The 112,069-nt window shown below is 38.0% G+C and overlaps 4 protein-coding genes and 2 long non-coding RNA genes across 12 annotated transcripts; 5 read left to right on the plus strand and 1 right to left on the minus strand.

Annotated features, from left to right (window-relative positions):
- The first annotated feature begins 685 nt into the window (after positions 1-685).
- On the plus strand, positions 686-7,347 carry LOC129923193 (uncharacterized). Of its 2 annotated transcripts, XR_008775122.1 has the most exons (5): positions 686-730; positions 1,068-1,292; positions 5,702-5,808; positions 6,159-6,227; positions 6,590-7,347. It is a non-coding gene; the product is annotated as an uncharacterized LOC129923193 (long non-coding RNA). The 2 variants fall into 2 exon arrangements; XR_008775123.1 differs by lacking the exon at positions 686-730 and having other exon boundaries at positions 742-1,292; positions 6,159-6,232.
- A 9,056-nt stretch (positions 7,348-16,403) lies between these two features.
- LOC106067863 (metabotropic glutamate receptor 3-like) lies at positions 16,404-29,922 on the minus strand. The gene is made up of 4 exons (XM_056012015.1): positions 27,159-29,922; positions 24,984-25,014; positions 19,048-19,120; positions 16,404-17,307 (listed from the first exon to the last, which is right to left on the minus strand). Exons 1-4 carry the CDS (start codon positions 29,491-29,493, stop codon positions 16,807-16,809), a joined length of 2,940 nt encoding a protein of 979 aa, XP_055867990.1. The 5' UTR covers positions 29,494-29,922; the 3' UTR covers positions 16,404-16,806.
- A 15,322-nt stretch (positions 29,923-45,244) lies between these two features.
- Positions 45,245-45,928, plus strand: LOC129923133 (uncharacterized). The gene is made up of 2 exons (XR_008775072.1): positions 45,245-45,453; positions 45,891-45,928. It is a non-coding gene; the product is annotated as an uncharacterized LOC129923133 (long non-coding RNA).
- Positions 45,929-60,603: 14,675 nt separating this feature from the next.
- Positions 60,604-88,366, plus strand: LOC106067862 (uncharacterized). 6 transcript variants are annotated; one of them, XM_056012261.1, is made up of 8 exons: positions 60,604-60,735; positions 60,855-61,036; positions 68,348-69,093; positions 70,668-70,695; positions 71,016-71,102; positions 83,912-84,096; positions 85,217-85,337; positions 85,838-88,366. In XM_056012261.1, exons 3-8 carry the CDS (start codon positions 68,548-68,550, stop codon positions 85,969-85,971), a joined length of 1,101 nt encoding a protein of 366 aa, XP_055868236.1. In that variant the 5' UTR covers positions 60,604-60,735; positions 60,855-61,036; positions 68,348-68,547; the 3' UTR covers positions 85,972-88,366. The 6 variants fall into 6 exon arrangements, with proteins under 6 accessions (XP_055868236.1, XP_055868240.1, XP_055868239.1 ...); XM_056012265.1 differs by lacking the exon at positions 60,855-61,036 and having other exon boundaries at positions 60,628-60,735; XM_056012264.1 differs by lacking the exon at positions 60,855-61,036 and having other exon boundaries at positions 60,719-60,854.
- Positions 88,367-94,471: 6,105 nt separating this feature from the next.
- On the plus strand, positions 94,472-98,132 carry LOC106053576 (uncharacterized). Its single transcript, XM_056012016.1, has 2 exons — positions 94,472-97,933; positions 98,046-98,132. The coding sequence occupies exons 1-2, from the start codon at positions 94,472-94,474 to the stop codon at positions 98,130-98,132; spliced, it is 3,549 nt and encodes a 1,182-aa protein (XP_055867991.1).
- On the plus strand, positions 98,075-102,478 carry LOC106053577 (uncharacterized). The gene is made up of 2 exons (XM_056013286.1): positions 98,075-100,318; positions 100,832-102,478. The coding sequence occupies exon 1, from the start codon at positions 98,171-98,173 to the stop codon at positions 99,980-99,982; it is 1,812 nt and encodes a 603-aa protein (XP_055869261.1). The 5' UTR covers positions 98,075-98,170; the 3' UTR covers positions 99,983-100,318; positions 100,832-102,478.
- Positions 102,479-112,069: the final 9,591 nt, after the last annotated feature.

Here is a 112,069-nt window from a genome sequence, read left to right on the forward strand (position 1 = left end):
GTAAAAACTTTATCCATTTTCTGACTATCTGATAAAATAGATACAATTTCCCTGAATAATGGATCGTCACAAAAGATTTTTTTTTTAAGGCCACTTCGTTAAAATAGGTGTTTCCAGTACTTCCTCATTTGGGTATTTTACACAAAATCTGGAATTTTTTTTATGTAAATGTCATTTTTATCATCTGTCCCGCGCAACCAAACCATCCACTTTTCCCGGTCACCAATGTTCTTAACAAGATATCAAGAGAGAGAGGCTGGTCCATTATTTGCGTAGTCCAGCCAGCTTTTTTTTTTGACAACCTTTTTTCGTTCTCTCTCATGAAGGATATGTTTGAAAATTAGTCTTACAAAATACAATTCCAAACCAACTCATGCAGTTATCGTCTTTTCACAGTATTGAGGAGTCATCCTTTTTGCTAGCCAGAGTGTTAATTGGCAAAAGGGAAAAATTCATTTTGTTTAATCTTTTAAAGTAAATATTCATAACTATATCTTTTATATAATAATATATTTTTAAAATAATAATCTTTTATATAGACATGCTTTAATAGATCTAATAAATGATTAACTCGGACCTACCAATATGGGTATATAAATACTTAAATCTGGGTATTTAAAATTTCGAATGCGAATTTTAAAAAAACCGAAACTTATATTGATCTAGATCTCTTGTATAATATCTAGAATAATATAGATCTACAACACCTAGACTAAAGTTAAAGACTAAGGTCTAGATTTATTTAACGTTTTAAAAAAAAATCAATAGATCTAATGTAGACAGTCATGAGATCCACTCTATTTTATCTAGATCTAGACCATACATGAGATCAATAATTGTCAATATGAATATTTATTATAGAATAGATCGAGTCTAGAGTCTAGATCTAATCATCTATCGATCATCTAGTCTGTATAGCTATACTTACTTACTATTATACACTTTTACAGTATATGAGTATACTCATACGAGTCATACTGGCTATACTATAGTATAGACACTATAGTTAGTATAGTTAATACTTTTTAATAGTAGATCTATAATCTATCAATTATATCTAAATCTAGACATCACATTCACACGATTATTGATACAGCTGAGACAGTGAATGAAACGAATGCAGTGGTTATACTGATTATACTTAAAGTGACGATACTACTTATAGATCTACCAGTTGATAAACATCATCATCATAGATAATAATCTACATCTATAATCATAGTGCCCTTTATTTAGTCAATATAGTCAAGTCAAGATAGTGGAATGTAAACTCGAAGGTTTAATACAATACGGTATGAGTCTATGAGTTAGTATAAGATCTAATTATTTTGTTACTTTGTATGTGACAGTATGTCAATGTCTCAATTAAAATAATTAATATCATCAGCCATATCATTTTAAATATTTAAAAAGTAGACATAGATTTTTATTATATTATAAATAGATGGATTAGATCTACATATAATTTTACAAACTTTAGAAATGATTGATTTTATTTTTTATTGATAAGCCTTCTAGACTAGATTGTCTAGATCTAGCATCTCTAGCTAGACTCTAACATGTAGATTGTAGATCTTTGAATTGGATCGATATTCACCTTCCTAAATTGTCTCTAAAGTATGTAGAAGCTGATTTGAGAGGCCCAACGAGGCAAGACGAGTCTATTAGTACTATGTCTCTTGATCTATCTAGTAGGCCTACTAAGCTAGTGCATTAGCCTTAGCCATAGTGTAGTCAAATCTTGACAACTAGTCTTCTAGATCTAAGCTTCTAGAATAATTAGATCTAGATCCAGTTTAGATTTAGAATATAAAAGTTTTTACTACCTTAAAATACTAAATCTACTGATCTAAATTCTAGATATATAGATCCAGTTCAGATTAGGATATAAAAATATTCCACTAGCTAAAATTCTAAATCTACTGATCTATACTTAATATGTTAGATATTATATGACATCTACAAAAATTATTATTAAGATATAATTATAGATTCTAGACTAGTTATATATGTACATAAAATATATAAATAAAAGATAAAATTTATGCAGGCCTAGGTCCCATAAATTTATAACTGATCCAGATCTATCTATCTAACTCCGCCGTATGCCGGTCCCAAGCCCGGGTGAGAAAGGAGGAGGGTTTGGCGTGGGGCTAGCGACCCCACCCTGTAAAACCACTATTGCTACAGAAACGGCAAACTCGACACATAATGAAAACTATACATGCGGCGAGGGCGGCCAAACCCTGATGACGGTGTTGGATCAAAGCCAACTGGAAGTCCAATACCCGATACATGGCAAGCCTTTCAACGCAAGGAAACCGACTCTTATAGGCACGTGGAATGTAAGAACCCTGAATCAATGCGGTAAACTGGCCCAACTTTTAAGAGAGTTTGACTCTTATCGGCTGGACATCCTTGGGATCTGCGAGATGCGGTGGACGTCAAGTGGAAAAATTATCAATGATGGCAAGACAATAATATATTCAGGACATGACAAGGAGCACATTGGTGGTGTAGGAATCATCATGTCTAAAATAGCAGCTTCAGCGCTAATTGCTTGGAAGCCGATCAGTGACCGCATCATTACAGCTCGACTCCAAACAAAGCAAATTAAAGTCACTACCATCCAAGCTTATGCCCCTACAGAGGATGCAGAAGATACCATCAAAGATCAGTTCTATAATCAACTACAAACCACTCTTGATGAAACACCTACTCACGACCTAATTCTACTGATGGGAGATTTTAATGCCAAAATCAATCCCAACCGAACTGGCTTTGAATATGTAATGGGACCATATGGCTCTGCAGAAAACATCAGTGATAATGGCGAGCGTTTGATTTCTCTCTGCGCATCCAACAGCCTTTCAATTGGAAACACATATTTTAAGCACAAACAAATACACAAAAAAACATGGCGATCACCAAATGGGGAAACCTTCAACGAGATAGATTACATTTGCATCTCCAAACGATGGAGGTCATCTCTGTTAGACGTGCGGACCCGCAGAGGAGCTGATATCGGCTCAGACCACTACCTTGTCAGTGGCAAATGTAAGCTCCGATTGAAACGCCAACCAAAACGAGCCACACGACCCCGCCCATTTAATGTAGAGAAGCTTAAAGACGGCAATACTGCAGCACAGTTCCAATTGAAACTAACGAACCGCTTTGAGGCTCTTGCAGATATATTGACCCTTGAAGAAGAGTGGGCCAACTTCAAAGATACCACTATTGGGTGCGCAGAAGAAGTTATCGGAAGGAGGCGAGGTTCATACAAGGAACGGTGGATACAAGACAGAACATGGAAATTGATAGATGAGAGGAAAGAGGCCAAACGTAGACGAGATCAGAAAAATGAAACACAGGATCGCAGCCTAGCGGAAGAAGCCTATAGGGAAGCAGATCTGAAAGTAAAGAGAAGCTGTCGGCAAGATAAACGGGACTGGATTGAGCAGAAAGGACAAGAGGCACAAGCAGCTGCAAGCAGAAATGACACAAAAACCCTCCATCGTATTGTCCGAGATCTCACTGGAGCAAAGAGTGGACATGGGGCACCAATAAAAGACAAGCAAGGCAAAACTTTGTTAACGAAAGAAGAACAGGATGCAAGATGGGTAGAGCACTTTAAAGAGACCCTTAACCAACTGTCGCCAGACATAACTTACATATTCAAGGACCCCTCTCCAGACAATGATCTCAAGGTCAAGACAGACCCAATAACTGCTGAGGAGGTTACCATGGCCATTGCAGTGCTAAATAATAACAAAGCACCAGGACTAGACATGATATCAGCAGAAATGCTAAAATATGGGGGACAGTGCATTGTTAACAGAATGACTGATCTCTTAAATCTCTGTTGGCGAACTTCAAAAGTCCCAGAGGACTGGCAAAAGGGAGTGATTGTAAAGCTTCCAAAAAAGGGCAACTTGGCAGACTGTAACAACTGGAGGGGCATTACTCTCCTCTCTGTCCCAGGCAAAGTTTTCAGCACTGTTTTGTTGAGACGGCTTCAACAGTCTGTAGATGAAAGGCTCAGAGAAGAACAAGCAGGTTTCCGAAGAGGCAGATCATGTACAGAGCAGATTTTCGTTTTACGAAATATCATAGAACAAAGTTTTGAGTACCAACAACGGCTAACGATCAGTTTCGTGGACTTCAAAAAAGCGTTTGATAGTGTCCACCGAGAATCACTATGGAAAATAGTTAGAGAATACGGTATACCAGAAAAATTCGTCCAGATCCTACGACACCTTTACAGTCAGTCTAGTTGCTGCATTAAAACAGAAGAGGGAACAACAGAGTTTTTTACAATCGAGACAGGTGTGAGACAGGGGTGCATCTTATCTCCCTTCCTTTTCCTCCTAGCCATCGACTACATAATGAGGAGAGCAATGAACCAGACTGCCTTTGGTATTCCATGGCATGAACAACTCCGATTGACGGACTTGGACTTTGCTGATGATGTTGCACTACTCGGGGCTACAAATAAATGCATTCAAGAAATGACGGAGAGCCTAGACAGAGAGGCACCCAAAATTGGCCTCCGCATAAACTTGGATAAGACTAAAATTATGCGAGTGGGATATAAGGCAAAGGGTGTCCCCGTCAGACTTGGCGAGTCAAAGCTTGAAGAGCTGGACAAGTTCACGTACCTTGGCAGCATCATAACAAATGATGGAGACGCTTACCATGATGTAGCGTGCCGAATAGGAAAGGCAGGGAGCATTTTCCAAAGGCTGCAGCCTATTTGGACTAGCCAAGCCATTGGACTCGAGACAAAAATACACCTTCTCAACACAATCGTCATTCCAACTGCTACATATGCATGTGAGACGTGGAAGTCATCTGTCAAAATTGAGAAAAGACTAAATGTGGCTCAACAGAGATGGCTGAGACGGATTTTAAGAGTCAGATACACAGACCGGATCTCAAACAAGGAAATCCTTTGCCGAACTGGGAGTCGAACACTTAGTGAGGTTGTGACTGAGCGTCGCATGAGGTTTGCGGGACATGTTCTACGTCAAAATGAATTACGCACACCAAGAGTTGCGATAACATGGAAGCCAAAACGAGGAAAGCGCAAACAGGGACGTCCTCGTATTACCTGGCGACACACCTTCATGGAGGACCTCAGAACAGTGGACACCAGATGGGAAGAGGCTTCAGACATTGCCAGTGACAGATCATTATGGAGACAGCTTGCCGCCCAATGCGCCGAACGGCGCGGGAGGACCTAAGTCTAAGTCTAAGTCCAGATCTATCAGTAAAAGTTACCTTCGATTGGCAGTTTTACCCAATCTAATCTATACAAGACAATTTATAATCCATGCCTTGCCTACACCCCATATATATTAAATAATAGTTTCCATTCCATGCCATACCCAGACCCATGAGTTCATGAAATAATAAATGATGTGGTGTCAAGTTGGATCTATCCCCTGAAATTCAGTACTTTAATATAAAACTCACATATCTAGTTAATTATTTGCTATGACACTCTGATAAACTTGAACTTGTGTGATACATATATGTTTCTTATCAGATTTAACTAATGAAGTTTTGGTGCATTTTAACCAGTAATAAGGCTACAAAAGTAGCATCAGGTGTATTCTAACCATTGGTATTTTTCCTGGCAACATTTCTATTCTAGTCTGTGATAAATTATAAATAAAAAAAAATGTTTGTAATGTTTCAGTTATTAACAAGTAGAACCATGGCAACCAGTTCTGATGATGTACCAGAATGGCTCAAGGATCATACTTATACTATTTCTACTCTCTGGGCATCCATTCAATATTTAATGTAAGTACTACTATACAATTTTTATTTTAGTTATCTAATAGATGTTTTATGAATTGTGTGATTTTCATGGTCAAGCAACATCCAAATATCTGGGATGGAATTTAACATTTTTCTCTATTTTTTTTTTAAATTTATAACACTCTTAAGCACATTCATCTTTCATGAATGCCTAATATACCTTGGCTGTTGTGCAGGCCATTCCTTTACAATAAACTGTTTGATGAAATTAGGCAAAATTGTCTGATAATTTGTATGTTTGATACAACAACATTTTCAATTTAATAATATTATTTTTTAATTTTAATGTTTTCAAAAGAAATTAACCAATATGCCTAATTGTATAATTACAGTTATGTTTGGAAATGCAAGAAAAAGGCATGCATTCCTGAAAAGTCAATGATTGGTTGCACCTCTTAAAGGTAAGGTACTGCAATTTTTCCCATGTACTTTTCTCATAAGCTGAAGTACTTGTATTTTTGAAAAACTAGTTTTCCATGAAAATGTAAATCATAATATATGTTATAGTTGCTTTTAGATTAGTTCAATGTGCATCAAATTAGCTGAACATCTGCCTTCACCTATAGTAATAATTCATAACTATTAAGGTCAGGGCCATGTCTACACATTAACGCAGTAGCTCCTTTTAGGTACAGACTATTTTTAGAATGGCAAAATTATACAACTATAATTAATAACATATATACGTTTAGCATGGTCAACACATATGTCACACATATTTTTTTATTTTTTTTTAAATCCTTTTATTTATTTTTATAACTAGATAACTTTCTGTTATGAGAAAAGATGAGATTCTTGGACTCCTGCATAGCACCACCAGAAAGGAAAATCCCATCATGTTGCAAATTAAAAGTCTTGGACCAATTTTAATTTAAGATATATATATTATACTGTAAGCTGTATACATATTTATGTATATCCTGTCATTCAGCCAACAGGTTTGGATTTAGTATATCTTTAAATCTGTTTGATATTGTACTTGAAAACTATTAATCTGAGCCCCATTAAAACAAGAGGGAGTGCAGTAGATGAGTGGGAAATTTTACTTTTTTAAAATTAAAATAAGAATCTAACAAAAGTTAACATATAAAATATGGTGCATTCTCCTTAAAACTAAAACCTGGTGCAAAGGTTTAAAATGTTGGCAAAAAAAAAAGCAACATCAATTAAATATTCTTAATTCCCTTTGCAACATGCATGTTGTTCCCTCATAAGTTTCTTGACAGAGGAAATCTTGTTTATATTAGATTTGAATTAAGCAAATTAAGAAAAAAATTATAATCATTATTTCAAATGGTTTTATCTAAACCTTATGAATTATTTTTCAGTTATAAGTATTTTGAAATGAATGGATAATCATGAAATCGTTAAATAATTGCTGCTATCATTCCATTGACTAAAGAACCATAATTTTTTTAAAAATTAATTTCAAAATGATTTTTTTCAAGCAGAGTTCACATAGATCTTGAGTGAAATTTTTCTTTTTTTGACTAATGCTTCAATTTTATTGTATCATTAGTTTTTATATATACAGGTCATTAGTTTTAACACACTACTGACACAAGAAAAACTGGTCGCCCCCACTTCCATTACATAGATGTAATAAAACGTGACCTCAAATCAGTGAACATCAATACTGACAATTGGGAAGACATAGCTTTAGACCGCAACAGATGGAGAGACAGTGACCAAGAAAGCTATGGACAGTGAAAGTACATAGGTCTCAGCTCAGGAAGAAAAACGTACAGTCCGAAAAACGGCCAGCTCCTCTACCACAGAAGCAAAAGCCACCTTAACCTGTGCTATCTGTGGACGGGAGTGTCTCCAAAATAGGGCTCCACAGCCACATGAGCAAGTGTGCTCTGAGATGAAACCTTAGTCTTTCTATGACTGAAGGAGGCCAATGATGACGATACAGGTCATTAGTTTTAACACGTCTGATAATAAATGACAGTACAAGTTATTGAATGAAAATTTGTCATTATTTCAGGTGCTTTAGGCCTACATCAATGTGAGGTACCAGTACTTTGATTGTGTCATATAACAATTTAAAGCAACATTTTGAAATGAATAGTGTGTAGAATTGACAGTAAATACATTTAAGTGATGGGCTGTGATCTGCATGAATTGAGAGCTAATCATGTATTGAATTTGTGTTTTTGATCTTTACTTCAAGTAAATGTTAATGAACAATTAATTTTTAATGAATAAATAATTTAAAAATAAATACAAAGAAACCATAAACATCTACTTTATTTTAATAATTTTTTTTCATCAGAACAGAATTTCCAACTTTGCATTCTTAAAATAAAATATAATTTATTTAGAGTAGAGTCAGAACACAAAATCATAGTTTTGAAATTAAGTAAATTAAGTTTTAGAAGCTGTGATCTCTTATAAACATTTGTATATAGACTACACACAATTTAATTATTATTTTTCATCAAATTGCAGGAACTAGTACATGTACTTATGCATATTTGACAATAAAAAACCTTAGTCAATGAAATAGTAATACTAGTAAATGAGATAAAAGTAAACTAAATATCATCAATGCTATTGAAGCCACACTTGTTTCTTTTTATCTTGTTTGGTGGACTGCAATTAAAGTTGCTATTAATTTTACTGATTGTCTTAGCTGAAATGCCAGTGTCGTCTCTTTGAATCCTAAGCTTATTTTCTTGGTTAATGGAAGTCCAGATGTTTGGAGTTTCATTTTAAACACCTATATATTCCGAAATGGCCTTCCGATAGGCAAAACCTATTTGCCTAACATGTCATATGCACATAAAGAGGTACCACAGAAATGCTTTAAAGACAAGCTAAGGCGCCAACTTGCTTTAACTGACATAGAATAAGAGAGCACCTGGTTGCATACAGCTTCAGAATGAGACAGCTGCAGGGTGTCCGCGGCCTCCTGAAATTCAAGGATGTCCTTGAATCTCCTTGAATTTCAAAAAAACTGAAAAAGTCCTTGAAATCTCCTGGAATTTTAAAATATCTCCTTGAATGTCCTGGAATTTCGCCGATCGGGAAAAAAAAAAAAAATCGGCTTAAAAAAAAAATTATTAGAGGATGGGCCGGCGCGGGCGGAAATAAATTCGAAATTACCGTTTCCGAGTCTGCGCAGAAGGTGTTTACCGCTCCTTCACTATATAAAGCATCGATATCGGATCGTTTTTTCAGTGGACACGTTGATTTTCATCCAAATTGGATCAAAAGTTTACGTTACGCATCTTCAAAACTGTTTTCCTGTTTCATTTTGTGCCTTTATATTTTCATCGGATCATATTATTACTTAGATCTATGTGTATTGTGAATTTAATAATTAGATCTAGGCCTAGATCTAAATATATCTAGACTAGATTATTATTTCTAGATCTAGATTATTCGAGATCTATAAAGTATATGATCTACGTTTCTTTTATTGTGATTTGTGCTTTGGCTTTGGTTTAACTTTAATCAAGTCTTTATCTAAGCCTAAGCTAGAGATTTAGAGTCTGTTACGTAGCTCTAGTCTTGAGACTTGATTGTTCTATCATCTGATCGGACTGTCCTAGAATACTAGATATCCAAATCTATTTCTAGATCTATAACCTACATTTGTATTACAATGCCTAAATACGGGACATCGTTTAATGCGCTTTGGCTTGAAAAAGATATTTACAGATCTTGGCTTCAAAAATCATCCGTCAGTGACACCAAAGCCTTTTGTCGTCATTGTAAAAAACAAATTGACATATTATGCATGGGTGAAGCAGCACTTAAATCTCATATGAAATCAGATAAACACAAGCGAGAGTCTGGAAAGTCAGATGGCTGCTTAATGATTGCACCCATATTTGCTAAAAAGGCTGCTACAGTTACAGCGACTGTCACTTGTCCTACAGCTATGCCACCAACCCCACAGGTGCAAGCTGCTCAAGTCATTGATCCTAGCCAAAATATACCAACAACCTCTACGTCAACCCAGGCGCAATCATCAATCAAATCTCACGTGACCACAGAGGAGACAATCAACGCAGAGATACTATGGGCTTTGAAAGTGGTGTGTTCTCATTACTCATTTAACAGTTGCCATGATATTGCTGATCATTTTGCTCGAATGTTTCCTGACAGCAACATAGCTAAAAAAGTTAGTCTAGATAGGAAGTCAGCAATTACATTTAGTTTGCCCTTTAGATGTTCTACATTAAAATTAAATGATTGTAATAATAGAGCCCAACGACAAATTCTATTATTCCCATATGTCGCGCTCTTTAAAAAGACCAGTGGTCTATGGTCACATTGAATTGTGAATTTAGCGCCGTATAAATATCTGGACCAGTGTTGCACCCCCCAAACAATAGCAAGGCATTCTCTCTCAATCACCGAATACCGTTGTTATCTGGGCAGCAGTTTTCTGCTCAAGAACTTTACGGGATGGATTATTCCTTTTACTTCCTGCAAAAGACAACATGATATGGCTATGTCCGACGCATTTTAAAAATGTGTAGTCTATAATTGCACGCAAACAATATACATCCTTACTATCTTTAAAAATATAAAATGGAACGATTTGATTTTGTTAAATTATTAGTACCTTGTAAAAAAAAATCATAAATTAGTAATATATCTCTAATATATTTACAAGGGCTCTGATTCATTCATCACTAATTTTCCAACTGTTCGTGAACGCAAAAAATAGGATTTTCTTTTGTGTATCCCGCGGCCTTTGTAAAAAATCTCCAGCTATCTCGTTCGGATCGGAAGCCGCCTTCAGTCAGATGTCCTCTTCTAAGTCAGTTAAAGCAAGTTGGTGCCTAAGCTGATCTTTAAAGCGTTTCTGTGGGACATCTCTGTCACGTCGACCAACTTTAATCTCACAAAAAAAAAAAGACTGCCTTTTGCAAACGTTCGTTCCCACATACGGGATAGTGCTTTCTCCAGCGAAACTGTCGGACCATAAGAAATTCCTTTATACTGTCCATAGCGACGTTCTCTGTTTTTAGTGCTGTCTTGCCACCGTAATTCCATGGTCGAGCAAAAACATCTTTTGTGAAAGCGTTCAAGAAGTCTCAGTTGCTTTCTGTATAGTACCCATGTCTCAGATCAATATAGAAGGGTTGAGAGAACCACTCCTTGGTAGACACTGATTTTTGTAGGCAGGTGGAACGATTTATAGCTCCAACCCACTCCTGGAGGCGATGCGTCACCCATGCTTCCTAGATAAGCGAAGTGGTCAACAACGTTAAAGGGATGTCCATCTACGTGGATCTTTGGGGCTGAGTAGGTTTTATTGGGTAAATTCTGGAACATGAGTTTTTTTTTCAGGTTTATAGCGTATACGAATTCGTTGACTGCTCCGACTTTTTTGTCCTAAAATTGATTTGATGAATCCTTCTTTAGAATACTAGCACAATGTTCTTAGTCTATGATTTGGGATTCTTTACCCGATCGCTTATTTTTGTCATTAAAACAATGTTTCCAAAGTAAGTAGGCTAAATGATCTTTCCCCAACAAATTATTCAGGCTTGGTCACCAGCACTATATAATTGCTCGCTTAAGATGTAGTAGATCTTGGGTTCGTGAGGTTTTAAGTTCTGCGCATGCGTAGCCTTTCGGTCTTGAATAGGATATAAAGAAGGCCTATGTCAGGACTTCAGAACGTCTAAATTCGCAGATATTATGAACGAATTATGTAAAAATGCTTTTGAAACACAAATTTGAAGGTTAATTTTATTAAATATGATATATATATATATATATATATATATTTATATATATATATATATATATATATATATTTATATATATATCAATGAACTATGTTTTGTATTTTCATTTGTCAAAGTAAAAAACTATTTTTGCAAAGTGTAGTTCTTAAAATTAGATCTAGATCCTTATCCTTTCGGTTTTGTTTCACGTAAACATGGCTATATGACCTAGATCCATGAAATAGTAATACTTACTAAGCTTGTTTTAGGACCTATGTTTTACATACGTCATTGTTCCAGTTAGTACCCAAGGAACATTTATGCCAAGTTTTATCAAGATTGGTCAAACAGCTTTGATTTCTATTATATTTCATACATACATTAATACATTCATACATACATACGACTTACTCTATGCTTTATATTATAGATATCCAATGGCGGACTGGCTCTATGGCCAAACGGGAAAATGCCCGATGGGCCGGTCTGGTCGCGACCAAAGAAAAAAAAATTCAATGCAGACTTTACAACAAAAAAAGTGACCATAGCAAGATGTCGCACACGTTTACTTGTTTTTTTTTAATTTTTTTATTTTTGACAATAAATTTTGTTTGATATTCAACAAGAATATCAAAATCTTTACACTATACAAATTGTACGTATTATCATTTGCAAAATGTTAGACCGTACTTTTTGCTATGTACGAGCGGCATGGACTTCAACACTGCATTGATGTCGTCGAGGTTGTGTTTGGCCTAATCGTTTTACGTGTCGGCATGGACGTTTGATGGTACTCCCATTTGTTTTTACTCCTTCCCCCACCCTTCTTTTGATAATTACATAGATCACGTTATCGGTAGAGAGGGAAGAGACAGATTAAGTTGGAAAATATTCACAGCTCAAAATGGGTATAGAACTCTACTTTATGCGATTTGGAATAAAAAAGGTAAGCTTTCTTTTTGTTTATTTTTAATTTTTATTTATAGATCTAAAAATACTACACGTAAGACTTACAACAGCAAAAAATGTTTATTGTATTAAAAAAAAAATCTAGGTCACATTTTATTTCTCCAGTATAATGGAAAACTTATGCTTTGTATGAAGTTATTAATGACGGAACTTTAATGATCTGGTTTTATATAGCGCTGCCACATCTGATATTTAATGAAAGGAGATTTATATTATAATTTGAAATAATGGGTCACGGTATATTCATATACGATTTGCGTTTTTGAGAATGTACTAGGATGAAGCGAGAGCTGTTACCATTAAGTGAGTGCCTCTTTAAACCTTCTACATACTCTAAATCTTTGAATAGGATGGGTTATCTGAGTCAGACAGGAAAACCAACGACTTAACAGAGTTTAAGTCAGAGATCAACATGCATGGCTAGATTGGCACATGAAATGCGTGAGAGGTAATTATCTTTTTATTTTTGAAGTGTCTGTAATCTGTAAGTAATACCAAAAAGTTTCTAAAACATTAATTTATTTATTCAATTCAAACTCATTAATGCTGCTATTGCACTGTTTACAGTGTTCAGACCACATGACCACATACATGTATAAATAAAATAAATCCAGTTTTCGATGCGTTATCAAACTTTATCTATATCTATCTTCTATCTATCTATCCATCTATATATATATATATAATATATATAGTAGACTTACACATATGACACATGGGCTTTGCCGGGGGGAGGGGGGGAGTCAGGGTTGAAGTTCATGGTCTGAAAGGGAAACTTTACTTTACTCACTGCCCCAGTGCAGCCAGGGGAAGGGGTGAAGACCTAAACATCTCCCTCCAGGGGATTTCGAGGTTACAATTCCATGAGCGTAGCCAAAAGGGGTAGCAGAAGAGAAGAAGGATAATGCAATGTAGATACCTCAGAATATTTTGTTAAGCTTTAATGACCAGAACTAATGTTTGGATCCTACCGTCTATTCTATGGTACAACAAAAAAAAACCCGGCAGAAATAATGAAAGGTTAGTATCCAACGAAAATTAATTACATATACACACACTCATATAAATATATATGTACGGAGGGAAGGAGGATCCCCCCCCAAAAAAAAATGCCGGCTTCGCCCATGTATGACATACAATTTGTGGGCCGGTTTATATGTTAATGCCCGGGCCGATTTTGATACCCAGTCTCGAGCGGATTCACCAATCAGGTGTAACAATAAAGCTTTCTTCATTGGCTCGGGCTTCTTAATCTTAGACTTAGACTTAGGTCCTCCCGCGCCGTTCGGCGCATTGGGCGGCAAGCTGTCTCCATAATGATCTGTCACTGGCAATGTCTGAAGCCTCTTCCCATCTGGTGTCCACTGTTCTGAGGTCCTCCATGAAGGTGTGTCGCCAGGTAATACGAGGACGTCCCTGTTTGCGCTTTCCTCGTTTTGGCTTCCATGTTATCGCAACTCTTGGTGTGCGTAATTCATTTTGACGTAGAACATGTCCCGCAAACCTCATGCGACGCTCAGTCACAACCTCACTAAGTGTTCGACTCCCAGTTCGGCAAAGGATTTCCTTGTTTGAGATCCGGTCTGTGTATCTGACTCTTAAAATCCGTCTCAGCCATCTCTGTTGAGCCACATTTAGTCTTTTCTCAATTTTGACAGATGACTTCCACGTCTCACATGCATATGTAGCAGTTGGAATGACGATTGTGTTGAGAAGGTGTATTTTTGTCTCGAGTCCAATGGCTTGGCTAGTCCAAATAGGCTGCAGCCTTTGGAAAATGCTCCCTGCCTTTCCTATTCGGCACGCTACATCATGGTAAGCGTCTCCATCATTTGTTATGATGCTGCCAAGGTACGTGAACTTGTCCAGCTCTTCAAGCTTTGACTCGCCAAGTCTGACGGGGACACCCTTTGCCTTATATCCCACTCGCATAATTTTAGTCTTATCCAAGTTTATGCGGAGGCCAATTTTGGGTGCCTCTCTGTCTAGGCTCTCCGTCATTTCTTGAATGCATTTATTTGTAGCCCCGAGTAGTGCAACATCATCAGCAAAGTCCAAGTCCGTCAATCGGAGTTGTTCATGCCATGGAATACCAAAGGCAGTCTGGTTCATTGCTCTCCTCATTATGTAGTCGATGGCTAGGAGGAAAAGGAAGGGAGATAAGATGCACCCCTGTCTCACACCTGTCTCGATTGTAAAAAACTCTGTTGTTCCCTCTTCTGTTTTAATGCAGCAACTAGACTGACTGTAAAGGTGTCGTAGGATCTGGACGAATTTTTCTGGTATACCGTATTCTCTAACTATTTTCCATAGTGATTCTCGGTGGACACTATCAAACGCTTTTTTGAAGTCCACGAAACTGATCGTTAGCCGTTGTTGGTACTCAAAACTTTGTTCTATGATATTTCGTAAAACGAAAATCTGCTCTGTACATGATCTGCCTCTTCGGAAACCTGCTTGTTCTTCTCTGAGCCTTTCATCTACAGACTGTTGAAGCCGTCTCAACAAAACAGTGCTGAAAACTTTGCCTGGGACAGAGAGGAGAGTAATGCCCCTCCAGTTGTTACAGTCTGCCAAGTTGCCCTTTTTTGGAAGCTTTACAATCACTCCCTTTTGCCAGTCCTCTGGGACTTTTGAAGTTCGCCAACAGAGATTTAAGAGATCAGTCATTCTGTTAACAATGCACTGTCCCCCATATTTTAGCATTTCTGCTGATATCATGTCTAGTCCTGGTGCTTTGTTATTATTTAGCACTGCAATGGCCATGGTAACCTCCTCAGCAGTTATTGGGTCTGTCTTGACCTTGAGATCATTGTCTGGAGAGGGGTCCTTGAATATGTAAGTTATGTCTGGCGACAGTTGGTTAAGGGTCTCTTTAAAGTGCTCTACCCATCTTGCATCCTGTTCTTCTTTCGTTAACAAAGTTTTGCCTTGCTTGTCTTTTATTGGTGCCCCATGTCCACTCTTTGCTCCAGTGAGATCTCGGACAATACGATGGAGGGTTTTTGTGTCATTTCTGCTTGCAGCTGCTTGTGCCTCTTGTCCTTTCTGCTCAATCCAGTCCCGTTTATCTTGCCGACAGCTTCTCTTTACTTTCAGATCTGCTTCCCTATAGGCTTCTTCCGCTAGGCTGCGATCCTGTGTTTCATTTTTCTGATCTCGTCTACGTTTGGCCTCTTTCCTCTCATCTATCAATTTCCATGTTCTGTCTTGTATCCACCGTTCCTTGTATGAACCTCGCCTCCTTCCGATAACTTCTTCTGCGCACCCAATAGTGGTATCTTTGAAGTTGGCCCACTCTTCTTCAAGGGTCAATATATCTGCAAGAGCCTCAAAGCGGTTCGTTAGTTTCAATTGGAACTGTGCTGCAGTATTGCCGTCTTTAAGCTTCTCTACATTAAATGGGCGGGGTCGTGTGGCTCGTTTTGGTTGGCGTTTCAATCGGAGCTTACATTTGCCACTGACAAGGTAGTGGTCTGAGCCGATATCAGCTCCTCTGCGGGTCCGCACGTCTAACAGAGATGACCTCCATCGTTTGGAGATGCAAATGTAATCTATCTCGTTGAAGGTTTCCCCATTTGGTGATCGCCATGTTTTTTTGTGTATTTGTTTGTGCTTAAAATATGTGTTTCCAATTGAAAGGCTGTTGGATGCGCAGAGAGAAATCAAACGCTCGCCATTATCACTGATGTTTTCTGCAGAGCCATATGGTCCCATTACATATTCAAAGCCAGTTCGGTTGGGATTGATTTTGGCATTAAAATCTCCCATCAGTAGAATTAGGTCGTGAGTAGGTGTTTCATCAAGAGTGGTTTGTAGTTGATTATAGAACTGATCTTTGATGGTATCTTCTGCATCCTCTGTAGGGGCATAAGCTTGGATGGTAGTGACTTTAATTTGCTTTGTTTCTTAATCTATCTAGTGTTATATAAACAATATTCATTTTATTGGTTGTTGTTTTTTTTAGTGGGGATAAATAGACTAGATAACTTTAAAAGTATTATTATGGATAAGCCCTAAGCCGGATTTACCTTTAGGCAACATAAGCTATTGGTTAGCGTCCCAACTTTCTCAGCACTACCCCAAACAAAGTTTTCAGTGATATTTCCCAATCATTTGAAAGAAAGAGCTAAGGAAAAATGACGTAATGTTGATTTTATAACGGGCGCTGGTAGTGCGGGATAAATGTGGGATCAAATTTATAAGGGGTCTCATTTCTCAAGTAGCTTGGGGCCTCATCAAGTCTAGATCCGGTCCTGTTTAAGAATAGTAGCTGACAGAAGCTGTAGCTAGTACAATAATATTAATATGTCCATCACATATTATCCATATCCCTTAGTGAAGGAGCCACTCGGTTCGTGCTTGCAAATCTAGGAACATGCAGCCTTGTAGGTGAGTTGAATCTATTGGTTCTTACTGACTCGCTGGGGATGTAGATAGCGGCGTAAAGTTTGGGCAAGTAGAGCATGACCAGTGCTACTGTATGATTGAGCAAAAGGGCCACAGATAGGATCAAAATTCTTATGTATTCCATGCCTGCTGTAAAGTAGGTCGGGACGAAGGCCAACCAGATGACTAGGGTGGTGGACACGCACATAGAGATGAACCTAGACTCGTTGAAGTTGTCCGGCAGCTTGCGGGTCTTGAATGCAAATATAGCACACAGAATGACCAGAATAATGTTGTAGGCCAGAAAAGAGGTCAATCCTAGAAAGGTCAGGTCGCAGGCTAGTTCTACAAACGGTTCCGTCCTGACCAGCTGACTTCGTTTTGCACTAGGGCTGCTTATAGAAAAGACGGCGACACAGAGACATATCTAGAAGAAACAAAGAATAAAAAAATATATTTAATAATAATATTTTTGAAAATAAAACTAAACAACATTACAAAGAGAGAATGTGTTTTCACACCAAACCTTTTGTATGGAGGGCATCTTCACTTTGTCTTCTACTACGCAAGAGTTTGAGAGAAAAATTGCTTGCACAATTTAGAACCCTAAAAATATAAGCTTCTATGACCAGAAATACCTTCGTAAAAAAATTTTAAATACAACATTTACAACACCTTATACAAAACATCACTTACACAGTAAAGTGCGAAGTTCGAAAGTATTAAGCCCTCTGGTAGCAATTTTCAAGTCTGGATTTTTATAGCACCGTAAAGGTCTGACATATGAAAAAACTGATGGTATCTCTAAATTCCTCGTCCTCTTTTCTATAAAATTAGATTGGATTTAATGTATCACTAGGCTTAGTTAAAATTAAATACGAGGTCAAAGATGTGTAGTGTAGGTATCGCCAAGCGTACTTTTCCTCGAGCGGATTTTTCCCCAGTTAGTAAGCTCGATCGGGTTGATGGAAGGTTCGAACAGATCAAAGAAAATATATCTAAAAACATGTTTTAATACTTACTTTTCACTATAAAGTCATTTTCTTTTTACTCCAGCGCAAGAACACCATCCATTGCACCATTTCCCACCTTCCACAACTTCAAATAGTCTCTTTGAGCTGATGAGCCATCAGACTTAAAAATAGCCTTAAGCCCATTACCCATTTCCTTCACTACCGGGTAGTAAAAAAGAATAATTCCACACCTCCTGAGTTTGACCTCACCATGAACTTAGCCTTTACAAGGAAAAAGAAATAGTATGTGTCGGAAGTGAAGAAAAAAGGTGCATGCGCAGTAGCAATATAATAGTAATTTGGTAAACATTGAAATAAAAAGGTTTTAGCAATAAAAAGTGAACTGTTCGAACCTCTTGACAAATCGGGGCTGCTCGAACTTTGTACTTTACCAATACATTTCTTGTCAAAGCCTTAAACTACAGACTCGGACTTTTTGCCACGTTAGTTTTTTTTTAGCCCATATATATATATATATATATATATATATATATATATATATATATATATATATATATATATATATATATATAAATGACTCTAACGATTTTCTTGAAAATTTCAAGGTATTTAGAAAGGAGAAAAAAATTCTCAACTCGTTGGGCATATCACGAAAACTCCAGTGGGTTAGCCGGTCAAGCAAGACACGTACGAATATCTTTCCTGCTACTCACAGAAGTTAATACCTCGATAATTGGGGCAGTAAGACTTGTCACCCTTTTTGTATAGGGATATGATAACGGCATTTCGAAGTACAGGTGGAACAACGCACTTCTCCCAGCATAGAGCGAACAAGTCCTTTTTTCTCTCAGACCCTTCCAATTTTAAATATTTCAGCCGGAAGGCCATCAGAGCCAGGTGCTATGTGTTTTTTGAGTTTCCTCAAATGTCGGTTAGTCATCGAGGTCCACTATTATAATTTTCTGAGGAATATTTCTCCGATACATACCTTTTGTCACCAAATAGCAGGCTATAGTGTTCTGTCCAGCGATTTAGTATATCCGCCTTGCTAGAACCATCGAAAGATCTTAGTGGCGAGCTCTTGAATTTCCAGTGTTCTTATCAAATCAGTCTCTGTTGGGTTTACTGCAGTATCCCACGACTTTGGCTGTCACGTCCTGAAGTATTGCTTTTAGCTGGCTCCAGTTACTCACTGGATCATCGCCCTGAGGCTTTCTTAGATCAACTTCGAGTAGTACACAGAATCGCTCTCGTACATCAGCCAGCCTATCAACATTTAGCTTCTTTTCTTAGATGAGACATCTCTTTTTTGACTATCTTGATCATCACGTTCAGCTTCGTCCGTTTAACATTCGGCGCTCGGCATTACCCTAGTGTGCAACACATCTTTAACATCGCACTGTCTCACTAGTATGTAATCCAACAGATGCCATAGCTTTTAGCGTGGATGCATCCATGTGATCTTAAAATGGCTTGTTTTTTTGTTTGTTAAACTATATGTATATTATCTGTGACAACAAAATAAAAAAATCAAATTAAGAATTTTTAATATACATCTTGATAGAGTGTCCGCAAAAACATAAATTTTTTTTAGAATTTTTTTCACTTCAAATTGATAGTCGATCAACTTTAAACTCCAAGGAGTTAACCGTCCGTTAGCCATCTTCATTGCATTTAATGGTGCATAGTCAATGAGTAGAGTAAAGCGAGCTCCCAGCAGATATTTGCTAAATCGTGGCTAGACATTCTCGCTCTATCGTGGAGGATCTGGTTAAAGCTCATGTTAGTTTCCTGCCAATGAAAAATACAGGATGCAAAGTCCCTTGATATTCGCTGTGAGACATGATCCAATGGCTGTAAAAGAAGCGTCTGTAGCGAGATGAAATAGTCTTTCTTTTTTTAAGCTTAAGCATACTATCCTTAGAAAATGTGTATTTGCTATTGTTTCATATTCTCTTGCAATTCCTTAGATGAAATAGTCTTTCTTTTTTGAAGCTTAAGCATACTATCCTTAGAAAATGTGTATTTGCTATTGTTTCATATTCTCTTGCAATTCCTTAGATGAAATAGTCTTTCTTTTTTGAAGCTTAAGCATACTATCCTTAGAAAATGTGTATTTGCTATTGTTTCATATTCTCTTGCAATTCCTTAGACCATGTTATTTTTATTAGGTTGTCCTTTGAGGTTGGTTAGTGCTGAACTAAGTGTCGTACAGTTTGGTAGGAAACACCTATAGAAACTGCAGGGTCCCAAAATACTTTAGACTTGCATTTTGGTTCTGGGCACTTTAATGTGATATTGATATTGCCCTGTGGTTTCAATGAGTTATGACTCTATATCCTTAGAATGTAACTTCCAACATAACTAATCCAACTTAACTGGGTTTGACTGTAGAGTCATACCAAAGACTTTTTCTAGTGCTTTCATATGTTCTTCCCAAGTTTTATTTATCGAAAACAAATATCAGCAATGTAGGAAACTGCCCTTTCTCTGTCCATATAATCGAAGAATAGCCGTGTCAAATATGCTACTAGCATTGACTAGTCCAAATGGCATATAATTAAACTGGAATAGTCCAAATGCTGTAGTTAAAGCAGTGTAAGGTTTGGGTTCTTCTTTCATGTGTATTTAATAGTACCCTCTGGATAAATCCAATTTGGTGAAAAACTTCGCTTCAGAGAAGTATGACATAAGATCTTCTGGGTTGGGAATGGGATAAGAATCAAGGGGATAATTTTATTTAATTGCCAAAAATCAAACTCTTGGAGTTGAAGTTTGCTGTCGTTTCACAAATACTATAGTGAATTGGAATATTTAACTTCGCCAGACGGACACACAGCTTTCCAGCATGTCATCGATACCAGAAGCATTGTCATCAAAGCATGTGAACACGCTAAAGAAGCTACTGCTGAAGTGAACAGAGTTAATCAAGCAAGAGTAAACGAAAACATAAGATTCAGACAGTTGGAACCAGTAGACAAAGTTCGATTATTACTAGCAGTAGAAAAATGACTGATTACTGCGGGTATTTCCGATGTCTTCACATCAGAGTTAAATCAATATTTTATCTTATATATTACAGATGTTACTTAAAACAAGATTACAACGAGAGTTTGTGTAATCACAATCCCTATCGGATCCGCCTATTCGCAAGGTACATTTTGTTTTAATTGTCAAAAGTAATAATGATTCAAAGATTCATTTGGTGTTGTAAAAAATGTTTTTTTTTTGGTAATATGTTTTAAATGTTTCAAAGCTAAAGATAATTTACTTCCTTGTCCAAACCTCCCGCTGGACGAAGAGAGATGGCAGCTAGCAGGGTATGAACCCGGGACCGTCCAGATAAACAGTCCAGCGCGCTAACCACACGACCAGGCATTGTTGTTAACTTAATACAAAAAAATAATCGCCTATTATTGATAAAGAGATATATTACACATTATGGCATGACAACTACGTGAAATGTACAAGATGTCAGGCGAGCGATTTTAGATAATCTTTTGGCTTTGATTTGTAATTGAAAAAAAAAAAGAAAACAGGTATTGAGCTTGTATTTCGGCAACGTCTGCCCGATGTCCCAGCACAGTTACTAACAGAGCTGTTGGCATTTTCATTTACATTTAACTAGAATGAGGATGTAGAGGTTTTCAAACCATACTTTGGTGTTAGAGAGTTGTTTTCCTTAAAAATCGGAACATAATGTTCCAGTGGCGTAGCTAGAGTGTTTGATGCCCAGTGCGACCTCTCCTCATGATGCCCCCCCTCCAATATAAAGCAGCGAAAATACGTTATTATACGTTAACAAAATATACAACAAAAAATATAACGAGCTTTCTTGGTCGCAAAACTATCAATCATTTTATCGAAATGTTTTCCACCAATGGCCTAGTTAGTGAAACGCATTGCTGATTGGTATTAATTCTTCATCAAATTAATAAGTCTGAAAAAAATTCGTTCGCATAAAGCCACACTTACCGCAATTGTCAGAAATATGTAAAAATCTGATAATACTACCTGAAGAGAATCTTGAACATGATTCTTTTTCTCTCAAAGCAGAATCTGGCATTCAATAGGCATCACGAATATTTAGACAATATTTAGAGCTGAATCATTTAGTGGCATTCTAGCTGATATCTTTTTATTTATTTATTTTTTTTTAATGCAAGATTTTAAACAGGTCCTTGTTTGAGAAGTTCAAAGGCAGCTTCTGAAGAAATTGCGACAAACTGTTGGCGCCTCTTTCGCTTCAGACGAAATTTGTTTTTGTCAATGTCGCTATGAGCACCATCGAGATTGTTTTCAATCTGAGGTTTCAATAGTTGGGATAGATAACGACTAAAATTCCTATTCACCTAGCACATCATGATCATAGTGGGTGATTATTTCTTGAACTATTTTCGCTTGGCTTCTTTTTATTGCAGCCAATACGTCTTTAATGTTCTGCACTAACCCTCAGATCAGAGCACTTACTCTTGCTGACAGTAATTATGGCTTCAGTGTTGTCCTTCCAACTAGTTGTTATCGATGATATTAATATTTTCTGTTTAAGTGAGCAGTCTCGAATTGACGACCATTGTTCTTGAAGTTAGACATACCCGTCGTTTATTTCAGTTAATTCATGGGCCAAGAATCCAAAATAGGTGAGAAAATTAAGACTGCATTAAGACTAACAATCTGCTTTTAGAAAAAAGGAATGATATCCAAGATTCTTTTCATTATCAGATTTTTACCTGTAGGACCCTTTGATCACTATCGTCAACCCTTTTAACCAGAGAAGACAATTTCTCTGTCTAAGCTAGCACTATGAGCGCCAGCCAGACTTATCAATCTTTAGCAGCGCCCATAATATTTACAGAGTTGCAAAATAAATATTTTTAAAAATCAAATACAGTAGTTAATGTTTGTTCATGTATGTAAAATGTGTGCTGTTTTTACTGAGAAATTTTGTGGTCATTTTGATGCCCCTCATCACTTGATGCCCCGTGCGGCCCCACATGGCTAGCTACGCCCGCCACTGATATTATAACTAGATTTTTTTAATGTTTTGGTTAGAAAATTAAATGTAGTGTAAGACAGAAGTGCAATTTTACATTAATAGAGTTAAAATGTTTTTACATAAAAATACGGAACAATCGATTTTCGTAAATGAGAAGATTTTTGTTTTAATAATTGGAAGAGAGACTTCAAACAATTATTTGGCGTTAATAGAGTTTTCATTAAAAATTCGGAACAATTTTGGCGACGATTTGTAAGAAAAGTATAATAATGTAGGTCAATATTTTTTTTGAAAACAAAATCCGGAACATTCTTTCCCCCAAAAAATCTTTTGTTATGTTTCATCAAGAAAATGAAATGTTAAGTAGGTCTAAGAGGGTATTTTAAAATAATCGTTTCTAGTAAATTACGTTCGTGTTTTAAAATCGCGAACAACCTATTTGACATCAATTTGTTTTCAGTTGAAAATACGGAACAATTTGTAATCGATAATTAAACTATAGTGACGTACTGTCCAAGAATATAAGTGTAATATAAGTCAATTAAAAGATTTCAAACATTAATTTGACATAATTTATCTTTGTTTAAAACAATATCCGGAACAACTTAATAGATAATGAAATATAAGTCAGTATAGAGATTTTCATTTAGCATTTGTATGCTATTTACAACCGGAACATGTATTATTGATCATTTATTTTTGAAACGTTTAAGCACGGAATTTAAATGTAATATAAGTTAGAAGAGCATACAAACATTCGTTGGAATTCACAAAAACACCCGAAACAATCTATTACAGAAACTTAAAAGTATTATGATATTTTGGAAGGAACATTAAAGGTAAACTAAGATTTTCATTAACTTTTACTGTTGTGTTTTTTTTTATATAAACGTGACGGACAGACCAACCAACAGAAAAATAACACAAAAATAAACGGCTCCTGATGGAGACACAAAAAAAAAAAACGATTCTTAAAAATTTTGTAGGGGACTAGTTTAGTACCGTGTCATGCAGCGTCGTCACGCTACTGCACGAAAGTCGCTGAATAAAAAGTCCATTTTAAAAAATGTGCGTGATACAAATTGCATCCTTAGCCTTTTTAAACAAACATAAATGTTTTCTATAAATTTTAGCAGCTAGTTGACCACAAAAAAACACATGTAACTAATATTGATATTTGTTGTGAACATTTCTTGTACAATTTAAAAATATATTTGACTTAGTGGTACTGAAATTACACAAATAAATGCCTTTCTTTGTGAACATAATGTAATATTATCTCCCATACATTTGTGTATTGTTTTAAAATTGGTGTATTTTTTATGAAAAAAATCGCTTGCAAAATTAATTTTATAAATTAAACAGTTTGCTTTGAGAAAACAAAAAGTAATCGTTGCACCTAAACTTTTCAAGCCGCATCGCATGATGAAATAATATTTTTCATTTCTCTTCAAGTTTTTGAGATCTGAGTGTGACAGACGGAAAGACATTTTGCACAAACCTAATAGCGGGTTTTCCTCTTACGGGGACGCTAAAAAAGAAATTTCACCCCGTTATTCCTTAACGTAGTCTATAAAGAGCTAAGCACTTTTTGAAATATTTTTCCTAATAGATGTTTGTTCCCTTTTTATTCTATCAAGATATAAAGGCCTATCATTAGAATATTATAAAGTTGAGTAGATTTCGCAATTTTCGAAAGTCAAATGACTTTTCTAACTCGTAGGCAAAATAGTGTTGTTTAAAACAAGGGCGTAGCAAGGGAGGTGGTGTTCACCCCCCCCCCCCCGAAATGAATTCCCCCCCTCAGGGAGGGGATCGGAACTTAGTGACTGACGTTTTGCTAATTCTGTTTATTTTACGTGAGATTTTAACACTAAACCATTACTTGCCCCAGCGCAGCCAAGGGGGTTTTGAGCTTAAATCCCCCTACCCCCTACCAGCGGGTTTTGCAGTCAAATTCCCCTCTTCTATAAAACAACCCCAACCCCCCAACAAAAAAAAAAAAAGAATGCAAACGACAATTCCCAAATTCCAAGGGCATAGCTAAGGAAGATTTTGATTTAAAACCCCTCCGAAATTTACGATAAAACCCCCCTCTTCAGACATTGACAAATTTTTGTGGAAGCAGCTTACCGCCCAACAGCGCCGAACGACGCGGGAGGATCTAAGTAAGTAAAAATAGCAGATTAGTTTTTTGAAATAAAACTTTTTAATAGCAGGATAATGCACTGCAGATACCTCAGAATATGCATTTTGTTGGCTTTCAATATCGGAAATAGTGCTTGGCGCTCCCCCCGACCCCCATGCTGACAAGGGCGGGGAGTCTACAATTTTTCCACTAACTTCAGGAAGAACCTATTCTAGGGTACAATAAACGTCTTCCAAAAGAATGAAAATGAAGGGTCAGAATGTAATAAAGATTAATTATTTACACATACACACATATCATGGGCGTAGCCAGGATTTTTTTTCGGGGAGGGTTTTGGGGGGGGGATCCCCCCGACCTCCTCCCCCCCCCCCCGCGAAAAAAAATATATGTGTGTGTGTGTGTGTACATAATTAATCTTTATTACATTCTGACCCTTTCGGAAGACGTTTATTGTTTATTGTAGACTCCCCGCCCTTGCTAGCAAGGGGGTCTGGGGGAGCTCGCAGCGCTCCCCCAGCGCGGGGCGAAGCCCCGCCGCCGAGCACTATTTCTGGTATTGAAAGCCAACAAAATGCATATTCTGAGGTATCTACAGTGCATTATCTTGCTATTAAAAAGTTTTATTTCAAAAACCTAATGTGCTATTCTTACTGACTTTGACCCTCTCGCGCCGTTCGGCGCATTTTCCGGCAAGCTGTTTCCGCAACTCTTATTCTGCGTAATTCATTTTGTCGGAAAACATGTCCCGCAAAACCTCATGCGACGCTCTGTCACAACCTTACTAAGGATTCGACTCCCAGTTCGGCATAGGATTTCTTTGATTTAGACCCGATCTCTATGACTGACTCCTAAAATCTGTCTTAGCCATCTTTGTTGAGCCACATTTAGTGTTTGTCAATTTCGGCAGATGACTATTCACTGCACTTTATTAAATGAGCCCCGCCACAGGTAGAAATGTGTAACCTCTCTTGAATACGCTCTTGGAATCAAGTGACTGTAGTTTGCTTTAGATTTTATATCGAAACGTGAAGTTTTATGTCTAAATCATCTGTTGGTGGTTTTATACCAAAAAATCTCTGGGTTTTTTTTTTGTTTTGTTTTGTTTTTAATTCAAAACCCCATTTAGCTACGATCATAGAATTTGGTGACTGTAGTTTGCTTTAAAATAATATTGAAGAGAGAGGTTTTCAACTCTAAACGCTCTGTAGGGGAATTTTAAACTCAAAACCATCTGGAGGGGTTTTAAACTTTAAAGAAAAAGCCATCTGGAGGAGGGGGATTTAAACTCAAAACCCCCTTGGCTACGCCCATAGATTTTATAGTGTGTAATTTGCTTTTTTTTATATTGAAGAGGTACTTTTTAGCTTCAAACCCCAACTGGAAGGGGGAGGGGGGTTAAACTCAAAACCCCTTTGGCTACGCTCATAGAATTTTGAGTGTGTAATTTGCTTTTTTTATATTGAAGATGGGGTTATCGTAAATTTTGGATGGGGTTTTAAAATCAAAATCTTCCTCAACTGTGCTGTTGGAATTTGGGGATTGTTGTTTGCATTTTTTTTTGTTTTGTTTTATAGAAGAGGGGGATTTAACTGCAAAAACCTCTGGTAGGGGGTTTAAAATTCAAAACCCCCTGTAGGGGGTTTTAAACTCAAAGCCCCCTGGTAGAGAGATTTGTATCTCAAAACCCTCTGATAGGGGTTTTTAAAATCTCAAAACCTCCTGGTAGGGGGATTTAAACTCAAAACCCCTTGGTAGAGGGTTTTTAACTCAAAACTGCCTCGGCTGTGCTGTGGTAAGTGATGATTTAGTATTATAATCTCACCTAAAATAAACAAAATGAAAGCAAATATCAGTCACTTAATTCCGTCCCCCCCCCCTGTGGGGGTATTTCATTTCGGGGGGGGGGTTTGAACCCCAAGAACCCCCCCCCCTGGCTACGCCCATGACACATATATATTATATATCTGTGGCATTTTACGTCTCGAGAGACGATCTTTTCCCCCCGCAACTTCTTGTGTGACTAAAGAGGCCAATCCTTGATACACAGCTGCGATCGCAGGTTGGGCATATAGAATCACCAGGCGCCGTTGCATTTTCACCCTTCTTTCTGCTTCTTTTGTGTATGACATACGTGGCATGAGAGGGTTAGGTCAAGTTGCAGATAGGCCTGCTTCTTCTCTCAGATTTTTGTTGGTTCGGCGCTCTCTCTATATATATTGGCTTTTCCCATCCCCACTGAAAAAAATTCTCACTACGCCCATGGTTTAAAATAATCTTTTTCCATGAAGAACAATGAAAACTTCTGATGTGTATTACCTGGACTACAATTAGAGCCGAAGAACTACAAACTTGTGAAATGGGGCTTATGAAATGTAAACCTTTGATGTTCTCTACTGAGGTCTTAAAGATGCGATATATTCGAATTGTTTTCATCAGTAGTGGCGCATATAGAGCGGAGAAGCTGATGCAGAATAAGAAAAAATTTATCACGCAAGATATGTCACTGGGTAGGGTTTGGAAGCTTATGACGTTAATATAGCCTGTGAGAATAGCCAACAGCTGGATAAAACTTAGCTCTCGACTTGAAGCTTTGATCACTTGGAGTTCTCTAAATTTGTGGTAGAAAACAGCAATAAATATGGTCAAGACAGAGGTTAAAGTTGCAAGTGTAATCAGTAGAATGGACAGCGTGTCCGATGTGGAATAGTAAGTGAGTCTTATTTCTGTACAGGTTGTAAAGTCTAACAATGGATCCGGCCATGTAAATTCAGGACATTCTTCACAGCTTGTGTTTTTGTTGACAATCCTTTCGTTGTCTCGGCAACGTCGACATTCCCAGCAACACGCCAGCTCTTTTTGTATCTTGTACTCACCTGCTACGCACGGCCTGCTGCACACAGATTCGGGAATGCCCGAATCAGCATTTCCAGGCATTAGGGGCACGATTCTTTCTTTCTGTATGAGGTTAGCCCAAGAAATATTGTACTCTGTGTATTGTACAGTGCCCGTCGACCTGTCGTAGTTTGCAACTTCTTTCATGACTAAACCTTTCCTCAATGTAGAGTTAGGATCGCCGTATCCCAAAGGTACGTTCAGGCTGTCGTATGCCAACTGATAGATCACGTACCTTCCACCACTATCCCCGTTGTTGTCAAATTGTATCGCGCCAGTGTATCCAGTAAAGGAAACATTCTTTAAATAGTTGACCATGTTAACCCTAGATATACAGGCCCTGGCGTCATGTCCTTGAGCCGAAGGACATAACTCACGAATCAAATTATGCGCCGCGTTGGCAAAAGTTAGGATGGCGTCAATAAGTAAAGTTGTAGTTGGCATGAATTCAAATTTTGGCGATCTTAAAATATCTACGTTTTCAACACAATTGTCTTTGCTAAAAGAGCAATTGGTCAAATATTCCCAAGCTGTCTTAAACCATGGATTTCTAGTGGTACGAAAGTTCTGTTTCTTAACGTAGTCGTAAAATTCTCGAAGTAGAGGAGAGTAAAAAAAAAATACAAATGCTCCGACAAAGATGTCGGCATGCTCCGATATTGATTCCTTACTGGCTATAAAAATAGAGTCGCTAGATATCCAAATAAATTGACCAATAGCGTTGAGTTTAACAACAGAATTGAGAACGTGTTTTGTTTGAAGTTCCTCAGCAAAAAGAATAACAACTCTTGCCTTGACATGATTGAAAAGATCAGAGGCAATAAGGTCTGTAGCGTCCGTTTCGTCCACTTTGTGTGACGTGGCTATACAAATATTATATCTAGAGGCAGAAGATTTTAAACTTTCAAAGCCTCTTTCTCCGTACGTTCCTTGAGAATAAACGATGGAAATGTAGCTCCAGCCCATCTGGAAGACAAACTTGATCATGGCGTCAGCCTGGAAATTATCAGGGCCGATGACTCGAAAGAACAATGGGTGCAGGTCTTTGTTGCTTAGCTCCTCACTGGAGGTGATGTAGCCTACTATAGGCATTTTTGCTATAGTGTAAAGGTAGGATATAGATACTGTAGCGATGCTGGTCATAGGAGCAACGACCCCGATGACATCATAAAACGGAACGTCCAGGTCCGAGTCCAATGAATCTGACAAAGTGTGATGGAAACAGGAATCCAAGTGACACGATGCTGCAGGCTGGACGATGAAAGATAAGGACTGGGCTACCGCCATTGACGTCATCTCGCAGTCGTCTAAAATGTAGAATCCTAATGAAATGTTTGGGAGTAGTTGAAATTCATTGTTCACCTTGTCCACAGCAAAAGCTACGGCCTCTGGGTACTCTATTCCCCAGGACCCGGGAAGTTGGGTGCTATCGCACTTGTTTCCATTTATCCCGTGTGTCTGCGTCATGATTACCCCAATGTTAACGTCACCCGGTGACGCATACATATTCTTGCTGATGCTAGAGAACAAACACTCATCCGCAACCGGTCGGACAAAAGCCAGTGTCAGAAGACCAGATATGACCAATAGCGGACAGTGCATCTTTGTCCAAACGTCGTCTTTTAAGCTAAATCCTGTAACAAAAGTTCATTTCTCTACAACCTCGCTATAGCAAAGTTGCTCTTTCATTGGTATCAATGTGGAGGCAATAGCTCGAACCTGCTGAATGTCGACCAAGTTAGTATTGGGTTTAAACATAAGATTAGCCCAAATCACAGACAACTCGAAGAGTTCTATTCTGAATGTGACAAGGTTATGGCATGATTTCTTCTGGCGTATGTCAGCTCAATACATTGTCTTATGATTTGTTGATAGTATGGGTTGTGGTCAGTTCATTTCCAATTTTACAGAGAGCTGTTTACAATTTTAAAGAGAGCTGTTTACCATTTTAAAGAGAGCTGTTTACCATTTTAAAGAGAGCTGTTTACCATTTTAAAGAGAGCTGTTTACCATTTCTTACGTTTACTGCAACTTTTCGTTTGTCTGCGAAATAAAATAAAAAAAAAGTAGCGTTACATAATTCCAACATATGGAAATAAACGCACACGCATGTCTAAAATGTATTTGCTGCTGGTTCTGTTGTAAACCTGTATAGAAATAGAGAAAGAGAAGTTAGCCATGGAAAAAGAAAGAGAGAAAGAGAAGTTAGCCATGGAAAAGGAAAGAGAGAAAGAAAAGGTAGTTGTAAAAAAGGAAAAGTTAGCCATGGAAAAAGAAAGAGAGAAAGAGAAATTAACTATTGATAAAGAGAAATTAGCTATGGATAAAGAAATTGAAAAAGAGAAGTTAGCTATCAATAAAGAGAATAAAGAAATTGAGAAAGAGAAGCTAGCTTTGGAGAAAGAAAGGTTAGCCATAGAGAAAGAAAAGTTGGCAATAAAAAAAAAAGAAAAAGCTAAAAAGGAAGGTACTGGAAAGAAAAATGACGTGTCTGGAAATAAATTGGCGAAATATAAAGGTACAATGTTTGATGAGAATAAAATAGACATAGATATTTTCTTAAAGAAGTTTGAAATTGAAATGAAAGAATTGGCTTTTCAAGAAGATAAATGGACATTTTTGTTATCGATATCATTTGCAGCAGAGGTGCCGTCAAAGATTTGCATGAATCAGAATAATTACCAAATAGTAAAGGAGCAATTAGTACAACATATGAAAAAACTGAGGCGTTTTATCGTCAACAATATGTTAATTGCACCATTGAAACCAACGAGGATCCTCAAACATTTTTAGACAAGATGAATAGCTACTTTGACAATTGGACATCAAAAATAGAAAAGACGTTTGATGGACTAAAGGTATTTCTTATTGTCGTGCGCGCGTGAAGTTTTCTTTACATTTAATATTGGTATTTTAGCGTATATGAAGTAGTTCTTTTTAGTGCGTTTGTTGTATAGAATATTGTGTGTGTGTGTGTTTACGTCATCCTTAGTTCCCGCAAGAGAGAGAGCTTCTTTTGTGAGCTAGGGAGCTGGTCTGGTTGTTTGTTTCCCCCTTGTATAAGGGGTGTTATGCTTTGGGCTATGGGAAAGTGTGTCGCCTTTCCGCCTTTGGAGTTTTGCATTAACTCTTGTTGTTGAGGTGTAGGGAGTTGAGGTTACGTTGGGCGCCGAGATGGAGTGTGAGCGTGAAGGTGTGTTATGGAAACTTATTGACGTTAGACTAATTCTTAATTCAATGATGACTTCAATGATAGTGATGTATATGTAAATATGTTGATAACTTATAATTAATTATTATTAAATATTGTTCATATTGATAACTGTTGTTATTCACTAACTGTTCAGTTGAATAACTGTTATTCGATGTTCGTATTTTACATGCCATTATCTTTAGGTTCTTGTGTTACTCTGTTCAGGCTGGGGATACGGGACCATCATATCATACTCTACTTAAGCGACTAAACCCACCTGACACTTATGCTGTCATTTATGAGAGTCAGGATGAACTAAAAATATTCCTGCTGGAGAGAAAGCCAAAATCTGTAGATGAGATTGTAAAATTAATAAGGGCTTACAAAGTGGCACATCCTGAAAAAAAATTAAACAGAGGTAGAGATATCGAAGAAATAGTAGCATTAATAGAGCAAGAGAAACACAAGACAGTTATAGCAACAATAGAAGATTTAATTTTGAAGGACAGAATAGGTTTAGAGGACAAGAAAGGAGCCAAATAGATAGTAGACAAGGCAAGAATAATAGCTACATAATAATTCAGCTTGTGGTACCTAGAGAATTCAGGCAGCGTATTATGGAAAACGGGCATGATTTAGCGCACGCAGGACATATAGGAGTACATAAAACGAAACAAAGAATGTTCAAGGATTTTTATTGGCCATCTATTAGTAAGGACAAGAAAAACTATGTGACTTTGTGCAAACTATGTCAAACAAAAGAGACAAGAAAAATAAAAACACCATTAGAAAGGGTGGATATACCAGATAGACCATTTAGAAAAATGGCGATTGATCTAATTGGAACAGTAGTTTCGAATAGGGGTCACCGTTATATTCTGTGATAGACGTGTGCTCAAGATGACCAGAAGCTATTCCACTCAAAAGAATTGAAGATACATCGTACAAGCATTATATACATTATTTACAAGATTTGGATTTCCCAAAGAAATATTATCAGATAGGGGCACTCAATTCAACTGTCAGCTGACTACAACAATCTTTAACATGTTTGGGATTCAGCAAAGGTTTACAGCTCCTTACCACCCACAGAGCAATGGTATTTGTGAACGTTTTAATGGTACGCTAAAGAAAGCATTATCTAAAGTAGTGGATGATAAACTCAAAGAGTGGGATCTGGCTATTCCGTCAATACTATTTGCATACAGAGAGAGACGTAATGAAACAACAGAATTTTCACCATTTCATATGATTTATGGAGGAAATCCGCGAGGTCCAATGACAATATTGAAAGATTTGATTATCCCTCATGAACACGTAGGAACTAATGACAGTTATGATATTGTGACAGAAACTAGAAATCAGGTTATAAAGGCATACAAAGAAGCGGGTAGAGAGGTACTAGAGAAAATGAATTAACACATTCTAGGGTGAATGAACATAGAAAAAATGACGGAATAGAGGTAGGAAAAAATGTTTTTGTGTTACTCTAGGATAAGAATAATGTACTGTTCACAAAATGGCTGAGACCGTACAAAGTTACAAGGAAAATTAGCTATGTGGATTATGAAATAGACATTGATTCGAAGCTCAGAATATTTCATGTAGATTTGTTAAAAGAGTTCAGACCAAGACAAAGAAGTGAAGAAAGGAGTAAAGATGAGTCGATGACAATGGGTGCCTGTGTGACAGAAGAAACGGAGACAGAGGAAAGGTTTAGATCAATAGAGACAGTGGCAACAGAAATTAGGCAAACATGGAAGGATGTCACGGTAAATGGAGTTTCTCTTGAAAGAGCTAAAGAAATCAAAGCACTAATTGAGGATTATAAGAATATTTTTACGGATTTACCTGGAAAAACAAGTATTATAGAACATGATATCAAGTTAACTGGCAAAGTACCGAATAAACTAACACAATATACGATCCCATTAAACCATAGAGAAGCATTACAGAAGGAAATTGATGAGCTACTAACACTGGGAGTGATAGAACCATCTAGCTCACCATGTGCTGCACCATTCGTGCTTGTTAAAAAAAAGTGTGGTAACATAAGATTGTGTGTGGATTATCGAGAGTTGAATAAAGTCACATAATTTGTTCCATTTCCAATGCCACAAGCAGACGAAATGTTTACTAAGCTAAAAAAAAATGCAAAGATTTTTAGCACGTTGGATCTGTCTAGAGTCTAGAGGATACTGGCAAGTACCTCTAAAACAAGAAGCTAAATCGTTATCGGTATTTAAGACACCTTCTGGCATATATCAATGGAATGTGATGAGCTTTGGCTTGGTAAATGCTCCAGCCACGTTAAACAGAATGATGACCAAATTATTCAACCATAGAAGAGACACAATTTGTTATTTAGATGATAAATGCATTTTCAGTAAGCAATTGGATGATCATATACAAAGCCTTGAAGAGGTTTTTAAAATTATCAAATAAAAAAATTAATTTTAACATTGAAACCAACAAAGATAAAAATTGGCCTCAGTGAAATTTCATTTTTGGGGTATAAGATAATATAATAATAATAATAATAATAATAATAATAATAATCTTTATTGGAAATTTGTCTTACTATTTGTGCATTACACCAAACAAAAACCATTGTAACTACAAGAAACCAAAATGTACATTCACACCAGACTCACTCATAATTTACATGTGACAAGTTTATATCAGATTGTTCGTATTTAATGATTTGATAGCCAAAGAGTGTTTGTGTCTGCTTGTCTTTGCTATCGGTGTCTTGTATCTCTTTCTTTTGTGATGGTAAAATCCTGACACAAAGGGTGATTCTTTATTTCGAGGATCTTGTTAGCTTTTTTATAGATGTTTATCTCAAACAACTGCCCAAATGGGGTTTGTTTTTTGCCAATGATTTTACCAGCAGCATTTAGGATTCTATAAAGTTTATTTTTATTTTTAATGCTCAGATTGCCGTACCAGGCAGTGATATTGAAACTTAAAATATTGCAGATATGAGCGTGATAAAACATAGCCAAGGCCTTTTCGCTAACATTAAACGAGGACGGTTTTCTTAGTAATCATAATCTTTGCTGCCCTTTTTTGTTGATATAATCAGTATTTGCAGTAAAATTTAGTTTATTGTCTAGGATATTACCAAGGTATTTAAAGGTTTGCACAATTTCAATAGTCTCTCCAGCTACAGAAACAATATCATTTTCCTTCTTTTCCCTACGAAAATCGATTATCATTTCTTTGTTTTTTTTTACATTTAATAATAAAAAATTTTCTTTACAATATTTTTCAATGTGTTCTATTTCTTTGAAATACTCATTTACGTCTGAGCTCTCTGAGAGCAGGGCAAGAAGAGCCGCATCATCAGCGAATTTTGTGAAGGAGCAAAAAGGACTATCGGATTGAAAATCATTGGTGTACAAAATGAACCACAAAGGCGATGTCACAGACCCCTGGGGGGCCCCTGTGTTAACTATGCGTGCATTGTTTACCCTAACCCTCTGAGATCTCAAATTGAGTACATTACACCACTGGAAGAAACGGTATGAAAAATATTGAACATTAAGGTACCAAAGACAAAGAAGAAAATTAGAAGCCTTCTGGGTCTATGCAACTTTTATAGAAAATTTATCCCATATTTTTCAGAATAGGGTTCTATCAAATGGGAGCTAAATTTTAACTATGGACGGATCACGCTCCCTTGGCCTTCATTAATACAAATAAATTAGGTAACAACAGAATAGCCAGGTGGGCATTGCAACTTATGAATTATAACTTGGAGGTCAGGACAATACCAGGGAAAGACAATGTGATAGCTGAAACATTATCACGGTGTACCTAAGAAGGAAAAGAAATGGAAGTAAGGAAAGGAGCTTGGCCACGTCATTTTTGTTTCTGTTGGTTGGTCAAAAGAATAATGTCAGTAAAATCATTTTGGTGAGAACATAATGAACAGCAGTGTAGTGAATAGACATGTATATCAGATTGGAATATTTTGTAAATGTATATGTTGTCACAAACCGCTGTGAGCCCACACCCGTTTGTGTGTGTGTAGCAAAACAACAGCAGTCCACTACGGGCCTGGCTAAGGAATGTTGACCTAGCTGACCCCTTTCCCGCCATCATGGCCTTAGTTATTGTGGAAAGTTTTATTTTTGTTTACTGTTATTTCTATTTTAGATCTAATGCAATTATTTATGTTTTTAGTATATTCTAATTAGATTTGTTTTGGTATTGGAAGGGGAAATGGGTATTTTTGTGTGTGCTTTTAATGTTTATTTTGTTGTCACGTGACCAGGTGACCTAGTCTACAACGAGGGAGGGGTGACCTGGAGAATTTGGGGACAAAGGGGCAGTTGGCGTGGGTTTTGTAGAGCGGACGGTCGTATTTCCCGCTTCTTCTTGTTTTCATAATATTATTCTATACTTTATATTAATAAAGTGAGATGCTACATGTTGTAACTATTATTCTGGTGTTGAGTTTTATATGTTAATTGGATCAACAAACACCTAAAGCCACAAAAGACCACTACACAGTTCCAGCGTCAACAGTCGGGCCTCCAGAATCGCCCTAGACCACGACCAGTTAAAGCAGGCGCCAGCACACTGCTAGCGTCTTGTGACGTATGTATACTGGTGTAAGTTAGTGTAATCGAAGACTGTATGGATTGACGAAGCTTTGTTACATGTGTGAGGTGTCGAGATATTAATATATGGTGTTATATTGAGAACTTGATGAAACCATTGTTAGAAATTTCAAACATATTATTATAGTTACATAGTTAATTATAGTTTATAATTATGAAATATGAGATTAACTCTGATTGGTTCGTTGCGGTAATCTGGGCATTGTATATTGGGATGTCTGCAAGTAATTTGGAACCTAAAATAATAATGTAGGGAATGGTGATATGTAAGTATGCTGTTGGATGTTTTGTTGTTGTTGTTGGTTTTTACCTGGTTTAACCGAATGAGAATTAATGAAGATAATATAATTATATTGTACAGTGGTTAACAATTTTATTTGATATTTAAAGGACGTTCGATGTACATCAAACTTGGAAAAAAAAAGGGGGGTGTTACGGTCGTAGCGCAGCATGGTGCGAATGGGAAAAAAAGGTGCCAATTCGGGTATTGAATGGAAGGGAGGTTAAAAAGAGGAAGCCGAAGATTGACAGGATGAGAGATAAAAAGGTTCATGTTTACGTAACTTGTTATAATACTGTTATAAACTTGGTGGTGGCACAGAGAGGGGAAGTGGTGTGTGTGTAGTCAGCCGACGCAAATCGCCCCAGGCCAGCGCTAGACGAACGGTCAACCGTGACGAGCTACGACAATCGGCCAAGACGAGTGTCAACAAGAGGGTTCGGGAAGAATCGCCGTCGTGAATAGAGCTCAGTAGCGTCACGAGAGTTGTAGTCATCTGACCACCTAGAAACGTCGAGCGGCGTTCTGTCCGGTTCTAGAAGGCCAGTAGGGACCCTATATAAAGAGCGGAGGTGTCGCAGTCAAGACGGTTCAGAAAGCGGGTTCACGACAGGAGTTCAGAACACGGTCGACTACATCACAGTTCAACGGTGTGGTTCTGTACGGAGCATTACGACGGTTCAGTGCGGAGTACTGTCAAGTACAGTTGAGACGTACGGCGTCTTGATCTTGGTCTGTGATCGAGTCCGACACAACGAGCCTAGTGTGTGAAGTCAGTCCTGAACTGTTGAACCCAGTGCAAGCCCGGAACGAGACGGAGAGGCCAGTGCAAGAGTTAATACGGCGGAACGGTGTTATCGGAGAGATATTTGTACAGTGTACGTGTTGCCAATTGTACAGTATTGGCTGTTATTTATTCAACTATTAAAGTGTTACGTTACTTTGGAGCCCTTAGTTGTCAAGTTCTTTAAGTTGGTGGTGTATGGTGCAGTTTGCAGAGAGCCTGGATAGTGAGATTCGTAACAACTGGTGTCAGAAGTGGGATCGGATCGGAATCGGATTGGATCGGATCTACTATGGCTCGTCTGAAACTGCTGTACGAACTTGAATTTAGAGAACTGAAGGAAGAACTCCGTGGACGAAGGCTGAAGGTATATGGTAACAAGGAAACTTTACAAGCATGCCTCCGAGAAGACATGTTGGAAGAAAAAGAAGATCCGGACACATATCTTTTTGAAGTCGAACCTAACTTGCTGGAACAGCTCACCAGTATCATGCAGGAACAGATGGCAGCTATGCAGGAACAGATCGCCAGTAGCAAACAGGAGCAGATGGCAGCTATGCAGGGACAGATCGCCAGTAGCAAACAGGAGCAGATGGCAGCTATGAACTCGGGGCTGGAAAACACCAATTCCAAGATAGATGCCATGAACACCAAGATAGCCGCCATGAACCAACCCATACCTGCTGTGGAGGAGAGAATCATCAACTCAGACGTTCGTTCAGATGCTAAAGCCAGAGAGAGGAGCCTTGGTGGTGATCATGAGGACCCATTGAAACCTGACGAAGCCGTTGAGAGACATATGCAAGTCGAGAGATATCAGCCAGGTCCGAACCTAACAGACGTTGGTCCAGTTGCCAAGACTGGAGAGGACAGTCCTGATGGTGGTAAAGAGAATCCAAGGCAGTCTGACGTTGACATTGATGGACATTTGAAAGACGAAAGACATCGACAAGGTCTGAAACCAACAAGTGATGGGCCGGATACTGAGACGAGAGAGAGAGGTCCTTATGGTGGTGAAAAAAGCCGAATGGAGCCTGAAGCCGAAGACGAGGGACCTTTGCACGAGAAGTGTTACCAACCTGCCCCACAAGCATGCCCTCCAGACAAGGCTGAAAATGATGACATGTCCCACAATTCCCTGTCCTGTGGATTTGAAGCCCATCCCAGTCCTTCTTCGCAAAGCCCTATGAAGTCACCTCTTTGGCCAACGATCTTGGTATCCCCAGCCCTTACATCCTATACCTTTCCATGTGCCAAACGGCTGCCCTCAATACCGAACGACAAGAGAGCGAGGCGACCACGACATCACTGCAGTCACATGAAGACCAACTGGCGGAGAAGAAGAAGGCTACTTTTGTTGAATGCAAGATGGATGACGATGCAACCTCGATATCACTGCAGCCACATGAAGACCAACTGGCGGAGAAGAAGAAGAAGGCGACTTTTGCTGAGTGCAATATGGATGACCATGCGATCACGAGGTCGATACAACCAGATGAAGGCTAACTGGAGGAAAAGAAGAAAACGTTTTCTGAACTCAACGTGGATGGCGATGAAAGCACGACGTCGAGGCAAACAGGTGAAGGCCAACTGGAGGAGAAGAAGGAAGCTGACTGCAACATGGATGGCTCCATCAAGCTCAAGAGGCAAGCCAACTGCCACCGATCGACCCCCACCTCGAAGCAGGACGTTTTGGCGCCGCGGTTTTGGCCCCGCCGTTTTGGCGCGAAGGTCGTTTTGGCGCCAGCCGTTTTGGCGACGGGACGTTTTGGCGCGATATACATTATGTACGTTTATTGTATTATTTCTTTTAAAAGAATTATTCATATCTATGTTTTGCACGAGTGTTTGTGTTAAGACATATTTTTCACCTACTAAATGTAAATGTGTGTTTGTTTTTCACATCATTTTCTTTAATAAACATTTTGGCTTGTGTATGTGTGTTTATTAAGAGGCACACTTTTATTTTCAAAACGTTTTTTAAGATATTACTTTAAAATTAAAAGAAAAAAAAAATAAAAAACAAAATGAAACGATGAAAGACTAAAAATTGATGCAATTATTTGTTTACATTAACATTGGTTTGTTTAATGACTGTATGGTATCTCCAGCTATACATACCAAACACTTGCTAATAATAAGTAAAAATATAATACATGTACCATGTTTCTCAAAATACCTCTGTTGATAAGTTTGTACAATTACATTGATTCTCTTGTCTGTGTCAATATACTTTTTTCGTTTAGAAGGCGGCTGGTCTCCCCTGATATATTGTTCATATATAAGGTCTCCGCCTTTCTGGACAGCTCCTATTCCATCAATGAATTTCCTTATGGTTGGATGGCTTATTCCAAACTCGGATTGTAGTCGCCGATGTGCTGCTTCCACAAAATTGTTTGTTCGATTATCCCCATTGAGTGTTCTCTGATAGACAGACCACATAGGAGGAGGAAACAGAGCACATCGTCGAGTTCTACTGACGTCCAATATAAGTGTCCTCAAACCAGTTGATTATCGGAGTAAGATGTAAAGGCAGCTCATTTGCCAGAGTTTCAACAGCCATATCCAAGTCCTCGATGGGAACAAATGCTAATGCAACTATCATTCTAGCTGCCAAAGCAAAGTCTGGATGATTGTTGTACATTGAAAGAAGATTTTCATCTGCCAATTTCTTTCGCATATTTTTTGTCAGATGAAACAAGCAGCCAAGTATTGCACATAATGGATATGTTGACTGAAGAGCTCCGATAGCAGCCTGCTTCAAACATGATTAGTGAATGGTCCAAACTACGCGAGCTTATAAAGACGTAGGGGCGAAGAGATTGAGAGAGAGGGGTAGACTTTGGGCCGCTCTCGGAATTAAAGATTAAGGATTATAAATTCGCACCTAGGGATGTCAAGTGGAGTGCTAGAAACAGATTATCGTCTTACGCGTGAGAGAGGGGAGGGGTGGAGGAAAGAGTATATACAAGGAGTGAAATGTGAGCAGAAGAGAGGGGGCGGGATAGGTTTCACATGTAATGACCATTCCCAAGGAGATGATCGCCAGACGCATGACGCCAACGACCAGTGCTCGGTGCTGGTCTTGTCTTCATTTGTTTTTCTCTACCTGCGTCAATGCGAGATGTGTTACAGTGTGACACTTAGCTAATTCGTATATTACACTAATGTCAAATAAAAAACAAAATCTTTTGGAAAGAAATCCAAAAATGTCATCCAGTGCGATTAGCAGAACTCACATATAGCATGTCATTACCATTCAGGAATCTGACCTATTATAGGCCTATATTCATGAAATAAACAAAACCTTTATAATTAAAAAAAAAAAAATTCGCTGAACGGTGTTAGAATTCATACTATACATACAATATTATGGTAGAGTCAAATAAACATTATTATAAAAGTTACGTGCGTATTAAATTATCGTCAAATGATATCTCGCGCCAAAACGTCCCGTCGCCAAAACGGCTCGCGCCATAACGTCCCGTCGCCAAAACGGCGGGGCCAAAACGGCGGCGCCAAAACGTCACGTACCGCCCTCACCTACAGCAATGAAACTTCACAGCCAATGCCATGATGTTGATTCTGTCCGGGACAGTCTAAGGAGGGGGCAGTGTTATAAACTTGGTGGTGGCACAGAGAGGGGAAGTGGTGTGTGTGTAGTCAGCCGACGCAAATCGCCCCAGGCCAGCGCTAGACGAGCGGTCAACCGTGACGAGCTACGACAATCGGCCGAGACGAGTGTCAACAAGAGGGTTCGGGAAGAATCGCCGTCGTGGATAGAGCTCAGTAGCGTCACGAGAGTTGTAGTCATCTGACCACCTAGAAACGTCGAGCGGCGTTCTGTCCGGTTCTAGAAGGCCAGTAGGGACCCTATATAAAGAGCGGAGGTGTCGCAGTCAAGACGGTTCAGAAAGCGGGTTCACGACAGGAGTTCTGAACACGGTCGACTACAGCACAGTTCAACGGTGTGGTTCTGTACGGAGCATTACGACGGTTCAGAGCGGAGTACTGTCAAGTACAGTTGAGACGTACGGCGTCTTGATCTTGGTCTGTGATCGAGACACAACGAGCCTAGCGTGTGAAGTCAGTCCTGAACTGTTGAACCCAGTGCAAGCCCGGAACGAGACGGAGAGGCCAGTACAAGAGTTAATACGGCGGAACGGTGTTATCGGAGAGATATTTGTACAGTGTACGTGTTGCCAATTGTACAGTATTGGCTGTTATTTATTCAACTATTAAAGTGTTACGTTACTTTGGAGCCCTGAGTTGTCAAGTTCTTTAAGTTGGTGGTGTATGGTGCAGTTTGCAGAGAGCCTGGATAGTGAGATTCGTAACAATATTAAAGTATTTCTAGAGTAAAACTTGAGAGTGTCTTATTTTTTTGAAGAGTCTTGTGTCGTAACATTAGGCCAGGTTCACATCGAGCTTCACCTTCACTTTCACCTATCCCTTGGTCTGCTGGACCGTTGGGGCACCACACAAGATGTGTCAACCTTCTTTCTCCATTCTTCTCTGTCATTTTCCTTTGATAATTTTATTCTCATATTCTTTCTGAAAATATTGAAATTTTCCTTTTTACCTGGCTGGGTTGACCACTTCGGGGGCCGATTTTGAGTTTGTGTTTCCACACAAACTGTCTATGTAACATTGTTTTTCTTAGGTTGTTAGCGGCCCCCGAAAGGGGAATAGTCTCTATTAGTTTTGTGTGGTATATCTGTCTGTTCGTTCGTTCTCAGAAGCTAGAAAAGAAAATGAAAATCGGACATGATATTTTTAGATCATTCAAAGTTCTTATGCAGCGGCTACTTTTTTTCTTTTTCGAAAGTGAACCATTTAATTTTGAAAATTATTTATGCAAGCAGATTGTTTTTTTTTAAATACACTACTTTTAAATGCACAACTTCAGCGGAGGTTAGTTTTTTTTTAAAAAAGGCCACAGACTTCTTAATTAATAACTCGAGCTTCATTCATAGATTCGCGCATTGGTAAAAAAAAAATTGCATCTAAGGTCAAAATGGAAAAAGTATCAATGGATCATTATAAAATATATTCTCCATTTATTAACTAACTCATGGAATAGAATACTGATTCAAATGTTGTTTTTAAAAAATAATTTTAATACGAACTTCATTTTAGTTAAAAGTTTAAAAAAAAATTGAACTGCATTTATAGTGCGCAGCTTGACATATCCTCTTTATACACCTGACGACAATTTAAATTAGACTAAATAGAGGTCAGGTCTAGATTTAGATTTAAATGTATTAATGTGATACTACTGTTTACATAATAAATAAATCTGCACACATAAGCTGTAAGAAGATAAGCTATTTCCTTAATAATTTATAGATTTATAGATGTAAATTGTGTTCAAATTTTTAAAGAAGTGAATATGATGCGAACAGCATAGTGCACTATTATCCAGTAGTAGGCCTACTAATCCTGATCATAATATTGGACATTGGACTATGGCCTAACTCTAGATCTAGATCTAGTAATTTTAAGATTAAACTTGAGAAGTCATCGATTCTACGATTCCAGATCTAGTCTAGATTCTAGATTTAGTTCTAGATATTGATCTAGCTAGTCTAGATCTGGACCTAGTCCAGTGCCGTATTTAGAGCAGAAAGGGCCTTAAGCTATTGATATGGGGCCCCCATAAAAGTCCAGATGTTGAATGTAACTACTAAATTGAGTGACCCTAAGCTAGAGCTTATGTTGCATAGAGGTATATCCAGTCCTGGCCCCATGGTTGTGACACCATCGGATGTGGGCCTCTAAATGGTCTTGGGCCCGTGTTCATTGAACCTGTTCGCGCCATGGATGCTACGCCACTGCTCTAGATATATATCTAAACATGCCTAGATTATCTAGATCTAGATGGTATTTTGAGTTTAAATGACAAAGCACAACGTTATACCATTTCTGTCTTAAAGTATAACAAAGGAAACCTGCTCAGGTGATGTTAAGTCTTTTTCTAATAAAATGTGCAATAATATTTGAATAAATGTCATAAACAGTGTAATTTTATAATAGAATTGAAGCTCTTTTTACATTTTAGTAAAAAAAAAAACAATAAAAGTAGCTAATCAGCTCACGACCAAACAACCAAAAAAAACGAAAACGTGAAAAAAAAACTTAAAAAAAAAAGGATTAAAAAACTATGACTGAAACACATTTCACCAAAGCTCAACATAGTGTCTGCCAGCTAATGTTTAGGACTCCTTGTTTTCTACATATAGTGATTTCTTATGCAATGTGGTAATATCATACAGACTATAAAGATGTGGTGTACAAATGACACACTACAATGTGACACATTTCTTTTTTATCTACCATCATTTGACCTAGAAATTGAAACAAAAAATTAAAATAACAAAAACAAAATTGCTTACCTTTATGAGATATATGTTTTTCAGTTATGTGATTCAATCTTTATTACAAAATATAATAATGATACTAACAAATACCACGAAAGTCCTATCTATTTATGCTATTCCTTTATGAAGAGAGTCCCCCTAAATCTGTTCTCGCTTCAGTCTCATCACTCACAGTTAGAACTTAATCAATAGCATGGTTTGTTCTTGCCATAGAAAATGTCACCATTGAGAAACCAGCTATTTACATAATATAAAATTGTAGGCTAATGACATATTGTTCTCTGTTTCTCTCGTGCTTACAAGGGCGGCGTTCTATGGCTTAATGTTCAACGACAACTGGCCACCACATTGAAAAAGGTATCTGTATCATCTTTATAAACAGGCATCTTCATCATCTTTATAAGCAGGCATTCAAGTTAAAACTTTGCTTTCGAATTTCAACACTTATTGAGCCTTGTTAAAATATTTGTATTTTGTGTATGCAAATTTGAATGTTTGCATGCGTAATTTTGGTAGACAAAATTGTCTTCATCAACACACCAGATAGAATTAAAGCACTCAGTACACATAAAGACAGTAAACATTTATGGGGAATTCGGTTCTACAGCATCTTTCTAAAAGAAGTAAAGTTGACCCTGAAACATATGATTTACTATTAGACTTCAAAACAGCTGTGACTAATTTGTCTAATGCTGATAGTAAAGATACGAGACATAAACGTGAAAAATATTTAGCACTGCTCTCGATTGACTGCGATGCATTGCAAATTTGTAAAGAGAATAATTATCTGTGTTCAACGTCAGTGTCGCGTATCAATTTAAATATTATGTCAAGTATCAATTTAAAATAAACTAAAGTCTAGGTTAAGATCAACCTCGGAATTTTTCATGACACCTGCCATTCATTTTTTGACCCTTGATAGAAAATTGGTTGTAAGATATGATTTTATTGGTTAAGCCAAGTGTCATAATTGAAAGTGAGAACAAAGGCGCGAAGAAAAAGTCAGTTTGTGGTGTGCTCTGGTTTTGAGTTAGAATTGGTAGAGATCAGTCTTGTATTTTATTTTGATACAGTTTACTATTGTAAATACTGTACATTGCAGTGATTCCTAGTTTTGAGTTAAAGTTCTGTATTTGATTTAAAAGGATCTTCACTTATTCAATCTCTAAGATAGTAATTAGATCTAGAGATATACATCTATAAGAATCTTCGGCATCACGGTTACAAGATATCAGCACCCACGACGATTCGGCAAAGATTAACTAACAAGAGAGAAAGTTACAAACAGGGACAGTCAAGCTCTTTAATTGTGCTATCTTCAACTGTGATAGTCAGATCACTAGTCATCAAATTTACTGCTGCGATGTTTTATATAATTTGACTGCAACAATTTGTAAATTTTAATGTTTTAATGTAATAGCTAGGAAGTAGCACATTATTTGTGTTTTATCTTTACCGCCGCATCCCTAAACAACTCTTGTATGGCCAACTAAACGAAGGAAGGCGCTCGCAAGGTGGGCAAAGAAAACGCTTCAGAACCACCCTCAAAGCTTCTCTGAAGGCGTTCAGCATAGACCCAGCCACCTGGGAGACAGAGGCACATGACAGAACATCATGGCTTGGCGCTGTGAAAGCTGGCGCACAGGTTGCTGAGGAAAAGAGAACAAAGCTGGCAGAAGAAAAGCAAGGCCAATGACACTAGCTGCCCAGTGTGCAGCGGAACATGCCGGGCTCACATAGGTCTCACCAGCCACATGACGAGGCTTAAAACCCCAGTGCAAAGCCCTCAGCCCCCTAGATGAGAATATGGTCATTATCAAACCACGATGGACGAACTATATGTACTTCTAGTGTTTTAACTAATACATTGTATTAAACGTTATTACATGTACTTAGTTTTGTAATTCACTTCATAACATTGAACCAAACCCGAACGTTTGATCTGACCGAACCAAAATCAAATCCGAACTTTATCGAACCAAACTCGAACTTAAATATAACGAACCATGGGCGTAGCCAGCATTTGTTTTCGGGGAGGGTTTAGGGGGGTGTTCCCCCGCCATATATATATATATATATATATATATGTAGTGGGGAGGACATAATATACGGGTCGGCTCAACTTGACCAAGCACCGGTCAGCAAAGGGTCAAGTTGACCTCTGCCCCGGTAGCTGAATTCCTTTTCCTGCTGGCGTCCTCGATTGAAACTTGCTGCTACGCACCTACTCCAATACCACCTTGTCTGATCCTGCTGTGTTTGTCCTAAGTTCATTGTTTTGACCAAGGCTGCAGGTAAACACATTTTTACTGTTTCTTGTGTATCTTATGTTCTTATTTATTTTTTATATATATCATATTGCTACCCAGGTTTTGTCCTCATTGTCGGACTACCTTTGTTCTATTTAATTGTCATAGTTTTTGTAAGAAAAGGTAAGAGCGAAGCTCTTCAATGTATGTTAGTTTTCTATAGAACTATTTGATTTATTTTTTATTAATTACTTTGTCATTTATTTTATTAATGTTTGGTGGTGTTCCATATCTCTCTTATGTTCATAAAAGAGATGATTGGTTCACACTATAAGATTTTCTTTTTTGTTTTTGCTTGATCTAGTATTTATACCTGATGTTGTGTTTACATTTTTTTTTACAAATTGGTCTGTTCATTTAGACCATATAATTATGTTTATTTTATGCTCGTTAGTAATCATGTTGTATGTTTGCCTTGGCAGGTTTTTTGTGTACATTAAACTTATAATAAGCCTCCTGACTTGCTTCGTCATTTTGGTTGTTATAATTCTGTGTCGAACCCACCACATATATATATATATATCTTTCGAAAGACGCTTTTGTGCTCTAGAATAGGTTCTTCCTGGAGCTAGTGAAAGTACTGTAGACACCCCGCCCCTTCCCAGCCACCTCTTGGCTACGTTGTTAGAATTTTGTTTGTGTAGTTAGCTTTAACTTTATATTGAAGACGTGGTATTTAGCTACAAACCACGCTCAAATGGGTTTTGAACTCAAAATCCTATTGAGATTTTTTTTTACTTAAAGCCTTCTGGAGGGGTACAAAACCCTCTTGGCTACTTTCATAGAATCTGGTGACTGCTGTATGCTTTAGTCGTATAATGAAAAGGGGAGTTAATCATAAAACAAAATTCGGAGGGGGTTTTAAACTCAAAATTTCCATTGACTACGCTCATGGAATTGGGTGACTGTCGTTTGTATTATTTTTTGTTTTATAGAAGAGGGGGGTGTTTAAATCTCAAAACCCCTTGGCGGGGGATTTAAACTCAAACCCCCCCCCCATTTTGTGCGCTACGGAAAGTGATGGTTTAGCATTAAAATCTTATCTAAAGTAAACAAAAGCAAAGCAAAAATCATTAAATTCACACACACACCCCCTGCGCGGGGGAAGGGAATTTCATTTCGCGGGGGGGGGGGGGAGTTGAACCCCAAGAGCCTCCCCCCAAGGGCTAAGCCCAATTAACGAAACAAACTCGAATTTTATAAAATGGAATCGACACCATTCTCTAGTTGTACCTCATAATTTCTAATGACGTCATGCCGGTCTTTGCATTTTGACATATTGAGCTTATGGAAGTAAGCTGTGTTCGCTTCTCTTGACGTTTATCTTATCTTATCTTATATGATACAGACGTTACTTCAAAAAAGAAGATGATTACGTCCTACGCGTCATGCATTTAGTCATGCATATTAACCAATGACCTAAACTCCACCAAGTCACTGGTTTCCTGGCTAGCTCAGGCAACCCATTCCATGTTCTAATCACGCTAGGAAAGAAGGAGCTTTTGTACAAATTTGTCTTAGCATATGGAACGAGGAATGTGCCTTTATCTTTGTGTCTTTCTGAGTATGTTTTAAGCTAGTGAACAGCCATAGCTTCATTGTATTGGACCTTTTCTTTTGGTAGGACTGTGTGACCCTTTTTAGGGTGTTTTCTTGTCATTTATATGATCATTTTTTGTGTAAAATTGTTTAGCATTTTTTTTCTAGTTTAAGTTATTTTGTTGCATTATTTTTGTAGGGTACCAGTACAGGATAGTTAATGCCAGCATAGGATGTCATTATAGTGATGTTGATGTCTTTGAAGTCGTTGGTGTTTGCATTGAGTTATTATGACCAGTGTCGTTTTCATTGTTAAATTTCTATTGATAAAGATACTGCCAGCGTATTAATTCTATTTGTTGTTCATTTTAAATGTAGTCTAGAAACAAACTTTATGTTTCTAGATTAATACGGCATATATGTATAATACAGGTAAAATCCAGTTATGAAAAATGAGCGTACATTTTTTTACAATTGTAATATTAATATTAATGTAATGAATATCATATCTTTTTATCCATATGAATAATATGATAGTATGAAATTAAATTTCGATATCTTTATAACTGAATTATAAACTATTACATTAACATGTTGTAAATATTCATTGTATTAAAGTCATTATTTTATTCTAAATCACCATGCACATATTTATGTTCATTATATGCGACTGTGTGTGTGTGTGTAGTGTATGTAAGGCTCGATTCTGTTTGTGTGTGTAGTGTATGTCAGGCTCGACTCTGTGTGACTGTCTAGTATATGCCAGGCTAAATTCTGTGTGTGTGTGTGTGCCTGTGTGATGTATGTCAGGCTCGACTCTGTGTGACTGTCTAGTATATGCCAGGCTAAATTCTGTGTGTGTGTGTGCCTGTGTGATGTATGTCAGGCTCGACCCTGTATGTGTGTGCCTGTATGATGTATGTCAGACTTGCCTGTATGTGCCTGTGTGATGTATGTCAGGCTCCACCCTCTGTGTGTGTGCTTTTATGATGTATGTCAGGTTCGATTCTGTGTGTGTGTGCTTTTGTGATATATGTCAGGCTCAAATATGTGTGCCTTAGTGATGTATGTCAGGCTCAAGTATGTGTGCCTGTGTGATGTATGTCAGGCTCAAATATGTGTGATGTATGTCAGGCTCAAATATGTGTGATGTATGTCAGGTTCGATTCTGTGTGTGTGTGCTTTTGTGATATATGTCAGGCTCAAATATGTGTGCCTTAGTGATGTATGTCAGGCTCAAGTATGTGTGCCTGTGTGATGTATGTCAGGCTCAAATATGTGTGATGTATGTCAGGCTCAAATATGTGTGATGTATGTCAGGCTCAAATATGTGTGATGTATGTCAGGCTCAAATATGTGTGATGTATGTCAGGCTCAAATATGTGTGCCTATGTGATGTATGTCAGGCTCAAATATGTGTGATGTATGTCAGGCTCAAATATGTGTGCCTATGTGATGTATGTCAGGCTCAAATATGTGTGATGTATGTCAGGCTCAAATATGTGTGATGTATGTCAGGCTCGACCCTGCGTGTGTGTGTGTGTGCCTGTGTGATGTATGTCAGGCTCGACTCTGTGTGTGTGATGTATGTCAGGCTCGACTCTGTGTGTGTGTATGTGTGCCTGTGTGATGTATGTCAGGCTCGACTCTGTGTGTGTGCCTGTGTGATGTATGTCAGGCTCGACTCTGTGTGTGTGATGTATGTCAGGCTCGACTCTGTGTGTGTGTATGTGTGCCTGTGTGATGTATGTCAGGCTCGACTCTCTGTGTGTGCCTGTGTGATGTATGTCAGGCTCGACTCTGTGTGTGTGATGTATGTCAGGCTCGACTCTGTGTGTGTGATGTATGTCAGGCTCGACTCTGTGTGTGTGTATGTGTGCCTGTGTGATGTATGTCAGGCTCGACTCTGTGTGTGTGCCTGTGTGATGTATGTCAGGCTCGACTCTGTGTGTGTGATGTATGTCAGGCTCGACTCTGTGTGTGTGATGTATGTCAGGCTCGACTCTGTGTGTGTGATGTATGTCAGGCTCGACCTTGCGTGTGTGTATGTGTGCCTGTGTGATGTATGTCAGGCTCGACTCTGTGTGTGTGATGTATGTCAGGCTCGACTCTGTGTGTGTGATGTATGTCAGGCTCGACTCTGTGTGTGTGTATGTGTGCCTGTGTGATGTATGTCAGGCTCGACTCTGTGTGTGTGCCTGTGTGATGTATGTCAGGCTCGACTCTGTGTGTGTGATGTATGTCAGGCTCGACTCTGTGTGTGTGATGTATGTCAGGCTCGACTCTGTGTGTGTGATGTATGTCAGGCTCGACTCTGTGTGTGTGTATGTGTGCCTGTGTGATGTATGTCAGGCTCGACTCTGTGTGTGTGTATGTGTGCCTGTGTGATGTATGTCAGGCTCGACTCTGTGTGTGTGATGTATGTCAGGCTCGACTCTGTGTGTGTGTATGTGTGCCTGTGTGATGTATGTCAGGCTCGACTCTATGTGTGTGTATGTGTGCCTGTGTGATGTATGTCAGGCTCGACTCTGTGTGTGTGATGTATGTCAGGCTCGACTCTGTGTGTGTGATGTATGTCAGGCTCGATTCTGTGTGTGTGATGTATGTCAGGCTCGACTCTCTGTGTGTGCCTGTGTGATGTATGTCAGGCTCGACTCTGTGTGTGTGATGTATGTCAGGCTCGACTCTGTGTGTGTGATGTATGTCAGGCTCGACTCTGTGTGTGTGTATGTGTGCCTGTGTGATGTATGTCAGGCTCGACTCTGTGTGTGTGCCTGTGTGATGTATGTCAGGCTCGACTCTGTGTGTGTGATGTATGTCAGGCTCGACTCTGTGTGTGTGTATGTGTGCCTGTGTGATGTATGTCAGGCTCGACTCTCTGTGTGTGCCTGTGTGATGTATGTCAGGCTCGACTCTGTGTGTGTGATGTATGTCAGGCTCGACTCTGTGTGTGTGATGTATGTCAGGCTCGACTCTGTGTGTGTGTATGTGTGCCTGTGTGATGTATGTCAGGCTCGACTCTGTGTGTGTGCCTGTGTGATGTATGTCAGGCTCGACTCTGTGTGTGTGATGTATGTCAGGCTCGACTCTGTGTGTGTGATGTATGTCAGGCTCGACTCTGTGTGTGTGATGTATGTCAGGCTCGACCTTGCGTGTGTGTATGTGTGCCTGTGTGATGTATGTCAGGCTCGACTCTGTGTGTGTGATGTATGTCAGGCTCGACTCTGTGTGTGTGATGTATGTCAGGCTCGACTCTGTGTGTGTGATGTATGTCAGGCTCGACCTTGCGTGTGTGTATGTGTGCCTGTGTGATGTATGTCAGGCTCGACTCTGTGTGTGTGATGTATGTCAGGCTCGACTCTGTGTGTGTGATGTATGTCAGGCTCAACTTTGTGTGTGTATGTGTGTGTGTGCCTGTGTGATATATGTCAGACTTGCCTGTATGTGCCTGTGTGATGTATGTCACTCTCCACCCTCTGTGTGTGTGCTTTTATGATGTATGTCAGGTTCGACTCTGTGTGTGTGGTGTGTGTGTGTGCCTGTGTGATGTATATGTCAGGCTCAAATATGTGTGCCTGTGTGATGTATATGTCAGGCTCAAACATATGTGCCTGTGTGATGTATATGTCAGGCTCAAATATGTGTGCCTGTGTGATGTGTATGTCAGGCTCAAATATATGTGCCTGTGTGATGTATATGTCAGGCTCAAATATGTGTGCCTGTGTGATGTGTATGTCAGGCTCAAATATGTGTGCCTGTGTGATGTGTATGTCAGGCTCAAATATGTGTGCCTGTGTGATGTATGTCAGGCTCGACTCTGTGTGTGTCTGATGTATTTCAGGATCGACCCTGTGTGTGTGTGTCATATATGTCAGGCTCAACTTTGTGTGTGTATGTGTGTGTGTGCCTGTGTGATATATGTCAGACTTGCCTGTATGTGCCTGTGTGATGTATGTCACTCTCCACCCTCTGTGTGTGTGCTTTTATGATGTATGTCAGGTTCGACTCTGTGTGTGTGGTGTGTGTGTGCCTGTGTGATGTATATGTCAGGCTCAAATATGTGTGCCTGTGTGATGTATATGTCAGGCTCAAACATATGTGCCTGTGTGATGTATATGTCAGGCTCAAATATGTGTGCCTGTGTGATGTGTATGTCAGGCTCAAATATGTGTGCCTGTGTGATGTGTATGTCAGGCTCAAATATATGTGCCTGTGTGATGTATATGTCAGGCTCAAATATGTGTGCCTGTGTGATGTGTATGTCAGGCTCAAATATGTGTGCCTGTGTGATGTGTATGTCAGGCTCAAATATGTGTGCCTGTGTGATGTATGTTTGGCTCGACTCTGTGTGTGTGTGTTTTTGTGTGATTGTATGTCAGGCTCGACTTTGTGTGTGTGTGTGTGTGTGCCTGTGTGATATATGTCTGGCTTGATTCTGTGTGTCTGTTTGATGTATGTTAGGCTCGACTGTGTGTGTGTTCCTTTGCGATGTTTACCAGGTTCGATTCTGTGTGTGTGTGATCTATATCAGGCTCGACTCTGTGTGTGTGATGTATATCAGGCTCGTTTCTACATTAAAAAAGAGTATACCTGTATTAGACAACTCAATATAAAATAAAATATTTACAAAATTAATTAAAGCTCAAGCCGAGTTTCGCACTTTGGCACCGTCAGCTCGATGTACCAACCACGCTACCCATTGAGCCGGAGCTCAATTCTTTATAGTTACTTTCATTACATAGACATCTAGAACTAGATCTAGACCTGATTTAGAACTTTTAAGATCTAGTCTAGATCTAGATTTACTTCAGTATCTAGAAGTAATCTAGATTTACGCAAAAATATAACCAAGGCTCAGATAATCTATTAGTAAACTGAACTGTTGCACACTCCTTGGCCCACCAGGTAGGGCAAATTCCACCCACTGAACAGGCTGTAAGTTTTAATCATGCTCTGGCAATAATTTAAAAAAAACAGAAATGGAAAAGTGGTTTCAGTGCTGGGACAATTCCCCAAAAGCCCATGGAGTCTGGGAGCGCATGAGGCGCCCTGACCGCACTTCCCCGTGGTGGAGGCTGTCCAGGCCTGAGCAAGCTATTTCTCACGCCTTTGGCCAAATTTCGATTCACGGTGCCCCCGATGGGGGGAGGAAGAGGAAACCGTGCCTCATATTCTGTTTTACTGCCCCAGACTTGCTGATCTCCGTCTCGACAGGTCTGGGAAACCAAAAATTCTTGACCTGTTGGGGACATTTATGCGCTACGCAAGACAGCAGGGTTTCTATCTAGGGCTTTTGCAAGAGAGGATTTGAGCTGCTCAAGCCCTCACTCCAATGGAGTTTGATGATGATGATGATGATTAGTAAACTGAAAGCAAATTTAAATTTAATAAACAACTCAGTTATCCGTACACAACGGCTAAACGGCTTGCTGTTCATTTTTTAACCAAATTTAAATTACTTTAAAAAAAATTAGTTTTCACCGTGTAGTCAATGAGCTAGTAATTCATTTCTCAGCGATATACATGAACTGTTAAATTTCAAGGGAAATCGTTAGAGACGTTTATGAATCCATGTCCAGGTTCCACCTTCCGCACACACTCCAGGTACCATGAAGTTTTGACTTGAATAGAGGTATTGTAAAAAGAGCGGGCGTTATAATTCCAGATACTAGAATTCACGGGCTAAAAGTCTGTTAGTGGGATCGTTAAAATGCGGCCCGTTTTTTTGTGAAGATAAAATAAACGAAGCTGTGCTTGGGAATAAATCAACTGTCGTATTGGGCGTGTAATGTTACTGTTAACATCAATGCTTGATCCTCTCTTCCCCCGTGGCTAACACATGAGTGCAGTATGTTTAACAATTTCAACAAGAACTAATGTATTGACACTTCCTTGTGCTTGTAAGAAGTGAGTTGTTTTCACAGCCTTCATTGGTCAACACATCATACCTTTGATGAAGAGGCTTGCGAAGAATCTTTTCCTCATTTCACTAATCAATTTGGTGACTGTTATGATTTAGTTGGTTTTTTTTATTAGCCTTTGCTACCTCTCGTGGAATTCTGGTGGCTGTAGTTTTGCTTTAGCTTTTTATTGGAGGGTGTTTAAACCTTAAAAAGTCCGCGGCTATGCTAGTGGTAAAGGGGTTTGAACCTCGGAATTCCCCCTAAAAAACAAAAAAGAAACAACTAAAAGACTACTGCAATCAAATCCCCCTTCTCGCGTGGGGGGGGGGCGAGGATATGTTGAAGGGTAGGGAGTAGGGAGTGAACCCGGACCCTCATTTTCTGGCTACGCTCATGCCCTATAATACTGCTAATATGGATGAATAATGTTTTCTCAGTAATAAAACTATCACTCACTATTTTCTTTCCTTCACAGGATGTTACTGATCCAAGCCCCCCCCCCCCTAATTTCTCGTCTTCTCTCTTACACCCATATTTATAAAAATGAGTTCCTTAGTTCATGCCTCTACAATACATAGACACAATATAGCTAATAGTTCTCTTGAAAAAGTACATAGACACACTATGACCAATAGTTCTCTTGAAAAAGTACATAGACACACTATGGCCAATAGTTCTCTTGAAAAAGTACATAGACACATATAGCCAATAGTTCTCTTGAAAAAGTACATAGACACACTATGCCCAATAGTTCTCTTGAAAAAGTACATAGACACACTATGGCCAATAGTTCTCTAGAAAAAGTACATAGACACACTATGGCCAATAGTTCTCTAGAAAAAGTACATAGACACACTATGGCCAATAGTTCTCTTGAAAAAGTACATAGACACATATAGCCAATAGTTCTCTTGAAAAAGTACATAGACACACTATGCCCAATAGTTCTCTTGAAAAAGTACATAGACACACTATGGCCAATAGTTCTCTAGAAAAAGTACATAGACACACTATGGCCAATAGTTCTCTAGAAAAAGTACATAGACACACTATGGCCAATAGTTCTCTTGAAAAAGTACATAGACACACTATGGCCAATAGTTCTCTTGAAAAAGGATGAATAAAAGTAATCGGTTCATTTTGCTGGCAAATGTTTGTTTTGTTTACATCAAATATTTGTCGAATCACATCTCATTCGTTTCTCTTCAATTTAATCAACCTATGAAAGCCCCCAGCCCTCCCTCCGTTTTCTTCTGTCTCTCCTATTTGTTTCTCTCTATTTTCAACTTCCTCCATCCCGTTCTTGTTTATTGTTGTAATAATGACGTCTATATTAATCGTCCATTGAGTTCAATGCTTCGTATTGCTTAGTGGCGTGCCAAGGAAAAACAAAACTGTTTTCTTGTCTTCCATCACCATTCAGGTCTCAAACCAGAAAAGTCGATTTGTCTTAATGGTCTAACGGCAGGACTGCTAAGTACCAGCGTTTTGTAACTGGGGTCAGAAGAAATAAAGTTTACATCAGAAATTCATTATTTTCAAATAAATGTGCTTCCTCCATAGTCAAGATTTTTTAATCTTTGGAATACTCTAAGCTGGTGAATAAATTTCGTTTTTAATTGAGACATAATCTAAATGGAATAATTTATTACAGGGAATATTCCGTCAATATATTCATATTCAATATAATGCTTTTCTTTTCTCCGCAGAGAAAGATACAAATCAGAGAAAGATGCAAATAAGAGAAAGATACAAATAAGAGAAAAATACTAATCCATATTTTCTTTTGTTCGTTGTTTGCTTCAATCGTCAGTCAGTTTTCTTTAAAGTTCTCTTTGACGCCATCTTCTCAGTTAAATTTCTAGCGGTCCCCGAAAGTGGAAATGCCACTTTTAGTTTTCTGTGGTCTGTCTGTCCGTCTGTCCGAAGAAAAATATTGATAATCCGATTTTATATATATATATTTTGCAGCTTTCAAAGTTCTGGTGCCACGACTAGGTTTTTTTTTAAAGCGAACCTCAGATGGTTCTCCGCTCTCCTTGACACGAATCTTCGTGTGTCATAATAATAATAATAAAAAATAATAATAATAATAATCTTTATTGTCCGTAATCTTTATCTTTATCTCAACCATAGTAGTGAATTTTATTTGGCATCCATACATGATCATAAAGAGTCCTTTGCTAACAGGCTTTTATTAGATAAGCATATATTAAGAATAGTTCGGTATTTTGTTCTTGGCATTTTTCTTGAAACTGTCTTGTCGCAAAGATCATGTCAATAGTTCCAGTCTACTTTTTGGTAGTAATCCTTATTCTAAATGATAAATGAGTCGAGTCAGTAGGATACGTGCGAGGATTTCCCCAGCAATAGAGAGAAGAGATATGCTTCTGTGTCTGACGCAGATTTGCTTTGCGCTAGTCTAATTGAACCATTGTGGCATCTTGTGGTATCGTCTCTCATTTCCATATTTGCAAGAATAACTTGTGAAGTCTTTCAATCAGAGCTAATCCACCAATGTTATAGACCTCTGCAGGAATGGAGTCAGCTCCTGGGGCTGTTCCACTTGCGAGCTGTTGAATGGCAAGATCAGTTTCTTTTAGCGTAATGGTGTCAACCATTTTCTCATTTATTGATACTTGCTGTAGCATGTTTTCGTTTATGATGGAAGGGGTAATGAAATTTTTTTTCGAAATGCTCAGCCAAGCGTTTCATGATTTCTTTCTAATTTTTAAATAGTTTTTTTTTACCATTAGAAAAGGAGTACAGACACTTTTATCAAGGTAACCCAACCATCTATATATGTAATTCTCTTTATGGCTCAACAGTTTGGACACCAAGAAATAAAGGAAAGATCACTCTTTTATTTCTGTAAATCGGACTAGAGTTACCCCACGAAAAAAAAAAGTGGGGGGAGGGAACAAGTAGTACTTTACTACGTACAGAATTACTTTACGAGCCTTGCATGTAGTGAAGTCATACAGTATATCATAAAAATTCGATTTCCGACGTAGATCACGCTCAATAGCAAATTTACCAAATGTTTTAATCTATCTACGAGAATTCTTCATTAGTTTGAGGCGAGAGAAGCTTCTTTCACTAGATTCCACAATTAAGGATATTGCATAATGCCGTTTTCGTTTTGTTTTTATTTTATCGCGCTTAGGATTGGCGTTTTCCATATTGAATAACAACCTAAAATGACAATTTTGGTCTATATATTTCAGGAGATTTGTATGAGTTTTCAAAAGATCTTAATAATATCCGGTGAATTCCAAGACTTTTTCGTAATTTTGCAATTTCAGGATATTTCCAGGAGCTCCTGGTAAATTTGGAGGCCGCGGGAAATCTGTTTTAAGTTATAAAATAATTTAATTTAATAATTTACACCTAGAATTAGCGCGTGTCCAATGAAAGTGTGGGTCCCACTGCGGTCGCATAGGTTGCAGTGGCCTAAGGCCGCCCTGCAAAATAGCGGCATATGCTACGCCGTGGGTCGACTAGTTTCAGATATTAAGGATTGATTTTAAGGAACACTCAAGTTAGCTACTCGCAACAAATATTTATTGACAATAGTAGACGTTTGCCTAGCCATGTCCAGAAATGTCCTCTTCCTCTTCCAGACAGTATTTTAACATTTTTATTTTACTTTGTTTGGTATGCTTGAATCACTACAGGACAAACAACTTTGATCTATTCTTCTTTTTAAAAAGCAGGTCAAATTAAATGACGTAAGGTGGCAGCACTGCCCGATACTGAAGGGAGAAGAACAAACGATGCACGAACAGCGTGGGTACGTCTTTATTTACCCATTCATGGAAAGATTAAATATTAAGCGAGACTCTTTGTAGGAGAAGGCCTGTTATAGTCAGCATAAGACTTCAATAGAACGATGATTCAACGCATGGGGGAAATTCAACCATTTTTATTCTCGCGAAACGTGTGTTTATACCTAGGGTTAAGATTTACTTGGGGTTAGTTTTTTTGGGGAAAAAAACAACCTCCCGCTAGAGTTTGCATTCTTTGGAATCCCATTTCAATGATCGAAGACCTTTTGAATAAGAGAGCCTAATTTGAATTCATTCTGTGGTCCCATAGAAAGACTCTTCTATTAAATGCTTGTTCTATTTTCTTAAAAATACAAACTGAAGAGATAATATTGTTTATCAACTAAAGTTTTGATTCTTGATAACCAGATAGTTGACTGTTGACATTCTTTACTCAGACATCCGTTATATTTACATACTAAACTTATCTTTGAATGTGGGTCACCTTAGAGTTAGGATGTCTTAGGATTAGACATATGCTTTTAGTAGGAACCAATTGAAAAAAAAAGTTTAATAGGGTGCCATAGTACTAAAAAAATATTTTAATTTGTATTTCATAAATAGGCCTACTATCAATGGGTCAGTCTAAACATTCAAATGTATTTACATCTAACATTATAAAGCACAATGTCAAAATGTAACAGTTTAGGGGTGCAGATTTATTTATTATGTAAACAGTAGTATCACATTAAGAAGTGAATGTGATGCGAACAGCATAGTGCATTATTATCCAGTAGTAGGCCTACTAGATCTACATCTAATCCTGATTATAATATTGGCCTAACTCTAGGTCGGGGGTTTTTGTATTGAGGGCTGTATTAAAAAAATTGGGGATTGGGGGCCGCATATATATACACACACACACACACACACACATATATATATATATCATGGGCGTAGCCAGGATTTTTTTCGAGATGGGGGGTTTGGGGGGATTTTTTTCTCCCCCCGCCCTCCTCCCTTTTCCCCGCGGAAAAAAAAATATATATTTGTATGTATGTGTGTGTGTGTACATAATCTTTATTACATTCTGACCCTTCATTCTTTCGGAAGACGTTTATTGTGCCCTAGAATAGGTTCTTCCTGGAGTTAGTGGAAAAGTTGTAGACTCCCCGCCATTGCCAGCAAGGGGGTCTATGGGAGCGCCAGTAGCTCCCCCAAAGCAGGATGGAGCCCGGCCGCCAAGCACTATTTCTGGTATTGAATTGAAAGCTAACAAAATGCATATTCTGAGGTATCTACAGTGCATTTTCCTGCTATTTAAAAGTTTTATTTCAAAAACCAAATGTGAATTCTTACTGACTTAGACCCTCCCGCGCCGTTCGGCGCATTTCCGTCAAGCTGTTTCCACAAAAATCTGTCACTGGTAATGTCTGAAGCCTCTTCCCAACTGCTCTGAGGACCTCCATGAATGTGTGGCACCAAGTTGTACTAGAATGTTATCATAACTCTTATTAAGCGAAATTCATTTTGTCGGAGTACATGTCTCGCAAACTTCATGCGACGCTCTTTCACAATCTTACTAAGGGGTCGACTCCCAGTTCGGCATAGGATTTCCTTGATTTAAACCCGATCTCTATAACTGACTCCTAAAATCTGTCTTAGCCATGTTTGTTGAGCCACATTTAGTGTTTTTCAATTTCTCAGATGACTACTGCACTTTATTAATGGACCCCGCCACTTGAAGAAATGTGTAACCTCTCTTGAATACGGTCTTGGAATTAGGTGACTGTAGTTTGCTTTAGATTTTATATTGAAAAGGGAAGTTTTATCGTCAAAATCATCTGGTGTGGATTTTAAACTAAAAAATCTCTAGAGTTTTTTTTTTTAATTAAAAAACCCATTCAGCTACGGTCATAGAATTTTTTTACTGTAGTTTGCTTTAGAATAATATTGAAGATGGAGGTTTTCCCACCTCAAAACTCTCTGTAGGGGGATTTTAAACTCAAAACCATCAGGAGGGGTTTTAAACTTTAAAAAAAAGCCATCTGTAGGAGAGGGGTTTAAACTCAAAACCCCCAATTGGCTTGGCTACGCTCAAATAATTTTAGTGCGTAATTTGCTTTTTTTATATTAAAAAGGTATTTTTTTAGCATCAAACCCCGCTGAAAGCACTGGCGGATCCAGGGGGGGGGGCGGTAGGGGCGATCGCCCCCCCTCCCTCGGCCGACCCCCCCCCTGGATCCGCCAGTGCTTTCAGCGGGGTTTGATGCTAACTTTGATATAGGATTCACACAATTTGTAAACGAATTTATTACTTATGTTAAAAATATATACTAATTATTTATATTTCAACCTGTTTTTAGATTATTTCGCCCCCCCTCTAGTATGTTGGCCGATTTGGTGGGGATGGGGGCGGTCCAATTTATTTGTAGAAATCACAGCTTGCTAACAAAGTCAATTAAATATCTATATTTATAATATATATAATTTTAATAATTTTTAATAGTATGAATAATGAGCTTTAGGTCAGGAGAATGCTTTTCTGCAGTGAAGAATGCAAGAAAACGCGTTTGGCGTCGGGGCTTCGCCCCGAACTCCATTGATGAATAATGAGCTGTAGAACTGAGGTGAATACGTTTCTGCAGTGAAAAAAGCAAGAAAACCCTTTTGGCGTCGGAGCTTCGCCCCGAACTCCATTTATGAATAATGAGCTGTAGATGTCTGGAGAATGCGTTTCTGCAGTGAAGAATGCAAGAAAACGCTTTTGGCGTCGGGGCTTTGCCCCGAACTCCATTGATGAATAAATGAGCTGTGCTTGTCAGGAGAATGCGTTTCTGCTGTGAAGAATGCAAGAAAACGCTTTTGGCGTTGGGTTTCGCCCCGAACTCCATTGATGAATAAAGAGCTGAAGATGTCAGAAGAATACGTTAATAGTATGAATAATGAGCTTTAGGTCAGGAGAATGCTTTTCTGCAGTGAAGAATGCAAGAAAACGCGTTTGGCGTCGGGGCTTCGCCCCGAACTCCATTGATGAATAATGAGCTGTAGAACTGAGGTGAATACGTTTCCGCAGTGAAAAAAGCAAGAAAACGCTTTTGTCGTCGGGGCTGATTAGTTGGATCTCTACTCTACCTTTTAGGTGATCAGTTGTACCTCTACTCTACTTATTCCAGGAGAGTTAGAAGAGGAATCTTATCAAAGACGAAGTGTTCTCCTGTTTGCTTTTATGTGAAAAAAACGCCAAATGATTTTTTACAATTTTATTAATTTAAAGGATCAAAACAAGACCATGGCTTAAATATTCCTGGTCCATTGGTGACTTCGATGGGGGCCGCTTCTGATTTTGTGTGATAACTAAAACCATCTTTGTAATCTTGTTTTTTTTTTTTTTTGACATTTAATATTTTAAAAAAATTATCTGTATAGTATTTTTCAATGTGTTCTATTTCTCTCAAATAGGCTACTCATTTTGTGAAGAAGCAAAAAGGACTATCGAATTAAAAATCATTAGTGTACAAAATCAACCACAATTCCGATGTTACATGCCAAATTCCCCCTGGGGCGCCCCAGTGATAACTATACGTGCAGTTAAATATCACATTGTTTACCCTAATCCTCTGAGGTCTCTGGGTCTAAAATTCATTAGCCCATATGCACTTATCTTCAACACTTTCATTTTTTCAATAAGTAATTAAAGTTCATATAAGTGTGTCATAGCCCTACGACTGTGTGACTTTTAGAAAGAGCTTGGCAATTTAATGGAAATAGATCTAATGGGAATTTCCCAGTCAACACAGTCATAGCCCTACGACTGTGTGACTTTTAGAAAGAGCTTGGCAATTTAATGGAAATAGATCTAATGGGAATTTCCCAGTCAACACAGTCCCATGTTATCTGTTACTATTTTTAGATAGAACGACTCTAGTGGGAACGCTTCTCGAGCGATAAGGTCTACAAGTCACCACTACGCCAGGGCAGGTTTTTTTTTGTGTGTTGTTTTTTCTTTTCCGGGAAATACGTAACGCCTACAGCGACTGCTACACAACTAGATCTAGGTGTGTTTTTTTTATTTGCTTGGCAAAGTTTTGTATGTGTTCATAATAGATCGACATGGCTTGGACTTGAGATCTAGATCTAGATCTATCAATTATATGTCTCTAAAACTATGTTTCAGGTAGATTGATATAAGGCTGTACCTTTTTTTTCATAAAACACTGACTCTACTGGAGGCTGATAATGAAATGAAACTGAAATACGCTTGTAGATGACTTAGTTGACTTGTACTAACACGACTCTAGGTGTATCTAGTTCATCTTTTAAAGTAAACGGTACATTGGTCAACCAAAATCTAATAAGGTTAGTACAATTAAGAAAATAAAAATATACATTATAATACAATGTATCTAGATCTATAGATCTAATTATCTATACAATTCATTTAGAAGAATCTTACTTGTTCTTGTGAGCAAGTCAGGTTGACATGCTAGAAGAATGCTAAAAAATGTGTTCAATTAAAATGTATATTTTAAAGTCACTGCACATTATCATTTCCATGCTCTGGTTTTATTGCTTCCATTACTAAATCTAGTCTAGAGATAATATTAGGCCTACGTGTAATTAATATCTTTCAATTAGATTTAGATCTAGATCTACTAATTAGGCCTACTCCATTATGAATGCACTTCTCTTTGCTTCTTTATATTTGTATTATTGTAGTAGTCGTGTGTTTATTTACATTCGTTGTAGGTTTCTTTGTACCATGTAGACACTTCCTTCTTCAGAGTTGAATTTTATGTATACAAGATATTAAGATATTGATCTATATACATTCATATCTAAATTTATAAGCAGAAGATATACATTTAGATCTAGAACTATAAACAGCAGAAGATATATATATAGCCTACATTTAGGCCTAGATCCATAAGTTGAAGATACACATTTAGATCTAGATATATATAAGAAAAAGATATACATTTAGATCTAGATGGATCTAGTTTTTTTTTATACTCTTAAGAAATGTTGAAATTTTCTTTGGGAGATCTAGATTTCTGGACTATATCCCAGACAGCCCTAGAACGCTTCACCGTGTTGGCTAGAATGTTTAACCAGGTTCATGCTTGACTGATCATGTTCTTATACTGTTAGCCCTTTCAACCTCTATAGATCTTTATAGATCTTTTAAAATTCTAAAGATCCAACACTAACAGCCCCAGTTTATTTGTCTTGTCTGATTTAAAATAGTTTTGTCACAGCACTAGTTTTCATGCAGACTATATGCTAGAAGTCGTCAGCTAATAAGAAGATTATCAGCTAGATCTAGGCATCATGTCTATCTATCTTATAATGTAAAGTAGGAAGTAAGGCGTATGTATGTATGTCCCGCGTAGAAATCAAAACCTTTTGACCAATCTTGATAAAACTTGGCAGAAATGTTCCTTGGGTGCTAACTGGAACCGTAACGTGTGTATAGTAGCCCTAATTAAGACCCTCAAAAAAAAAAGTTACCTAACTCTATGAAAGTTTTAGTATCTTATCTAGGCCATGTTTACCGTGTTTACATGAGAGAAGATCGAAAGGATCTAGATCTAGTTTTAAGAACTACACTTTGCACTGATAGTTTTTAACTTTGACACATGAAAATTAAAAAATATAGTCTATTGATTTCATTTGAACTAGTCGACCGGCGGCGTTGCATTCTCCGCTATTTTGCAGGGCCGGCCTTAGGCCACTATGCAACCTATGCGAGCGCACTTTCATAGGACCCGCGCTAATTCTAGGTATATAAATTATTAAATTAAACCATTTTATAACTTATAAGAGGTTCCTGGAAATCTCCTGAAATTGCAAAATATACGAAAAAGTCCTGGAAATATCCGGAAATTATTAAAATATTAAGAAAGCTCATACAAATCGCATGAAATATATAGACAAAAATTGTCATTTTGGGGTGTCATTCAATATGGAAAACACCAATCCTAAGCGCGATAAAAAAAAAAACAGCATTACCCGTAATTGTGTAATCTGGTGAAGGAAGCCTCTCGCGCCTCAAACTAATGAAGAATTACTTGAGGTCAACAATTCTCGTAGATGGATTGAAACATTTGGTAATTCTTGCTATTGAGCGTGATCTATGTAGGACATTTTTTTTAATGAAATACTGTATGACTTTGCTACACGCAAGGCTCGTATAGTAGTTCTGTACGTAGTAAAGGATGAATAAAATGCAAAGATGAATCTATATTCTAATACAAAGTCTTAAATTTCACTTATTTTCCGTATCCCTTCCCAAATTTGACCCCGCGAAATCCGTTTCGCATAGGGCCCCACAACGGTCCTGCTATTTAGTGACGGGTGAATACAGAGTAGATTACTTGTTCTCCTTCCCCCCTCTTTTTTTTCGCTAAAGCTACGTGGGGTAGAAATAAAAAGAGTGATCTTTCCATGACTTCTTGGTCACAACGGTTAAATCTTATATAATACAGACGTTACTTCAAAAAAGAAGATGATTACGTCCTACGCGTCATGCATTTAGTCATGCATATTTGCCCTGCTATTTTGTGACGGGTACATACTACTTGTTCTCCCCCCTCTTTTTTTTTTTCGTATGGTAACTCTAGTCCGATCTTTCCTTTACGTCTTGTCCAAACTGTTGAGCCATGAAGAGAATTATATATATATATAAAAGATAGTCCCATTCATGTGTCGTTCACACCGCTATGTAAACACACTATGATTGGACAGTTTACATGAGGCTCTATATGGGGGATATATACATATACTAACATACAATAATTAATAAGCTTCTTGAGCCATTGAATTCACTCTTGTGATAGTAGGTCTACATCTATTATAATAGTGGCTAGAATCTAGATCTAGATCTAAATATATGTAGACCTACAAGGAAATGTTTTTATTTTAAAAAATGGATTTAGGTCGATTAACTATTTTGATAGCTCCATTCATACTATTTTTTTAAATTTACGCATTTGCTTTCTTATAGCATTATTATTTCGTTTAATTGTTTCCAAAACACTCTCAGTGACTATATCGACAGTGATACGCAAATTAAGAATCGCGGGCCACGGGTTATATATGTCTAGTGTAGAATATAGAGCCATAGTAAATAGAAGCCTTCACCCATGCAGAAAACTGCTAGTTTATTTACATTTAAAGTAAACGAAACTAAGGCCAACTCTTTATCTATTTAGTTCAAGGATAAAAGTCTTTAGCTCAAGTTCATTGCTTACTCGTTGAAGGGAAATCCCCTGAAAATGATTAGTAATGATTCTGTCTCCCTATCAACGTGTAAGTCGTTAACATCTATTTTTAGACATTGTTTCTGTATAGAATTTAGCCCTTGTTATCTAGAGAGAGAGAGAGAGTAGTCCTTAAGGGAATGCAGGCACGACATGGCCTAAAATTGTGCCGATGTGCCTAAAACCAAACCAAACATTGTTTCATTTGCGTTTTCTTCCTTTTTTTCCTTTCGTGGTTTTCCCAATCTCCTCGGAAATATTTCTAGAAGCCTACTTCATGTGAGGCTATTTGTGAAAGAAAATGAATGCGAAATTCCCAGGGCTATCAGCCAGTCCCTCCCATTGAATCATGATTATACATGCTATCTATAGTTGATCATTGTAGTGTAGAACATGGTCGCTGACTGAACGATCAGGGTGACGATGATAAATTGACTGACTACATCCGTGTTACTTCCAAATTTAGTCTTGTTCAAAATGTCATCTATTTTACTTCCTAATGCATTGTCTCTATAAAAGTATGTATACAATTAATTAGTGTGACACATTATAGCGATGCTCAGACTTAAGCGGATTCAATTAGTTGACATTTTCAGCAGTACAATTTATGCTCATATTTCATATTTCGAACATTCTCAGAATAGCCACGCAAAAAAATGGTAAGCCTATGTTTTTGTATTTAAAAAAACTTGATGACAACAAAGTCGCATTGCAAGGAGTTCACTTTCTATTCCTCGACTTCTTGCCTCAGCTCTCTCTACTATTAATGAGTAGCTCGGAGGTTCATTCAATAATGCCTCATTTTTTAAAATGATCTTTCATTAGGCGGATATTCTTTTGTTTTATGCAATTTCTCTGTTGTATTATTTCTACTATTGTTCAATGAATTGACACAAAGACTTCAGAAGGTAAACATGTAATGCATGTATATTAACAATGAACGTCCAAATGTGCTTTGGGTTCGCCATTGTGCTACATTTTGTCTTATTTGACCTTGAATTTCGTCGTAGGGGTGCTGTGACTGAGACGTCTTGTCATGTTAAATGAGACGTCTTGTCATGTTAATTGAGACGTCTTGTCATGTTAAGTAAGACGTCTTGTCGTGTTAAGTAAGACGTCTTGTCGTGTTAAGTGAGACGTCTTGTCGTGCTTAGTAAGACGTCTTGTTGTGTTAAGTAAAACGTCTTGCCACAGATCTATATTTTTTTTTTTTTTTTGGGTCTCCCAAAAGTTGTCAACATAAGTTAGTTTAACGATTGGGAGAATTTCGAACATTCTAAAATTAGCAAGTCGAGAAGAAATACATAAGTAGAGACGTTTTGAAATGCCTTCTTCAAAAAGTTTTAAGTTGACACTGTTTCAGACGTCTCTTATTAGAAGATAAAACCACATTTAAAATATATTTTAATCTAAAAACACTTAATAATATATTTTTTGGGTTAATATTTAAACATGGATTGATAACTACAATTAAAGTGGATGCTACAGAAGTCTAGAATACACTATAGAGAGTAATAGAAGTCTAGAATACACTATAGAGAGTAACAGAAGTCTAGAATACACTATAGAGAGTAACAGAAGTCTAGAATACATTATAGAGAGTAACAGAAGTCTAGAATACACTATAGAGAGTAATAGTCTAGTACACACTATAGAGAGTAACAGAAGTCTAGTAAACACTATAGAGAGTAACAGAAGTCTAGTAAACACTATAGAGAGTAACAGAAGTCTAGTAAACACTATAGAGAGTAACAGAAGTCTAGTAAACACTATAGAGAGTAACAGAAGTCTAGTAAACACTATAGAGAGTAACAGAAGTCTAGTACACACTATAGACAGTAACAGAAGTCTAGTAAACACTATAGAGAGTAACAGAAGTCTAGTAAACACTATAGAGAGTAACAGAAGTCTAGTAAACACTATAGAGAGTAACAGAAGTCTAGAATACACTATAGAGAGTAACAGTCTAGTACACACTATAGAGAGTAACAGAAGTCTAGTACACACTATAGAGAGTAACAGAAGTCTAGTACACACTATAGAGAGTAACAGTCTAGTACACACTATAGAGAGTAACAGAAGTCTAGAGTACACTATAGAGAGTAACAGAATAGAGAGTAACAGAAGTCTAGAATACACTATAGAGAGTAACAGAAGTCTAGAATACACTATAGAGAGTAACAGAATAGAGAGTAACAGAAGTCTAGAATACACTATAGAGAGTAACAGAAGTCTAGAATACACTATAGAGAGTAACAGAAGTCTAGAATACACTATAGAGAGTAACAGAAGTCTAGAATACACTATAGAGAGTAACAGAAGTCTAGAATACACTATAGAGAGTAACAGAAGTCTAGAATACACTATAGAGAGTAACAGTCTAGTACACACTATAGAGAGTAACAGAAGTCTAGTACACACTATAGAGAGTAACAGTCTAGTACACACTATAGAGAGTAACAGAAGTCTAGAGTACACTATAGAGAGTAACAGAAGTCTAGTACACACTATAGAGAGTAACAGAAGTCTAGTATACACTATAGAGAGTAACAGTCTAATACACACTATAGAGAGTAACAGAAGTCTAGTACACACTATAGAGAGTAACAGAAGTCTAGTACACACTATAGAGAGTAACAGAAGTCTAGTACACACTATAGAGAGTAACAGAAGTCTAGTACACACTATAGAGAGTAACAGAAGTCTAGTACACACTATAGAGAGTAACAGTCTAATACACACTATAGAGAGTAACAGAAGTCTAGTACACACTATAGAGAGTAACAGAAGTCTAGTACACACTATAGAGAGTAACAGAAGTCTAGAATACACTATAGAGAGTAACAGAAGTCTAGAATACACTATAGAGAGTAACACAAGTCTAGAATACACTATAGAGAGTAACAGAAGTCTAGAATACACTATAGAGAGTAACACAAGTCTAGAATACACTATAGAGAGTAACAGAAGTCTAGAATACACTATAGAGAGTAACACAAGTCTAGAATACACTATAGAGAGTAACAGAAGTCTAGTACACACTATAGAGAGTAACAGAAGTCTAGTACACACTATAGAGAGTAACAGAAGTCTAGTACACACTATAGAGAGTAACAGAATAGAGAGTAACAGAAGTCTAGAATACACTATAGAGAGTAACAGAAGTCTAGAATACACTATAGAGAGTAACAGAAGTCTAGTACACACTATAGAGAGTAACAGATGTCTAGTACACACTATAGAGAGTAACAGAATAGAGAGTAACAGAAGTCTTATACACACTAAAAAAGAGACTTCATTGAATCACTTTGCAACTTTTGGCATGATCAGTACAACTGACAACTGACTCACTCCTACACAGTCTTACAAGACACACTTAATCAGGAGATAACTAATTCAAATAAAAATAACAAAGGCTACTTAGCTTGTCAAAACACAGTTACACACTATACTAATACTGGTCACACAAGTACACTTACTATCACAGAGTAAGTCTCCAATCTTTAACTATCCCACAGCCTTAGAAATGATACTTCAGTTTGTGTTAAAACTAAAGAAGGATTAGTCTGATCATAGAATAGACGCTATTAGTTTTGTGTGGTCTGTCTTTCCGTCCGTCCCGTTTAGATCTTTTAAACAAGAAAAGATATTGAAAATCCGACATTATGATATTTTAGGCCTTCTAAGTTCTGATGCAACGGCTACTTGTTTCTTTTCCGAAAGCGATAAATATAATTTGAATGTTAATTTGATTAAAATATGAAATGAATAGACTATAATTAGTATGTTCATGTGTTAAAGTATAAAACTATCTTTGCGAAGTGAAGTTATAACATCTTAGAGTTGAAATAGAATTTTAGACTTAGGAATAGAAAGATGTGTAACATTATGGTATTGTCTAATGAAAGAATGTTCGTGAGGAAATCTGTAGTCACAGATATAAGGAACGAACGTATGTAAAAAAATGCTTATGAAACACAAATTTGAAGGTTAATTTTATTAAATAATGAAATCAATGGACTATATTTTGTATTTTCATGTTTCAAAGTAAAAAACTATCTGCGCAAAGTGTAGTTCTTAAAATTAGATCTAAATCTAGATCCTTTCGATATTTTCTCATGTAAACATGGCCTAGCTCGATGAAGTTAAAATGCTTTCATAGAGCTGGTCAACTTTTTTTTGAGGGTCTTAAGTTTGTTTAAGGGCTACAATACATACACTACGGTCTAAGTTGGTGCCCAAGAACATTTCTGCCAAGTTTTATCAAGATCGGTCAAACGGTTTTGATTTCTATACGGGGACATACATACATACATACGCCTTTATACTTTATATATTAGATTTTCCTTCCTTAGTTATTGTTTCATCATTAATCATGCTAGAATAACTCTTGTGTTGCTGTTCACAGTTGAAACTGGTTTACTTCAAGAATATAGTCGATACTAATGGAAAGTCTACTGAAACGTTTCAAGTGAAAGAAACAGACAGATCTTTAAACCTCTATTGTTGTTGACAAAACATTTCCAACACCAGAGTGATTAAGATTAGGATTACGTGTCAGAGTTTTTTTTTAGTGAGACTTGACTATAAAATTTGTTTTACACTATAATGCCACCAAATCGATATTCCATAGTCTCTATATTAAGTAACAGCTCATCTGATACAGCGTTATCCATAAGGACAAGCTCTACAAACCCTTCGTTCATTAGGCCTACCTACCCTCGGCCTCTTCCTGAAATACCAGACATGAATCCTTTAATAACACCGCGTCCACCTCCCCCTGTGCCGCCCGAAGTTACTATTACACAGTCAACTCTACTGCCTCATCCATCACACTCACGTACACGGTCCAGAAGTCAAAAACACTGCTACCTTAGAAGACGCACTCTTATCCTCTTGAGTATTTTTTCGTTCGCTCTGAGCATTGCTGCCGTTATTATACTGACAACCATGCTCGTAATCCAGACCAATCAGCCAGATGCTGCGTTTCCCGAAGGCGCGTACGAGGCATGCTTAAAGTGCATCATCCTCAAGCAAAACCCTGATGACACAAGGGAGGAGCCTTTGTTTAAACACCTGCATAATAAAGTTCAAAATGGAGAGTTAATGTGCTGCGCCAGGACCAGTGTTGGATTATCATCCCTTTTGCAACTTGTGAGTATCTAAAGAGTCTAGATGAGACTGTAGAACTTTTGTCTATGTCATTGGAAAACAAACTTGAATTTTTTTAGGTATTGCGTTTTATATTCTTCCCACCTTCCTGATTATTATAATGGTTTGTATGACCTTTCTTAAAGAGAACCTTCTGTGCTACCTTACCCTCTATATGTTACCTTACCCCCTATATGTTACCTTACCCCCTAACGTGTAGAGTGTGTCAAGGTGGATTAAAATTTGGCCGTTTGGGGTGTCTAAGGAGTTTTATAATTTGAGAATCCACACTTGCACAAATTACAGGGACAGCGTTAAATGCAGGCAACAAATACTCTATTGAGATGTCAAATTGTGTACAGGTTAATTATACAAAGGAAATAATTTAAAAAGGTGTAATGCTGTACAGTAGCTAGGATGGAATTTAGCGTATTTACATAAACTGATATGTTGATAAATTGATATTAGATGCTAGGAGCCAAGTGGTCCGAGTGTCATTGGGCTTGTTGCTTAGCTTTGTGTCCGGTTTTGCAGTGATGAGACTAGTGTGGCCGGTGCTGACGCTGTCTGCTGGTGGGCTGGCGTGGTTGGTCCAGGCGCCGGGTGCAGTCCATCGGTTCGTAGCTGCAGGGCTCTGCTGCGCGGCTACTGTCAGTCAAGCCAGTGACAGATCTGTGGCTAGCGTTGTTGATTGGACACTGGTGAAGAGTGAGTAAGGCTGGTATTCTGCAGATCTGGGATCAGCGTTTGTTTGAAAGTCACCTAATGGAGGTTGCCTATAAATAAAAGCTGCAGTGATATGAGGAAAGAGCATTACCTGGCGTGTGGGAGGGGAGGTCCAGTCCACCTCCGTCCACGTCGGTCCCGTGAATAGAAAAAAAAAAGGGAGGGGGGGCAACGGATGTCCGCCGAGATCGGTAAAGGGAGTGTACTCTTGTCAAGAGTCTAGTGTGGCACGTGTCAAGATGGGGAAAGTAAAATGTGACATCGGTGCCAAAGGGGGTGGAGTTGGATTGGAGGTGTGGTGGCTGTGTTTTTAGTGCTTGATGGGCTAAGTTTAAGAAAATTGATGATGAAAGTTTAAATAAATGAATTTAATGCTAAAACGGGTCGTTACATAGAGTTCAACAATCTAATACGATATTTGTATTTGTTATACACATACTACTCTGGAACTAGTTGCTGGGCTGAAGGGCTTATCTTAAAATAAATGTGTATCAGCCTAGTATCAGTGGTTTGGCTCAACTGTCAGGACAAGGAATCTGTATAGTTTTTAATATTTTAACTTTTGATTCAATTTCATTATTTCCACTTGTACTTTGTATCAATTTCATTATTTCCACTTGTACTTTGTATCAATTTCATTATTTCCACTTGTACTTTGTATCAATTTCATTATTTCCACTTGTACTTTGTATCAATTTCATTATTTCCACTTGTACTTTGTATCAATTTCATTATTTCCACTTGTACTTTGTATCAATTTCATTATTTCCACTTGTACTTTGTATCAATTTCATTATTTCCACTTGTACTTTGTATCAATTTCCTTTTCTTTTGTTTGTTTTGTTTGTTAGATGACCAGAAGACTTCAGAATGTTCCCAGTAAGTCTAGAGCTTGATTTCGTTCATCGATAACATCTTTACATACATCTAGAGTTCAAACTAATAGATTGAAAGTTTATTTTAATAGATCTATAGTTTTATATTTTAGAGCTAGTGTTTCATCCGTGAGTTCAAAAAGTTCATCTATTAGTTCAATAGTTTCATATATTAAATTCATTGGTATCATATATTAGATCTTATATTTCATCCTTTACTTTATATTTCCACCCATTAGATCAATAGCTAATTAATTCTTACAACTAATTGATCATTAAGAAAATTACATTTTAAAATAAAAACACAATTTTCGTTTGCCACAGTTCCAGAACCCTTGTCTTTGAACCATTACAAGTTTAGTCCTGTGAGTGCTCATGTGGCGTTCAAGAATGTAGATCCGTCAGACAGTGGTGAGTAAACTGGTCCACTCACTGGAATTTAAAGACTCTGTGTTTACACCCTTGACACAGAAAGATTACTATTACTAATTAAATGACTTTGTGCTCTCATTGAGGGAAAAAGAAATTTGATTTGAAAGTGGTAAAAATATCGTAAAAATTTTAAACTAGCTTATCAATACTTCCCATATTTACTACAGCAGAATCGCTAAAAAAGCTAAACATTGATAGATGTGAATCTTTATTATATAAACAATAGATTATCCAGGTCTTATTCTTCCGAGTCAGAAGGAGCCATATATATATATATATATATATATATATATATAGTTATATAGTTATATAGTTATGTCGCTAGAAATGTTTTTTGTTGTCATAAAAGTCTACAAAGAACCACTTTGTGGATACATACATATAGAGGCACCCGGAAATTTAGGCACCCGGATAATTAGGCACCCGGAAATTTAGGCACCGGATAATTAGGCACTTTTTGACAAGGCGGAAAATTAGGCACTCTTTAATTAGCGACCTTAATTTTGAAAGTAGTTTTAAAATGTTAACGTATATGTTATCCTTAGGCTATGGGCTATTGGTGACGTTATAAAAAAAATAGCAACTATAACGATTCTTACTGAATTTTCATGATATAAAAGAAAAGCTGACAAAACGAGGGAAAAAATGAAAATCGTGAGAATGTATGGAAAAAATTACTCCGGATTAATAGTCATAAAATATAGACCTCACAGGATTCAGGGTAGGGGAGGTAGAGTTGATTCTCCTCTCATTGCTTCACCTCCTTAGCCCTTCCCCCTCTACGCACTTCCACTAAAAGGAGAGGATTTGTCGCGGCTAGATGTTGAACTAGGTCGTAAAAATGACGTAATGAGTCTCAAGGCTACACACCGGAGTACAGGGCAGGGTACACCATTGTACAAACTGCTAAAATGGAAGTTTGGAGAAAATTGTCTTCTTATAGTGGGAATGGAAATGAGCAGGTGGGATTTGCGCGCGTTACTTATATGAATTAAATATGTTGATAAACTAAATTAGTATTCATATTTTATAATACCATTAATATCTATTATCAACACTCCTTCTTTTATATTGTTAATGGGTAACCCCTTTAGGAAGATCTATTGTGGGAGTGTATAGGTGTGTTACGTCCTTCAAATGTGGTCATTAACTTTTATTGAATATATATGTAAATTTATGTAATATAATATTTATATAAATTGCAATGGACATCGCAAAACGGCTAGAAATTACGATAAAATATAATGTTTTGAAAATTTAAAAATTATTTTTTTGGAAAAGACAGATGAGTTAAAATTTAAAAATCATTTTGTTTGGAATATTGGTCTCTTATTAATACTTATTCTGCTTATAGAAGATTGTTGATGTTCCAATTTAACCCCGCCTTCTCTATCATAAACCAAATATATTTACTACAATTTTCGAGAAGGTATGATTCCCCCATTCCTTTTGTGTTCAGTACCTTATACAATTTTTTTCCTTCAGAATGAAAAAACAAACACAACGACAAGAAGGTTTCATACACACATTATTAAACACACACAGACAAACGTATATGATTAAAAAAAACAACAACAAAACTCGTTTCCCTAACTTTCAACACTGCCCAATGAAATGTATCTATGTTCATTTCCCTTATATATATTAGTATTTTTACTACTGCTATTATTATTATGATGGTTTTAACAGAAATGTGTCTACTAAAGTTTTTGGAAGGCCTCTAAACTATAATCCCCAGACTTCCATTTGAACACCTTTGTGTTTCCATACCCTTTAGTCCAGTGTGTAGCCTTCAGAGTCACTACGTAACTTTTACGACCAAGTTTACATCTACCTGCGAGAAATCTTTTCATTTAAGTGAGAGTGTGCGCCCCCCCCCCCGCCCATCCCATTTTAAAAGTACGACCCCTCCCTTTCCCACAAACAGAGGGCGATTGCGATTTTATTTATCGCCAACACTCACCGACATAATAAAAATATTTTATAACTAGTCGACCGGCGGCATAGCATACGCCGCTATTTTGCAGGCAGTGGCGTAACTAAGGGGGGGGGGGATGGGGGGGGGAGAATTTTAAAATCCCCCCGGGCCCCCACCTAGGGGGGGCCCCCAAATGGGTGTCCGAAATTTATTTGTAAATACATAAATTAATATATTTGATTGACAAATAGTGTCAACGGGTGTCTTTTTTTAATCAACATTTATGGATTAAATTTATCACAAAGACTAAACCTAGATATTTTAAAAATATTTTTGCCGCAGAGATCAGTTTTTAGAGATTCATTGGTTCTTCCATTTTAAACTTTGTTGCCACGAATAAAACTGCATGATATACAGCGAATTCCAGGTATCTTGTTACCTTGACTAATAATAGATCTAAATAGCGAGTATTATATGGCTACACTAATTAACCTTGAAGCAAAATTTACAGAATCGAGTATAACTAAAATGTATTCTTAACAATGCTAAAATTGTCCATTTTTCGGGTTTGGCGTCTATAATTTCAGAATTAAACTTCACACTCGAGTTATTACCCCTTTATTCATCTTTCCTCAATCCAATAGAAACTCTCTTTTTATTTACATCTAATGATCTAGTCCTTTTGCTTTCGCACAAAACATAAACAAAAAATAATGAGGTAATATCATATAATATTAATACATCCTTCCTATTAAAGTTATTATCACACCCTTCCTTTTAAAGTTCTTAAAAGTGATATCTACTAGCAGGGCCGGCCCTAGCATTTGCGGGGCCCTATGCGAAACGGATCGCGCGGGGCCTATGCTGGGTAGGGATAAGCATAATGTCAATTTTTTTTTTTTAATTAGAAAATAGGCCTACTTTTGTCTTTGCAATAAATTTTTATCAAATGAAAGCTCGCAATGCCACTTTTTATTTATTGGCACCCCAAAACGTCAATTTCGTCTATTCTTCAGGAGATTTGAATAAATTCAAAAAAAGTTCAGGACTTTATCGTATATTTTGCCTTTTCATGAGATTTCCTGGAGGCCCTGAAAAATCAGGAGGTCGCGAAAACCCTGTTATTTTATATACGTTATAATTGTTTAATTTAATAATGTACACTTGGAATTAGCGCGGGGCCTATGAAAGCGCGGCGCCCACTGCGACCGGCACTGTCTACTAGGAACTTTAACAATTCGTCCACTTCCGGTTGTCTTGACTGAACAAGTTCTCTAGACGTTGGTCTATAACTGTCTGTTTCGTTTGTTGCAACAGTTTGCAGTTCATTGTTTCCATTGGTATCATAGTACCCAGAGATGTCTTCATCAAAACTCTTATTTAAAAAGCGTTGATTTCTTCTGTATGTTTTTCCGTTTGTCTTTATGGTGTAAGATCTGGGTGCTGAATGTTTTTTATGACAACTGCTTTCTGCCATGTTTGACCTAGACGAACTCTCCGACAGAATAATCTTTAGGTAGTCTTGCTTTTGCATCGTATTTCACTTAGCTTTTCATCTGTCGTTCGTTGAGTAATGTCTCTGCATTTTCAGCTACCGATGGTTTCAATAGTTTGTGATCAGTTGGAATGATTCCCTGAGTCTTCTACTCGTCAGCAGTTGTGATTGTGAATACGGTAGTCCACTTATCGGAGTATTTCTATACTTGAGCATAACGAGATAAGGATTTTTCCCACTTTTGTATACCCTGAATCCTTTTGTTTTCGCACAAAATATAAACAACCAACAAAGACGTAATGCCATATAATATTAGCACAGAATCTTCTTCATGCAGTGGAAAATTAAGAATTTTTTGCCTATCTGGAATTCTGGTCAAAGCTTCTGTGCCCAATTAATATAGTTCGGAAGAAACTACAAAAGTCTGGACTGCATATACGGGAATCTGCTAAAGAAATTAGTACCCTTTCATGCTTTCTGCAAAATGATGAGAAACTGACAAAAACCCAATCCATCGAGAAAGCAAAAGAAGGTAGTGAATACTATGGATTCCCTGTAATCAAAACAACCATATGAAAGAAAAGACTTGATGGGAAGTTGAGTTCTAATGTAGGACTGTCAATACAACTGCAATTCAAACGTGTTGTGACAGAAGTGCTGGACAGATTTCATATGGAGATGAAGGGCAGATTCCAAAGGCTGGAAAGAAAATGCATACCTTTGGGTTTCTTCTTGAACCAAAACACCTGTTAGAAGACACGCTTGTGACAAACTGTGCTACTTTTCCTATTTGTATGATGAAATAAATGGAAAATAGCTTTTTCAATGATGTCATTGATGCACGAGCACTTTGCATCAACAAACAGTAATACAATCACCAATAGACATATTGCGGAAACAGGCTTCATATGGGAATTACGTGTGCTCAGACTTTGCAACCTCTTCCGAAAACCGCTAACTCAGGCCACTTCCATTACGTCATTACGTCATGTGAGAGATCATTCTCAAAGCTCAAGCTTATCAAAAAGTATCTCAGGAGCACAATGACGCAAGAAAGGCTTATCATGGTTTTACTTTTAATGTCAGTGAAGTCACAAATACTAGAAAGTATCCATGTAGTTGATAATATAGATGTATTTGCTGCACAGAATGCACGACGTGAAGCGATATCAATTTAGATTTGTCACTTGTGCATTATTTAACTAATAAACAATCCCCCGGGCCCCCCAAATCCCTAGTTACGCCCCTGTTTGCAGGGCCGATCTTAGGCCACTGCAACCTATGTGACCGAAGGCTCCGCACTTTCATGGAACCCGTGCTAATTAAAGGTGTATAAATTATTAAATTGAACTATTTTATAACTTAAAACAGATTTCCCGCGCACTCTGTCGATTTACCAGGGGCTCCTGGAAATCTCCCGAAATTGCAAAATATACGAAAATACATAGAAAAAAAATTGTCATTTAGGGGTGTCATTCAAAATGGAAAACGTCAACCCTACGCGCTATTAATAAAAACGGCATTATGCATTAGCCGTAATTGTGTAATCAGGTGAAAGATGCTTCTCGCGCCTCAAACTAATGTAAAATTACTTGAGGTCAACAATTCTCAAACATTTGGTAATTCTTGCTATTGAGCGGGATCTATGTGGGAAACATAATTATTATGATATACTGTATGACTTTGCTACACGCAAGGCTCGTAAAGTAATTCTGTACGTAGTAAAGAATGAATAAAATGCATAGACGAATTTATTTTCTAATACAAACTCTTAAATTTGACTTATTGTCCGCTTCCCTACCCAAACTTGGCCCCGCGAAATCCGTTTAGAATAGGGCCCCACAATGCTTAAGTCCGGCCCTGCTATTTAGTGTTTGTAAAATGTTTTACATGTTTCGGATGTTCCTTCAGAGTTGATGATAGTTTACTTCCTAGTCCAAACCTCCCGCATGGGATGGGAGCGGGCAGGGTTTGACAGTCCAGCGCGCAGCCATCCGTAGCGAGCTGTGAAAACGTGTTCTCCCCCCCCCCCTCTTGTTTTTTTTCGTGGGGTGACTATCCGCAGAAATAAGAGAGTGATCTTCCCATTTACTTCTCGTCTGATCTGATTAGGGAAGAAGAGAATTATATATAAAGATACTTTTTAATCATAAGTATTTACATTAGTAACTAATATTTACACAAATTGCATAATCATCAATTTAAAAAACTCACCAGTCAACCTTAGGGGTTGGTGATGGACGGAAACAATGAACGGATCATCTCTACCTCCCCTCCCCTGAATGCTGTGATGTCTATATTATATAATGACTCAGGAGTCATTTTTTTCCACACATTCTCATGATTGTCATTTTCCCCATTTTGTCAGCTTTTCTTTAGTTAGAATCATTATATTTGCTATTTATTATAACGTCACCGATAGCCCATAGCCTAAGGATAAAATATACGTTAACATTTTAAAAATTATTTTCAAAATAAAGATCGCTTATTAAAGAGTGCCTAGTTTTCCGGTGCCTAATTTTCCGCCCGTCCCGAGACATGACGTTAAACTGCGCTTCTCTTTCCTTAGCACTTTTGGAGCTCAAAAGTGCCCTACTTCATTGTGTCTGCCTCCTCTTTCCCTAAGTCTGCCTTCATTGATCATCACACTGTCTCCTTAACTTTAAATTCTCACTACGTCCTAGACCAGTCCGTTTGCCGTGGACTGCGACGGGTAAGGGGGGATAAAGAGATCCTGGTGTTTGAGTGGTGGCTATCTAAGGATAAACCACAACAACACAATACTTTGGCTCCAAGTTCCCCTAGACCTGAGACCCAGATGGCCCGCTCTGGGTCAACCGGCTGGTCATGCCGAGCTACCAGCATAGGTCGTCGACCTATGCTGGAGGGCGGTGGCTGGAGGGTCAATCAGGGAGCTGCTGTATCGGACACATGTCCGATGTAGCAGCTGACTGAGTATAGCACCTGTGTAGCCCTGGCGGGCTCATTCTGGACATCCGAATGGCCCGTCCCCTTGTTGGACTCGATGGCGGGTGGGGAGCACAGGTGCCGAATTAACAAAAATATATATGGACAAAAAAACACACACAAAATTACTTGCCCCAGACCTATGTCTGGGCAAGAAACGTCGAATTGATGATAAAAAAGAGGAGGTCCCAAAAAGCTGTGCCACCTGGCCATCATTTCTGGTGGTTAGGTGCACAGAGGAGGGAAAAAGCCTGACAAAGTTGAGCCCTTTTATTATCTATAAGGGACTCAAGTCAGTAGTGGGAGAGTCCAAGAGTGTGTCTAAGCTACACAAATCAATGGAACTCCTCGTAGAAGTAGACAGCAGAAGACTCTGTGATCTCCAAGTGGAAGTCATGCCACACAAGAGTCTGAACACCAGCAGAGGTGTAATCAGCTCTAGGGACCTACTGAAATGTTCCGAGAAGGAAATAGTGGAGGGCATTGAAGGAGTCACCCATGCCCGGCGCATTACCAGACGCAGGGAGGGTGAGGAGGTCAAAACCGCCACTATTATCCTCACATTCAGAACTAGGACACCGCCAGAGTATGTGAAGGCAGGATACCTACGAGTTCCAGTGAGGCCCTACATACCTAACCTCATGAGGTGCTTCAAGTGCCAGGGTTATGGACACGGCGCGGCAGTCTGCAAGAGGAACACTGTGTGTGCCAGATGTGCTGGAGAGGGTCACGAGGACAAGGGCTGCACAGCCCAGTTCAAGTGCCCAAACTGTCAAGCTGGCCACTCAGCCTACTCCAAGGACTGCCCTGTGTGGAAACAGGAGGTTGCCGTCAGGAGTACAAGGCAAGAAATGGATGTACCTTCAGCCAGGCGAAATCGGCTGTACTGGCCCCACCCAAGGGCCAATTCGGCTTGACAAAGACCTACGCCCAGGCTGTTGCTAAGATAGGAAGATCCATAGCCACACAGACGGACACATTGACCCCACCACCCCCTCCTCCTCTTCCAACTCAGAAGAAAACACCGCCAAAGAACACACCTCTGAAGAAACAAGAAAGCCCTGTTGTCATGCTAAAGAACAGGTTCTCTGTGCTCGCTGATGAGAGCATGGAGACTGAGCAGCATGTCAAAACCAATACTCCGGGAGAACCCGGAGACATCATGTCTGACACAGGTTCTCCTCAGAGAACCCAGCCAGACACCCCAACCTCTACCGAATTAGAGGTTGACCAACTCCCTAAGGGGAGAAATCAAAGCGGAGAGGATACCCGAGGCGAGAGAGGAGGAAATGACCTCCGCTCTAACCAGAAGGATTTCCCCTCTCCAGAGAGAAAGACTTCCCCCAAAAGGGGGTTGTCCTCCTCTCCATCCAAACCCAAGAATAAAAATACCAAGGTCACTGGAATAAAGGGAAACCCCTCCGGGGGCCTCCCAAGGCCAAATAGCTCCAAGTAGGTCATCTATAATAAGCCATGGATTCCAGAATTGTACAGTGGAATTGTAGAGGCCTCAAGGCCAATTACGAGGAAATGCAGCTACTGATGGACTCTGAGACTCCTGTAGCTGTTTGCTTACAGGAAACATTTCTGAAAGATTGCATCAGCTTCCGAAGCTACCGTGCTTATAGCAAGAATGTTGAGGATGCAGAGAGAGCATCAGGTGGAGTCTGTATCCTTGTGAAGGATAGCATCCCCCATGAGAGGGTAGAACTACAGACCACACTACAGGCCGTAGCAGCTAGGATAACCCTTCACAAGGTTATCACTTGCTGCATCCTGTATCTACCACCAGGCGCTCCATTAAACCGAACAGACATGGAGGACCTATTGAAACAACTCCCCCGGCCTTGGGGATTTCAATGCCCATAACACCATGTGGGGATCCAACAATACCGACACAAGAGGTCGTATGCTGGAGGATATCTTCCTCCAATATGATTTATGCATACTTAATGATGCATCACCGACCTACTTGCACCCAGGAACTGGATCACTCACATGCATTGACCTCACCGTATGCGTCCCCGGACTTCTGGACGATTTTAAATGGTCAGTTAGCAATGATCTACGGGGAAGTGATCACTTCCCAATCATCATTACTAACAATCTCCCTTCATTGGGACGACCTCAGCGGTGGAAACTGAATAAGGCCGATTGGGAACAATTCCAAAAAAGATGCTCCGAGGATATCACAGAAAATATCCTCCATGAACAGAACCCAGCTGATACCTTTGCTAGCAAGCTACTAAGTATAGCCAGGAAAGTTGTACCGCTAACCTCTGCAAATCCAAAACGGCCTAGCAAACCATGGTTTGATACAGCTTGCAAAAGTGCTATAGGTGATAGGAAAAAACGACTGGCTGCATTTATAAAGAATCCTTTCCAGGAAAACCTAAAGCTATTCAGGATAGCTTGAGCAAAGGCTAGACAAACCATACGGTCAGCCAAAAGGAATTCCTGGAGAAGTTTTGTTGGCAGTCTGGATGCCAAAACTTCTGCTAGAGCGGTTTGGAAGGCAGTAAGGCGAATCAAAGGGAAAGAATCAAATGCAATAGGGCATTTGAAAAACCAAGGACGAACTGTCACGTCCCCCAGAGAAATAGCTGACTGCCTTGCATCCTCAATAGCAGAAAAATCATCCACTGCACACTACATGCCAGAGTTCCAAAAAGTCAAAACCAGGGAGGAAAGACACCCCATTGACTTCAGGTCAGAGAACAATGAAGACTACCACAAACCGTTCTCGCTTGAGGAACTGAGGGAATCGCTGGACAAGTCACGTGACACAGCGCCTGGAGAAGACGAAATCCATTACCAGTTCCTCAAGCACCTTCCCGAACCCTCATTGGCAGTCCTGCTAGGGGTCTATAACTGTGTGTGGCAAACAGGCGCTTTCCCAAACAGCTGGAGGAAAGCCACAGTTATACCGATACCTAAACCGGGAAGAGACGGCTCTGACCCAGCTAACTATCGACCAATAGCACTAACAAGCTGCATCTGCAAAACCACGGAAAGAATGATTAACAGCAGGCTGGTCTGGTACCTGGAAAGGAATAAAGTGATCTCAAACTACCAGTGCGGATTCCGGCAGGGGCGGACAACTACTGACCACCTGGTAACGCTGGAAGCTTATATTAGAAATGCATTACTCAGAAGAGAACATCTAGTAGCTGTATTCTTCGATATAGAAAAGGCCTATGACACAACCTGGAAACATGGCATTCTACGTGACCTGGCGCTCATGGGGCTTAAGGGACACCTCCCCCGTTTTGTGGAGGAATTCCTGAAAGATCGAAAATTTCAGGTTCGAGTGGGCAACTCCGCTTCTGACACTCATGACCAGGAAATGGGTGTACCCCAGAGCAGCATTATGTCAGTCACCCTGTTTAACATTAAAATAAATAGCATCATAAATGCGCTGTCCCCTGGCATAGAGTGCTCTTTGTATGTTGATGACTTTGTCATTCTTACTTATGGGAAAAACATGAACACCTTAGAAAGAAAATTACAGTTATGTTTAAACAAAATTCAGGGTTGGGCAAACTATAATGGTTTCAAATTCTCAGACTCCAAAACAGTTAGTATGCATTTTTGTAATCTAAGGGGACTCCACCCAGACCCTGAACTATTTATACACAAAAAGAAGATCCCTGTCGTGAAAACTACGAAATTTTTAGGCCTCACCTTAGATTCCAAATTTAATTTTCTCCCCCACATTAAGGAAATTAAGAAGAAATGCCAAAAGTCATTAAACATACTAAGAGTACTCAGCCATACGGACTGGGGAGCTGACAGAGATACCTTGCTGTTGCTCTATCGGAGTCTAATTCGATCCAAGCTAGACTACGGATCCATAATATATGGAGCAGCAAGGAAGTCGTACCTAAAAATACTGGAACCAATACAAAATGCTGCCTTGCGTCTCTGTCTCGGCGCGTTTCGTACATCACCTATCCCAAGTCTCCATGTGGAGGCTGGAGAACTCCCCATGGATATAAGAATGAAAAAGCTTGCAATGCAGTATATAGTCAAGCTAAAATCCAACCCCACGAATCCTGCTTTTGACTCCATACACAGAGGTAGAATTATACAATCGAAGGCCTAACGTCATACAGCCGTTGGGCCTTCGAATGAGAGAACCCATCCAAAATTTAACCATACCCATTGACCAAATCTCTAAAATAGAAACCCCTCAGAATCCTCCTTGGCTAATGAATAAACCCAAATTAAATTTATCCCTCCTTAATTTCAAAAAAGAAAATACAGACCCAAGCATACTACAAGTCCACTTTAGGGAATTGCAGGAGAGCTACGGAAATTGTGGCACCATCTACACAGACGGATCCAAAATGGAGGGTAGGTCGCGTGTGTCTGCTCCTTTCGGAACAAAACAATCTCCCGTAGACTCCCCGATGGCTGCTCCATCTTTACGGCCGAATTGCACGCAATATTGCTTGCACTTATGGCCGTAAAAGCATCAGAAAGGAGTAAATTTATAATCTGCTCCGACTCCAAATCTGCATTGCAAGCTTTGGGGCGGATGAAGACTGACATCCCATTGGTACATAAGAGCCTGAAGCTGTTGGACCAAATAACAGCCGACCGTAGGGATGTCACCTTCATCTGGGTCCCCTCCCATGTTGGCATTGAGGGAAACGAAGCCGCAGACAGAGAAGCAAAGAGAGCCCTAAATCATGCGGTGTCAGGAACCCAAATTCCCTACACGGACCTGAGACAAAGTATTGCCTCTGCCACCTATCGAGAGTGGCAGAACCGATGGGAGGCTGAGACTCACAGTAAACTCAGGCAGATTGTGGCGGATGTCAGGTGGCGGCCCACATCTAAGGGTCTGACAAGGCGTGGTAGCACGACCATGTCCAGACTTAGGATTGGCCACACCTACATCACGCACTCTTTTGTACTGAAGAAAGAGGAGCCCCCACTTTGTGAGTACTGTGACTCTCGCCTCACCGTGGAACATATCCTCGTTGATTGCCCCAGATACCAGGATGTCAGGGCGAAATATTTTAGAGTCACTAATTTAAATACACTATTTGATAATGTCGACCCTGGGAAGGTACTGGGCTTTATCCGGGAAGTGGGGCTATCTACGAAGATCTGATTTATGAATTTGTGAACATGCACTATTAACATTAGATTTTTACCAAATATTTAAATTTTTACTACCTTGACTATTTTAACTGTGAATAGACCTTGATTTTAATGATATGACTGTATAGAATCTGGCCCTGTTGTTTAGAGAGAGAGTAGTCCTTAAGGGACTGCAGGCACGACATGGCCTAAATTGTGCCGATGTGCCTCAAATCAAACAATCAATCAATCAACCTAATTTTCCGCCTTGTCAAAAAGTGCCTAATTATCCGGTGCCTAAATTTCCGGGTGCCTAATTATCCGGGTGCCTAAATATCCGGTGCCTAAATATCCGTAAATACGCGGTGCCTAAATATCCGGTGCCTAAATTTCCTAAATTCGAAACATATAGAAATGAACTGTAGCAAAGACTTGAAATGACAGAAGTCTGTAAAAGAACAAGTTTCAAACAAAACTATACTGTAGGTCTTGTTGCCACAGCCTGAAAAGTAGCGCACACACACGTACACACATATGTAAATTAGGTCAACACTCCAACGAAACTAGCACACAAACACATAACAAATTAGGTCAACACTCCAACGAAACTAGCACACAAACACATAACAAATTAGGTCAACACTCCAACGAAACTAGCGCACACAAACACATAACAAATTAGGTCAACACTCCAACGAAACTAGCACACAAACACATAACAAATTAGGTCAACACTCCAACGAAACTAGCGCACACAAACACATAACAAATTAGGTCAACACTCCAACGAAACTAGCACACAAACACATAACAAATTAGGTCAACACTCCAACGAAACTAGCGCACACAAACACATAACAAATTAGGTCAACACTCCAACGAAACTAGCACACAAACACATAACAAATTAGGTCAACACTCCAACGAAACTAGCGCACACAAACACATAACAAATTAGGTCAACACTCCAACGAAACTAGCACACAAACACATAACAAATTAGGTCAACACTCCAACGAAACTAGCGCACACAAACACATAACAAATTAGGTCAACACTCCAACGAAACTAGCACACAAACACATAACAAATTAGGTCAACACTCCAACGAAACTAGCACACAAACACATAACAAATTAGGTCAACACTCCAACGAAACTAGCGCACACAAACACATAACAAATTAGGTCAACGAAACTAGCGCGCACACACACAAATCATGTGGCCTCTCCAAGGAAAGTACATCTCACTGACATAATTTTTGTGTCTATGGCAAGTCTTCTTTCTAAACAATCCGCTACTCCATATTTCTGACAGATCGTAACGTGCCTTTAAAGTTTGACTTGGAGATTAGTGACGGTGTCAGCCAACCAACTCATGCTCGGGAGGTCACAGTGACCCATGACACCATCAGGATTCTGCACACAGGATGGTACTATGTCTACTCCAGTGTGTATTTTAACCCACCTGCCGACATGCCTTGTCAAAACTTCAAATATCAAGTAAGTCTTTCTTGAACAAAATGTGCCCCTAGAATTTGTTTAGGGATGGAGATGCCAGTCGCAATAGAATTGTGACGATTTATGTTTGAGTGCCAGATATCAACTAGGTCTTGGTTGAGGTTACGATGAGATTTTGTTGATCAGACATTGCGATCAGATATTGCCGAGATTATGTTGATCAGACATTGCGATCAGATATTATATGTTCATCAGATATTGCGTTTTTGTTCTAATTTTGTACAGTTACATGCGTTTCTGATGTTTTAATTTTGTACAGTTCTCTCTATTAGACTATTTTACAATTCTTAAAAAATATCGACAATATCGTGACACCGGAGATAATACTTCAAGGGATAAACTCAAAACTAAAATCTTTTAAATAAATACAAAGCTTTAATTCTGAAACTTGGAATCACACACTACATAAATCTACAATACAATTGAATTTAAATTCTTTTAATCTAGTCGTCATTCCAAACTCAATGTGCAAGTCTTAAAAGACTACCTCTTACCTCCTGCTAGCAACATCTAAACTAGTTTGACAACTTACGGAAATACCCGAAATACACTTACTCATCAACATAGAGACCTTGCGCTGCAAATGTACACATCTAAACCTAATATAGAGAGACAACTATTAGGACAGTGTTATTTGGTATTCCAGTAGTGTTTAGTAAGAAATATTATGAAGTCCAATTTTTAAATAAATAAATCTTTTTTTTTTAATGCTTAATCAATTTGAAACAGTTAAATGATTATTATATCTTTAATTATTATTTTGATCAATGGTCTATATTCAGATATTAGAATGTATGGAAAGATTAAACTATATTTGATTGTATGATTACAAAATGGAATGTTTCTGTTTGACTTCATGCTATCTAGCTCTGGCTTGAAGAGAAACAAACCATTCGACACTCCCGTGTACTGGGAGCTTTTTGTTTTTTTTTATTTATTTCCATGTTCACCCTCAACACTCAAGACTAATGATATCATTCTTTTTTACATCTCCAATATATATATATATATATATATATATATATATATATATATATATATATAAAGAGAGAGAGAGAGATTAATATAGATATATATAAATAGATGCCTTTGTTTATTGCAGACATGGGGAAACAATATAAATAAAATAAATCCTCAAAAACCGGATCAGTCTGGCTGTTTAGCAAAAACAGCTCATACTTGTTGTAACACCTGTGTGACTGATCACCATAGCAGTTTTACAGGTAACTATCTCTCATTACTCACACTAGTATTGATGTTACTTTATTTACATATCTATTAATTGGCAACCTTTATAATCATTCATAATTGTCAACCTTTATAATTATTCATAATTGGCAACCTTTATAATTATTCATAATTGGCAACCTTTATAATCATTCATAATTGGCAACCTTTATAATCATTCATAATTGGCAACCTTTATAATTATTCATAATTGTCAACCTTTATAATCATTCATAATAGGCAACCTTTATAATCATTCATAATTGGCAGCCTTTATAATCATTCATAATTGGCAACCTTTATAATTATTCATAATTGTCAACCTTTATAATCATTCATAATAGGCAACCTTTATAATCATTCATAATTGGCAACCTTTATAATTATTCATAATTGTCAACCTTTATAATCATTCATAATTGGCAACCTTTATAATCATTCATAATTGGCAACCTTTATAATCATTCCTAAATCAATATGTTCACTTTTAAAACAGGTGGAGTTTTCCATCTGACCAGTGGAGATCGTCTTTTTGTTGATTCCTCTGCAGACGGCATCATTAAATACGATCCAAGAGTATCCTATTTTGGGCTTGTTATGTTGGGAACGAACAGACCTGATAACATGTAAATCTAGAAGTTAAGAGACCTGAAGAGACTAGACACATTACTAACGACATGTAAACCTAGGAACTAGCAGACCTGAAGAATTAAGTATTTGAGAATTTAAATGAACTGTTTGGTTTGTATAAAATAAATCATTTTAGTGATACTATGATTGTATGCTTGAAAGAAGTGTAATGTATACACATGTACATAAATGTAACATTAATAACACACAGTATCACTGATGACCTATTTTGTTACTTGATCTATCTGAATGGTATTTTCATGTATTTATATGCAGGAGCCAGTACTTTCATAGTATACATATCCAAATCGATATCATTCCTCTTCTATGCCATAAATCAATTCTTGTCTATTTGTAATACATTACTTTCCTAGTTTACTCTTGTATATGGTGTGAGGACATGTTTGGCTAATGTAAATACTGGTATTTCTCGAGAGCACCAGCATTATTGGATACATATTTTTTTAGTCTTTAAAAGACCTTTTGTTAGGTCATTATTTCAGCACACCTAATTATTTTCATCTGGAAATAGGCAGAAGTTGTCATTAGTTCATTGGGTATTTATCTCTGTAGCACCATTTATTATTAAATAAGTACAAAACAAAAAGGGTTCAGATCTTTGGACCAGATATTAACATAAGATAAAAAAATTCCTTCAAGCTTTCACTTTCCTCGTGTTTGAGGGAAAGGTTACCGACGCTCAATGCTAGAATCAAACATTGTTTCTTAATAATATGAAAGTTTATTTGCTGCATTACAAAGTGTTCATACAATTCCTTATTTATTCTATTGCCCTTTCAAGTGACTGCATTAGAATACAATACGAAGATTGTATTAGTGGGGAAAAAAAATAACTCCAGGTTAAAAAAAATATATATTTAGTCAGTAGCGGCCTTAGGGGGAGGCAAGTGGGGCAACTCAATATTTCCCAAAATCTATATGATACAAATTACCATGTAAGGTCTTAACATGACATTTTTGGTTTGGAAATACTGTTCAGTTTCGGTAAAGACAGCATCTAATGACCTGCTGAGTCTACGAGGCTATTATCGTTCAACAGTTCACAATAAAAGCACGTAGGTGGAAGCAACCAATCCAAGTCGTCTATTTCATATTTAAACATCGACGTCCAAACGGATTTTATTAGGAAAATGTGAATTGATACAGTTTGAACTTTCTTTTACGTTATGGAAACTGTATATGACAGTCATTTGTAGTAACATAAATACAACTTTTGAAAAATTGATTTAAAAAAAAAATGAAAATTAATAAAATAAATATATGTGTTTTCTTGACTGTCGCTGGTGATACGTTTGAAGACCGCACGCGAAGGTCAGATTGTCGCGGTATTTAAGAGGAGACATAATTTAGTAGTGCGGGAGTGCTTTCCTTTTTATAAGCATCTGTTTATGCAGAACAATTACACTACGGTATATAATGTACTTACGTCATGTAACTACGTCATGTTCTATGTGTTGTAGCAAAAATAAGGCCCTCGGCTTAGAGGCGGACATACTGTAGTGTTATTGTTGCAGCGTTAGAGACGGATGAGCCCGTTAGCGTGATGACTTTACGGTATGTAGAAATAGTCTACCCTTACGGCTAAGGGACCCGCACATGACGCTTGCCCAGGGCCCCGCGCACTGCTAAGGCCGCCCCTGATTTTAGCACACACACACATATCTACAAACTAATTGAGGGCATTCCCCCAAAACACACACACACATCTAAAAACTGATTGAGCGCATTCTCCAAAACAGACACACATATCCACATACTCGTTCACAAACACGCACACATATGTCGCTCTCCGAAATTCGGTAGAAAATAACAATTGGAAAATGTAAAGTAATCATCTTTGGAAATATGTTAGTTCCACTCAGAAGTAGATCTAGCTAGAATATACTAGAGATGGAAGATTCTAGAGTCAGACTGAACCAATACTTACTTCACATATCACTTGTCCAGGGGGATTAGGGGTGGCTAGCAGCAGATATAGGTTGGGACCTTATGAATTATACTAAATAACTTTTTTTCTATAAAGATTTAACCTTATTTTGTTTTTAATTGTACATGTGTAGTACTTTAAAATTGTAGCTTATCGTTGACACGTAATATTTTGGCATCTGTATTCTACGTTTTTATTTGTTTCATAGTGATTCAAATTGTAATAGATCATTAAACATATTAACCAAGTTTAATATGAAATAATGATTCTACAGAGGTTGTATCGTAGACCATTCACATAATTTACATACGACTTCTGTGTTTCTTGTTTTTGGCATATATTTGTAGATAATGTAAATATTTTTATCACCATATAAATATTTTAAAATGTTTTAAACTGTACATCTTTTATGCTTATGTTGATTCTTGAATAAAAGTTTGGATTCAATGTATTTTCTTAAATATTAATATGTAAAAATGACCGTTGTGGGGCCAGAGAGATCTGTCGATGTTTTAGAAAACACACAATTTTTAATAAACATTTTTTTACAGACCAAAGAAAGACCTGAATATTTAGAAAGAACAAACATGTGAATTCACTAAATAGAATTGGCAGTATAAAGTACAATTCGTACCAGAAATACAATGAATGAAGTTCTTCCCCCATCGTATACATACATTTGTATTAAACAACATTACTCAGAGTTGCCTACAAATACGCATCTTGCATATTTTGTACGCAAATCTACACCAAAATACGCGAGTACGGTTTATCATCTGAAAATACGCATTTCCCCCTCTTAAAAAAAAACAGTACTGGTAGCTCTTGCTAAGCATAAATAGATCTATAGGTCAGTGCGTCAAAGCCTGGTGCGCGCGCTGGCGCGCGAAGGTTTAAAATGTGTACTATATATTCTTGATTTAAATAAAGCAGAGTTCCTTTGAATGTGTCAATTTATATAAAGTCTTCAAACTGATTGGGAATCAATTGATTCATTAGTTCTAATTAATCTAGACTGGATCTAGAAATATTTTACGATGTCAGGCACCCATAATAGAATTTACGTAGATCATAGATCTAAATCTAGATTTAGAATTAAGATCTAGACATTCTAGATCTGGATGTGTTTACTAGACTTAGATTTAGAACCTATCTAGATCAAAGTACATCTAATTGTAGATTTAGAATTAAGATCTAGACATTCTAGATCTGGATGTGTTTACTAGACTTAGATTTAGAACCTATCTAGATCAAAGTACATCTAATTGTAGATTTAGACTACTGACTAGATCTAGGTCTTTCTAGATCAGAGTGCTTGATACAGAGTTGCCGACAACGGTACGTGACGTTTTGGCGCCGCCGTTTTGGCGACGGGACGTTTTGGCGCGAGATATCATTTGACGATAATTTAATAAGCACGTAGCTTTTATAACAATGTTTATTTCACTCTACCATAATATTGTATGTATAGTGTGAATTCTAACACAGTTCAGCGAATTTTTTTTTTTAATTATAAAGGTTTTGCTTATTTCATGAATATAGGCCTATAATAAGTCAGATTCCTAAATGGAATACGAGCTGTCCAGAAAGGCCGTGACCTTATATATGAACAATTTATCCGGGGAGACCAGCCGCCTTCTAAACGAAAAAAGTATATTGAAACAGACAAAAGAATCAATGTAATTGTACAAATTTATCAACAGAGGAACATCATTGAATACATCATTGAATACTTGCACACAACTTTTTAATGAACCCTTGAATTCCAGTGACTTAGGCAAATAACCATGGTGTCTATGTATACCTAACTTACAGTATTTTGAGAAACATGGTACATGTATTATATTTTTACTTATTATTAGCGAGTGTTTGGTATGTATTGCTGGAGATACCATACAGTCATTAAATAAACCAATGTTAATGTAAACAAATAATTGCATCAATTTTTAGTCTATTATCGTTTCATTTTGTTTTTTATTTTTTAATTTTAAAGTAATATAAGCTTAAAAAACGTTTTTGAAAATAAAAGTGTTCCTCTTAATAAAAACACATACACAAGCCAAAATGTTTATTAAAGAAAATGATGTGAAAAATATGTCTTAACACAAACACTCATGCAAAACATAGATATGAATAATTCTTTTAAAAGAATAATAAAATAAACGTACATAATGTATTTCGCGCCAAAACGTCCCGTCGCCAAAACGGCTCTCGCCAAAACGACCTTCGCGCCAAAACGGCGGCGCCAAAACGTCCTGCTTCGGCCGACAAGCACGCATCTTGCTCTAGATTTCTGTAACTAGATCTAGATCTACTCAAAAGCAGACATTTCTGCCATCTTATTAAGAGATTTGCTGATCTCCTTTCTTATCCTTCATGCAATCTAAAATTTAACAAGATTACAAAGAGACTTTTTGTTATCACACAAACTCAGAGGTGGCCCCCGTCGGCGTGGGATCCCTGTCGGATCTACCTATTCGCAAGGAATATTCAAGGCGTGATCTAATTTTGAAGGTCAAAATTAATAATGTTTCAAAGATTTATTTGCCGTAAAAAAAAAAAAAAATTTTTTTTCTGTTATACATGTTTTGGATGTTCCTTCTAAGTTAAAAATAATTAACTTCTCGCTGGACGACAAAGGATGACAGCGAGCAGGGTATGAACCCTGCCTGGTCGTGCAGTTTGCGCACTGGACTGTCGTTTGGATTTATCGATGGTCCCTAGTTCAAGCCCAGCCCAATCCCATCCCCCGTCGTCATGTGGGAGGTTTGGACTAGGAAGTAAACTATCTTCAATTCTGGGAGAAAATCCGAAACATGTAAAACAAAACAAACAAACATTGCTCTTAACTTAATAACTAAACTGGTTACAAACTAATAGCCTATTATTGATAAAGAGATATATTACACATATGGCATCTACCGGTTATGTACAATATGCCAGACGAGCGATTTTAAATAATCTTTCAGCTTGAGAAAAGAACGGATATATCGTGCTTGTACTTCGATGTCTCAGCACAGTTATCAACAAAGCTTTTGGCATTTTCATTTAAACGGAACTAGAATAAAAATGTAGATCTACATAAACTTAACTTCTGATTTAGCATTCTTAAGATCTATATCTACTAGATCTATAATAATAAATTTGGAATAATTTAGATGTAATTTAGATTAGATTTATAAAAAAAAATCCAAGGATAATCTATCAATAGACTGAATGCAACATTAAATTTTAAAAAATAGTAGATTAGATTTTTAGATTTAGTATTAATATAGCATTGCAATATTGATCTAGACGTTTGGAAATCAAAATCTACACTTTAAGTCTAGAAATTGAAATTTTATATCTTGATCTATATAGTCTAAACTAGACCTAAAAATTCTTGAACTATTTGGGAACTATTCCAAAAAAGATGCTAGCAAGCTACTTGATATTGTCAGGTAAGTTGTACCCCTAACCTCCGCAAATCCAAAAGGCATAGCAAACCATGGTTTGATACAGCTTGCAAAAGTGCTATTGGCGATAGGAAAAAACGACTGGTTGCATTTATAAAGAATCCTTCCCAGGAAAACCTAAAGCTATATAGGATAGCTAGAGCAAAGGCTAGACAAACCATACGGTCAGCCAAAAGGAATTCCTGGAGAAGTTTTGTTGGCAGTCTGGATGCCAAAACTTCTGCTAGAGCGGTTTGGAAGGCAGTAAGGCGAATCAAAGGGAAAGAATCAAATGCAATAGGGCATTTGAAAAACCAAGGACGAACTGTTACGTGCCCCAGAGATATAGCTGACTGCCTTGCATTCTGAATAGCAGATAAATCATCCACTGCACACTACACGCCAGAGTTCCAAAAAGTCAAAATCAAGGAGGAAAGACATCCCATTGATTTCAGATCAGAGAACAACGAAGATGATAACAAACCGTTCTCGCTTGAGGAACTGAAGGACTCGCTGGACAAATCACATGACACAGCGCCAGGAGAAGATGAAATCCATTATCAGTTCCTCAAGCATCTTCCCGAACCCTCATTGGCGACCCTGCTAAAAATGTACCGATACCCAAACCGGGAAGAGATGGGTCTGACCCAGCTAACTTTCGACCAATAGCACTAACAAGCTGCATCTGCAAAACCATGGAAAGAATGATAAACAATAGGCTGGTCTCGTACTTTAAGAGAAATCAGAAATGCACTGCTAAGACGAGAACATCTAGTAGCTGTATTTTTCGACATAGAAAAGGCCTATGATACAACCTGGAAACATGGTATTCTACGTGACCTGGAGCTTATGGGGCTTAAGGGACACCTTCCCTGCTTTGTGATGGAATTCCTCAAAGACCGGAAATTTCAGGTTCGAGTGGGCAATTCCGCTTCTGACACTTATGACCATGAAATGGGTGTACCACAAGGCAGCATTCGCTCAGTAACGCTGTTCAACATAAAAATAAACAGCATTATAAATGCTCTGTCCCCTGGCATAGAGTTCTCTCTGTATGTTAATGACTTTGTCATTCTTACATATGGCAAAAACATGAACACTATAGAAAGAATATTACATCTATGTTAAAATGATAATGGTTTTAATTTTTCGGACTCCAAAAAAGTTGGTATGCATTTTTGTAATTTAAGGGGACTCCACCCAGACCCTGAACTATTTATACACAAAAAGAAGATCCCTGTCGTGAAAACTACGAAATTTTTAGGCCTCACCTTAGATTCCAAATTTAATTTTCTCCCCCACATTAAGGAACTTAAGAAGAAATGCCAAAAGTCATTAAACATACTCAGAGTACTCAGCCATACGGACTGGGGAGCTGACAGAGATACCTTGCTGCTGCTATATCGTAGTCTAATTCGATCCAAGCTAGACTACGGATCCATAATATATGGAGCAGCAAGGAAGTCTTATCTAAAAATACTGGAACCAATACAAAATGCTGCCCTGCGTCTCTGTCTTGGTGCGTTTCGTACATCACTCCCTGTCAGGGAATTTTTTTTTAGAGCAAACAACTTTAAAACACTATCCGATAGTGTCGACCCTGGGAAGCCACTGGGCTTTGTCCGGGAGGTGGGGCTGTCTACGAAGATCTGATTTATGAATTTTGAACATATAATTTTTACATAAGATTTTTACCAAATAATTAAATTTTTACTACCTATCCTATACTCTTAAGCGAGCAATTCTTGTATGTATGTATGTATGTATGTATATATATTTATATTTATATATATATATAAATTTTATTTCGAAAACGGCTCTAACGATTTTCTTTAAAATTTCAAGGTATGTGCATAATAGTGAGAAAAAAATTCTCAACTCATTGGCCACATCGGGAAAACTCAAGGTCGACCGTTATATCGGTTTGAAAATGCCTCATTATCGAAAAATTAATTTTGGCTAGAATGTTTTATGAATGAAAATTTTCTATATGACGTCAATGGGAAAAAAACTTGACACCGCTTACGTCACTAGGCTCACAGCAGAAAAGAAAAAAAAAACTTTACACCTCCTACGTCACTGGCTTACAGCCGTTCACTAAAGCATTTCTTTGCTACAAGTTTTATCGCGTTTCAATGAATAAAAAGACACAACATTTTGCGCACCGTAGTTGAAGGTTTAGAACAGTGTTTGCGTTCATTTTTAACTGAACATCAATTGATCAAGCACGTGGTTATCTGAAGACGCCCAAGTGTTTACAAGTGTTTCTACAAATTAAACATTTCATCCCTGTTAAATAAGGTAAGTGAAAAGAAGAATTTGATTTATGTGCATAACTTTAATTAGCTAGAATGTAGGCCGAAAGGAATAGATATGGTCCTTATGGATTTTGATTCTGGAATCTACGTCTAAATCTAGATCTTGATTCAAGACAGCTAGATTCCCAGGGGATGCAACTGCTATGTTGCTCGCCATTATTCTTGCACAATAGATGGAGGTTTACGACGTAGGCTAATAAGATTTCTAGAGGATGGTGACTTATCCCTAAGCAGCAACATGATACTTTTCTTTTGTTTGTTGGGAATGGTTATAAAACATCTCATCTAGCTATTGGCCACAAAACAGCTCATCTAGCTATTGGCCACAAAACAGCTCATCTAGCTATTGGCCACAAAACAGCTCATCTAGCTATTGGCCACAAAACAGCTCATCTAGCTATTGGCCACAAAACAGATCATCCAGCTATTGGCCACAAAACAACAAATCTAGATCTAGCTATTGGCCACTAAACAGTTAAATCCAATGAGTCAATACAATCCATCTATGGGGTAGAAATGTTCACATGCAATTGTGGAGTGGAATTGGTGTGAACGTCCATTTCATTTGCCATAGCTCTAATGTTTTTTTTTAATATAATGCACACATTTTAATACTATTATTACTAATACTATTATTTATGTAAGCATTATTATTTATTATTTTATTAATTGTTATTATGAAGTTAATATTTATTGATATAACGTTATTATTCGGAATTTTAATATTCAGTAGTGTAATATAGTATACCAATTATATTTTTACAAAAAAAACACCAATTTAATCCATTGCTATTAGGAAGATGCCGCGGCCAAGAAAACGTCAGTTATTCAACTTCAACCAAGAATCTAGAGAAGGAAACAACAACGCTGATCCAGCTAAAGTCCCTCGCCTTTCTTTGGTTTTACATGAACGGGATTCAACTTCAATAAATTGCCAGTCTTCATTGAATCACCAGCCTTCAACTACAATAAATTGCCAGTCTTCATTGAATCATCAGCCTTCAACTTCAATAAATTGCCAGTCTCCAGTGAATCACCAGCCCTCATTTTCAATAAATTGCCAGTCTCCAGTGAATCACCAGTCTTCAACTTCAATAAATTGCCAGTCTTCAGTGAATCATCAGTCTTCAACTTCAATAAATTGCCAGTCTCCAGTGAATAACCAGTCTTCAACTTCAATGAATTGCCAGTCTCCAGTGAATCATCAGTCTTCAACTTTAATAAATTGCCAGTCTTCATTAAATCACCAGCCTTCAACTTCAATGAATTGCCAGTCTCCAGTGAATCACCAGTCTTCAACTTTAATAAATTGCCAGTCTTCATTAAATCACCAGTCTTCAACTTCAATAAATTGCCAGTCTCCAGTGAATCACCAGCCTTCAAATACGACAAATCTCAGAGAAGCTTCAACTAGAGCAAATGCAGTTATTAGAAATATCGTCAAACTAGAAAATTCTGAGAAGCGTTTAAGGAAACTTGAGGATCTGCGACTTCGAGCTTCACGACGACTTAAAGTGGAAACTTGCACACAGTATTCTCAGAGACTTGAAGATCTGCGGCAGAGAGCTTCACATCGACTTCAAGCGGAAACTTGCACACAGTATTCTCAGAGACTTGAGGATCTGCGACAGAGAGCTTCACAGCGACTTCAAGCGGAAACTTGCACACAATATTCTCAGCGACTTGAGGATTTGCGACAGAGAGCTTCACAGCGACTTCAAGCGGAAACATGCGCACAATATTCTCAGCGTCTTGAGGATCTGCGACAGACAGCTTCACAGCGACTTCAAGCAGAAACATGCGCACAATATTCTCAGCGACTTGACGACATGCGACAACGAACTTCAAGACGATATGTAAATGAAACTCCCATAGAATATTCTAAGCGACTTGACGACTTGCGACGAAGAGCTTCACAGCGACTGGAAACTGAGTCTCCAACAGAATATTCCAAACGACTTTATGACATGCAAAATCGTGCTTTACAACGAACAAATAATGAAACGCCTACTCAACGAAATGAGAGACTTAAAGAAATGCGACAGCAAGCAGCCATAAGATTATCTGAAGAAACCCACGAACAACGCATCGAGAGACTTGAAGAAATGAGACAAGGGGCAGCCATAAGATTATCTGAAGAAACCGACGAACAACGCAATGAGAGACTTGAAGAAATGAGACAGCGGGCAACACTAAGGTTATCTGCAGAAACGAAGATAAAAGAGGACCAACGTTTGGAGGAACAAAGACGGCGTGACGCAAGACGAAGAGCAGCCTTGGAGAAAACTAAAGTACAAACGTACAAGAGCGCAGTGAACTCAAGTGTTAACTATAGATCATTGGGCCCCTTTACAATTACATGCATACATTGCCAGGCGATACATTTTCCAGAGGAAAGAGTTGGCAACAAAGTTAACAGAGACTCCTTCGGGGACTGCTGTTTACATGGTCGAATTTCCCTGGAAGCTCCTATCTTTCCAAATGAATTAATTATTTTGTTTTTAGGTCAGCACCCTTTGGCACAGGAATTTCATAAGAAGATACGAAATTTAAATGCATGCTTTTCATTGGCATCATTTAATGTGGATGACGACAGGACAATTAATAGCCACGGCATTTATAGTTTCATCGCAGCAGGGATGATTTATCATAAAATAAATTTGGCTGTTCATCCAACACAAAATCCAAATGGTGACTACGAAAGACCACAATATGGTCAGCTCTACTTTCTGGATCCCGACGATGCTGTGAATGAAAGAATTCATCATCCATACAATAGTGACATCAACCAAGACTTAATGAATAGATTGGAGAAAATCATACGCGCCGTCAATTGTTTCGCTCAGGCATTTAAAATGATGAGAGAAGTGGAGACAGAAACTAGACAACTTGCATCAGCAAACGGAATAGCACCTCCACATGTTCGACTTTTGTTTACTAATCCTGATGGTTTTGATATCAGGCGCTACAATGTCCCCTCATCCAATGAAGTATGTGCTGTGCTGACACTGAATGCTGATCAAAGCATTCCAGCTAATGAAATGGTTGTACATCAGCGAGGCAAAGAAATAGTTACTTTAAAGAACACAGACAAACGAACAGAGCCCTTCACATATCCATTATTTTATCCTAAAGGCACCTTTGGATATTCTGTGGATCTAAAGCTACAACAGCCTTATCCCAGTCGGCAGCATCTAACAAGACTGGAAATGGCACAATATCGTATTGCTTATCGCAAAGGACTCACCAAAAATCTCCCACTTGAAAAAGATCGAAGCGATCTTGATCTACGTGAAACACAATTCAACGCACTACATTTTGGTGGCCGACTGTTTCAGCAGTATCTGGTTGACACATTTATTAGAGTCGAACGCGATCGCATCCAGTGGATCAAGTCCAACCAAAAGAAGATTCTGGCTGAAAAATACATAGGAGTGTCTAACTTTCTTAAAGAACTGGCTGAAAAGAAAGATGCTGTTGTTGGTGAAACCATCATTTTACCATCCTCCTTCCCAGGCTCAACACGATACTATGCTGAACAATTTGAAGACGCCATGGCTATAGTACGACGCTTCGGTTCACCAGACTTCTTTATAACCATGACATGTAATCCGGAATGGCCTGAAATAAAAGAAGCTGCCCGTATTGTTACCGAGGAAGGGTTTGTTATTCAGCAGCGAGCTCAAGATCGTCCTGATCTCGTTGCGAGAGTAGCAAAGCTGAAGTTTGAAACCATTATTGAGGAATTGTACAAGAAACAAATCTTTGGGAAAGTAGCAGCCTATGTTTATACTATTGAATTTCAAAAGCGTGGTCTCCCTCACATGCATCTTTTACTAATTATGAGATCGGAAGACAAAGTGCACAATCCTGATGAGCTAGATGATTTAATTTCTGCTGAGATCCCAGACAACACAGATCCTGAGTTGCGAGAACTGGTATTGAAATGGATGATCCATAATCCTTGCGGTGAACATGACTTATATGCGTCATGCATGAAAAACCACAATGGAAAAATTCACTGCCGTTTCGATTTCCCCAAACCTTTTCAAGAAACAACATCACTGGTTGACGACGAAAAACCAAAATTAAGACGTCGGTATGATTCCAGACTGGACCAGCAGAGCCCTGAATTTTCTCACGAACTAGCTGTCTACCGAAAAGACAAGTCTGGTAGAAGAATAACCAGAGACAACCACCACGTGGCTCCTTACAATGCATATTTGCTGAAACTTTTCAATTGCCACATAAACGTTGAATTTGTTGGAAGCATTAGAGCAGTGAAATATTTATACAAATATATTTACAAAGGACATGACTGCGCCTATATTAAAATTGTGGAGGAGCAAAAAAGAATAAATTATAATGAACCAGACACATACATTGAAGAGCGGTGCATCACACCACCGGAGGCTTGCTGGCGTTTATCTGGAAATGAACTCCAAAAGAAGAGCCATGTAGTGCAACGTCTTGACATTCATCTTCCTGGTCACTACCGAATGTCAGACATTGTGAATGTGCAAGAAGATCTGGCGGATACTGGCATTAAGGGATCCACATTGGAGTCTTATTTCAAAACCAATGCTACCAAGAAGCAAAAAGAAGAAGCTAACCGCCTTGCTGGAAAAGATGAAGAAATTATTTACCATTTTTATTGGCAGATGCCCGAGCATTTTAAATGGATAGGAAGGCAAAGTGAATGGGTTGAGAGGCTTCGACAAATCAATGTTATTGGTCGTATCCACAGCGTTAATTTTGTTGCCCAGCCAGAGTTATACCATCTCAGGATGCTTTTGTACCACGTCAATGACGCTACAAGTTTTGACGAACTTCTTAAATTTAATGGTATCAGGCATGCCACGTTCAAGCAAGCGTGTCTGGCTCGAGGGCTTGCCTATGATGACCAACAGTGGATCGATGGTCTGCAGGAATCGGCTATGTCAAAAACGCCTAGAGCCATGAGAACACTATTTACACAGATTTTAATATTTGGATCTCCAGAAAATCCAAAAAGACTTTGGGAAATGTTCAAAGCAGATCTGGCTGAAGATTTTCTTCTAGAAATAGGACACACAGGTGGCCGAGTGGAAGACGCGATAAATCATACCTATCGAATTATCGCCTCCAAATTAAATACCGAAGCCACAGAAGGCAGAGATTTTCAGTACTGGGTCAACACCTTTGGCATGGACAACATTGACTTTGTCAATAACCATTTAAATGTGGATATGCTTAACAACGACAGCTCAATACTGGAAGGGGAACGGTTGTATGGACTCCTGAAAGGGAAACAGCTTGACATAGTGAATACCATTCTCGATGCTGTCACAAGTCATAACTCTGGACCAAGATGTTTTTTTATTGATGGACCTGGAGGTACTGGAAAAACGTTTGTGTACAAGACTATTTATCACATTCTTCGGGGTCGAAATTTCAATGTGAAATGTATGGCATTTACAGGAATAGCATCAATTCTTTTGCCTAATGGACGCACCTCACACAAAACATTTGGCCTCAGTGTGCCCCTTACACCTGAATCAGTTTCAAACATAAAGCTAGGATCAATGAAAGCTGCTCAGTTAGCGGAAGTTGATGTATTTTTAATGGATGAGGCCCCAATGCTGCCAAAATACGGACTTTCTACCATAGACCAGCTACTAAGAGCAATCGGCAATGCAAAAGAGCCTTTTGGAGGAAAAACAATAGTTTTGGGGGGCGACTTCCGGCAATGTCTTCCAATTCAGCCACGAGCTAACAGAAGTGAGCTTTTAGACGTATCCCTTAAAAAGAGTGACTTATGGAGACATTTTAAAATATCTCGATTAACCAGAAATATGAGAGTTGATGAAGAAGAGACGGATTTTGCCGAGTTTCTTTTAAGGATTGGAGACGGTGAAGTACCATTGAATGATATGGGTGAAATAGCTCTGCCACAAGATGTCATCTCAAAAACCAACATTATTGACGAAGTTTATGGGGATTGTTTGGCAGATAAAAGTTACGAAAACATGAAAGACAGGGCAATTTTGGCTCCCCTAAACAAAGATGTCAATTTAATCAATTGTGAGCTTATAGACAGATTACCTGGAGAGGAAAAAGTCTATTTTAGCTTTGATTCAATCAAGGATATGTCAGAAGGTACACTTCAATTTACCACAGAATTTTTAAATTCCATAGACATCGCTGATCTGCCTCCACACAAACTAAAACTAAAAAAAACACAATTATCATGCTACTTAGGAACTTGGATGTTTCAGAAGGACTCTGTAATGGGACGAGGCTCATTGTCACTGAACTGTGTAACAACATAATTATTGCTAAGATTCTAACTGGCGAACATTTTGGAAAGGCAGTTCATATTCCCAGAATCACTCTAGATTCCAGTAAGGGGAAACTTGGATGCACAATGCAGCGCCATCAATTTCCTGTGACCCCTGCTTTCGCCATGACAGTCCACAAATCACAAGGTCAAACATTCCAGTTTGTTGGAGTTGATCTCAGAGTCCCAGTCTTTATGCATGGTATGCTGTATGTGGCCTTTTCAAGAGTGAAACGACAAAGTTGTTTAAAAGTCCTTCTTCCCCGAGACAACGCAAATTACACCCGGAACGTTGTGTGGAAGGAAGTGTTGAACTGAGATAAAGGAGGTTAGTATTAGGAGAGACAAATGTTAGCTACTTTACTAGGATCTAGATATATAGGTATTGTGTTATAATTATTTATAAATAACACTTTCCAATAGGTATCAAGAATAAGGCTTATAACATTTTTCTTTGAAAAACGTGGATGGGAAATAGGGATTGTATTAGCTGTTAAACGTCCATATTCTCAACTTGAGATCAACTCATTCTAATGCTGAAATATAATATGCAATTCAATGCTACGGTGGTATGGGTAAAGTCATCCCAACAGTTTGTGCACTCTGTTTGATAATAAACTTCGCTATGAATAGGCTGAACATCACAGAGTTCAAACTTTGAGTTCTAAAATTTGTTAACCATTAAAATACAACTATTTGTTAGTCGAACATCAGAATGATATATAACTTCGACCTTTTATTTTATGTCGGCAAATCAATTAAAATACAAATATAATTATTGTTTGAAATTTTATCATAAGAAAAACACAAATTAAGATTAATTTGGATATTCCTATTACAGCCTGTTTGTACCGGAGAATTGATGTACTGGATAGCAACTGGTAGTGGGAAGCAGAGATGTGAGTCCTCATTAGACATTGCTATGCTAGCACCGTGGCTTTGAACCAACGTTAGACTCTCTATGACCAGCGTTTATCTGACTCAAGGAAGATTTGATAATGTACCTAAGGCGTGTCTAACTTCAAGATCCACAGACCTAATTGTTTATGTTTTATCTCTTTGGATATGACATACTTTTATTATAAAACAATAATAATCCACTCTAGCCCTACAATTTATGTCTGGGAGAAGTAGAGTTCTTTAGTGCTTGGATATGTTTACCAAAGAACAGTTTTATTAGATCAGATAAAAAACAAAAATATGTGTTACATTTCTACAAAATCGATGCATTGAAACAAATGGAGATCATAGAGATCAAAAGTGATCTAATGATAGTGAACATTTGGTGAAACTTCTCAAAATGTATTTTGTTCATGAATCAAATCTTTTTTGCACCAACATTATATTTTTGTATCAATTTATTTTTGTTCTCTAGGAAACTCTTGGGTATTGTAGTATTTGTTTAATACTGCAGTTAAATATCCATTTTTTTTCTAATACCATTAAATTTAAGTAACTGAGTGTTATGTACAATTAATAAATTTAGATAACCAAATATCATGCATGGTCATTACATTCAAGTATCCAAGTTGTATGTATGGTCATTACATTTATGTAACCATGAAGTATGTATGGTCATTACAAGTATTATCTATTATCATTACATTGAAGTAACCAAGTATTATGTATTGTCATTACATTTAGGTAAAAATGGTTTATGTATGATTATTACATTTATTATATGTTCTTTTTAATAATGCTATGTATCTCTTTGTGCCATTAGTTCTTTTGCCTTCTTAGCCACAAAAAAATGTTATTTATGATATTTGTTTGAAAGGCATTGATCATACATTGATTGATTTTTATTAAGTAAGGGGAATGAGATAAAAGTCAAGCAATCCAGTAGATTGCTAGCATTTCTAAGTAAAGTAAAGAATTTTTTTTAAAATATAGATAAACAAAATTCTTTAGCTGTGCAAGTTCAGTTCTTTTTCTAGGCTTATATTCACTATTACTAAAGGGCTAAATTCTAAACATTGTATAAAGTAGTCAAATGTGTGAGTAATATCATTAGGACTTTTACACTAATGTTTAATGTAATTGTACTTTATAAATTGATGACTACATAGCTCACATTATATCTTGTTAGTGTGTCTGTCTCACAATGAGATGAATGTGTGTAAGCAAGTTTCTATACAAGTTTATGTCTTGAAGTGAAAGTAAAATGGTTGAAATAAAAATATTCTATTAATATTTATATTCAATATATTAAACGTTCCTCAATGAATTAAAATCATTTAAGCTTTTATACTATACAATTGCTCTTTTTTTTTTATTTTGGTTACATCTAATGTTATTTTTTTTTAATTCTTCTTTAGTAACTAAAGGTTTTCACATTATAACTGCCATTTGTTGTTTGTTTTTGGTTACACCTAATGCCATTTGAGAAAGATTGTCTTTTAATATTATTCAACAAATAATGGTGACCAAAAAGCTTCTTTTAATTGAAGTTAGAATTATTTAATTTCATTTTCCTTTTATTGCCATCAAAATGTAATTCCTAATTAAAAGAAAATCAACTTGTATAATCTTTAAATAAATATATAGCATCTGCTAACCTTGCAATTATGAGCACATGGTCCTGCTCTTCGATTGCCCACTAAATACTTTACGACAGTGTATTATATTTTAAAAAATCCATTGTATGTAGTCATGTTTTTTTCAACCAAATTTCAGTAAGTAATAAATTAAATGCATTATAGAACCGAGCTAGGATCGGTCATCCCGGTACTACTATTTTAAACGTGAATAGACCTTGTTTTTAAAGATTTAACTGTATGGAATTTAGCTCTTGTAAAGGAGAGTAATCCTTGAAGGATTACGGGCACGAAATGGCCTAAATTGTACCGATGTGCCAAAAAATCAAAACTCAAACTCACTACCTACTTGTAGAAATTTATTGTACTACGTAAACCCAGTTTTCGCTTTAATTTCACACAATAGCTATCAAAAAATTATATTTACATAATAATGGCATATAATTTGTGGGTCGGATTGTATAGAAAAGCCCGGGCTGATTTTGACAGTCCGCCGCTGGTTGAGTTTCTCTCTTACCTTAGCATGGTAACAAACTGATGTTCCCTGACTCTATTGCAAAAAATAGGCAGATCTAAACTTAAAGCTACTGCTAAAGTCGCTAGTGACTTAGCTAGGTTCCATTACTTATGAAAGACTAAATTCAAAGAATAAAATCAAGGACATTCAAGGCTGAGTGAGTTTATAAAAGAAAAGCAAACGTTGCATCTGGTTTAAGTCTAAATTCACTTCTAGCATAAAGTCCCATTCTTTTCAATAAATTTTCTGTTGGTTCTTTTATGGAATCAGGAATAACACACTAGAGTTAACTAGAGGTATTATGATAATAAAATCATTGCCAAGTGACATTAATGACATCATTTAAACATATTTTAGAAAAGTCTACGACAACGGCCAAACACCACAGTATTTAAAAAGATTTACAGAATGTTTTATATATCTTTATGCTGTGTTATTTTTTTTTTTTGGATTGATGCATTTCCTGTATGTTACGTGCTTGAATAGTTTTAAATATAGAAGTGAAGCTAGGTGCTGAAACAAATGATAATACATACATATTAAACATTAATGAACAGCAGGACCAAGTTTTTAAATGAGAGAAAGTAGTAAATTAAATGTGACAAAAATAAGGGACTGCGCCGACCAAGGCCCGAATCAGTGATCCTGGAAAAGACAATAATGCTTATAAATAGAAATATAAATAGAAGAAAGTTTAATCTGGTATTTTTGATATGTTGGCTTTAAAAACCTTTTTGGGTCCAAAATCGCGAAAAAAACGTTTTCGGTAAATTTAATCGATGCGGTTTCGATCGTAAAAGATGTTTAATTGTTATAAGCACACAGAAAGTAGTAATTGGTTAAATTTGTGTAGTTTTTCATCCACAAAAAGTGTGAGAATTAGTGATGTCAGTCGGTCAGTACATGACTGAATCAGGAAGTTGAAAAGCAGAAATTTTCTGTTTCTTTAATTCTTTTTTTTTTTTATCAATGGATTTTTATACATGCAAATTTCACAGGACCCAGTGTTTATTATTTTATAATATCCATATTTTTGTGCTTATACAGGGCCTCGCAAAATGTACATCGCCAATAGGTCTTGCGCCGCCACTTTTTATTTATAGTGCTTGGAGTCTTATAGTCAAGGTGGATTAAAGACAGGGCAGGCCGGCATGGGCGCCCGCAGTTAGGTGCAAGGTGGTGCAACTGTACACCCCTGGATTCCGAGTAGCCAAATTATAGCATTTTTTTTTTTTGCACCATTAGATCAATTAAAATAGAAGTAGCAACTGAACAAGTTACCATAGGCGCCCGCAAAAGGGGGGGGGTGCAAGGTGGTGCACTTGGACCCCCCTGGTAACTGAGTAGCCAAATTCTAGCCATTTTTTGCACCGTCAAATCAATTAAAATGTAAATAGCAACTGAATAAGTAGTGTGACTTATTTTTCTTCTTCTTCTTGAAACTGTCAGGTAGAGTTGAGCCTTCGGCTCTTGGAACTCTAGGCCAGCAAAAGTGAACAAGAGCTCCATCTCACCGGCCTGAATGAGAACAGTGTACACTGTTCTGTATGGCGGGTGGGTCAGACTCACGGCAAGATGCCGCGTACACTAAGACCCCCGCCATTTTCCTTTTCTTTACCAGGCTAACCGTGCGAGACACGCCATTTATGTAACGGCCCCTTGAGGAACAGCGCCAGGATTGTTGACAAGGTTGTGGGAGCTTTCTTACAACTCCGCACAGTGCAATGAGGATGCTCTCGCACCCCCATAGGCACCCCCACGGGAGTCTTGTTTTGCTACCCTTTAGCCTAATCATTTCCTCCTACGATCGTTTCCACCCGGGCGCCACTGAGGCAGGGTAGCATGCCCAGACTGGTGACTTATAAAGATAAGCTAATGTAATAGTAGACTAGCTTAGAGGCTTGTCAGGAATTGATGACCGACCATGTACGTGCACTCCTCTGAATTTTGAGTAACCAAAACATTTTAGTCAATTTTTACACCTTCAAATTAATTAACATAGCAACTTAACCAGTTCCACTGAAGTACAGTTGTAATGATAAGCTATTATTGTTAGAAACTAGAATAGGGAAATCTGTAGTTCATGTCCCACCAAGTACGCTTTATTCTAGGCTTGTAATTCTGTGCACTATAAAGGGTGTCAAATATTCTATGGCACGTTAGTCGTGACGAATTGTTTTCATTTGCACATAATTATATAAAAAAAAGAGTAAATTTCCCTTTCAGACCTTGTGGTCTATAGGGCAGATGATGTAAAGTTCATCTGATTTTGTGGCCCACGGCAAAGGGTGTCATGTGGCCAGCACAACGACCAACCGCCTTTACGTTTCCCCAACTAATGTCAGGTTCCCAATAGAGCTGGGTGGACTCAAAGGCGCCCAAAGATCCTGAAATTAAAAATTCCAATCTTCACCAGGATTCGTCAGCCACCGCGCCCTCTGCACATTATTATAGTTATTATTATATTTAGTTAAGATCTAGACTATGATACATGTTTTTTTTTTTTTGCCAATAATCTTTTGATGTGATAAATGTTATAATAGTTTCTTTGAATAAAAATAAGGAGTGTAAATCTATTAACGTCTTGCGGAGTTTCGGTCGGTGTCATAAAGTAAATTTGGATGAACGGAGCATTGGCAGCAGCTAGAAACCAAACAAACAAAAAAAAAAGGCAGCAAGCATCAACTGCGCTTGCTGGCTATTTTAGTGATGAAACTATAGATATCTCAGGCACAGAACATACCCGGGTACGCTGTTCTGCCTCATCGTGGCACCCAGGTGGAAACGACCATTAGAGGAAGTGGTTAGGCTAAATGAATGGCGAAACAAAACTCCCGTGGGGGTGTCCTCGTGTAGGCGAGAGCCTACCCATTGCACGGAGCGGAGTTGAAAGAGAACCCTCACGACCCTGTCGATAATCCATGCGCCGTTCCTCAAGGGACTGTTTACACTAATGGCGAGTCCTCCACGGTTAGCTTGGTACAACATAGGAAAATGGCGGAAGTTCCCGGTGCACTCGGCCTTCGGCCATGTCTAGCCCCGGGGTCGGCCACCTGCGGCTCGCGAGCCACATGCGGCTCTTTGGGTGTGAAGCTGCGGCTCTTTAGTTCCATACGCAAATATTATTTATTTTATCGAAACATTTTTTAAATAGTTCTGAATCGTTTAACGAGGATTAGGCACCGAGTCTATCTCTCGGCCTCTTGTACTCGCTTTTCACTATACCCCTCCCCCATTACACGCGTCGTCAATATTGTTAGTCTGTCAGAAGTTCTCGAATGACGCCATCGTCGGATGTTTCTATGTAGGTTTCAATTCGCTTTCGACGCAAGATGAATTGGCGTCTTCCCCACGTGCTTTGGCTGTGACGTAAAGTTTGTTGTTTCAAGTAAATGAGTTAGAAGTGATTATCTTCTCAAACTTAGAAGCAATCTACAAGTAATGCTAATATGGCTAGCTTTGCGGCACCAATAGAAATTGGAGAAAAAGGCAAATCATTTACAGATGGTGAGTATGTCAAAGATTGCTTTCTACATGCATCTGAAGAAAATACTTTTTCGTGATTTCAAAAACAAACCAGAAATCTTGAAAAAAAAATCAAAGATTTGCCATTATCTGCTAAAACAGTACAAGATAGAATATTTAAAATGTCTTCAAATGTAACATATTTATAAGTGGAAGATATTCAACTTTCTTTTGTCCTATCACTTGCTAGTCTTGCGACATAAAGACACGGCCCAAGTTGCCCATTTTGTTAGGTATATGTCTTCCCAAGGTCCAAAAGAAGAACTTCAATGATTGCCACCGCTCTCATGACAAACTAGAGAAGATATAGTGAATGCCGTACAAAAATGCTTTTAAAACAATAAGATCGATTTAAATAAAATCATTTAAATAGCAAATAAAAGGGCAACAACGATTCGTCGGAGCAAAATAAACCATGAAATTCTTACGTTTCACTGAATAATGCATCAAGAAGCGCTTGGTGTCCAAATCGATTCAAACCAAAAAAGTTGAGGTCATGAATTTGGTAATCAAGATTGTTAACAGCATCTTGTCAAAAGCACTCTACCATCGTCAGTTTAAAGAATTCTTAAACAAAATGGAGACTCAGTATTACGGCCTCCTTTTTTACAATAAAGTGCGATGGCTTTCCAAAGGTAAGGTGTTGAAACGTTTTGTTTTGTGCTTGAGGGAATACATACATTCTTAAATGATAAAGGCATTAATCTCCATGCTTTAGAAAACGACAAATATTTGCAAACATTTTATTTTATGGTTGATATAACAGAGAAGTTAAAAATTAAATGAGCTGAATCTAAAACTGCAAGGCAAAGGAAACCCATCCCATGTTTTGGTAGAAGAATAGTTTTGTTTTGAAGAAAAATTAATTCTTTTTGTAGAAGATATTCAGAGCGGTAAGTTACTTCATTTCAATGTCTAAAGCAGTATCACAATAAAATCCGAGCTACTTTTGACACGAATTACTTGGACACAGATACAAAAATCAAAGATACATTTCTTGATAGATTTGAGCAGTTCAAAACCAACAAAACCATTCTAGCAGTCTTAGTAAATCCTCTCAACACTAATTCACATTGAGCCCAACAACCCCAACATACGCTTGAAATTAGTAGACCCTAATGCCACTCAGCAAAGCCTTTCATCTAACGACCTTCAAATCCTAGCTCTGGAGACCATTAATACCTTCAAGCCCAGTGCTATTTTTGCATACACTGATGGATCGGCATCAATAGATTCTGGAAGAGCAGGCTATGGAGCCTACATCGACTTTCTTGGCTCTCACACAGTCAAAATCTTTGGACCATGTGGTAGTGTTTGCAGTTTTGATGCGGAGACCATGGCAGTCTGTGAAGCCTTAAAAGTCATTGACTCTCAACTCGGCGAGGGACATTTGAGGGCAACACAGATTGTTGTGGTCACTGACTCAAAATCTGTACTACATGCTTTGCAAAGCCCCGGACCATGGCCCCCCAATATCAACACTGTCATCATGGCTTCACATAACATCAAACAACGCTATGGCACCCCTGTAATAATGCAGTGGGTACCGAGTCACATAGGTGTGACTGGCAACACAATCGCAGACTCTTTGGCCCACCAGGGAGGGCAAATTCCACCCACTGATCAGGCTGTAAGCTTTCATCAAGCCCTGGCTATAATACAAAAAAACAGAAATGGAAAAGTGGTTTGAGTGCTGGGACAAGTCCCAAAAAGCCCGTGGAGTCTGGGAGCGCATGAGGCGCCCTGACCGCACTTCCCCGTGGTGGAGGCTGTCCAGGCCTGAGCAAGCTATTATAGCACAGTGCAGGACAGGCCACTGTCCTGTTGGCTCATATTTCTCGCGGCTATGGCCAAATTTTGATTCACGGTGCCCTCGCTGCGGGGAAGAAGAGGAAACCGTGCCTCATATTCTGTTTGACTGCCCCAGACTTGCTGATCTCCGTCTCGACAGGTCTGGGAAACCCAAAATTCTCGACCTGTATGGCGACATTCATGCACTACGCAAGACAGCAGGGTTTCTGTCCAGGGCTTTTGCAAGAGAGGATTTGAGCCTCTCAAGCCCTCACTCTAATGGAGTTTGATGATGATGATGAGGATGATTTGAAATTGATACTGGATCTCTAAAAATGCAATTGATCGATTTATAAAGTAAAGCTTTATGGGGTGGAAAATTTACAGAGTTGAAAAGCAAATTGCAAGAGTTGGAGGTCCAGAAATGTATGTACGTAACACAACAATAGTGGACAGCTTTCTAAGGAATGCCGCGAGTTGATTCGGCGCATGGAATAATCTTCCAGATTGCTACATTTGGAGTGCTGACTATCTTCAGATTTACATATTCATGCGATAAAACGTTTTTTTGTTTTCACGAATATAATTAAAAGCAAAGTAAGAAGCCAACTAACAATTGAAAATCTAGAGTCGTTTTTAAAACTAAAAACAACAAATTATGACCCAAATGTAACCAAACTTTCTAAAACCATGCGAAGCCAACGCTCCCATTCAATTTGTTTGCTTAATTGTTTGTTATTGAAGTTCAAGTTAGTGTTTAAGAGAATGTCTAACTGCTTTAGTTTTTACGGAAATAAAAAAAAAATAATTATCTAATAATGCCAGATATATATATATATATTATTTAATTTGTTGTGAAAAACACTACTTATATATACAAAGATTCTTTTTTTTTTTCATTAAAAAAATTTGTGCGAGTACTATTTACTGTTGCGAGAAAAAGATTTGTGGCTCTTTAAAACTTTAAAATTTTGTAAATTGTATTTTTCGGCTCTTTCGACTCAAAAGGTTGCCGACCCCTGGTCTAGCCCATGCGTCGGGGGCCAGATGCATCGGAAATAGCAATGCTTTACATAGGCATTTACATGGATCTCTTCCAGACAGACCTGTGTGTTCACACAGGTTTTTTTTTTTTTTTTACTGTTTGACGCTCAAACAGGTTTTTTTTCAAACTTATATGTCGAAGAGCCTTCGGCTCAGCTCTTAGACGATCTAACGGCACAGAGCAGATGTCCTTGAGCGTTCGGTTTGTTGATGGCGATTGCATTCGCTAAGACTTCGTTGGTTTTGTTGTTCAGAGAGACGCATTGCATGTGTCTAACGTCATTGTCAGCAAATACATTATGTACAGTCTACAGATGGACAAACTACTCGGCCAAGGCTGCCCTGTGATGGCTAGCATCTTCTTCCGTAACTGTCCCTAGCGATAGCGTTGGTGCTAAATTCACCTCTTTTATGTGAGATACAATTGACTAAGAAATATGAATCCAGCGAGCTTTAGGTCTCAACTTTGAAATCTTTGACTGTTTGGCGGATCTTAAAATAACGCCTGCAAGAGGAACCAAACAAACTGCACATGTGTAGTAAATGTCTTCTTCTCATGTGTTTCTGATTTGTCTTTTCAATTATTCATCTGTTCTTGAACCAGTTTCTCTGATTTTATAGTCTATCCAACGTAACATAGTGGCCGCTTAACAGCACACCAGCAGTCCCATTTATGAAATAATAAATAACCACCTTGACCATGCTGGGGAACACGCCAGAGATGGCATCTTGAGGAAGGGCTGGCAGAAAAACTTGATACTGATATTGAGTTGGTGCTGCCGAGAAATCGCAGTCGACAGACACACTGAGCAAAAACCATATGTTTGGATATTGGGAGCTATTGCAGAACATGGCTTTACATTCCGTATCTTGATTGGTTAGTTTCTTCATTACGTCTCGCTTTTCGAGCAATAATAATGGTCAGTTCAACTTGTTTTGTCTTCATCCTAAAATGATGCAAAAGCTGCAATGCAAAGAAGATTACCAGAACTGCCAGATAAGCGTACCTCGCCAGCTTGTCCATCGCGACGAAAAGCAATTCATTAGTAAAGTTATTGACAGTTTCGACAGCCACAGTCAACTGTATGCAGTTTTTGTTTGATAGACCGTAGAGAAGCACGGGCATCACTGATAAAGTTAAAAATGTGTAAAGTGAATACTTTGTTCTCGTGTTTAGGCTACGACTTTAAGCCATAGGCGGCATCTTGCACCCCCCTGCAAAAATTCCTGCTACAGCTTAGGAACCTCCACAAGAAAGGGGCCCCTAAAATAGAGAAAAAATCCACATTTCGAAGGGTCAGCAACATTACAATTTTACCAACAATGCTTTAAAATTTATAGTTGGCAGCACTGTCGTGGTTGAATATTGTCCACTTATAGTGTGCTCGTAACAGTGGCGTCACTAGGGTGGGTGTCGCCCGGTGCGGTCAGCTCAGGGTGTCACCCCTCCCCCTTTTTTTCAAAAAAAGGTTCCTGTCTTTTGTTTATGTGTTTGTTGAGCCATAATACATATACGTTTTAATTAACTACATTAATTGGTTGTTAAACAGACATAAAATGAGTGTCGTTTAAATTTTAAAATTCAGTTGCTTATCACAATTTATCTATAACTCAATTTGGCAACTTTAAGTAAATTCCTTTTTTTTTTCTTTTTCTGGATTTCAAACTTAAAACTTATCAATAACGCAATAAAAGTTAATGTCTTAATAAATACATTTTAATCAAATTGCCCGTTGTGAAAGTGTCGTTTCTTCCTTTGTCAATTTAGAAAAATTCTTAACTTTAATTTTAAAATCCTTTTTGACGTGACGCCACAGATATTTAGATGAAAAGATATAGTTGAAGACTTTGTTAAATTTTTCAGAGATATTCTTGAATGTCTAAGTGACATATAAATCATGCACTGTCAATGTTTAGTTTCTTCAAGAATAACATTTGCTACATTTAGATTTCTTATCAGCCCTGATTTTTTTATTTAAATGTCGTCTTTTTGAAAATCATCATAGAAGCGAATAGTCTTGAAACTGGTACCTACAATAGTTCCTCGGTTGTTGAAATAGAGACTTTTTTTTTTATTGGACCGCTTCAAATGTATCTGCTATATCAATGATTTCTTATTAGGTGCAGCTCAATATTTGACATTTTCTTCTGTTTATTTTTTTTCTTTTCTATAAATTTTTTTTGAAAGGCCTTTTCAACAGCACTTTGGGTTAACGTTTTATGCCTTTGGTAAAGAAAAGGTTTAATTAGTCGCCACTTTATCAATAGTTTAAAGGTTGGCCTAATCTTGTGTACAAATAAGAGTAAAAAAAGGTAAAATATAAGACACCTGCCAATAGTTCTTAAGCTGCTCTTCTAAAGGTTTTAGTTTCAGAACAAAAAAATTATTTCAATTGTACCAAAAATGTTTGGCAAGAAGCATTTCCTAAAAAAAGAATGTAGATTAGGTCTTAAGAGATATACATCTATTAAAAAGTTTTTCTGTTTGTTCTTAAAATTTCCTGCACCCCTCCATGGCCCCATCCCTGCGTTCGAGATATCATAAATTCTTTCTAGACATTTTAAAGATATTAATTTGATCTCATCAGCTTTTGATCAGTGTGTCCAATGTCAGGTGTGCTATGTCAGGTGTGCTTTGTCAGGTATGCTATCAAACAAAATACAA

Source organism: Biomphalaria glabrata, chromosome 15, assembly GCF_947242115.1.
Source record: "Biomphalaria glabrata chromosome 15, xgBioGlab47.1, whole genome shotgun sequence".
NCBI classification, from domain to species: domain Eukaryota; kingdom Metazoa; phylum Mollusca; class Gastropoda; family Planorbidae; genus Biomphalaria; species Biomphalaria glabrata.

Excerpts from the sequence above, each read along its gene's own strand:
- LOC106053577 (XM_056013286.1), top strand. The coding sequence starts at position 98,171 with ATGTCAGACATTGTGAATGTGCAAGAAGATCTGGCGGATACTGGCATT.
- LOC106067863 (XM_056012015.1), bottom strand. The coding sequence starts at position 29,493 with ATGCACTGTCCGCTATTGGTCATATCTGGTCTTCTGACACTGGCTTTT. Across the intron at positions 25,015-27,158 it reads GAGAAGAAGCAGGCCTATCT|ATCCTCCCGCGTCGTTCGGC; the intron begins GCAACTTGACCT and ends TTACTTACTTAG. Across the intron at positions 19,121-24,983 it reads TCGTTCGGCGCTGTTGGGCG|GCTGGCTGATGTACGAGAGC; the intron begins GTAAGCTGCTTC and ends AAATGTTGATAG.
- LOC106053576 (XM_056012016.1), top strand. The coding sequence starts at position 94,472 with ATGCCGCGGCCAAGAAAACGTCAGTTATTCAACTTCAACCAAGAATCT. Across the intron at positions 97,934-98,045 it reads GCCACATAAACGTTGAATTT|ACACATACATTGAAGAGCGG; the intron begins GTTGGAAGCATT and ends ATAATGAACCAG.
- LOC106067862 (XM_056012261.1), top strand. The coding sequence starts at position 68,548 with ATGCCACCAAATCGATATTCCATAGTCTCTATATTAAGTAACAGCTCA. Across the intron at positions 71,103-83,911 it reads TGTAGATCCGTCAGACAGTG|ATCGTAACGTGCCTTTAAAG; the intron begins GTGAGTAAACTG and ends TATTTCTGACAG. Across the intron at positions 85,338-85,837 it reads TCACCATAGCAGTTTTACAG|GTGGAGTTTTCCATCTGACC; the intron begins GTAACTATCTCT and ends CTTTTAAAACAG.